We start from the raw sequence: 144,179 nt of genomic DNA on the forward strand, positions 1-144,179 counted from the left end.
TTGTCCGTCCTGACTAGGACATGGCAACCCTGGAGAAACGGTTCGAAGTACTTGAGCGCCAAGTAGATCGCCATCAATTCCAGATAATTGATGTGAAACTCCAACATAGCCGGAGTCCACAGACCCCTGGCTGAACGCCCCTCGTGGGTGGCACCCCACCCCGAGCGGCTGGCGTCCGTGGTAATCACCTTGCGTGACACCACCTCGCCCATGGAGACTCCAGTTGTCAACAACGCCTGATCCCTCCAAGGAACCAGAGCGTCCAAGCAGACCTGGCTGACAACCACTTTCCTGTAGCCCTGCCGGGAGGAAATCCTGAGTGCCAGTGTCCACCGCTGGAAAGGTCTCATATGAAACCTGCCCAAGCGCAGAAGTTGCACCGCTGAGGCCATCAGCCCTGCTAACTTCATACACTCCTTGTATCTGACCACCTGGTTCAGCTGAAAGGAGCGGAGACAAACCAGAAATCTGTCCACCCTCTCTGGTGAGAGGCGGGCAGACATCTCCACCGAGTCCAGAGATATCCCTATGAAGGAAATCTGCTGACAGGGTGTCAACATGCTTTTGCCAAAATTGACGTTGAAACCCAGAGACTTCAGGTGTGATAACACCAGATTGGTATGACGCGCCGCTTCTGAGCAGGAGGCGGCTGAAATCATCCAATCGTCTATGTAGTTTGCGAGTCTGACCCCCTGTCGCCTCAGTGGAGCTATGGCCGCTTCGGTCACTTTCACGAAAACCCGCGGGCTCAGGGAAAGGCCGAAAGGGAGGACCGTGTATTCGTACAGGCGCCCCTCGAAGGCAAACCGCAGGAACTTCCTGTGGGGGGGATAAATAAGGACGTGCTGATAAGCGTCCTTTAGATCCACTGAACAGTGGAAATCCCCCTGCCTCATTGATCTCATCAGAGCCTCTGACGTCAACATCCTGAATTTGAATTTTTTCAAGTGCTTGTTCAGAGCACGTAAATCCATAATCGGACGTAGCCCCCCCCCCTTTTTGGGGACCAGAAAATAACGGCTCCAGAAACCTAGACGGCTCTGATCCCGAGATAGCTCCACTATAGCGCCCTTGCGCAATAGCGAGCTTATCTCCTCTCTCAAGGCCTCTGCCTTCAAGCCACGGGCTCGAGTGTAAATAACCTTGCTGGAGAGAAAGGGTACTTCCGCGAACTGTAGCCTGTACCCCCGTGTCACCGTCCGAAACACCCATTGATTCGGATTGCAACATTTCCAATGCTCCGCACACCGAGCCAGCGTGTTGTTGAGCAAAGGAGAAGCCTTGGGGTTGTACAGAGTCCGCGTGACTAAAGGGTCGCGAGGAAGAGGTTCCGTTCCCAGAAGAGAAGTTTCCGTATCCGGTGGCCACCTCGCTGCGCAGCGAGGGGTCTCCGTGTCCGGCACTTTCATTTCCGTATCCGGTTGCCATCGCACCGGAAGGCGCGTGACCCCCGTATCCGGTAGGTTCGTTTCCGTATCCGGTAGAGACCAGAAACGTAACGCCCTCCTGGCCCCGCTCGTTAAAGATGCAGGGGGAACACAACGTGGAACCCGGGGGACAGGTTTTATTACATAAGAAACACAATCCCCGGCTTGGGGAAGTGTGTTTACGTTTAATACCTTTTCTAAGGCCTTTATTTTCTTCCTTACGGGAAGACGAGGCCGACCCTGGTTGTTGTGAAAAGCTGACTTCTTCCCTATCGTTAGCACCAAACCCCTGTCCTGTACTAAACTCGGCACTGCAGTGCCGCTCAGTGGAGACAGAGGAGTATTGCATAGAAGAGGAGTCGAAATGCTGTGAATAGGATCTAACGTAAGAGGAAGCATTTTGCAAAGAGAAACCCCTGGCTTGTACCCCGTCTGCCTGACTGGATAAAGCGGTGCTTTCTGAGCTGATAGAAAATCCAACCTGGACTTCTCTATACTGGCTGTATTCATGCAAAATGGAGTCGTCTGTGCTAATGCAGGAGGAGTCGAAATAAACAGGCATTGTTTCATCAACATACTCTTTATTTTTATTGGCACTGGACACAGAGGAGGAGGCACACATATTATTTTCTTGGCATGAGAAATAATTATATTGTCCACCCGCCTGCGTTTGATAGGGGGGGTCCCCTGAAAATTCAAGGGGGCCCCGCCAAGGTCCAATGTCACTTCCGCGACGGCTTCCCACGGGCCCTGTAGGAGCCGCTCGGTTTCCCGCCCCTGTGAGGGGGGCGAGGCTGTGAGCGGGCAGGAGCCCTCACCTCTCCGCGGGTGGGCCCCGCAGAGGAGGAGGGGGTCCTGGGGGGATGGGGTTTTCCCCTGCTGGAGGAAGAGCGCCCTCTGTCAGCCTGACCTTGGGCCTTCCCTCGTCCCTGCCTGTCAGGTTTAGGCTCCTGTTTGGGCTCGGTGGTAGCCTCCAGGAGCTCCAGGGTGATCCTCTTGGCCTCCACCTCCTGGCGGAGGAGATCCAGTCCACCGCCCATCAAGGTGGTAGGGTGTCCGGGTAGGTCCTGCATGACCTTCGCGGTCTCCACCCCCGAGGAACCAGGTAGCTTGACTTTGTTGAGCCACCTTTGCCTCTCCGCCTGCATCGAATAGTCCATGCCATGTCCAAGCCATTCGATGGCATGGACATTCAGGTCCACCAGCATGCGGAGGGTCTTGTCCAACTCGGCTGCTGTGTCTTCAGGGACCCCCTCTAGCTCACCGAGGAGGCGCCTGGTAGAGGTGAGCAACAGCTGTGTAACGTTCAGTCCTCTGGCGGCCAGCGCAGAGGATCTGTAACAGTTCCTCACCAAGGCAGACTGTTTGTCGTCAAAATCGATGGCGAATCCAGGCGCCTTGTTCCCGACAGCCAGCTTGAATGGACAGCGACCGCCCGGTCCCGTCCGCTCGTGCTCTGGCTTGATGTTCCCCGCAAAGGACTGAGCGAGCAGCTTATCCATGGGGGGACACAGGGGGATCCCTATGCTCTCCGCGTTGAGGCAGTCAACAAGGAAAGGGAGCTTCGGGGGGTCCTTGTGAGTGGACCAGGTGGAATGCAGGGCCTCCGCAAACCCAGGCACCACAGGGATCTTCGCCATGCGTGGCGGTGGGGAAGGCTCCACGTCCTGGCCTAGGATGGGGACTCTGTCCCGGGGTCCAAGCGCTGGGGCTTCGAGCGGCAGCTCCAAGTCACATCTGATGGCGGCGCGCTCCAACACCGACAGCTCGTCCAGCGGGATCGAGTCTGGGTCGGGTGCTGTTGCTCCGCTCCCCCCTACTGGCGTAGTAGGGGGGATGGGAGCAGTATGGGCCGGGGAGAGCACAGCGGAGGAAGGAACCTCGGCATGAGGGACCTCCTTGGCTGCGTCTCCGCCCTGTCCGGAGGGGAGCTGAGGGTCTTCCTCCTCATACTCACCCTCGGACCCTTCCTCCGACATCCCAGGGTCGTAGTCGTCCTCCGCCTCATCTCCATCGCTGTCGTGCCAGGAGGACTGCATGGCGCGCTGCTGGGGGACGGAGAATGACAGAGGAAAATCACCGACGGTGAAGTGGCCAGAAGCACCGGGGTGGAACTCCTGGAAGGCGGCCTTCGTGGCGGGAACTGGCGGTGAAACCACTCCGAAGGCGGCCTTGCATGTCCTCTTCTTGGGCACGGCCCCAGTGCCAGGAGAGACATGAGTAACAGTGGAAGGGACCTCCGGTGGAGCGGGAGTGGAAACAGGTCCGCTAGCGCCGGGGCTACCGGTGCTAGAAAGGGCCGCATCCGCCGGAGGCCCAACCTCGTGGCGAGTAGCAGCGCTGTGGCGTACAGCGCTGACCGGCACACTAGGAGGGGTAGAGGGGGAAGGTCCAGCGACGAGAGCGGTGGCTAGGCCGAAGCCAGCGGACGCGATCTCGTACCGGGCCCGGAGGGCTACCTCGTTGTAGCGGAGGCAGTCCACGCAGTTCACCCCCAAGGCTGGAGCTGGCGGAGACAGAGCAGCCAGGGCATGTCCTACCCCCTCGCAGACGATGCAAAAAGGGTGAGTGTCCTCCCTTGCGATGAGTCCTCTGCAAGCAGGGTTCCCACACTTCTTGGGCACCATAGCCAGCAAGTGGCTAGGGCTCGGTCCTCTGGGTCGTGGCGCAGACATGCTAGCGAGCTAGCTTAAGCTAAGCTAAGCTAAGCAAGGCTAACGCACAATAGACCGTCGAGAGAAGCGTGAAGGAGAAACAGAGGAAACAAGTGAAAACAAGGAGAATAACTGAAGAAATTAGACGTTAAAGTGGGAGAATATTCTAAAGAGGCCTGTGGCCGACTTCCTAGCCGTCGCTTTAAGCTTAAACTTTAAAATAATAATGGCTGAGTTCGCAGTACTCTAGTTGCGGTAAGCAGAGGTGCGGAAAGAGGAAGCTATGCTGGCCCAGGGGGCTTTTATACACTCGGGGGGCGGTGCCCTCGTTTGTGATTGACAGCCCTCCCGACATTTTGTATTTGACGTTCGGGAGCTTATGAGTTTTACTCTGTTGCGCCACCAGATGGCGCTGTTATCCCTTAGGGGGACCCTGTCTGGAGGTTTGACAATAAACAGCTGTTCTACAAGTGCGCTTGTAGATCTGCTGTTTTCACTAGTTTAGTACATTTTATAGATGATAAATACAAAACGAACGGTTTTGGACATACAAGGTTTCCACCCGACAACGACGATATGCTATAAATATAAGGTGCTGGGAGTGAAAATTATAATGTAGAGGTGCCTCGGATTAAAAATAATATTTATGGGGTAGCCCGAGACAAAAAAGTTTGGGAACCCCTGCTCCACAGTACACCCTCTTTAGCGGGATTGTCACACTCTGGAAATAGCCAATCTGTAAGCTGACAATGTGCTGTGAGCTACTGTGCCACATCAGCATTTTCTGCTGCATGATGCAATAATAGAGTGCGATGTAACACTATCTATAGGCTTTCCTCAACTCTCTTGGCTATCATGTCAGTATAGCAGTATAGCTGAAATGCCGGCTTAAAACCAATAAAGAAATAATACACACAGTCGACTACAACATGGTGGATGTTTGCCAAACATTTCTGCTACCACTGTTGCTTCTACTAACATCACCGACTGTTCGAATACAGTAAAACCACATGTGAAATAATCTTTGCAACCATTTTTTGCTTATTTCTTCAGCTTTGTATCTAGAGACTCGCTCCAGCCTGTTTCAGCTGGCATTGGGCGGATATTCTAAATGGCAATTTTGCATTGCGAGGGCGGTGGCGGTTTGTCTAGCCACCGCTGCTGAGCCGCGTCAACAAGTCAACCCCGCATCTTTTAGCATTCTTTTTGAGCCGCTGCATGCATGCGTGAGGAGGAGGAGGAGGCGGGGGAGTGCAAAGCGCATCTCACTTAGAACCCCGGCAGGGGCGTCAATTGGGTATGGCAGGGGTATGCAGCTGCCATACCCCGGGTCCAGGGGGGAAAATACAAGTTACTTTTACATATAAATCCATGAATGTCTCTTTGTCTGTGCTGGTTATTATGTTGTTAAATTACAGTAAAATAACTACAAATGCAAAATGTCACAACACTGTCACTTTAACAAGGTATTATAATTATATTCTTCACACTTGTATTCTCCCCATCTTGACGAGATGGTACATTCCCAGGTTCGACAGGTCAGCTGCACAGGTGCAATTCATTATTGTTAATTGTGGCACGTTTACTAACTTGCCAAGTTTAGCTGCACTTGAACAACCGTTCCAGGCTGCCATATCCAGCCCAATAAAACTATGGAAAAAAAATGTACTTCTTAAAATAAATGTATCATGACTGTTGCTAAGGTATGGCAAAATGACTGGTGTCTTGCACGCACGTACGTTTACTAACTTGCCAAGTTTAACTGCACTTGAACAACCGTTCCAGGCTGCCATATCCAGCCCAAGAAACCGTAGAAACTAGGGGGAAAAAATAAAAATGTACTTCTTAAAATAAATGTATCATGCCTGTCGCAAAGGCGTGCATGCAAGACACCAGTCATGTTGCCATACCTTAGCTTTTTCTGAACTGACGCCACTGAACCCCGGGAGTGAAATGTCTGGTGAATCTTGATGAGGCTTCAGACTACGCAATAACAAGCTCCATTAGACGCTAGGTCAAATCAAATCAAGTGGACGGCGTCTCTCTGGAGGAATGTATGCTTCTCGCTTCCGCGATGCTGCATGAGCCTCTGTGGGGGCAGGGGTGTGAAAGTAACTTAGGAAAGTAACTAAATACATTTAGCTCGAGTGCTGTGTTGCACTTGAGTAAAGTACAATGTTGAGGTACATTTTGTCGCTGTCGGGCAGAAACCTCATATCTCCGTATTTTAACTATTTTGTGTTTTTTCGTAAATTAACGCTCTTCATACATTAAAGCTAGATTTTACAATATGAACCCAAGGACGCTTTACAAAACCAACAGACAAAAAAAAAAAAACGGCATGCCATAAGACTGACAGAATACTATGGCATTGTAAGTATATTCTGATGCCAATACTTTTGCACTTTTACTCAAGTCAAATTCTGAATACGAGACTTTTATATGGTGGTTAAGAGTGGTGTAAACTAAGTAACTAAGTACAGTGTTGAGGTATTTGTACTTTACTTGAGTATTTCCAATTTCCAATACTTTTACTTCTACTCTACTACATCTCGGATCCAAATGTACTTTTACACCAAATTATAATATTATAAATGCATAAATTAACCCCTTTAGCCCTAAAAAGGGTTGCACGCGTCTCGATGCGACGCGTTGTGAGCTAGTAGATCTGCTATTTTCAAACATTTTGTACTTTAACTTTTGGTTCTAAAATACATTTTGATACAAATACTTTAATACTTTTACCCAAGTACATTTTGAATTCCGGATTTTACTTGTAACAAGAGTATTTCTATAATGCAGTATTGATACTTTTACGTAATAAATCGTAGTTGTCGGGTGAAAACCTTGTATGTCCAAAACCATTCGTTTTGCATTTGTCATTTGAAAAACGATTTAAACTAGTGAAAACAGCCGATCTACAAGCACATGCTTGTAGATCTGCTGTTTTCACTACTTTTGTGCGACGGCCTTGTATGATAAAGCAGGGCTTTACTTCACGAAAGAACGTACACATTTGAAACTTGGAGATACGAGGTTTCCACCCGACAACGACGATATGTAAGTACTTTTTTCCACCGCTGGCCACTGCTGGTTAATGCTAGTGGAAAAAAACCTGATTACTTCTTCCAACACTGTGGTGTGGATGGAGAGAAGTCTCCCTGTCACTGGTACCTAGTCTCCTGCTGTGTGATGCTGGACATGTCTCTTCGCCTCCAGGACTCATCCATCACGGTAAGAGTGAATGGCAGGCCTGGGCGGCCAGGAGAGAGCAGCGCAGGAAGGCTGCTCCGGCTCCCCCTCAACCCTCTCTTCTATAGGGGTGTAACGATACGTTTTAACAGCGATACGATACACTAGGGCATTCACCAAATATTCTAATATTCGAAGATTCGAATATCAAAGTCACTATTCGACGTTGTTCACCGAAGTCGAATATTCACTTATTTTATTTTTTTAATTGTTTTCTCTTTAAAAAATATATAGTTTATGAAGCTTGGCTAGATATAGGAAGTCATAAGAATGGTCAATGCCCCTGGTGGATGAATTTGTTAATGCTCTATACCAGGGGTTCTCAAACCTTTTTAGGCCGTGACCCCCAAAATAAACATATTTGAACTGGGGACCCCCACCCTGACAAGCACTTGGAATTGTAGGGATTACATTTAATGTGACTCGGTTCCCCAGATAAATATTGTGAAAATAGCCGATCTACATGCTCACAACGCCTCGCAACGCGAGGCGTTGTGAGCATGTAGATCGGCTATTTTCACAATGTTCGCCTCTTGCTGACTTAATATTTGACAGTTTGGCCAGTCCTGTCGAATATTCTACTATTCGAATAATTTGAGGTCGGATAATTCGAATACTAAAAATCACTATTCGTGAATGCCCTACGATACACATCACGATACATGGTTAACGATACGATACATGGACGATATTGGTTCATTCACGGCGATACGATACGATTCGATTCAATGATTTAAAATCGATATAGTATTTAGAAAATAAATGAAATCTGTGTAAAAAGTGTAAAAAAATCTATTATTATGGAAGTAAACGCTGTGATTATCTAGCAAATACATGGACATTATATTTCCACACAGAGATTACACACATTTATCGATAGACGAAGAGTATCGATATGGAATGGAAAGGTAATTAGATCCCTCTTTTTCATTTTCCCTCTTAAAATTGCTAAATAAAAGGCACAAATACTTAGTTTCCATACAATCAATTATTTGCGTTGCAAAACGATTCGATACCGATTACCACATTTTAAAACGATACGGTAAGATATTTTGCTTTTGCAAACGATATAGTAGATCAGGGGTGGGCAACTTTGATGATGGCGAGGGCCGCTATATTTCCTCCTTCACTCCAGAGGGCCACATTGCATATTGCTACATCGTACTTTGTCATTCTAGTATCTCATACAAAATAAGCAAAAATAGCAGATCTACAAGCTCAAAACGTGTCGCAGTGCGACGCGTTTTGAGCTTGTAGATCTGCTATTTTTGCTTGAGCGACACGTTTTGAGCTTGTAGATCTGCTATTTTTGCTTCTTTTTTTTATTGGATTCCTGAATAATTTTTTGTTATATTTGAATTGGAATCCTGAAATGTACAAATTGTATTTAATTTCAAACTAACTTCATGAACTTATAAATAAACATGTGTTTGATATGAAAAAAAAGACTAACATTTTAGTACTAGGCCTACTTTGCTAGTCATTGAGCTACTGAGATAGACTGACGGAATTAAAACGGGTCATGTTTGGAATTGTAACAGTTGAAATCAATAATATATCAGTATTCCAGTATTAACCTGCGGGCCGCATTAAGTGAAGGTGGGGGCCGCATGTGGCCCCCGAGCCGCCAGTTGTCCATGTATGTAGTAGATCATTGCAAATTTTAAAAAAAATCGATTCACTATATCGTTACACCCCTACTCTCTTCTCTCAGGGCTGACTTGGCAATCAGCGCCAAGGCCTTCTTCCCCTCGGCGGAGAATGGAGACCTTGTGTTCAGCAAACTCCAGATGCTGGGCAAACACAACGCAACTCCTATCTCTCCGCCAGCGTAGTAGTAAATTAGAAGAATGTTTACTAGGATTATTGACTGCTTTAACTATTGAGAAATAGCAGATATACAAGCTCACAGCGCGGCACCGAGTGCCGCGCTGTGAGCTTGTAGATCTGCTATTTTTGAAAAAGTCGTGAAAATGTGTGCAAATCTTTGAATATATGTATTTTCAAAGCGAACGTTTGTAACTCGAATTCTGCTTCTGGGTGGTCCCTGGAACTAGATATTTTGAGATGCGGGTCTGTGGCCAAATACATATCATTTTGGGGGTCCTTCACATGAAAAGGTTTGAGAACCACTGACATAGTAGTCTCTCAAGAACAGACTAGCTGAGCTCCATTTATGTGAAAAGGACCATTTCTTTGACGATGGCCAGCCAGATTGCTGACATAGAAACATAAGAGAGATTAGACCTTTGCACCCATCACCCAAACTTGTAGATCGGCTTTTAATTTATGACATTTCTTACATGTCTTTGTCTGTTTGTTTTAAAATGTATTTAAAAAAGAAAATCTAAAAAAATATATATATTCTTTTTTTGAGGAGGAGAAAACATAATATATGTATATTTTTTAAATGTAGGAAAATATAGCTATTTCTGGGGTGAAAATCCGGCGAAAATTTACCCTCTACAAGCTTGCTCAATGCTCATAGAGGCTTGTATTCAATCAATCAAAAGCCTAGCATACTGTATACCCCCGGGGCACTCCAGTCGATTAAGTACAGTATAATTTAGCTATCCACCTGTTTCCGCAAGACTTTACTCTGTAGCATTATCTGCGGGACACTTCCAGTTAACAGCAGACATACAAGCTCACGTTGAGACGCCGGAAATTCCGCTCGCCTTCTGCGCAATGCGCGATGGGATGTTGGAAAGTTGTGGATAGATTTTAAAGAGTATAGCAACAACTGCGGTGTGACATATCTCATCCAATACAATGATTTTGGAGCAATGACTCCATAATAACGTGATACTGAAATAACAGTAAAGGCAAACTAACATAAAAGCAGCACGAATCTGCGAATCTCAGAGATAAAAACATCAAATTTAATTGCATGTTATGTACAACAAAGCGGGAACGATACACAAATCGACACTAATAGTTCCAGCCGGCAAAAGATATTAGGCTATAGGAGGCAGACATGTTCAAGTAGCAAGGTAAACGGTACAAAACATGAAACAAGGAGCCTGTACTGCTCTGGGCCATATTAATATCCAGGCCTCGAATTATTGAATGCTTTAACCAGTGAAAAATAGCAGATATACAAGCTCACAGCGCGGCACCAAGTGCCGCGCTGCGAGCTTGTAGATCTGCTATTTTTGAAAAGTCGTGAAAATCTTCGCAAATCTTTCAATATATGTATTTTTTAAGTGAACGTTTGTAACAAAAATTTTGCTTCTGGGTGGTACCTCCCTGGAACTAAATATTTTGAGATGGGGGTCCGTGGCCGAATACATGTCATTTTGGGGGTCCTTCACATGAAAAGGTTTGAGAACCACTGACATACCGTGGTATAGTCTCTCAAGAACAGACTAACTGAGCTCCAGTTAAGTGAAAAGGACCTTTTCTTTGACGATGTCTAGCCAGATTGCTGACATAGAAACATAGTTTTTTCAAAAAAAACCTTAGAAGGATTCAAAAGACACACGGGTCAAAATTCAAATTTTCATGATTTTTTCAAAAATAGCAGATCTACAAGCTCGCAGCGCGTTGTGAGCTTGTATATCTGCTATTTTTCAAAAGTTAAAGCATAAAATAACGATACACAATAATGTGTACCCCGTGTCTGAATGGGTTAACTACAGAGTTTGGTCGCCTCGTATTCCACGGAGGAGTTGGGCTGTCTGGCGCCGAACGCCTGCAGGGCGGTGAGTATCCGGGCGACGTCGGCGCCGGACAGCTTGAGCCGGTGGCGGAGCAGGCAGGCGAACAGGTCCACGGGCGGCGCCCCCGGCGGCGAGAGGCGGTTGACGCGGTAGCGCAGCTCCACCAGCTGCAGCAGCGCCGAGTCCTGCGATCCCTGAGTGTACGGGTAGTCCAGCTGCAGGATCAGGTCCTGGATGGCCTCGGGGTCAAAGTGCATGCTGTATCCAAACAACTGCATGCTGTTGACCTTCATGTAGCCCAGGTTGTTGTCGTTGCCGGGCTCCTCCTCCGCCTGGGGCTCAGCGTACGCGCTGCCGTTTCTGTTCGGCCCCGCCGTCGTCGTCGTCGTCGCCGTCGCGACTACGGCCGCCCCGGGGTCCCTCGTGCGGCCCCTCAGGTAGAAATGCACGGTCTCGAAAAAGCTCTTCCAGCGGTTGCCCAGCGTCAGCGTCCAGTTGTAGCAGTGCAAGTTGGCGTCCAGCCGGGTCCTTTCCCAGTCGGGGTAGCCGTGCTGGCCGATAGGCATCACCCAGCTCTCCGAGTGGCTGCCGCCGAACGGGTTCACGAAGACGGACAGCGCCGGCTCCAGCGTGCTGTTCCGGGTGGCGCACACCTGCAGCGCCACGCCCAGCAGCATGTGCACGCGGCTGCCGGCCTTGACGCGGTTGCTCTTGAGCGCCAGCAGCATGCGCTTGCGCCACGCCGGGTCGAACCAGGCGTTGAGGCGCACGTCGTTGCTGACGAACGCGGCGTGCAGGGCGATGCGCGGGTCGCGGCGCTGCAGCAGGAAGCGCAGCTCCAGGTCGCGCAGGTCCCGGTCGCTCTCCAGGCCCAGGTAGGGGTCGGTGGGGTCGGGCACGGCGGGGCGGCAGGCCCCCTGCGCCAGGGCGAAGCCGGCGTTGCAGCCCGAGCAGCGGGTGCGGTTCTCGGCGGAGCAGGCGGCGCAGCGCGGGCCCTCGCCCACGGCGCAGGGCACGACGCCCTGGCACGGCGGGTAGTGGTACGGGCAGGAGCAGCTGCGCGTCTCCTCGCTGTACGCCCCGATCTGGTTGTTCTCGCTGCAGTACAGGATGGACAGGATGTAGTTGAACCAGAAGCGCTGGCGCCTGTGGGCAAAACACACAACGGCAATACTATCCGTTAGCTCCTTTGCCTCGGTTTTGCTGACTTCCTTGTTGATATTAAAAGATTAGCACCCATTTTCACGATTTTTCCAGAATAGCAGATCTACAAGGTCATAGCGCGGCACTCGGTCGATCGGCCGTGAGCTTGTATATCTGCTATTTTTGAATAGGGCAAACAAATGGTAAATCTGTTAGCTCCTTCACGTTGTTTTTGTTGACTTCCTGCCATATTGGGAGAGAAGAGACGCGCAATTTATTTTCATAGAATTACAGTATATGTATTTGAACGCGGACCCCTCCATATCAATATATTTTGTTCTAGTAACCCCGAGAAAGAAAGATTTTTAGTAATAAATGTTTGCTTTAAAAAACGTTTCTTTTTTTGTCAAAGATTTACACACATTTTCACGATTCGTCAAAAATAGCAGATCTACAAGCTCATAGCGCGGCACCCGGTGCCGCGCTATGAGCTTGTAGATCTGCTATTTTTGAATAGCCTGCTGTGGGCAAAAACACCAGCAAACCTGTTAGCTCCTTCCCTCGGCTTTGTTGTCTCCCTGCCATATTGGGAGAGAAGAGACGCGCCATTGTACCGTTGTTGGTTTAATTTTTGGGGTGCTCATTATGTTTTCATGAATGTACACTGTCTTGTACAGAGGGATGAGCCGATGCTTTGCCAAATCAGATTGCTGCTGCGTATTCCAGAACGACGCATTCCTTTTCAGAGCAGAGACTGAATTGCTCCTCCAATTGTTGCCAGCGGAGCTCAGAGGCTCAGCTGTCGTTAGCGGCGCCAAATCAGATGAAAATAAACTTTGTTTTTTAATCTCAACCAAATCCCGTTGAGTGGGCAGATGGGTTACAATGGGTGAATGAGAGCCAAGCACTCACGCACGCACAAATGCACGCACGCACGCACGCACGCACGCACGCACGCACGCACGCACGCACGCACACACACACACACACACACATTATTTATCTTTCCCTACCCCATTTTTTTCCATGTCTTGCATCACAATCTTCTCTATTCCTTCTCCGTCCGTATAATGTCACGGTAACGACCCAATAAAGACGCAATTTCAGCTAGAACAACCCCCTCCCAAAGAAAACCCTCCAAAAAACATTTGAACTTTTCAATATTGTTCCGTGGGAACACGCACAGGGGTAAAGGTGAACTTATCTAACCCATTCAGAACGGGTACACATATTGTGTATCATTATTTTATGCTTTAACGAATGAAAAATAGCAGATATACAAGCTCACAGCGCGGCACCGAGTGCCGCGCTGCGAGCTTGTAGATCTGCTATTTTTAAAAAATCGTGAAAATTAGAAATTTGACCCGATTCTATAAGTGTCTTTTGAATCCTAAGGTTTTTTGAAAAACCCATTTTTCTATGTCAGCAATCTGGCCAGCCATCGTCAAAGAAAAGGTCCTTTTCACTTAACTGGAGCTCAGTTTGTCTGTTCTTGAGAGACTACTATGACAGTGGTTCTCAAACCTTTTCATGTGAAGTACCCCCAAAATGATATGTATTTGGCCACGGACCCCCATCTCAAAATATTTAGTTCCAGGGTGGCAGGGACCACCCAGAAGCAACACTTGAGTTACAAACGTTCGCTTTGAAAATACATACAGTATATTCAACGATTTGCACACATTTTCACGACTTTTTCAAAAATAGCAGATCTACAAGCTCGCAGCGCGGCACTCGGTGCCGCGCTGTGAGCTTGTATATCTGCTATTTTTCAACAGTTAAAGCATTCAATAACCCTAGGCCTAAATGGGTTAATAATTCTAAAGCGCCATCAAGTTGCTCTTTTATGAGCGGAGGAGGTGTGATAAAGAAGTGTAATTGGATTGCAGACGGGGGCATCGGGGCCTGCCTTTGACTGCGGGCCTGATGGATCGTGTCATTTACTTAATTTCCTTCTCGAAATAAGCCATCGAAAAAGGGGATTCATGGGGAAGAGGGATGAATCAGAAGGATGTTATGATGGAACTGACCTCGGATAGGCTATGGCAGGGGTCTTCAATGTTTTCAAGGCCAAGGACCCCTTAGTTGAGAGAGAAAGATGAAGCAGGGACCCCCCCACAGCCTTTTCATATATTCCATAGTTTCATTGTTTGACAGCACAATCATCAGTATTTTGGATTCATGAGAATTTGTGTTTTCAGATTTAACCACTTGAACTGTCAATACGATGTGTCTGCTCTTTTTCCCCTCTACACCAAACCTCTGGAAAAAAATTGCCGATCTACAAGCTCACAGAGGCGTTGTGAGCTTGTAGATCTAGCTATGTTTGGCAAAGAGGTTTGGTGTAGAGGGGGAAAAGAGCAGACTAAGTACAGAGTAAAACGTCAAGTTCATTAGATAATGACGGCTTAAGTGGTTAAATAGCCTATCTGAAAACACAAATTGACATGAATCCAAAATACACTGATGATCGTGCTGTCAAACAATGAAACTATGGAATCTCTGAAAAGGTTTTGGGGGTCCCTGCTTCATCTCTCTCTCGCCTAAGGGGTCCTTGGCCTGAAAACGTTGAAGACCCCTGCCCTATGGTAACTCTGAGGACCCCCTAGGTGTCCCGGACCCCCCTGTTGAAGACCCTTGGGCAATGGGGAAGTTAACTGGGAATCTGGGAAACAGCTGCCGTAAACGGTAAAGAAAAGAATGCTGTTTACCCGTAAGGGTCCATTTGGTTCCATTGGCACCCTCGAGTAACAGACCCCTTCAGGGTACATTTTGGTTCCTAGCTATCAATGGCTTAGCTGGGGACCCCATGGAACTCCCCGCAAGGACTCCTGGGGGGGTCCCCGGACCCCCACGCTGAGAAACCAGGCGCATTAGAAATTGTGTTGTGGCGCTGCAGGTCACAAACCTGGATGTGGACTCATGCGGGAAATAAACTACCTGCGAAGCTGTAAAAGTTGACTTGTTAGACAAGCTATTTTAGATGCAACATTAATTGTAATGCGTTTGGCACCCGCGGGTGCTGCTGCCATCGCAGTGAAAGTGCCTGTGTGTGTGTGTGTGTGTGTGTGTGTGTGTGTGTGTGTGTGTGTGTGTGTGTGTGTGTGTGTGTGTGTGTGTGTGTGTGTGTGTGTGTGTGTGTGTGTGTGTGTGTGTGTGTGTGTGTGTGTGTGTGTGTGTGTGTGTGTGTGTGTGTGTGTGTGTGTGTGTGTGTGCGGGGCTGGGTCCAACAACGGTTTGTGTTTGTCTCTTCCCCTTTGGAATGCAAAATAAATAAAAAAAACACCTTCCTCCTGTCAGCGCTTCCCACCCCCCCCCCCCCCCCCCTCACAAAACTAGCCCTTCTTCCAATTTTCACAAAAAAGTGCCTTCCTTCTCGCTCCGCTGCCTTTCTTGCAAGTGCCTGCCGCATAAATCATCTTCATAATTATAACGTTTTTTTTTTGTTTTTTTTCGGGGAGCACCTTGGGTTAAGCCATTTCTACCGGGAAAGCATCTGTGTCATTGTTTCATACTTTGACTAAACAAAAATGGCAGATCTACAAGTTCCTAGCGCGGCACAAAGTGACGCGCTATGAGCTTGTAGATCTGCTATTTTTGAAAAAAATCGTGAAAATGTGTGCAAATCTTTGAATATATTATATTCTTTTAAGGCGAACATCTTGAACTCAAATCTTTGCTTCTGGGGGGTCCCTGGAACACAATATTTTCAGATGGGGGTCCGTGGCCAAATACATATATAACTTTGGGGGTCCTTGGCGTGAAAAGGTTTGAGCACCACTGATAGAGCAACATTATCGTCGTTGTCAGGTGGAAACCTCGTATCTCCAAGTTTCACATTTGTACGTTCTTTCGCAAAGTAAAGCCCTGTTTCATCATACAAGGCCATCGCACCAAGGTAGTAAAAACAGCCGATCTACAAGCACACAACGCCTCGCATCGCGAGGCGTTGTGTGCTGGTAGATCGGCTGTTTTCACTAGTTTAAATCATTTTGAAAATGATAAATGCAAAACGAACGGTTTTGGACATACAAGGTTTTCACCCGACAACGACGATACGTCTTTTCTGAAAAATTGGGATTCAGAAGACATTTGGTAGAATCGGTCCATCAGGTCTAAATCTGTTAACTGCTAGTTCTGCCCTCCATAAACACCCAACCAACCCCCCCTTCCTCCCTCCTTTCCCCTCCTTCCCCCTCGTCTTCCTCACCTCTCCCGCTGCAGGACTATTTTGGGCTGCGTTCGGCACCTCCTGCTCAGGCTGAAGAGCTTGTTAGCCGCGCGGCGCGCCTTGGTGAATAGCTGGCTGCTGGCAGCCTCCAGCTGTCGGTAGCGCTGGAGCAGGTAGCTGTCCGCTCGCCACAGGTGCTCCACGACGGACGTGTTTACGGCGTAATGGGTTGGCAGCTTTCCCACGAAGCTTTGGAACTCCACTGTGGGCAAAGACAGAAAGAAAGAAAGAAAGAAAGAGAGCACGTGGATATGAAGTCAAACTTGGCTGTCGTTGTTGGCTAGGGAGCTGTGTGAGCTCATACACAAATAATGTGTCTTGTATTTTTCAATGTCTTTTCTTTTCCCTGAGAAAAGCAAACAGGGATGAATAAGCAGCCGACAACATGTCAAGAAAGCGGGTATAAGTGTTTCATAAAAAACAATTGTTATTGTTTATCAGAACGGTATTTCTTATCGGTACATTCTTTCTTATCGGTATCTTCTAAGGACAAACATTTCGTCGGCTCTAACAAGTCATGATTTGTTGCCGTCTGGCAGAAACTATCTTTTCTATCTCCATGTTTCATCCTCTAATAGCCTACTTTGTCTTTCATAGATAAAAAAAACAAAAACAGAATGCCCTGTTTTATACTTTGTCGAAAACAGCCGATCTAGTAAGCCCGCAACACGTTGCGATGTGACACATTGTGATCTTGTGGATCTGCTATTTTTGAAAGATGTAGAACATTGGCAGATCAACAAGCTCACAACGTGTTGAGATGTGACACGGTGTGAGCTTCTAGATCGTCTATTTTCGCAATTTTCGTGCGACACTCTCGTATGATGATGAAGTTGGGCATTCATTTACAAAAATATGGAGATAAGAGGTTTCCTCTCGACAGCAACACCATATTACAGTGGTTTTCAACCCATCTCACGTCAAGGTACATTATTTATTCAGCATTTGAGCCACGGTCCACCATTTGAAGATATTTAACCCCTCAGACCCAAAATCTAGAATATTTAATATCGTTGGATACGATTTGGTCCACAATGCTGTATTGACGTTGGTAGTTGGTACCATTGCAGAGATCAGAGATGACAGGCAAACACTGATCCAAATAACGATTGTTCTACATTCTGTAATTGTGTAGACTTCTTGTCAATTAAGTTATGCAGGTGTTTAATAATAATATCTTTACTCTTGAGAGCGTAACATGAAACCAAAAGGGTCCATTTGGTTTCATTTTACACTCAAGAGTTAAAGATCTATAAGGGTCCTTTCGGTTACCAACTCTCCATCATTTAGCTGGGGACCACCTGGAACCCCCTCGAGGACCACTGGTGGTCCCCGGACCACTGGTTGAAAACCACTGGTATATTAGATCCACTGGTGCACAGGTTCTTTGTTTCCATTTCCTAAAAAGTAACAGATTTGGACATACAAGGTTTCTGATCAACAGTGATTAGAACAAACATTTTCTCAGCTGTCAAAAGACAAGATTTGCTTTCCACAGATACATACTGTACCACCAAATGTGTTATACTGTAATTACTACAGATGAAAACCTCTGATTGAGAGGCAGAAAGGAAATGGTTTGATGTTCCCGTTGTGTTATTATCGTTGCGAAAGTAAGTTGGGTTGCCATGGCAGCCAAGAAACGCTGGAGAATCCAGAGGCCAGAACTGCAGACTCACTCCCAATTGATATGAAGACTCACCTCTTCAGACTCCACTCCAGCCCTTAGCGCTTGACCTAGATCATACATGGGCAGGGAAAAGCGGGACAACTCCCGAACGGCCGGTTCATTCCAGGCCGGCCATTAGGAAAAAAATAAAAAATAAAATGTCGGCCTTCGTTCGATTTTGGGGGCTGGGCGGCCAACAAAGTAAATCGTCGTTGTCGGGCAGAAACCTTGTATCTCCAAATTTCAAATGTATCCACAAGTTTCCGCGGGAGTTTACTGGAGACTATCAGGACCAAACTTCCGGGTTTAACAGCAGACATACAAGCTCACGTCGCGTCGCAGATGCAACCCGCTGTGAACTTGTAAATCGGCGGCGGAAGATCGATGCAGACGTCTGCGCAATGCACTATGGGGCGTAGGAAACTCGTGGATACATTTTTTCGCAAAGCAAAGCCCTGCTTCATCATACAAGGCCGTCGCACAAAAGTAGTGAAAACAGCAGATCTATAAGCACACAACGCCTCGCGGTGCGCCTCGAGGTGTTGTGTGCTTGTAGATCGTCTGTTTTCACTAGTTTAATTCATTTTTTACATGATAAATACAAAACAAACAGTTTTGGACATACAAGGTTTCCACCCTTGTCACTTGTCATGATCTGAAATGTCAAATCTTTGAGTTGCAGCAGCGCTATAGAGAGAGATCTCTCTCTATAGCGCGCAATGAGGGCCTCTCCAACTCTTTTCCCCGGGCTGAATCAGGGGCCCAGCACGTCCCTGTATATGGGCAACTGGTGGCCCCGGGGGCCACATGCGGCCCCCACCTTCACTTAATGCGGCCCTCAGGTTAATACCAGAATACTGATATATTATTGATTTCAGCTGTTACAGTTTGAATGAATGAATTTCAGTGAAGAAATACACCCGCACACTGCCACTTGCAGGTTCCAAGTATCAATTTATTAAAAGCAATGTTTCGGTCATTAGACCTTCCTCAAGGAGAGGAACTACTGGGTGTGTGACTTCTCTTCACAAGCTGTTACAGTTCCAAACATGACCTGCTTTAATTCCGTCAGTCTATATTAGTAGCTTAATGACTAGTATAGTAGTATTATCTATTATGTATGTTTTATGTCCAATGTATTTGTATTTAGGTTCATGAAGTTAACATGAGTACCGCATATAACTAAATGCGTTTGAAATTGAATCAAAATGTTACATTTCAGGATACCAATTAAAAAATAACAAAAAAAATATTCACGATTCCAATTCAAAAGAGGCAAAAATAGCCGATCTACAAGCTCAAAACGCATCGCAGCGCGATGCGCTTTGAGCTTGTAGATCTGCAATTTTTGCTTCTTTTGTATGAGATATGACAAAGTAGGATGTAGCAATATATGCAATGTGGCCCTCTGGAGTGAAGGTGAAAATATAGTGGCCCTTGCCATCATCAAAGTTGCCCACCCCTGACCTAGATAAAAGGACCGGACCATGCAGACATACAGTGGTGATTTGTTCATGTGTTTTTGCTACTTGAACCTAGCATTATTTATGCTAGGTTCTTGGTTTACGGCATAGCTCAGGGGTAGAGAAACCGTTATTAGAGCACGAAGGGTTCCCAGTTCGAATCCGGGCTCCCCCTGAGTTAATGTCGAAGAGTCCTTGAGTCCCTGAACCCCTAATTGCTCCTGGTGAGTAGAAGGTGCCATGCATGGTTTCCTCCGCCACCGGTATATGAATGTGCGCGTGAATGGGTGAATGTAATGCACAATCTATGTAAAGCGCCTTGGATAAAAGCGCTATATAAATGCACCATTTACCATTTACCATTTTACATGAGTTTACTGAGGCACTACACTGCCTCTCTGCTTTTACATGTGTTTACCTTGCTTACGTCGCTCTAGATAAGAGTGGCTGCTAAATGCCTAAATTATAAAAGGTTTATTTGTCACTACTCATACAGGTACAGTACAAGCAGCAGAAATGTAATTGTGATATAAGGTCTGGATTGTCATGGTCACGACCACTTCCACTCCCATTCCCTTTACAGCTCTCTGTGTTGTGCCCTCCCTCAGGCACATGCACACATAGACATCAAAGGGGGCTTGAGCCCCTGCCCTTTTACCCGTCTGTAAAAAGTGCACCTCTTCAGTCCATGAATGCAGTTTTTACTATGGTGAAAGAAATGCAAATGCCCTCTTTCCATGCCATACCCGAGGGCGGCATTCAAGAGAATTAGCCAGTAGCTATGCCCCTCCCAAAAAGCTTTTGTCCAATGCTAGCCTAGAATAACTTCCTGCTTGCCAAGGTTTGCCTTGGCAAGCTGCTGGTGGCTAAGCTAGCATTGGAAGCTTTTAGGGGAGGGGCATAGCTACTGGCTAATTGCCTTGTCCAAACTCTACTGAACTTGAATGCAGCATCTTATGTTGAAAGAATTGCCCTCTCTGTGTAGAAATCCATGCCATATGCCACTTCTCCAGTATTCACTTGTGCTTAGTTTAGTGTGATATCAAGGACCGAAAATAGCCGACCTCCAAGCTCAGAACGCGTTGCGAGCTTGGAGGTCTGCTATTTTCAATATTTTCAACAAAGGCCCTTTTTAGAAATTTCAGCCCCTGCCTCTCTAACATTCTCTGCACACCCCTGCCCTCCCTGATTGCTGTGAGTGAACCCTGGCTGACGAGCCTAAGACCATAAAGACTGTGCTCAATGGTCCCTGTTGGCTGGCCTGAAGGTTTATCAGTGTATGTCGTAGCTGTGAGTGTCATGTTCTATCTAGTGGGTTTGTTCTGCTTGGCTGGCAATGGTTTATCTTCTACCATTATCAAGTAATAAAGTCTTCGTCTCTAGAGTTAGGCTACTAAGGTCTCCACAGTTCTTTGTTTTGAGTCGAGTTCCTGCATTTGGGTCCTAACAACACCAGTTCTTGGCGCGGATAAGATAACGATTATGTCGAATTAGGAGGAGTCAAAATAATACTTATGCGTTACTTAATTTGCAAGAGATCTACAGAATTAGAGAATGTAGAAGAATTGTTATCGTTTGTTTGTTTTTTTTGGGGGGTTTTTATAACATTTTTATCCCACGATTTTGTAACCCATTTTCACCCAGTGCCAATTGCCTATGTAATCCTGGGCTCTGCTCTCCCGCTGCCACACCTGGGGAGACAACGGACTGACCTCATGCTTCCTTCAATGCATGGGTAGTCCAAGTTTTTTCTTTTCACCTGACAGGGGGGATTTCCCCGGGATGGACGTAGCGCATGGAAGGAACACGTTATTCCAACCAGTTCCTTTCCCCTCCATCAGGCGCCCCGGCTGGCCAGAGGGAGGCGTTATAGAGACCAGGATTTTCTGCATGTTTCTGTGAGGGTATCAACCCTAGGAGACACGGGGAGAACATGCAAACTCCACACAGAAAGGCCCCTTTGCCAACCCCACCTAGGGTGTGGGCGCTGATGACGCGGAGGGAGGAACACGCCCCCAGTGTCCACAGCGTCCCCCGGCGGGAATTGTTATTGTTTGATCAACGTTTGCCTGTTATCTCTCCTATGGTACCACATCCATAGCTACAGCATGGAATCGTGGACAAAATCTATATCTAACGATAACAAAATATTCTACGTTTTTGTTCTGAGAGGCTAAATCTCATCATATTATTGGTGGTCCGTGTCTCAAATGCGGAATAAATAATGGACCATGACATGAAAAAGGTTGAAAAGAGCCTAGAGTACACTCATGTTGCACGCTGGAAGGCAGAATTGCGTGTTGTGCAGGAGGGAAACATAGCCAGCAGATATAAATACTTGCAGGGTACAACATCACAGTTTCGTGTGCATGGTTAAAGTGGGATGCTTAGAGAAAAACGGAGCAATTTCAAAGCAGCGGGTACTGAGTCACCATCTCTTTGAGTTCATGACACCAACCAGTGATAGAGTCAGTCCAGAGGCCCCACAACTGGTCTTTCACATGGGAACATAACTGGGTCCTCTTCTTCTTCTTTCGTGTATCATCGTCCATGATGATTGGTCAAGAAAACGTCTTGTTGCTTTTTGTTTTGTCTTATCTTTGGACTCAAAACAAGGGTATAATTGCGACCAAAGGTCGCAGTTTACTATGAGAAACGGCTCATCATGTGTCTGTCCGTCCGTCCGTGTACACCTTTTTACGGTCTATGGGTTTGCCTTCTTCTTTCGTGTATCATCGTCCTTGATGTTTGGTTGGCGACATTTTATTTCACAAGATTTCTTGTTACTTAGTCACGCTGATTATCACGCTCTGACATCATTGTGATGTCAGGGGAACCAAATCCCGTTCATGCCCATATATGGAGATTGCTCCTATGCCAGGGGAACTAAATCCCTTTTATGCCCATATACGGAGATATGGAGATCCCTGTGATGCCAGGGGAACCAAATCCCTTTTATGCCCATGTATGGAGATCCCTGATGTTGTCAATATTAAGCCCATATCTGAACATATCTATGGGTATACCAGGGGTCTCCATATATGGGTAACTGGTCCGATATCCAACACTGGCCAGATGGCCAAGACATGGCGCGACCTCACCCTTTAGGGCAAGGTCGCTTTTTGCCCTTAGGTATCTTACTGGTTATGTTACAATCATGTAGGTGTATTTCCCTGTTGTAAATGTTTAAAATGTGTCATTTGTGAATAAAATGGCAAAATAGCACATGCATTTTATGTATTCTTAATGCAGAAAATACAAGATCTGAAAGTATCTTGATACATAATTACATAACATCTGACAAGATTACAGTAAAATGCACATGTTTTATATACATGTAACTGTGGACATGATAATGTACCCGTAATCAGTTACAATCGCAACAACAAATATTGCAAGTCAATTGCAGTTACTAATCAAACTGTTGGTGATTATGAAAGCGTTGCACATTATATTTCAACAGTAAAAAGCAACATAATTGTAAAATCAATAACAATATTTCCATGCCTGAGGCCCGGGGTGGCCTTCCATGTCTCTATGTTCGATCAGTCCATCCCGAGGGTCTTTTCGCTCGATTGTGGAGCAATTTGGAAGCCCAGACAAAAACATCAATTCATATCGACCGCTCCAACACTCAGGTTTACTGGTTTTACTGGTTGGTGAACTCCAGCGAATCGTATCAGGGGACCAGAACAGTGTGAATGAACTTAACAGGTACCATAGCACCAACAACCCCCAGATCAATATGTACTGTGTTTGGCCGCGGGGCCCACATCTGACTTTCTCCAAAACTCACAGAAACCGGTACACATTTTCTTCAGATCCTTTTCCAAAGGTTTGCGGTTGGCATCCCGGCCTGGCTCCGAGGAGCACACTTTTCCAAGTTCACTTTAAATAGCAGATCTACAAGCTCACAGCACACGGCATTGCGTAGTAGATAGTCTATTTTCTTTCAAATAGTCAGTGTACAGCGAGGCTGCGAGGGTGGTTAAACCTTGATGCCTCAAGGACCACTGGGGGTCCACGGACCCCACTTGAGTACAAAGTCTGCCTATAGCAGCATTATCAATGGTCCAGGGTTGTCACCTGTTTAGTAGTACTATTACTAATACTTTCCAACCGCAGCTCACAAGATGAGACAGAATTAAGAATGAGTTTGGGAGGAGACAAAAGACAAAGGAGATACAGTAGAACGTCGATGCCCTACAGATTAATGTTTTCTACACTACAGCATTGCAGATTCATCACCAGTGGAGCCAACTTTGTACAGATCAATATTTCCGGCTACTTCAAGCAGCTCCTCACTCATACTCGAGGCTGAAAGATCATTCGGTCTGCACAGTCTGCCATTATTAGTCCGTGTAAAGGATTTTAGATTGCAAATTAGCAATGAAACATAATACAAAGGTACAGGTTAACGTTTGCTTGACTATGGCATATTTTGTTGATACAGGCATAGTGAAATGGAATTGTTTATGTAAATCAGTGGTTCTCAACATTTTCAGGCCGCGACCCCCAGAATAATCATATTTGAACTGGGGACCCACCCATCCTGACGAGCACTAAGAGTTAAGGCATAACAGTATAACACAGTTCTATTGTGAAAATAGCAGATCTACATGCTCACAACGCCTCGCGTCACGAGGCGTTGAGAGCATGTAGATCGTCTATTTTCACAATTTCTGCCTCTGAAATTTGTCATTTTAGAGGTATTAAAAAGTCCTTAAATTGTCACTTTAGAAACATTAGAAATGTTTAGATACCTTCTATACACTTACACTTTATGTTGGTGTATACTGTTGAGTGAGTTGCACATTAAGTTAATCATCTGGGGACCCCCCCTGGGGTCCCGACCCACAGGTTGAGAACCACTGATGTAAATGATGCTCATATGATGTCAGTATGACCATATTTCACCATCTATTTGTCTGCTTTGAACGTCGTCTATGAAACCTTTTTAGCGGAGCAGATCGTTGAAAGTGGGCATAGATCCGCTTTATCAACTGCATTACGTTTCTCTCACGAAGGACTGTTAAGTGCATGCTTGGAGCGTGCACTGTTTTCTGTGTTTCTCTCCCCCTCTACTGAGGCACTGTTCACACGACGCTGTTTCCTGGAGAAAACGGCAAAATTAAAAGTCAGATATGCACTGTTCACACAACGCTGTTTCCTGGAGAAAACGGCAAAATTAAAAGTCAGATATGCCTTCCATTTAGACGACAACAGCGTTTTCGGGGGTTGAAAACGCTACAAAGTGAAACCTCCTTCTAGGGTGGAAATCTTTGAGAACGCTCTGCCTCGCGTCTCCGTCTAAAACGGTGAAAAAACGGTGCAACCAGCAAAACGTGTGATGTTGTGGCTGACATCAGCTGTGGAGCCACGCTCATGCCACGCTGCACTGGAGAATGTAAACAAACAAGTGAGACAGCTCAGAGTTGAGTTGAGATGAGAGAGTGTTGCCACCGAGGGGCCAGAAAATGAACTGGTCACGCGACCCATGTTTCAGCTCGAGGGTGACAAGTGGGCGATTTAAATAACATTGGTTTCAATAGCAGTAGCAGCGTCGCCAATATCGGCATTTGTAGGTAAATATACAACATGACAACTGTTTTACAGTATTTTACAGTGACAACTAAAGTCACTGTACGATTTACTTTATACTATTGCCAAAAAACTATGTAAAATAACGTGGTTTAAGATCATTAAAGTCGGGCTGTTGCTCTGTCACTGGCTAATCACTGCGTCGCCATAACTTTGTTAACATGCACAATAGCACCACCGAGTGGCAGCTGAAAGTAAGGCAATGAAAGGCATGTACTCTGTTATCGTGAGACTGTTAGTTGCTATTGCTTGCTAACCAATTCTCGCGATTTGTCACTTTAGAAGCTCCTCACGAGCCGCCATTGGACCCGCCCCATGAAGTGAGCGTAGGTGGCAAAAATCTCCAACAGCTGTGATAGGAAGTAGAGCAGACATTACGTCACTTGTCTCTCTGGCAATGCGTCACCGCCACATAGCACAGTGTTTCTCAACCTTTTTTCTGCATGGGCACACTTTTCATGTCCCAAGAATCCATGGGCACACCAACATAATACGGGGGTGTACATATTGTCACCGTCGGGAAGAAACCTTGTATCTCCAAGTTTCAAATTTGTACGTTTTTTCGCGAAGTAAAGCCCTGCTTCTTCATACAACAGTAGCGAAAACAGCCGATCTACAAGTACACAATGCCTCGCACCGTGAGGCGTTGTGTGCTTGTAGATCGGATAAATACAATACAATACTGGCTTTCAAGCAGTTTCAAGGGGCACACTGACCCTTCTCAGGGGCACACCAAAGGTCCCCAGGCACAGTGGTTGAGAAACACTGACCTAGCGACATGGTATGCACACTACAGTGTTTCATTCACTGATGATGCGGTTTTTAACACTGGAAAAAAAGTAACAACGCAAGGGCACCTCGCTGTTTTCTCTAGAGACTGTTGTCGAGTAAACGTGGCCTGATTTCCTTTCTGTCCTCATACCCAGGTCCAGTTCATCAGCGAATAATCAGCCCTCAACTCCGCCTCACCATCTCATCGGTCCTCCAATAATCAGTCCACCAATCATCTCCATTATCCCTTCCAATAAATACACCTGTGCCCTTGCAATCAGCCCCATCTCCCTTCCACCATTCCAATCCTTATAAGTCATGCTCAGACAGAGACAGTTCTGTCTGTGACCCATGTGACACTTGAGAACTTCACAAGTCTTGCCATCAGCAAGACAGTGGATTGTCAGTAAATTGTTAGAACATTGACAGTGAGAAAGGAGGGCATTTGCAATGTTGTTGTTATGTTAATCGTTGTTGTCGGGTGGAAACCTTGTATGTCCAAAACATAGACTGTAGAAAAATATGGACGGTGCGACGCCATTGCTTTCTATGCCGCGAAAATGAGTTTTTTTTTGTCCCTTGTATGGGTGTCGCCATCATTGTTTGAAAGGTACCCCAGGAATCATAAGGAATGCTATTGGCTGCCAACGGTCACACGGAACCGCAGGGATACATGGGAGAATGTGGTCGGAGCCTCCCGAAATACAGCACATGAAGAAGAACACAGTCGGCTGGTATCAGCTTAGTTGACCCCTCCCCCCGCAAATGTATCATCAAGTTTAACATAAATGGGACCATATTTGCTCAAAACGCATATCATGATGATTGAAAGGGAGTTTTTCACTAGCGACAGGAACCATAAAGTATTTATGACAACGTTTATTAAGGTTAGAAAATCAAAGGGGAAAACGAATGGGGTCCAATGTAGACAAATTCTTTTTGGTACCTCGCGGGGGAAAAACAGCTTAACTCATCTAGTGCCATTCCCGAGATGTCTCGTGAAATGTACTCGAGTATATGTAGTGCCATTCACGAGATATCTCGGGAAAAGTAATATATTACTGTAACGGCGAGTACATTACCGAGAAGAATGGGCGGAGGTCCGGAGACGAAATCCGTCGCTGATTTCGCATCATCACGGCTCCACGAGCACAAAATAGTCCCATCCATAACATTGAGGTGGACGGGGGATCTCATCTTTAAAGGACCTACACCATGAATTTTCACGTTTTCTATTTTAAAACCTTTTTTTGGGGTCCCACTGGCACCTTCTATCCTATCCTTCTATCCAAGTCCTATTTCTGACCGTTGTGTCTTTCTCTGGTTTTGGGCAGACAGAGATGAAAAGCTTTCCACGGGTTCTCAGAACAGTGCTGTTCTGAGAGTTGACGAGAGTGACGTCACTCTCGGATTCGCGTTTTTTTTTCAGAGTCAAAAAAAAATTTTTTCAAAAAATGTTTTTTTTCAAAACTTTTTTTTTTCAAAACTTTTTTTTTTTCGAAAAAATGCAATGCAGTCAAAAAAAAAGAATTTTTCAATTTTTTTTCTCCAAAACTTAAAAAAAATTTTTTTTTTCAAAAACTTTTTTTTTTTCAAAAAACTTTTTCTTTTTCAAAAAACTTTTTTTTTTTTCTGGAAAAAACCCACTAGATGCGCCCCTGAGCAAACAGAGGCCGTTTTGGTATTGCAGCTGGAGAGCCTCATTATAGTAGAGCTAGAACAAACAAAAAGAATGGTCAGAGTGTTTTTTGAGGGTTAAAACCTGTCTAAGACTCAATTTTGAGCATATATTTATACAAAAAATATAGTTTTAAAAGCATGGTGTAGGCCCTTTAATGTCCATTATCTCAAAACTACACTTTAGAAGCTAGGATGGAGGCAGATGCTCGCTTATGTTACACAGTTATAAAAGCTCCCGGTCGGCCATTACACAACTCCACGTGGACAAGGATCGGTTCCGGCGCACGACCCGATGACGTCAGACCGGAAGTGATTGCGCTGTGGACTTCTGGCCTTCAAAATAAGATAACGGCGGTGATGCCAGCCTGAAGGTGGCGTCGTGGACTTTATAATCCGTTAATTTCAGGGGCACTAAATGAGTTAACTAGCGGCCAAACATAGGAAGTTTTAGTTCCGTATTGGATTCGTTTTAAATCGGCGGAACTATGGCCCTGGTCCAAAACCGTCATTTAAAATTTTTAAAAATGAACCAAACTAGTGAAAATAGCCGATCTACAAGCACACAACGCCTCGCACCGCGAGGCGTTGTGTGCTTGTAGATCAGCTGTTTTCACTACTTTTGTGCGACAGTCTTGTATGATGAAGCAGGGCTTTACTTTACGAAAAAACATACAAATTTGAAACTTGGAGATACAAGGTTTCTGCCCGACAGTGACGAAATACTACTCAGATTCTTATTTCCAATGAAAATAAGTGTCAAAAAGTGCCTTTTGTTTTCAGTAAGAAAAGAGAATAATGAGCAGGGCTAAACAGTGAAAAGAACCTTGGAAAACAAGTATTTCCAGACGTTTTGAAAAATCACATCTGTACAGGCTTATGTCAAGTTCTGGCCTGTTTCTTGCACCTTCTGTTCAGTCAGGGTATTGTTTCTATCAGGGAAAGGTAAGATTTGGGGCACCCTGTACATTTTCATCACATAGATATTTCTGTTATTTACAAGTTAGGTTAGGTATTTCCATTGTTCGTTAGTAGGGGTTTGTTTTGTGGCAATCTGGCTAACCATCGTCAAATAAAAGGGAAAAACAGTGCCCTCTCTGTTTTGTTCCTAGTCTGTTCTTGAGAGATTAGTTTTATGGTATTTTTATATGGCATTCACCAACCCTTTTCCATGTCTTCGTACACTTGTTAATAAATCACAGAATTCATTTTATCCATCCGTTTCCTCCATTCTTTTCACTGGATATGTTATTGTCCCTTAACACCGTTGGGGACCTAACAGGCCATAACATCGTAGTAATGTTTGTCCCAGTGATGACAACATGCCATACTACTACTGTTCAATGTGTTCACTGACCAAAGATTATTATCAGGTTACATTAATTTGTCAATGTAATCAAAACAGATTACATTTCAAAAGTAACCTTCCCATACCTGTTCAGCGTATGGAACGCATATTACTTAAAGTGTTTATCATCAATTTGTAACTCTGATTTTAGTATTGCAGTGGTTCTCAAAGTGGGGTCTGGGGACCACTGGGGGTCCTTGAGGGGGGTTCCAGCAAAATGAGTTAACAAAGCATCAATGTCAGGGTCACGGCCTCTGTATGTGTACAGTGTGCCCCTGATGTGACTTTGCACTAGTGAGACTGGACATGGAATCAGATCTAAGCTGTCGATATGGGCCTCAGTGTGTCTCTGCCCCTCCTTCGCCCTGCTCCTATTTCCCCTCAGCCGACCTCCTCTGCCTTCTCCCTGAGGCCAAGAGTCTGAAATGTTATGTTAATTTATGCACTCGGAGTCTGTACTTGGTCTGGAATACTTTTGAACAAATGTCTTCATCAATGGGGCGTGGCGTGAAGGTGGTCAGCCTGTGGTACTGTTGAGGTGTTATGGAAGCCCAGGTTTGCTTTGAGTCTGGCGTCTCTCATCTTTCTCTTGACCAGTGGTTCTCAACCTTTCCAGGTCGCGACCCCCAAAATAATCATATTTTAACTGGGGACCCCCCCCCCACCCTGACGAGCACTATGAGTTGAGGCATAACATTTTGTATAACACGGTTCTATTGTGAAAATAGCAGATCTACATGCTCAGGCGTTGTGAGTATGTAGATCGGCTATTTTCACAATTTCTGCCTCTAATATTTGACAATTTAGCAAATGTTTAATTTGTCATTTTAGAGTTATTAAAAAGTCCTTAAATTGTCACTTTAGAAATGTTCAATGTTCACTCTATACACTTAAACTTTATGTTGTGTTTGTTTACTGTTGAGTGAGAAAACTATGTTGCACATTAATAAGTTAATCATCTGGGGTCGCCCCCAAAATAATTTGGCGACCCCCACCCACAGGTTGAGAACCACTGCTCTTGACAACACAACACAGATTCTCTGTGGGTTTTCAGGTCTGGCCAGCCAGATGGTCAGTTAAGCCCAGTAATACCATGGTCAGTACACCAGTTACTAGTACTTTTCCTGCGTGCATGGCTCCGAACCACTCACAGGGTTAAGGGTTCCCACACATTTTTACCAATTAATTTCCAAAACTTTTCCAAAACTTTTCCACAATATTTAACCCAATTTCCAGGACAATATAACAATAATTCAGCTCAATAACAGGTCTCTTATTCCTATGCGCAATGCCCAGGTAGTGTATGCCAGTGGTTCTCAACCTTTTCAGGCCGTGACCCCCGAAATAATCATGTTTTAACTGGGGACCCTGGCACCCTGACGAGCACTAAGAGTTGAGGAATTTTGTATAACACGTTTCTATTGTGAAAATAGCAGATCTACATGCTCACAACGCCTTGCGTTGCGAGGCGTTGTGAGTAGTGTTTTTATTATTATTATTATTATTTTTTTCTGGGAGTAGTGAAAGTTACAGGTAAGGTGAATGCGAAACGTAAGCTTACCATAATCACAGTAATCCTTAATCATTTTCAATCATATTCAAGGGCTTTTGGAGAAATGAGACAGACACAGAGCCCTGCAAAGGGGAGGTGATTGTGTCAGACTGTCCAGCTGGCAGCTGATGCCAATAAGTAGTAACGGCCCCTTGTAAATGGATCAAAGGAAGGCAATTATGTCTCTCTGCACTGTCAACTAGCAGCTACAGATGCATACTTTTCAAGCAGACTGGTTAATTGGTTCTTAACTTATTTTGTTTCAACTTTAAAAATGGCCAATGTTTTACCAGTTTTTATATAGTTTGTTGATTATTTTTGATGCTGTAATGGTCTATTTTATTATATTTTTTTAGGTATTAAACAGGTTTTAAAAGTCCTTAAATCGTGACTTCACTGCCAAATTTCAAAGGCCACACCAAAGGTCCGCTGCACAATGCTTGAGAAACACTGCACTAGTAGGCCTATATCTGAATTGTCGCTGGAGTAGCAGGAACGCCGCCGTCGCCACCCGCAATGTGGTGGCCCTCGGCTTGGTACCCTAGACATAATTCGGCCCTTGGCGAAAACTAATTGGGGAACCCTGGCATCCAACAACGTTTGTGACGTGTGGCTGGAGACAGTTATAGGCCTATATGTGATTATGAAGAAGTTTACTGAGGTTTTAGACATATTTTAGTTTGTTCAACACAGGATATTTAAATGTAATATTTTGTTTTGTTTCGTTTTGTAAAAAAAAGTACCGGTAATAGAATTATTTTCTTATTGCACTATTCTGCTCTTAATTTGATTTAGTTTGCATGGTTATTTTGTGGTACACTACTCATAAGCTTTGTTTTTAATTTGTTGATTGATTCAGTGCTGCACTAAGTGATAGAATTAATAGATTTTTTTTTTCTTAATGCCTTGCCAAAAGATCGGATCGGGAAAGATCGGGATCGAATCGGAAGCAATAATATTTGATCGGTATCGGATCGGGAGCAAAAAAAACGTGATCGGGGCATCCCTAGTTGTGAGCATGTAGATCTGCTATTTTCACAATTTCTGCCTCTAATATTTGACAATTTGGCCAATGTTTAATTTGTCTTAACAACAGGTATTAACAAAATCAATAACCAAAGACAATGCAATGAATGCATAGCTATTGTTTTCCAGGACCTTCCTGGACCCTTGATAAATTCCAAAACTTTTCCAGCACTGGAAAAATATTTTTTCTAATTTCAAAATATTTCCAGGAATTTCATGACCGTGGGAACCCTTGCACTCACCAGATTCCTGGAACTCCCGGTTGGTCTGTGCCAGGGCCTCTCGGACGCGCAGCAGGCTGCTCTCCAGGGCGTGCAGGTCGGTGCGGGGACAGTTGCACTGGGGGAAGCCCTGGCTGCACTGGCACCAGCAGTCGCCCTGCCGGCACACGAACTGGCCCTCCGAGTTACAGCCGATGTAGTTGAGGGCGGCCTGGACGAAGCGGCTCCGCAGGTAGCCGGGCAGGATGACCTGCAGGCCTGTGTGGGGATGGGACCATATGAAGATGTCATATCACGAGTATTGTGACCAAAGAAAACGCGATTTTATCGCGATAGTCGAAATATCCCCAACATCCATTATCCTGGGGCGGAACATTTGCCAAAAAAATTGCGTGTGAGCTTGTAGATCGGCTATTTTTTTTGACAAAGAGATTTGGTAGAGACTGTATCAAGTACATATATTATAACGTCGTTATCGGGTGAAAACCTTGTATGTCCAAGACCGTTCGTTTTGTATTTATCATTTTAAAAATGAACTAAACTAGTGAAAATAGCAGATCTACAAGCACACGCCTCACGGTGGGAGGCGTTGTGTGCTTGTAGATCGGCTGTTTTCACTACCTTTTGTGCGGGGCTTTACTTTGCGAAAAAGTTTACACATTTGAAACTTGGAGATACGAGGTTTCTGCCTGACAGAGACGATAAGTAGATTTTACCAATAGGGGGTTTAAGTGGTACCGGATATGCAGCTCGGCAAATAAAAGGTGAATTGATCCCAACAATTTCACGATAAATTAGGGCATTAATTTACCAAAAACAAACAAACATCAAAGGAAAAATATGTAGATACTGTATGAGGTTTGTGCCTGACAGCAACAATATTTAGACCACACATACAAAAATGCAGTACAGTATTTTCTGGACTATAAGGCGCACCTGACTATAAGGCGCACTGTCAATGAATGGTCTATTTTCAAACTGTTTTCATATATAAGGCGCACCTGACTATAAGGCACACATAATAGACGCTACCGTTGCGTTATGCATCCAACAGATAGAGCTGTGCTAAAGGGAATGTCAATGTCAATGAATGATCCATATATAAGGCGCACTGGACTATAAGGCGCACTGTAGTTTTTTGAGAAAATTAAAGGCTTTTAAGTGCGCCTTATAGTCCGGAAAATACGGTATATGCACACAAAATGCATATACATACACACACGCATGTGCACATACGCAAAAAATGATACATAAGCACATACTGTGCAGTGCACATAATACTGTGCAAATATGAATGTAATATTTAGAAGTAGGAACCATGCACACAGCACGTCCATGCACCTCAAACTGCTATGATTACTGTAAACACTTTGCTATTGTACTTTTTCAAAAGCAAAGAGTTGTACCCTTTTGCACTTGTGTATCCTATTATATAAGATGAAAAGATGAAAAAAAAAAACAAGAATTGCTTGAAACCTGAAAACCCAGAACTATAGGGTATGGTTGTTTACAGGGATCTATACAAGTATGATATGCTTGCACAATCCTCCTGTACAGTAAATGCACACCAGGGCAATTTCCAACTTTTAGCAGAGTGGGAGAGTTCAACCGCTTACACTAAAGTGTTGGCTGCTGCCGCGGCTGCCGCCGCGGCTGCCTTCATCTTACGAACAAAATCACATCAAATACAATCCCTACAAAGTGGTAGATAATACTTTCTGCCTTGAGGCGTTTCTGTATTCTGCTTGTTCTGCATTCAGGGCTATAACAAAACATGAAGCTTGCTAGAACATTTGGAGCAAACAACAAAAACAGGAGAGTGGGGGAAAAGAGAGAGTCAACCCCCCGATAAGAAACAGCCTTATTTGTTCTCATGCCGACTCCTGTATCAGCAAAGAGAGTGGTTGTAAGGTAGTGTTCTGACAACAGTGTTGTTGTAAGATAATAAGTACTGTACAGTATGGGAGATCAGAGGAAGTGCTGCAGTCTGCAACAGTACACTGCAGCAGTGTTGCCTTCCTCGACTGAAACCAATGTTGTTTTTGACAGCAAATTTTTATTTAGTTTTAGTCTTTTGAATAAAATGTAATTTAGTTTTAGTCATAATTTAGTCAACTGAAAAAGTTTTAGTTTTAGTCTAATTTTAGTCGACTAAATATCATAAGATTTTAGGCGACTAAATCTACAGTTGATTTAGTCAACTGAAATGTATTTTGGCAGGCCTTGATGGCATCATAATGACTGATTTTACACTTGGTTGTGTGCTGAAAATAGCCGATCTACAAACTCACAACGCGGCGTGCTGCGATGCGTTGTCGGCTATTTTCAGCACGCAACACCTGAGAGCAACCAAACATAAAATCACTCTCTTCTCCACTAGTCCCTCCCTGACGTTTTAGTCTAGTTTTTATTTTGTTGACAAAATAGTCAATATATTTAGTCTTAGTTTTAGTCATCACAGCTTAGTTTTTATTTAGTTTTGGTCAGTGAAAAAAACGCAGTCGACAAACATTTTTCGTCATAGTTTTAGTAGACAAAATCAACACTGACTGAAACTATGACGAAAGATGTTTGTCGACTACCTTAATTCACTGACGAAAACTAAATGAAAAATAGGCTATGATGCAGAGGCTAAGATTAAGACTACTGTAAATATATTGACAATGTTGTCAACACATTAAAATTAGTGGTGTCCAACGATTAAATATTTTAATTGCGATTAATCGCATGATTTATGTAGTTAATCGCGCGATTAATCGCAAATAAGTCATCAGCTTTTATCAGGTCACAATGTAACTTAGAGGGATATCTTTCAAGTCTTTTGTGGCCCTATTAACTTGGAAGTGTAAATATTTGCTGGATTTATGCATAAAGTATGTTAATCTTTTATTCTAAATCAATTAAAAACCTGAATAAATCATAATGGTATTGCATTAAACAGACTTCAACTGATGGGTATAAGGATCTGCTAAATGATTACTGTTGTGTCCACCTTTATGCTTTAATTATACTTTGTATTTTTTGTTACATCAACAGGGATGGACCTTGTAGCCAATATAGCCGATATTGTAGTAATGTTTGTAAATATGCGATTAATTGCGATTAAAATAATTAATCGCGATTAACATAACGGTGAGTTAATTGCGATTAATTTAGTTAACTCGGACAGCACTAATTAAAATACAAAAATGTTATGCAGGGACTAGTGGGGAAGAGATCCAGTAGAGCTAAAAGAGAAGTAATTTTATGTTACGCTGTGCTCGGGTGTTGCGCTCTGAAAATAGAAGATCTACAAGCTCACAACACCTCACAGTGTATGCAGCCAAGTATACTGTACATCAGGCATTACACGTCCAAAAAAAAAAAAGTTCTGTGTAAACAAACACAACTGAAAAACATAAGTTTTAGAGAACACTGCTGATAGTGCTGTCAAACAAGTATATGAAGCTATCTATGAAATCTATGAAAAAGTTCTCCAATCTCCAACTTAGTTTTACAGTATACAATATATTATGCACTGCTGCATCTCTCTCTCTCTCTCTCAGTCAAAGGGGTCCTTGGCCTGAAAAATCTCAAAGACTTGTGTGCCATACCTGTGCTGAAGATGAAGGACATGCACTTCCAAACCCCTAAAATTCTGGCAGGTGCTGCTTCTAGCTCGCACCCTTCATCAGACAGGCTCAGACTGGTCTGATAAAGAGCGCTGGCTCGAGCCGTCGCAGCACTTAGTGGGTGCAATAAAGAGTTCTCTGAAATGGAGCCCAGCAGCGAGCAAGAGCTTTTTAACTTTCTTTAGTACCTTGTAGGTGGACCTTGTTCTCCGGGCTGTGCACCAGCACAGAGCTCACAGAGTCCAGGTTGTCATAGTTACTGCATCCGAGAGGCCCCGTTCTGGTCTCGGTCACCTGTGAACAAATAAATATCAAAGATTATCGTCGTTGTCGGGTGAAAACCTTGTATGTCCAAAAACGTTCGTTTTGCATTCATAATTTTAAAAATGATTTAAACTAGTGAAAACAGCTGATCTACAAGCGCACAGCTTGTAGATCTGCTGTTTTCACTACTTTTGTGCGACGGCCTTGTATGATGAAGCAAGGCTTTACTTTGTGAAAGAACCTACAAATTTGAAACTTGGAGATACGAGGTTTCCACCCGACAATGACGTTATGGTAATATTCAAAGTGTCACAGGTTTCCTTTTTCCCGGCCCTGTATTTCCTTTTTGTACGATTTATTCCGCTATTCCGCTGACTGACATCAATATGTATAAATAACTTATGTGTGACAGGGGATCGCTATATATAGGTGTACATATTCACAAGAATATTTGCTTTTATCCACAAAGGTCAATGTTCTGCTTTCTTCAAGCCCCATGAACTGAGCCACGAGTCAATGTGCTAAAGCATTCGGATTCATGTACAGCATACTCGCACATATTGATTCTATTCATGTCAATCATCATATGCACAGTACGGAGTTGTCAACTGTTTTCTTTTTGAAAGAATGCTGAACTAATGAAACACTCTAAACCTTGTAATATTTAAATATTGCAAAATTGGAGGGCCTCTCATTGTTTGTTGAAACAATATTTATTTTATTTGCATAACATTAAACATATTCATCTAATAAATCAATCAATACTTGGTTTGGTTGAGACTATGTAGAGTCTACATAGTCTCAACCAATGAAACTAGTGGAACATTTTATTTTATTTAATTTTTTAAAGAAATGCACGACAAATTGGATAACAATTTGCCCGCGACCCAAAAGTGGGTCCCGGCAAAATTATTAGGGAACCAGTGATTTAAATCTTTTTTTTTTTTTGGGTATACTACTTAAAATAATTTTGGGGAAAAATGCTGATGCAAAAGACTACTGCCCTTTGTTTCAAGAAGCTTTATGCCCTGTATAACACATAATATAACGACAAAATGTGACATAGCTCTGTTTATACCACATATGTCAAACTCAAGACCCGGGGGCCAAATCAGGCCCGTGAATGAATTATCTTTGGCCCGCAGGATGATATTTAATTACTATTAGAACTGGCCCTCTGGTATATTGCACACACACACACACACACCACCATAATACTACAAGTCCCACAATACACTGTGAGTGCAAGGAAGCGTATCGCCTGTGGTCAACTTTCAGCTACCCCTCTCCCCAAAAACAGGGGTTTTCAAGCCAGGTGGGAGGCAGAGTAGCCTACCGGTACATGTTCATAAAGGGCAAACCTGTGTGTCTTCTGTGTGGATTTGATTTACTTTCTAATTTTACTCTATGAAAGCAGTGATTGGTGAGGATCATAGAGAAGCAAACTGAGCTTTAATAAGGCATTTTCCATGTTTATTGCATGCAGTTTCATTTTTGCATTTATTAGGCGACTTAATAGATTTTTGAAGGAAAATAACGTTTTTGCTGTTTGCCTGTTGAAAAATGTTTTCACTTAACTGATTTTAAGATTTTATGTTTTACTTAATTCATTTTATGATTAATGTGCAATAATATAGGCTGTGTTAGGTCCAGGTTCAATATGTGCAATCATTTCAATACGTTTTTAATAAACCAGTCCGGCCCTCGACTTGTACTATTATTATTTTTTTATTTGGCCCCCCGTGTATTTGAGGTTGACATCCTTGGTTTACACAAGGCTGTACCCCCTCCAAATGTATATACGTTCCCCCTTTTCAACTGTTTTTATTTTATCACTTTGGCGATGTAAACGTGTGTTATCCCATGCCAATAAAGCCTCCTTTGAATTGATGTGGAGTTCTGTACCATATTGACCCTGGGGTCTCTGCACACACGCCGAGTTTCCCAGCGCACAAAACCAGTTGTCAAGAGATAATGAATAACAACTTTAATGATGTCCAGACGTGGTCTGCCAAGAGAGTTGGCAGGAAATCTACTGTACTTGTCTCTTCTCATGGGAGGAGCAGCCTGATGCTTAAAGGGTATAGGTATATATGGATAATATTTTTATGAGAGCGATTAACAAGGGGCTTAAGCTTTTGTTGGGCAAGGAACTTTCCCTCCTAAATACATTCTGGGAGGGATTGTGTTGCAGTGTTGCCAATCAGGGAACCCATTTGGTAAAAGAAAGGGGAGGAAAAAATCCCACTTTGTTCTGCTGTTAGCAGAATCTGCCTTGTCGAGATTCCAATGTTGCAAATGCAAACTACACGATTGCTGCCTTATGCGACTTAGGTTTTGTGACTGAATTTCCATCTATCGCATGTTTAATTGCAGGCACGTGCGCACATAGAAATCAAAGGGGGCTTGAGCCCCTGCCCTTTTATCTGCCTGTAAAAAGTGCCCTCTCCAGACCATGAATGCAGTTTTACTATGGTGAAAGAAATGCAAACGCCCCCTTTCCATGCCATACCTGAAGGCAGCATTCAAGAGAATTGCCTTGTACAACTCTCTTGAACTTGAATGCAGCATCTTATGTTGAAAGAATTGCCCTCTCTGTGTAGAAATCCAGGCTGTCACGTCACATCTCCAGTATTGACTTGATAATCCTTAGTTCAGTGTGGTATCAAGCACCGAAAATAGCCGACCTCCAAGTTCACAACGCGTCGCAGTGTGGCGCGTTGCGAGCTTGGAGGTCTGCTATTTTCGATATGTTCACAAAAAGGCTCCTTTAGAAACGTCAGCCCCTGCCTCTCTAACATTCTCTGCATGTCCCTGTTTAAAGGTGATACACCATGCATTTAAAAAGTATTTATGTCATATTGTTTATGTCCCAAAAACGTTTTTCAAAAGGTTTGAAGCTAAATTACCACTCCTGAATAGAGAGCCTCTCTCATTTTTGAATGGCTCTCAGAGCATTTCAGCTGCAGTACCACCTTTGGCCTGAACTGCGCCACCCCCCCAATTTTTTTTTTAAACGTCACAATCGGCAGCAAATCTGGATAGCCTGTTTTGAGAACCCGTGGGATACTTTTAACCTTTGCCATCTCAAAACCAGAGAAAGACACAACGGTCAGAAATGAGACTTTGTGAGGATAGAAGGTGCTAGTGGGACCCCAAAAAAAGGTTTTAAAATAGGAAAAGTGAAATTTCATGGTGTATCACCTTTAATTGATACTTATCCTTGAAAATAGCAGATCAACAAGCCCACAACGAAGCAAAGGCGCTATTTTCTGCACCCAACAGCATAGTACAAAGACAGTATAAATCAGGTTTAACGATTATAGGCTATAACAGCGTACCATCTATACACCTCTATGTTGTGCATGTGTGTGTTAACGTTGATTTATCCCAGCTCCTAATACATATATTTTAAAGGAATGTGGCATTCATCTTGTTAATTCTTTGCGGCTTGCAGGGCATCATCATCATCATCATAGGAACGTATCAACATCTCCTTTTATACTGAATAATTCAGCGGTGATTCTGGGGTGGAAATCAAACAACCCCGCACGCACAGCTGATTAATCTCCAACTCTACACACCCACACACACACGCACGTGCACACGCGCGCGCGCACACGCACATCCAACAGCCATAAAACCCTGGTTGGAGTTCGCAAACCGTAAATGTGCTTGGCAGCAACTCATACCTTAGGCCAGCATAAATTTATGCTGAACAACTTGCCTTCCATTTCTCATTGAAACCCCATTGCCATATGTCTTTTAATGAATGGACATACTGTATATAACAGCTGGTGATCAACAGCCCTCACAATTTATTACCCCCCCCCCTCCCCTGTTTCTCTCTTTTCTGTTTCTCACTGTCCTCTCTCTCTCTCTCTCTCTCTCTCTCTCTCTCTCTCTGCAGGGGTGTCGCACCAAATTCTGGGCCCTGGGTACAATGATTCACTGCGGGCCCCCCATGAATGTTCTTCATAAGGGGAGTGGGTTTAAATCATTTAGACTGGAAACGCATTATTACGCATTATTGTGTGCTTTAACTATTGAAAAATAGCAGATCTACAAGCTCACAGCGCGGCACCGAGTGCCATGCTGCGAGCTTGTAGATCGGCTATTTTTTAAGAAAAAAAACATGAAAATGTGTGCAAGTCTTTGAATATTTCAAATCCTTCTAAATGTTTTTTTGAAAAACCTATGTTTCTGTGTCAATGGTGCTCAAACCTTTTCATGTGAAGGACCCCCATCTCAAAATATTTAGTTCCAGAGATCCCCCAGAAGCAAAAGATTTGCACACATTTTCACGACTTTTCAAAAATAACAGATCTACAAGCCTGCTATGTAGATCTGCTATTTTTCAATAGCTAAAGTATAAAATAATTAAGGCCCCTCCACCTTGGGCCCTAGTAACTCAGTCCCACTTTGACCCCCTTGTGACGCCCCTGCCTGCAGAATGGCTTCCAAATGACAGTCAGCTTGCCTCCAAAACGAATGGAAGGCCATCTACGATCCATCAGGGCTGATGCAGAACACATCAGAAGAACACATTCTCGCTTTGCCGTGAACTTGTCTTCATCAATGGCTACTGACTGCGGCAGAGAGAGCGCCATGTCCTCTAGATTGATGAACTTTCGCGACACACACTCATCAACGGCCACCGAATGAATGACAACATAGTCGACTGATGTTTTTTTTTTTACACAGGTGGACGAATCGACAACGTTACATGTCCGGTTCTTTCACTCGATCTGCTCCGTCTTGCGAATGTATAATATTTGCTTACAGTACACAGAAAGAAATGTCTGCACTTGCAGAAATGAAGTTTCTTCAGAGCACAACTTCAGTTTGCTTCTGATAGTCTTGAGGAATGAGCGAACAAGAGGCATCGCTCACTTTGAGGTACAATAGATATACAGTACCGTACACTGTATAGCAGTGGTTCCCAAACCTTTTAGCTCGTGACATAAAAGAGAGACCCAAACTCGGGCAAAGCTCACAACGCGGCACAAGCTATTTTCACTACTTCTTAAACATTAAGTGCTCTAATTTATGGAATTTCTTCGATTTTTCTTTGATTTCTTCATGAAATTATTAAAAGAATATATATATATATATTAATATTTTGAATAATAATAATTAATTTTTCGAAATGTATGAAACCAAAAAACTAAGGGACCCATAAAAATGTGTCTGCAACCCACAAATGGGTCCTGGCCTACTGTTTGGGTAACCAGAGCTTATTTGAATAATGTCTGATGCAAAGGCTGAAAAAGTCCCCTCCCGCACCCTCATACTGCTCAGGAGCTGAAACTACCCCTTGCTCGTAAATAAAAAAAATAATTTGAATTTACGGTAAGCCTTTAACTTGGGGGAAGAAAGGCTAAATTAAAAAACTCCATCAAAGACCATGCGCTGTTTTAGAGAAACTGGGGATAAGATGGCAAAATACAAAAACTAAACCAAAGTAAACTATTCTTCCATACTTCATTTCCCCTCCCAAACCAAACACATTGCACAGAAGTGCAATATAATAATCCCTCAACAAAGCCAGCTAAACTGGAAGCAGCGGTCCTCCTTCAAATGAAGTGTCTGAGGAGGCAGCAGCAGTGGTGGAACAAGCACTTTATACATGAGCACCATTAGCAGCGTTTCCCCTCCCGACAGATAGCGCAGCATTACGCCTAATTTCCACACAGCTGTGAGAGATATAGGCAATATTCCCTCTACTTTATACGGAGAGGAAAGCGCATTCATTTAACGGATTAATCTTAATGGCCATTTTTAATTAATGCAAAGTGCAATCGAGTATACCTGAAAAGCGCGCTATGAATAAAATATGTTATTATTATCGCCACAGTCGAGCAACTGAATTGAATGGAATTGTGTCTTCTGCTTATTTCCTTGGTACACCTTCCTGGTCTCTTTGAAAAGGTTAAACGAATGCCAAAACAAAAACGGAGATATTATTATTCGGAGATAACGGCGGTTATGAACGGAAACGGAACACACAGCTGTGTGGAAATGATTAAGCCCGGGAGTCGGGACGGTGTTGTGTGTGCCGAACATAGCTGATCTATAGCAAATGTCTTAGTTTTTTTAAGATATGTTTTTTGGGGCTTTTTTATAACTTTATTTGCTAGGACACTAGATTGATAGGAAATGGGGAGAGAGACAGGGAGTGACATGCAGCAAAGATCGTCGGGATCGGGGCTCAAACCCGCGACACGCTGCCAGGCATCAGAGCCTACGTGGTGTGCGCCTGGACCGGTAGTACGCCAGTCAATCTAAGCTAAAAAGGGGCATGACCCAAAATAAATTGCAATAGTAATCATTCAGGGTTTTTTATGATCCTTAGGCTCATCCAAAACACATGTTAAAAATCTTCCAAAATATTCTTAGTGGATCAAGGTAAATTCAGGGGGATCAAGTTTGGGTCCCTTCACTTACTATACAGGAAAAAAGACCCCTCAAAAAATCTTCTTTAAGTAGCATGTGAGGGGTCTAACTAGGTGGTTTTCATTATTCTGAATCCATTGCAAGCATTTGTTTTGCACGAAAAACATTCCTCTGTCCAAAAACGGACCCACAACACTATGGTATAGTGATGGTTTAGTGATGAGTCATCACTTTTCACACTTTCGAAAATAGCTGATCTGCAAGCTCACAACGCATCGCATCCACGAGACAACGTGAGCTTGTAGATCAGCTATTTTAACCAACGTGGAAACATGCTGTGCGCGAGGTTTAGAAACTTCTGCCTTCAGCCCTTCACAATAAAGGTGCAGGAAGACTGGGCACCTAAATATTGTGGGCACCTCAATGTTAAGTTGGATGAAATTATTGCTGTGTGTGGTTCTATATGGGCTGTGTCAATAATTCTGACAAATAATAGCATGCAGCAACGTCTAAACTTTTTTTTTTTTTTTTTTAATAGCCAAAAGTATAAAAATATTATGGTTAAAAAAGAACGAAAAAGAACTAAGTTAGTTAATTTTGGGGAACCCTGAACTTTAGTTCAAAATATAGAATTATGAACTATGAAATGAACTAGTTCATTTTAGAAGTTTTGAACTTGAACTTGAACTAGTTCATTTTTAAAGTGAACTTTCCCAACACTGCATGCTACTTAAAGAAGATTTTTTTAGGTTTCTTTTTTTTCCTGTATAGTAAGTGAAGGGACCCAAACTGGAACCCCCTGAATTTACCTTGATCCACTAAGAATATTTTGGAAGATTTTTAACCTGTGTTTTGGATGACCCCAAGGATCATAAAAAACCTTGAAACATTACTATTGCAATTTATTTTGGGTCAAACCTCAGATTGACTGGGCTATAGGCCAGTGGGCACCCTAACCTAGCTAGGTTTGACTGTAAAAGGAATGGACAGTGTCACTGGTTTCTACAGACCACAAATTAAGCCTATCTTTCAGCAATTTCAAACCCGCCATCTTTCTATATCCGGTCCAGAAATTATACGGTAATGTCTACTAATATTGTCTTGACACCAGTAGGAGGTGAAATAGTGAAATCTGCTGGGCCATTAATAGGAACAGCAGCTTCAAGGAGAACCCGCAAGTGGCTTCATTTCCAGCGAACGAAGCTAGCCCTAATTGGTTCAACGTGAGACACTGGCATGCGACGAAGCGTAAATCAGGCATCAGATGGCCTCATAGCACTATGAATACTTTCTACTTTTTACATTTCCATAACAATCTTTTGTAATTTTACTAAAGTAAATTTTAAATTCCGGACTTTCACTTGTGACAGATTATTTCTACATTGCAGCATTGATACTTTTACTCAAGTCAAAAATGTGAGTACTTTTTCTCCACCACTCCAGATGACTTCATTGAAGTCACTGTCGGGCAGAAAACTTGTATCTCCAAGTTTCAAATTTGTATGTTTTATTTTCGTAAAGTAAAGCCCTGCTTCATCACACAAGACTGTCGCTCAAAACTAGTGAAAATAGCTGAGCTTGTGGATCACTAGTTTAAATCGTTTCTGAAATGATAAACACAAACGGATGCAAGATTTCCACCTGACAACAAAGACATACGTACCCGTATGGCGGTGGATGCTATCTGTAGGTGGTGCAGCCGGCGCAGCGTGCTCTCTCTGTCTGTGAAGTAGGAGGCAGCCAGCTGGTGCAGGGCCTCCAGGGTCACGGGCCCCGTGCCGTTCAGGTAGCTGCCGGCGCCGCCGGGGTCCGGGGCCCCCGAGGAGAAGGAGGGCTCCTGGCCCCGGATCAGCTTCCGCTTGTCCACGAAGATGGTGAGGGACTCCTCCCCTGAGGGGGGCAGAGAGGAAGCAGCATGGTGAGAGACTCTGTCAGTGAGCATAGTCTCGCGATTGAGAAAGGCTCTGCCGTAGGCACACATTAGCGAGTTTAAGCTCAATGATTTTCAGGACGGCAACGCCAGGCGGACTACGGCTGCTATGACGTAATCGCCGTAGCGATCAAAATGGTTAAGCAAAGCCTCGGCGGCGACGGGTTTCCACCCCTTTCACTGGACACTTTGCGTTCCCATGGCGACGCGTACACGCAGCAGACGGAGTAGGCGCTACGTGGGAAGGGACCTTCTGCCGTAGTAGAGACGGCTGGGGCGACAGCAGGTTTATCTATCGAGCGTGGATCATTTCCGGTTACCGTTGTCATCTGCCGTTGCCGTTGCGATGCTTAAACTGGCTATTGTCTCCCTAGAGAAAACAGACTTTGCACCCACTGCACACAAAATGAAGTGGAACCCGAGCTACATGTACTTCCTAAGCGCCTGCCCACTGTACCAAGACATCAGAGACACATACTTCCCACAGATCATAACCACCCAAGGAGAGTTTGAAAACAAGACCAACGATAAAAAAACTCCCATACCTCCTGGGTGAAACAATGTGCAAACACATCAGCAGCAAGATTCGTGAGCTGCTGTGAGAGGAGAAGGATATCAAAGACTACTGATCCTGGTGTATACATTCCTGCACTGTCTGCATCGAGTAATCTCCATACATGAAAACTGTTTTCACCCATCTCAAATGTACGTATTTTATTTTGATTGTGTTATATTGATTGATTGTATTGTACTGTGTACACTTCCGCTTTGGCGATGTAAACGTATGGTTTCTCATGCCAATAAAGCCATTTACATTGAATTGAATTGGCTCCTCCCCTGGGGGGCAAAGAGGAAGAGGATGCAGCGCTGGGCAATTAACGGGAAAATATATCGACACCAACATTTCCAGAACCTCTAACCTCTAAATTGTTTTTGAGCGGTGCCAAACCGCTCCTACATTTCACTTAGTGTGTTGTAGGTCCCTATGTCCCTATGTATGCAGTACCACCAGCTCACACGAGACTAACGTCATAGAAAGTACGCAGAGCTGATGTCACGGACAGAACGGCCCATAGAGCACCGCTCACTTCACACTGGTGTGATTTTTTTACTGCTTGAACTACAAAGCCTGAATAAGTCAGAGTTTCTCACTTTTATCTGTAATTGTGATAAAGTTGATTGATTGATTGATTGACGGACTTAATCTTGCTCATGTACTGTAGCTTCATAATATAATTGAGAACCAGATTTTTTTATGCAACTTTTTGATGTCTTAACATCTAATATATTGCTTTATAATCAACAAAATCGATATCGGGTGGCCGAGCTTCTAGTTATACTTAATTACTTGTGACGGAGCAGCACTTTATCACGCTTCATTAGGGTCTTCCTCAGACAGGTTGGAAGAACGCAGGAGTGATTAAGTACTGTCCATCCTGGAGGGGCGGATGGTTGTTCATTCACTGTTTGATTAGGCAAAATTACTGTGTATCCATCAGGCTTTTCATTAAGACATTAAGACCTGTCTGTGTCCGATTCTACAAAATGTCTTCTAAATCCCAACGGTTTTCTTAAAGAGGTGGTGCCATGATTTTTCTCCCCTCTAAAACATGATTATCAGGTATTATGATTATACTAGGAGGAAGATTTTTTCCAAAAAAGTATACAGAACGAGTTAAAATTGGGTTTTTATGTGGCCACACCCCCAGTTCATTAAGTATGCATGGATGTCATGTTGGGTGGTGACCCAGCTGAAGTTAGCCACACCCCATAGTGTTGGGTGAATGGTAATTAGGGGAGGAGTTGATTCTGTGATGTCATTGTATCACAAGGTGGCAGCCTCCAAGAGAAAACAAACAAATACCAAGAGAATACATAATTGCTCATAAAAACCACACCAGGGGGTCTAATGAAGTACTGTCAACCTCCTAGACACATGAAAAACAGAAAAAGTACAAAACTATGGCACCACCTCTTTAAAAGACTTATGTTTTTCTTGTCAAGGTGTCCCCCAAAATGATATGTATTTGGCCGCCGACCTCAAAATACTTTCGTTCCAGGGACCCCCAGAAGCAAAGATTTGAGTAAAAGATTTTCACTTAAAAAAAAATAAAAAAAAAATAAAATATATATATATATATATATACACACACACACACACACACACACACGCACACACACACACACACACACACACACACACACACACACACACACACACACACACAAACAAAAAGTAATTTTTTAAAGCAGATCTACAAGCTCGTTAGGTGGCATGAAGTGACACGCAATGAGCTTGTGTATCTGTTATTTTTGAATAGCCAGAATATAAAACATGGCTAAAATCTAAAATGACAAAGGAGCTTTCACGGTTGTAATGTGTTAAGTTCATTGATCAGACCCCCTTGTTTGTATCATAATGAATTCATAATAGTGGCTGAACAATTTGGGAAGAACATCTAATTGCGTTTCATTCTTTTTTCAGACAAATATTGCGGATATTTGGATTAGTTTTTGATGCATTGCTCTGCCCTAATGATTAACCTGAGGTGGAAAACAGCACAGATTTTTGAACACACTTAAATGCATTCCATTCCTGGCATTCCTTTCATAACGGGACTGCAAACAATTACCACAAGCACAGCGTGAAAAGCAATCAGCGGCAGCCAAACAATCACATTGTGTGATGATTTTCTAAATTGGATGTTTAGAAATAATAGCTTGTAGATCGGCTATTGTACAGTGAAGTGTAATGCAAGGCTTAAGTGGTTAATTAGACTAATACCTGATTTAGTCAATTATACAATAAATAAATAAACTATTTTAATGTTTTCATGTTGATATATAAGAAATAGAAAAGTAGTGAATGCAGGTTCAAAGTCGGTGAGTTTTTAAATATTGAGCCAATGAAAAGTATTAAAAAAGAGCTTGAGACTACATAATGCATTGGATCAGGGGCGTCAATTGGGTATGGCAGGGGTATGCAGCTGCCAGCTGTTACTTTTAAATATAAATCCATGAATGTCTCTTTGTCTATCTGTGCTGGTTATGTTGTTAAATTACATTAGAATAACTACAAATGCAAAATTTAACAAAATGGTCACTTTAACAAGGTATTACAATTATATTATCCACACTTTTATTCTCCCCATCTTGACAAAATGGTATATTCCCAGGTTCTGCAGGTCAGCTGCACAGGTGCAATTCATTATTGTTAATTGTGCCACGTTTACTATTTTATGCCAAGTTTAGCTGCACTTGAACAAACCGTAGAAACGGGGGAAAAATAGAATGTACTTCTTGAAATAAATGTATCATGCCTGTTGCTAAGGTATGGCAACATGACTGGTGTCTTGCACGCGCACCTTTGCACGTGTGCAAGACACCAGCCATGTTGCCATACCTTAGCTTTTTCTGAACTGACGCCACTGCATTGGATCCATCGGAAGAGAGGTTCTTGTTTGTTTCCATTTCCTGGAAAGTATAGCGGTTTTGGACATACAAGGTTTCCGCCTGACAGCGACATGGCACGTCTCCAGGGAGCACTCATCCCTTTAGGGAATTCTATTTCTTTGATGTAGGTCGAATCACAAATACCAAGGCTTTTGTTGCCGCTACAAATAACTTTTCCTGCGCTCTTCTAAATGTCAGCGATCCGATCTTTTCTTCTCTTGTCAAAAGGGAAATTTGAATAAAGTCCAAGTAAAGGTTTCACAGGTATCGCAGATAAAAAGAATAAAATGCAATTAAATGTTAAATATGTGCTGAGAGAGAGAGAGAGAGAGAGAGAGAGAGAGAGAGAGAGAGAGAGAGAGAGAGAGAGAATAATAATCCAGTGAGAGAATGTAAATGTAAATTTGCCTTCCTTTGAAGGTTTCTTTTGCTTCCTTGTATGGGAGCATCTGAGGCAGGGACATTCTCTAAAGCATTTTCTTTTCTTTCTTTTTTTTCTTCTTTTTTTAATAGATTTTGAGAAATGTACATTTTGTCATATCATATCACATCATATATCATATCATGTTTCACTCAACCACGCCCACTACTTCCCAAAACACAACGTGGCTCACTAATGATTCATGAATTTCCAGTAAATCCAACCCTGCATCGTACCCAGACTCATGTCATTTCAGAAAAAATAAACATTGGGGGTGGCAGCGCACTCAACTCCTAGCTATTTTAGTCATTGCAACAAATGGGGGAAAAGAATCGCAAGTATTTGAGCCTATGCCAAAAGGTAGCGGCTGGGGTGGAGGAGGTAGCTAAGAAGCAGCAGATCCCTAAATCAGAATGAAAGACGAGCAGCGTTTTAGTGAATGCAAGCCGTATCTAAAGGAGCCTCCCGTATTGAGCGAGAGCTCTGATTGGATTAGACAGAGTTATGTAATGATCTGTGAGTGAGGAGTAGGAAAGAATCTGGCTGACAGCTGGCGGGCGAGACTCACGTGTCCTGCATGAACTAACGCTATGCTTCATTTTGGAGGAAAAAAAGAAAATGTTCGCCAATAATGACATGCCCATTAGGGTAACCAAGTTGAAAGTCATGTGTCTCCATGTGTGTCACATCATATGCAGAGGGATGGGTCATACAGTAGATTGAGAAAAATAAATCACACCTAGTGTGATGAAGTAAGCGGTGCTATTTATGAGTCCATTTCATTAAGCGACCCACGAAGCATGGCCAATGTGACCCTGGGCGTACAACATTGGGGCGCTTCGTGCATGTAGGCCAGATGTAGGCTGTGACCCCGGGCGTAACAAACTTTGAACAAACGGACAAAGCCAGATGTTGAGCTTAGCTCCTTCCAGGGATTTTATAAAATCCAGGGATAAAACCAGTAAGTACTCCATAAAATAAAATAAAATAAATGAACTTGAGGTTATGTTAACAGTAGGGGGGTGGCGAATGCCATCCCCTGAGACGCCAAATGACACCCCCTGCTGCGTCCCTTCCGCCGTGGCCTGAAGACTCACCTCTTCAGGCTCCACTTAAGCCCATAGCACATACCATAGCACTTGCCTACCCTAAAATACCAAAATTGTGTTTTTTTTTAAACGTTTTTCTACTGAATAGGAGCCTGGTCTACCTACATTTTTCTTAGATTAACTATTTCTATGCATTTGATGTATTGATAAAAGTGCCAAACTTCTTTTAGCCTTGGGTACCAAACTTTATTTTGAAGTTTATCCATAGAATTATCCATATCAAGTTGGGCTCCCATCGACTTTCTATACAGGAGGAAAATACCCAGAAAAAGAATCTGCTTTAAGTAGGATGTGAGAGGTCTAACTAGGGGTTTGTCATGATTCTGAATCCATTGCAAGTATTTGTTTTGCACAAAAAACTTTCCTTGGGCTAGAAATGCCCCCCAAAAACACCCAAAAAACGGTGAAAAATTACGACTCAGTGCTAAACCATCGTTTTCATTTCTAGACTCTCCTAAAGAAGCCTCAAAATTTCTGACTCTCCTAAAGAAGCCTCAAAAAAAGTTTGGCGCTTTTATCCGCTTCGTTTCGATAATTGTGTTAAGCCAACCCACTATTAGCCAATGAGGGAGCAGCGAGCCCTCACTGTTTCGTAGGAACAGTATTTCTAGTTGTAAATGGTCCCTACCTCCCAGCGTGGCGGCGAGCAGCACGTGCGTTCCGTACTTCTTGATGATGCTGTCTGTGATTGTCTGCAGGCTGGGCCGGCGCCCCAGCAGGCGGATGGTGTGCATGAAGTCTGGGTCCAGGGGCAGAGCCAGACCACCGCTGCCCCCTGCTGGACCCTCCCGCTTCTCCACCGCCAGGCTGCTCACCTTCCATCGGCCAAACTCCCTGGAAGATAATTATATCGTCACTGTCGGGCAGAAACCTTGTATCTTCTCCAAGTTTCAAATGTGTACGTTTTTTCGTAAAGTAAAGCCCTGCTTCATCATACAAGACTTTCGCACAAAACTAGTGAAAACAGCAGATCTACAAGCATCTCTCTGCGATGCTTGTAGATCTGCTGTTTCTGATCTGATGCGATGCGAGGCGTTGTGTGCTTGTAGATCTGCTGTTTTCACTCGTTTAAATCGTTTATAAAAATAACAAAAAAGGGAAGGTTTTGGACATAGAAGGTTTCCACCCGACAACGACGATATGGGAAAAAACAACCTCAAGATTCAGAAAGATTTGTACCAGTAAGACGCCCTAAGTGCTGAAACAACAGAGACTGACACAATATGTCCATATACGGGCATTCCCAGATATGGGCTTAATATTGATGACATCAGGGATCTCAACATGTGGGCTTGAAAGGGACAAGGACAGAATTCATTTGCAAGTGTATGCTGTCACTCACGCGAGTCACACTTGCAAATGAATTCTGTGTTGGACATAATGGAGCGTGACATGAGGCGTGACTGACTGACTGACGCACATGAGCTGCAGGTTTCCAAAGTAAATGCGACCTACAGTCGCAACAAGTCTAAGGTACAAATCAGATCCTCAAATGTGTGAGCAGTGGCTGAGCATTGTGGAGAGACATTTTTGATGGAGAAACTAACTCATGAATTGAGTGAGATTGCAAGAGACACTATTCCTCGAAAAATGGGAGAAATTGACTGAATAAAGTACCCAAGACGACACCACTAACAATGGATATTCATGAATGGACTGGAATATGATGCATAATAATGTTACATAAGAACTCCCGCACTGTGACTGCAACTGTGATTGAAAATCTGCAACTAAAAATGAAGTAGAAATTCCAAGATTTGTGAAAATAGCAGATCTACCTGCTGTGCGACACACCGTGAGCTTGTAGATCAGCTATTTTCAAATAGAGTGCTTAAGTCCTGACGTCACTCCCGCTACCCCAGGGTCACGGAAGTCATTTTCCAATTGAAAGTCCCATAGGGAAATCTGAGATCAAGTCAAAATTAGGGATGTTAACTCATACTGTGCCCGGGCCACAAGGTGCCGCTAGAGTGCCAGACATTTCTGTATAGGCCTTCGCTCTAACATCCGTCTACAGAGGCAGTAGTGGCTTGTGATTTCACTGCATCCACTGTTATGGATGACGAGAGGAGGAAGTTAGCTAACAGTTAGCTATTAGCTTCTTTATTTTTTAGAAGCCCGATCTGAAGCTATTTTAGTCGCAAAAAAACTTTGTCGCTGCACTGGGAACACAGTTCAGAGAAAAAAGTCTCTAAAGATGTGAGTTTGTATTGGAGTGGTGCGGCCGCGTTGCCCGATTACGGGCCGATGTATGAGTCGCGGCCCCGGCCATGGATGGAAAATTAGACCGGGGCTTTGTTGAGGCCTCCGATTAATTAATTCATTTTATTAAATATCCCGGACTAGTCCGGGATAGGCACCCCGGAATACGTCGCGACGCCGACAGTATAGATTGAGTTTTTTTGGGGGGGCTCTAAACTTTATTTTAAACCATTTTCAATGGAATAAATCGTCGGACCATCTAGAATCACTTGGAAAGCGTAGGACGAGCCAGGACCACCCACATCTCTACAAGCAGCTCAGGGTAAGTAAAATAGCAAAAAAAAAACATTGTATTGGATTGAAATAAAGCCGAACTTGTTAAAAAAGGGTTAACAATTAATCGATTTTCGATTAATTGCCGTAAGATCTCCTCTTATGTTTGGTCACTTGGTCCTAAAAAACGCTGCTTATCAACTAATCATTAATCAATCGATAAGGTTATAAACTATCAGTTAATGAATTAATAATCAATAATTTGCATCCCTAGTCAAATTAAAAGGACTGTATACCAAAAATAAACAAATCAGGTCCGCGTATGCCAGGTACTGTATGTGACCCTGTGTCATGGTTTTCAACCAGTGGTCCAGGGACCACCAGTGGTCCTTGAGGGGGTTCCACCTAAATGATGGAGTTAGCAACCAAATGGACCCTTATGGATCTTTAACTCTTGAGCAAATGGACCATTTGGTTTCATTTTAGCTCTCAAGATTTAAATGATTGGTTTCCTTTCTTTTCTGTCCTGCCTTACTCTACCTCTATCCTCTCTCTTCACACGAAAACAACAAAATGAAAATGAGTGTGCAAGAAGAATTTCATCCACTTCTTTACAAGTAAACCGGTGATGCGACAATAAAGCTGATTCTCATTTGGTTTCTGACACACATGTGCGACACACACACACACACACACACACACACACACACACACACACACACACACACACACACACACACACACACACACGTGTCGACATGGACATGCATGCACACACATAAATCCATGTACAAACACACACAAACACACACGCACAAACATGCAAAGTGTAGATAAGCATGTGCATGCATCATGCATCACACACACGCACTACACACACACACACACACACACACACACACACACACACACACACACACACACACACACACACACACACACACACACACACACACATTTGAATTATTTTATTTGGATCTGCACAAGAAGCGCAATACAGATCCAAATACTAGTTCCAAATACTAGTTAGAAGAAGGTTACATTGTATGGTCATACCAGTTACAGCTGCTGCACATGCTTATTAACACACAGAGGAAAACAAGATATCACAATGATGACATACTATACAGACATTTTACAGATGTTTTTTTTTTTTTTTTTTTTTTTTACACTCTCAGGGATAAACGAAACATCGCCTTCTCCAGATAGACAGACTGCCCATTATAGCTGAGACAGAACAGTACTTGGCCAGCTTTTTTGCGTTAGTCTTTTGCAAACCTCCCAATTGCAGGCCGCGGAGCACGAGTTTGTGAACGTGTCCCAGACTCCCAAACACAAGGATAATAAGTTGACAGTTATATCCCAAAGCCATAATACGTTCCACCAAAGGCTGATATTTCATTAGTTTGGATGTAAAACAAATGTTCATATAATCAAAAGGGCAGCCTATTTCAAGGATAGTAGCAGTTTTTCTACTTTCATTTATGAACACAATATCTGGGGTATTTGGAATATCTTGCAGTGAATTGACATGTGTGTCGTTGTGATCAAACCAGTCTAGTGTTACAGTACTGTGTTTATACATTTTTGTTGTCCTTTCCTGCACTTCTCTGATCCTGTCTGAGACCAGGTCCACCAGACGGTCGTGTCTGGCTATGTACAGTCCTTTATAGTAGCTGCAACCATTTAAGATGTGTGCCACTGTCTCTTTGTCATGTGGAACTGGGTGTAGGATACAGTGGGGGTCATGTTCTGATGGATACCAAGTTGCCAAGTTGGACTTGGTTGGCAGTACTTGTAAACGGGCTTTAATGGTGAAAATAAGAATGTCCTCACCTATGGTGTTGTTTGAGAGGACTGAATGTGACAGTGAATGGTCAGCGAAGGGAAGAAGAGCCAGCTTTCCCTGCAGCCTCAGACTGGTCCAGTGCTGTGCACTGTGTGATCGATTAATTCCTAGAATGGAGGCTCTTGCAGTCGCAGATTTGATTGACAGTTCATGATGCGTGCCGTCCTGCTCATAGGTAGCGCGTGCATAGACGCAAGTATCCCTGACTGCAGCTGCCAGCAAGGGGCGGGGTGAACGCGGCGGGGCGGAGTGAACGCGGCGGGGCGGAGTGAACGCTCCAGCCAGCTCAGGGGGCGGAGTGAACGCTCCACTCTACATTTACCGGTGTGGGTTAAAGATCCACTCGCTCTGCCTTTTCTGCTCGCTGAAAACAGCAGACCTACAAGCTCAAAACGCATAGCAAGCCCAACGCTTTGTGGGCTTGTAGATCGGCTGTTTTCGCCACCCAACACAGCCACCGGTGCCCAGTCGTTTTTAGAATACTACAGCTACATGGATTATTAATTCTTATTGAACACAGGAAAATAACACGTTTCTTTAAGAATATTTATTATTAAAAGAAACTATTTACTATATTAATAATATAGTAATAGTTTATTTTAATATAGTAATAATAATAATATAGTAAATAGTTTCTATATTAATAATATAGTGAATAGTTTCTTTTAATAATAAATATCAGCGGTGAGAGACACCCCGGTGGTCAGCAGCGAGGCCCCCGCCGCTGGCCTCGTGGTCAGCGGCGAGACCTCCGCCGCTGACCACGGAGCCGCTGACCGTCACCGGCGAGGCGAGGTGACGGTCATCGGCGAGGCGAGGTGACCATCGGGTCTCCCGGTGGAGGGTCGACGGATCCCCGCACGGTAGCCGTGAGTCACCCGCCCTGTGGGGGTCTCTCGCCGCCGACCACGAGCTCGCTACTCACGGCCACCGTGCCGCTGACCCCCGCACCTCTCACGGACCTCCGCTGGAGGTCCGTGAGAGGACGCGGGGGTCAGCGGCTCCGTGGTCAGTCGGACGCGGGAGACCACCACTCACGGTCAGTCACGGACCTCGCCCCGTGGTCGGCGGTGAGAAAGCCCCGCAGGACGGCTGACTCACACTGAGGTCTCTCGCAGACCACTGGTCCTCAGGGGGGTACCTCAGTACTGTTATTTATTATTAAAAGTTACTTGGAATTTTCGGCAATAAGAATTAATGCAATACTGTTATTTATTATTAAAGGCAATAAGAATTAATGCAGTACTGTTATTTATTATTAAAAGTTACTTTGGGGGATGTTGTTAGTCCTTGTTCAATAAAGGTTTGAAGAGGAAAAGCCAATCACAACATCATATTGTGTGCCGTCAGTTGCAACCGCAAGTATCCCTGACTGCAGCTCAGGGGGCGGGGTGAACGCGGCGGGCGGAGTGAACGCTCCGCCGCGTTAACCCCGCCCCTGGCTGGCAGCTGCAGTCAGGGGTGTCTCCATAGACGCGCGGGTCTGTGATGATGTGGTTGTTGAGCGCAACAGTTGTATTGTCGGCCACCGCCCACTTCAACTGCAGACCCGAGCGGTGACATAGATCGTTGAGGTCCATCCAATCAGACCGCACACCGAATCCTGCGGCTTTAATGTCTTATTTACCATTTGCTTTCCTCTTGAATCCAAGGAATTGCGGCTCACTCTCCAGCGCAGATGGTACTTAAGTCGCTGCATATGTTGAATGAGTGACTCGCGGGCCAGTTCCCTGACCGTAGGGTCATCGTTGTTCAGCATATTGATGAGGTGGCTGGTTCTGGTGGCGGTGTAAACCCACTCTATGTTCGGTACGCCCAAACCACCCTCCCTGATGGGCTGAAAGAGGATGGCACGGGTGGAGTGGGTATTAAGACTGAACCAGCCCCTCACCAAACGTCTTGTCATTCAATTCAGTGAGGATATTCTGTGGCAAATGGACATTCGAGAATAGATGTTGGATTTTGGCAAGTGCCAATTCTCGAATTATATTGAAATTCTTTATTTAGGATTAACCCCTTGAGATGAACCATCTCGTTTTCAAGGAGCTCCTTCTACAAAATACACTTTTTTTCACATTTAGACAAGAAGTGTACAGACAATTCGATCAACATACAAAACAAACAGAACAGTAAACAAAACAGTAAACAAAACAAAACAAAACATACACAACAAACAGCCACAAAAGTACACATATAGCACATATATAATCATTTCGTTATAGATCTATTGTAGTGATGAATGAGCAAAACATGATGATTAGTTAAAACATGAACAGGTGGTCTCAAAGTGAGAGGACAGTGTGGTTTTAAACAGTTTAAAAGATGTTATTGAACGGATATGAACAGGTAGGTTGTTCCAATCTGAAGGAGCTTTGAACATAAATGATTTTTTAGCAACTGATGTCGACACAACCGGAACTTCAAAATAAATCTGTGAACAATGTCTTAGCTGATGTGTGGTAGTCAAACGTTCGAAATATTGTTTTAAGTACTGTGGATAATGAAAGTGATAACATTTAAAAATGAACTGCAGCCAGTGATGCTGTCTTCTTAATGTGGGAGATGGTATATTGAGAGTTTCATACAGGGTGCAGTGGTGGGTCATATATGGAGAATCAAGAGCAAATCTGCATAAACGGTTATAAACTGAGTTAAGTGGAAGAAGGTTTGTTTTGGGAGCCGTTTGATAGACCACATCAGCATAATCAAGAATTGGAAGTATGAGTTGTTGAACAAGTTTCTTTCTGACTGTATGTGTAAAGCATTTTTTGTTACGGTAGAGGACACCAGTGCTAAAGTTGATTTTCCTAATGATGTGATCGATATGACATTTAAATGATAGACATGAATCAAGCCAGAGTCCAAGATATTTAATTTGATCAACTCTATGCAGTATTGTACCATCAAGACAAGAAATATTGTATGATTGATTTTGAGTTTGTGATTTAATATTCTGAGCCGTCCCAAAGAGCATTGTATTTGTTTTAGTTTTGTTGATTATTAATTTATTATCTGAAAGCCATGATTCAAGAGTATTGAAGTTTAGTTGAAGTGATGACTGAATTTGTAATAAGTTGGTTTTTGATGTGTATATAACTGTGTCGTCTGCATAGAGTTGAACATTACAGTCAGAGAAGATTGAAGGAAGATCATTGATAAAGATGGAGAAGAGAAGTGGACCTAGGGTTGAGCCTTGAGGCACACCACGTTCCTGCACTGCTAAATCTGAAGTACTGCCCTGGATGACAACACATTGTTTTCTATTATGTAAATAGGAGTTGAACCACAGTAGGGCATTACGTGACAGTCCGATAGAATAGAGTTTGTCTAGTAGAAGATAGTGATCAACCAAATCAAATGCTTTGGTAAGGTCTATGAAAATTGCACCTGTGAGTTCGCTATTGCCTGATGAAGAGTAAATATCATTGGTGAGTTTTATTAGAGCAGTAGTTGTAGAATGATTTGAACGAAAACCAGATTGAGAAGGTGATAGAATATTGTGTTTAGAAAGATAATTGGACAGTTGAATATAAATTAATTTTTCAAAAACTTTAGCTATTGAGCAGATAATTGAGATTGGTCTGTAGTTGTTGGGATCCAGTTCATTACCAGCTTTGTGCAGTGGAGTGATACGTGACCACTTCCAGATAGAGGGTATGTCGTGGGTTGAGAGAGATAGATTGAAAAGATCACAGAGAGGGTACATGAGAATGTGTTGAGCAAGTTTAAGGAATTTGCTTTCAACACCATCTAGGCCGGGGCCACTGCTTACTTTAAGGTCTTTGATGGCATTCAGAACCTCAACAGGTGTAATTCTTTTAAAATGAAATGTGCTGTGGCAGGGAGGTGTATTGTTAGAAACAACATAGGAAGCGGGCGTAGTAGGAGTACAGACTGAGGAAAAATGTTGATTGAAAGCTTGAGCTACTAAGAGAGGATTGTGTAGTATTGTGTTGTTGACTTTTAACTTACCAGTAAGACTCCCTAATCGGGAGATAAGCGACCGTTGGTCGCTTATCTCCATAAATAGAGCAAAAATTTGTTTTTCCAAAATCTTCCTGATCCATGTTGTTGACATGAGTGTAGACATACTGTGTAGTGATTTTCGTGATTTTAGGGCAAAATCTGAATCGGCCTCATGGTGGCGCTAGAGGGCCATGTGAGAAATGAGGGGTGGGGTCTCCGCGCCGCCAAGGCGGACGAATAGGTACCGGCCCCGGCTCTCCCGGTCGCTCCTAGCCCGAGTTACGGCATTTTATGTGAGCTGCAGTGGCAGGGGGTCCTCCACTGGGGGCGCCACCACTTTTGCATCCGTTCTGGAGCACCAGGAGTGGGTGGTCCCCGGGAATGCCCCGTGAGCAGCCCCGTTGGGGTGGTCATTTGGTCATTTTTGCACATTTGGTAATTTTTTACACCTGGGGGTCCCCCAGGGACCTGGGGGTCCCCGAAACTCCGGGGGTCCTTGGAGGTTGTAGTTTGGCAGGCAAGGAGTGTGTGTGCAAAATCTGGCATGGATCGGGGCAACGGTTGCAGAGATATGAGCAGGGCAAAAGTGTGACGTGTGACGTGTGACAGAGGGAGTGACGGAGGGAGTGACGGAGGGAGTGACGGAGGGACAGCCGGTGGAGGTTTGGATAGTGTGCAAGTAACTGCGACCTACGGTCGCAATTATGATGATCAGTTTTTTCGGATGCATTGGTTAATGTTTTTACTTTTTTCCAAAATTGTTTAGGATTGTTAGAATCCTGGGTAAGGGATACGTTGTAATAGTTTGATTTTGAGTTTCTGGTCATGATTTTACTTTTATTTCTAAGCAGTCTGTATTTCTCCCAGTCGGCAGGTTCCCTTGTTCTACGATACACAGCCCATGCCCTATCTCTCTGCTTGAAGGTGCTAATAAGTTCAGATGTTATCCATGGTAGATGGCTACCCTTGACCTTGACAGTTTTGAAGGGGGCATGTTTATCAATAATATTTGTGAGTTCAGAGTGTAAAAATGACCACGCATCATGAACATTAGAAATGATTTGGTACCGGTCCCAATTAACAGAAATAAGATCATTAATGAATGAATCAACATTGATTTTCTTATCTTGCCTAATTCTGATTAATTTTGGGGGGAGTTTGAGTAATTTAATTTTCCAAATGCAAAATACAGCGCAGTGGTCACTGAGGCAGTCAGACATAATCCCTGATTTGATTATTCTGTTTGGATGTGTTACCAGAATCCAATCAAGTAGGGATTGGCTTGTGGGTGTAACCCTAGTGGGTTCATTAATTAGCTGTGTTAGGTTCAGATTTTTAATAATAGTTTTTGCACTATTAGAAGATGTTTCCAACCAGTTTTTGTTAAAGTCACCTAATAGTACAAATTCCTTTTTATCTTTAATCGAATTTATGGTGGATACAATACAATTGAAAGATTCAGCAGGAGCTGAAGGGGGTCTATAAATATTTCCAATGGTTATGTATTTACTTTCGTGTAGATTGACTTTAACAAAAATACTTTCAAAATGTAAAGGCTCAACAGCAGGTACAATAAGCTCAGAAGCAAGATTAGATGAGACATAAGTGACTACACCCCCACACCTCGTACCTCTATCAGCTCTGTAAAGGACATAATTTGTTAATTTGATTTCGTTATTAGGTGTCTTCTTATTGAGGTGGGTTTCTGATAAGGTAATTATATTAGGTTTGTGTTGTTCCACCCATGTCCGAAGTGAATCCATTTTTGGTCTGAGGCTCCTAACGTTCATATGTATTATTTTAAGTCCTTTCGTACTATCCATTATGACTTTAAGAGAATACCGTTCCTGTCCCAATCACCAGAATAGATCAATAAACAACAGTAAGTTGAGCAAATACATAGATCATACATGTACAGAGAGAGAATTGCCACACACACACACACACACACACACACACACACACACACACTTATACTAAATCCTATACAGTAGAGCTGGCAAACGGCTGACACGGTGGAAAACACCATCTTTAAGTGTAACATCCTGCATTGTTGTTCTGTAAGCCACGTTGACGGTGCAGGATTAGTCGACTGTCATGAACACACAACAATGGCAACACCCTCATTGTTACTGTAATTGAACCTTCATTTAACACTGAGGATTCTACTGCATACAGTACATCACTCACGCACGCACGCACGCACGCACGCACGCACGCACGCACGCACGCACGCACGCACACACACACACACACACACACACACACACACACACACACACACACACACACACACACACACACACACACACATCTGAAGTACTGCTGTATGTATGCTTGTAGCCTGGCATTAGCCAGACTGATAACATGGATTCACTCACACGTTCCTCCACGGTATATCAGTCTGGACTTCGGCCCATAGGGAGCGAGCATGAGAAATCTGAAAATGACCGGGCAAATCAGTGACTGCGTTTCAACTGAACAGTGTAACGCAGTCACTGATTGGCCCAATCAGTCTGGCTAATGCCAGGCTAGTATACTTGTGAGGACACCAACATTTTAGGACGGCGTCGACAGACGATTGAAGAAGCTGTTAACTCTGTTATTTTCCAGTATGTAACACCGGCGTCAACTAAATATAAATCAGGCATAATTATATCCGACGGCAACCCCTAAAACTAACCTCTAAATGTCTAATCCTCGCCCCAACCGTATTGGTTTCCCCATAGTAAACCCAACTCCCCAAATAATTGAAACCATAGAACAAGGGTTTCTCTTGTGAAGAACCAGGAAAATAGTCCTTGCCATGTCTATGTTCTAAAACAGGGGTCTTCAACGTTTTCAGGCCAAGGACCCCTTAGTTGAGAGAGAGATGAAGCAGGGACCCCCACAACCTTCACATAGATTCCATATAGTTTCATCGTTTGACAGCACAATCATCAGTGTATGTTGGATTCATGTCAACTTGTATTTTCAGATATTTAACCACTTGAGCCGTCAGTACCTAATAAACTTGACCTTTTACTCTGTACTTAGTCTGCTCTTTTTCCCCCTCTACACCAAACCTCTTTGCCGAAAGTAGCTGATCTACAAGCTCACAACGCCTCGCAGCGCGAGGCGTTGTGAGCTTGTAGATCTGCTATTTTTGTCTACAGTCCTCAGAATATGGACACTAGGGTTCAAGTTCTTCAGAAAAAAAGGATTGGAAGATTTGGAGGACCCCCTGTAGTAACTCTGAGGACCCCCTAGGGGTCCGGGACCCCCTGTTGAAGACCCCTGTTCTAAAATCCTGCTAAAGCTGTGGGGACATTTGTCTCACACAAGAATAGCAATACAAGCACACGCACACGCCATTAACACAACCAGACTGGGGCTGCGAGGCACCAGTTGAATCCCCACGAGGACACTGGAGGAAGGGCGCCACACTTTTTATGCATCAGATGGCTTCTTCAACCGCCCGGCGAAAATAGACGAGAATAGCTCACAACACGTCGCACGTCGCACGTGTTGTGAGCTTGTAGATCGCCTATTTTCATTGCGCAACGCCGGCACTCGACCAAGTGTGAATCTTGGCCTGCGGGTTATTTGAAATGATTGTTATCCACTCTGGCGTTTCCAGTCACTGACTTTCATAAAAAAACAATAGCACAACAACAACCAGCCCAGACACAAGCGTTCTTGTTATATGCCCCTGCGTTCCGGAGGCGCTCCTAGAACGTCTCTAGCCGTAAGAGATTCCTATAATCCAATGGCTTTTGGCGTCCCTTCTTATCAAGTGACACGCCAATCCCAGCAGAAAGCACACGGAGCAGTGATGCTCGACCTTTTTAATTTCAAGGACCCACAGTTTTTTACATGCTGCAGAGCACGGACCCCCTTTTTGATATGATTGTTATCTGGGCTACACTAATCTACACTGCTTAGAATTAATTGAACTCTGAGGGATTGTACAGAATGGACCTGTTAAGGGTCCTTTTTGGTTCCATTTGCAGCACATGTGGAGTTATGGATCCATAAGTGATCCATTTTGGTTCCTGCATATCAATCTTTTAGCTGGGGACCCCCTGGAACCCCCTCAAGGACGACTGGGGGGACCCCAGACCCCACGTTGAGAACCAATGCCTTTTTATTTTCCAAACATTTTAATAACCCGAAGCTCCCTGTGGCACAACATGTTTTCAGATGGAGAGTCCGCACCCAAACGCATATTAATTTGGGGGGCCTTGAATTGTAAAGGTTTTAGAAAAGCACCTGCCTTGGAGGAAAGAAGTAAAGGACTATGGGTGGTCCCCCACTCCATGGGTGGGGCTGTAAATGAGTAATCGGGAGTGTATGCTTTACATAAACAACTAAATCCTAACGGGGCTGTTTACTTTGGCTGCTAAAACCACTGCAGAAAGCACGTTTTAGTGTTATTTGCTCTGGAAAGGTACCCGCGGGTAAGGTTCTTCATGTATAATGGATGTTGTTGTTGAAAGGTTCCACGCCATTAGCTATGGTTAAAGGCCACACTGTGTGTATAAGAGAGGTCTCCTAACTCAAACCACTGATACCACTTGATATGCCTAAAACACAACCCATAGCCACTAGCCAGGGCATGAGGCAATGGAATGGAACTGCATAAGAAAGTCTGCATAACATTTAAACAGGAGATCACCAAAATCTAATATCACAGTATTTTGGACCAAATACCTGTAATACTGCTATTGTGACCATAATACCATATTGTGACATGTTCTTATTTGTGTTTTTCCCGTGTCTGTCCGGTCATTGGTCAATTCACCCTTTGTTAGCCTTCTGGTTGGTCCCTGACTGACCAACCAGAAGGCTATATCTGCCTTGTCCCGCCCTGGTTCCGCCTTTTTTATGTTGAATTTGCTAAAACATAATTTTTGGAGAAATAAAAAAAATTAAAAACATTCTGAGTCACTATACTGCCACTGAGCAGCTCCATTGTACTGAAACCAAGTTTGAAATGAGAATTGAATACACAGAATAACAATACAAAGCAACTGAATTACAATGGTAGTGGATGGAGTGTCCCACCGAATGTCCCACCGAGACATAGCAACCAATGGGTGTGAAGAGGGGCGGGACAACGGGCGGGACTTGACAAAGGGTGAATTGGTGTCTGTTTGTATGGCCAGGGTCACATTTGCCAAGCTTCGTGGGACGGTTAATGAAATAAACGCATAAATATCACTGCCCCCTTCACACTGGGTGAGTGGGTGTGATAGCAGATCAAAACGCACAATGCATTGCAATGAGTGTTTTTCCCATGTCTCCCCCTTTCTCTGCTCCCTCCACTGGCTCCTGGAAGCTTCCCGCAGAGAGTACAAAACACCAATGCTGGCCTTCAAAGCCACCAAAGGTATGGCACCTCCTTACCTTCAAAGTCTGATCAATCCCTACAACCCCACCGGTTCACTCAGATCAGCTAACAAAGGGAAGCTGACAGAACCCTCACTAAAAACCCAAGGACAACGATCCACTCGTCCTAGACCAGGGATGTCACACTCATGGGCCGGACTGGTTCAAGGTTTATTTAATTTTAAAACATATTGAAATGATTGCACATATTGAATCTAGGACCTAACACAGCCTATATTATTGCACTAACATCAATCATTAAATGAATTAAGTAAAACATAAAATGAGAAATTCAGTTGCGATATTTTCTTATGGCTCTGTCAGTAATTTCAAGTGAGAACGTTTTTCAACAGGCAAACAGCAAAAAAGTAAAAAAAAATCTGATATGTCTCTTAACTCTCCTACCGCCAGATTATTTATTTATTTATTGGGTCTGGTGCCATCAAAAAGCGGCTTACCTTTGCAATGTTATAGTAGAATGTTGGCCTTTTTTTTTTTTTTTTTTTTTGACTCTTGGCCTATTTGGCCTTTTTTGCATGCGCTTTCGCTGACCAGCCAGCAGAGGGGGGCGTAATGCCATTAATGTGGCCGCTTCCTCCTCCCATGGTCTAGGAACACACATTGGCAACAAAGCCCCTGGGCCAGAGATATCAACACGGAAGCGAAATGGTCTCCGTTGATGTAAACGCATTATGGATTTTTAAGAACATCACTGCTCGCCATGTGATTACAGTAGACGGCGGCGGGACCCCTCATCAGCTTACAGACATCAAACCAAGGTACAAAAGAACGAGCCAAAGAACGTACAATTGGCGTTGAGGTTCTGTAAAAAATGGGGCGAACGGGAACGTTCAAAGCGTAGAAAGAGTTAATTGCAAAAATGAAACTGCATGCATTAAAAATGGAAAATGCATTATTGAAGCTCAGTGTCCTGCTCTATGATCCTCTCCAATCATTGATGTCTTATAAATGAGAAAGTAAATCAAATCCACAAAGAAGTCACACAGGTTTGCCCTTTACATCCGTGAACATACATGTACTCTGCCTCCCACTGCTTTCAGAGTTCACCTTCGTTTAACCATTTTTGGGGAGAGGGCTAGCTGAAAGTTGACCACAGGTGATACGCTTCCTTGCGCTCGTGGGCCATCGATACATGCCAATGCACTTGCAGTGAATTGTGGGGCTTGTAGTATTATATTAATGCGCGCAATATACCAGAGGGCCAGTTCTAATATTAATTAAATATCATCCCACGGGCCAAGAGAAATCATTCACGGACGGATTTGGCCCCTGGGCCTTGAGTTTGACATGTGTCCTAGACTCTTCGCCCTCCTGGCCCCCAAACAGTGGAATAAACTCCCCATTGCAATTAGCCAGTAGCTATGCCCCTCCCAAAAAGCTTTTGTCCAATGCTAGCTTAGAATAACTTCCTGCTTGCCAAGGTTTGCCTTGGTAACAGTCTTGGCAAGCTGCCGGTTGCTAAGCTAGCATTGGACAAAAGCTTTTTGGGGAGGGGCATAGCTACTGGTTAATTGGAACTGCAGACCCACTCCCTAGCTTCCGCCATGGTCTGAAGACTCACCTCTTCAGGCGCCCATAGCACTTGCCTACCCTCAATGACCATACATGTAATTTAGATAGAATTTTTTATGTGTTTTGATTTGTTTTGAAGATTTTACTGAAATAGATGCTTGGTCTACCTACGCTTTTTTCTTTTTCTTAGATTACTATTTATATGCATTTGATGTATTGATGTTGATGTACTGATGACCTTGTTTATTGTGAGTCGCTCTGGATAGTTTAGCATCTGCTAAATGCCTAAATTGTGAATAGTACATTTTAAGGGTGTCTGCCTTTTCCATGCAGACACCTGGAAGATGGATTGCTGAGGTGGAGCGCAACACCTACTGTACCATCTGCCAGTACTTATCCACACGTTTTAGTTACCCGAGCCGTGCTGCTCATAAATTATGCTGTGTTGGCATCCGGGATCAAACCCAGAACCTTGTGGTCCAAAGACGACAGCTCTACCGCCATGACACTATGTAAAAAAGATTAATTTAAATTCTGAAATAGGGTTTAAGAGATTAAAACCCCAAAAAGGAAACATGTATGGTGTATGCCATATCACAATATTACGCTATCCAACGGTTAGCACCGCTCTAAAAAGAAACCACGAAGATGAAAATATGAAGATGAGAGGATTTTGCCCAACAACAAATATACTGCTCAGCGCTATTTGATTGCCTAAGACATCCAGGAACTTTATTTTTTAATGGCAGTCAAAGCAACAAGAAAAAAAAATCAAACCTCGGTTCGAAGTGAAGCGGTGAATTCTTATTCTATGTGTTCTAGAGCTATGAAATCTGTGTTCTAGATCTATACATTCTGTGTTCTAGATCTATACTTTCTATGTGCTTTAGTTCTATATTTCTATGAATTCTGAATGAATGAGCGATTTTGTCTGGAGGGCCAAATTGGCATGTGAAGCTTGACCAATCCTCAATTGGTCAAGCATGCACAGGACATGTACGGGACAGACAAAATTGACCAATCAGATGGGACAGACATGTACGGGACAGACAAAGCCACACCTTGGAAGCGGCTTTCACCGCTTCAAAAATCAGCAAACCCAGAAACCCAGCCACGCCCCCCAAAGGTTTCATTTTACTTTCTCATTAAACTTCCTTCACCTTTGACACATGTCATCAGCGGGTTGATCAAACAACCCTCCCTTCCCTGTGGCCCTTAATCACGCGCTGTCAAATCAAACTACTCCCCCCTGGCCCATCAGGCAGGAGCTACAGCAGTAGAATAAGAACACTATGGAACAAGACGGGTTTGTGTCTGTCTCTCACGGTGACTCCTCATCTCTCCATCTCTCTCTCGCTCTTTCCCCCCACATCTCCTCATCTTCTCTGTGGCTCTGCGGGTGCCACGCCGCTCCACCCCCTTTTTCTCCCCTCATGGGAGGCAATCAAATCACTGCCACGAGAAAAACGATCGGCAGGGAAATAATTGGGGCATCAGGACAGTGCAGAATGTGTCATTATGTCCAATCATCGTAACGAGCGAGCGGGGCCGGAGCAGAGCGAACGAGCGAGCAAGTGCTTCCTCTTCCTCTCTCGGTCCTCGCTGGCGGCACCGGGGCTTGATGGCCGAGATCAGGGGGCCCCTTGATTTAGCCCACAGCCATTCCAACCAGCATGATCACATGTGGGGAGAAAAAAATGGGAGCCTGTTCACGCCGTGGTTGATAACACTTCTGCCATGCATAGTTATTTAACCTGAAGGCACATGTAAATCAACAGAGATGAAAATGCCTCCTTCGGGAAACAAGTGCGGAGGGAGCAGGCATAGGAGCACGCTGACAGTTTAATTACTTGCTGCTGTAGCACTGTAGGCCACAGGGATGCTGCGAGACTGGAGCTGATCGCTGCCTCTGTGGACATCTTAGATGTAGGGGAGAGCCGCCTCAATTGTAACGCTTCATAATTGTAACAAGCACATTATCTCCTGATTGGTCAATGCCATCATGACGTCATCGCATCAGTATGTGACCAGGGCCGTAATGAACGTCTCCAGGAAGTAAGAACTATTTGTATCCAGCCTAGACAGAGTTATTGCAGAAAAACTGGTATTTCTCAAAATGCGTAAAAATTTTCACCTTGAGTATCTTTGGTCTGCAAATCTTTTCTTTAATGTTGCTGAGATAAAATCTAGATGGCTGTCTGCATGTATCTGTTCTTCATTAGTTTACATCGTTTTAACTTGCTATGCATGTTAGTTCTGTTCTGTAGGCAATGTCAAACTAGGGGTGCCAAAACGGTTCAATTGTAACACAATTTAACATGATAATATCATATTGAAATATTTGACATATTGGCCAATATTGTGTTCAGTCAGCTGACATTCAATTACAGTGTATTTTAAGTCAGATAAGGGATGTATAACATGTTGCATTAATCAAACTTGCTATTTATTTAGGTTATCAATGTATTTTCCCATGGTATTCACTCAAACGCTTAAACTGGTACATCTTGTAATATTTAATATTTTCCTAAAGTATGATATAGTATCTTATCACACCCTTGGTATGAAAACAATGTAAAAGAGTTGCTTGAATGAAATATAATTGATTTAAACAAAAACATATTTGTTTATTAAGGTTCTTTAGCTGTGTTACATTTGTAAATCATGCTGTTACAATCAATCCCGTGTGGGCTTCAAATGTAACATCGGAACAGCGTCCACTCTCGGTTTAATAACTCATGACCTGTTTTATCAAATGAAAAACTTGAAGTGGTTTATGATAGCAGACATGTGTAAGTCCTTTGCCTGAAAATATTACATATGTAGGTGAAAGAATCTCTGAGTAAAATATTGAAATGTGAAAAACGTTACAATCGTGCAGGCTCTCCCCTACTGTGTGATAATGTACTGTAAGCCCCCCTCGCTCCTAGTAAGAATCAGGGACGTGCTGGCCATTGGGAAAAGCGGGACAACTCCCGAACGGCCGGTTCATTCCCGGCCGGTCCAGGCCGGCCATTAGGGGAAAAAAATAGAAAATAAAATGTCGGCCTTCATTCCATTTTGGGGGCTGGGCGGCCAATAAAGTAAATCGTCACTGTCAGGCAGAAACGTCATATCTCCAAGTTTCAAATGTGTAATTTTTTTCGCAAACCAAAGCCCTGCTTCATCATACAAGGCCGTCGCACAAAAGTAGTGAAAACAGCAGATCTACAAGCAGTGCGAGGCGTTGTGTGCTTGTAGATCGGCTGTTTTCACTAGTTTAAATCATCTTTTAAATGATAAATACAAAACAAACGGTTTTGGACATACAAGGTTTCCACCCGACAACGACGAAATATAACTCATGTAATTGGCCCACTGGCTTGTCACTTGTCGTGATCTGAAATGGCAAATCTTTGAGTAGCAGCAGCGCTATAGAGAGAGATCTCTCTCTATAGCACGTAATGAGGGCCTCTCCAACTCTTTCTCCCGGGTTGAATCAGGGGCCCAGCACGTCCCTGGTAAGAATGGATATGAAAACCACGCACGCAATGCTGCACTGAAGGGGCTCAGTGAAATACAAGTTGTACTGTAGCATTATATTCCTGAAAAGAAAAAATGGCTTTGCTCTTACAGAGCATGAATTAAAATACTCCAGCCACAAGAGGGGGATCAAATGTAGACAAACTAAGTGAAAATGACAGATTCCTGTTGATTGTACTGTACGCAGTGTGTCCTTTGGGAAGGATCCCTTATTCAGTAAGCTCACTCGGGTGTCTTGTCTCCTCCCTCCCAAACGTTTTGTATATATTTTATGTATAATTAGCCTATCTGTATTCTTTGATTTGATGTTTTCTTTTTTCTTTTGTGCAAATAAATCAAACCAAAGTCAAATAACAGCACAGTAACAGAGAGAGGTCCTCTGTTACTGATATTTGCATATATAATAATCCTTATTGACTATGTGCACAGCACACCATGGACACTTTAAATAAATGCAATGTTGAGTGTAATGTGTAGTGACATAGAGAAGTGCAATAGTATGTCGTTTTAATGTTGAGTCTGCTGAATGCTTAACAGTACTGTGTCTCAAATCCTTAAATTAGACCCTATTTCCTACACTTCTTTCCTATTTAGCAAATAGGATCTAATTTAAGGACTTGAGACGCAGCTCGGTAGATTGGGCTGGACCATAGTCAGGATGTGTCAAGAGGGGGGGTTTGAAGTGCTTCTATTATTTATGTTGCATTATAGTGTGAACGATAAATGATCATTATTGTTGTCGTTTTTAACCCTAGGATGCATGAGTGGGGTCAAAAATGACCCCAGGGGTTGTTATTCTTCAATATCTTTAAAATTAAAAGTTTAAATATTTTCATATTCCAGGTATTCCTCATAAAACATGTTTGTGACATGAGGCCATTTGCATTTTTATCATTCCTTTCATTAATTTTAAGAAATTGCAGTTTTTGTATCACTACCCCACTCTTCCATGAGTGGGGTCAAAAATGACCCCAATTAAAATCAATGCATTTTTGCAATAAACTACTTCGCTCTCACACATAACTCTGACATACTTTTGCCTAGCAACGTGATTTCAACTTTAAAACACTCACACGACTTTGGCCTTTTTTCCGCCAATAGGGACGAGCTGGAATTGTTGAAGCCCCGCCCCCTCTGTCTACTAAACGCGTGCAGCAGGTGTCACACTTTGCTGTCACACTTTGCTCTCACACGTAACTCTGGCATACTTTTGCGTAGCAACGTGATTTCAACTTTAAAACGCTCACACGACTTGGCACTTTTTCCGGCCAATAGGGATGAGCTGTAATTGTTGAAGCCCCGCCCCCCCCCCCCCTGTCTTCCTATTGGCTGGGCTTTAAACATCCATAACTCCAGTTCGCAGCATGGTACCGTCTCGAAATTTGGTGTCTGGACTTAGAACGCCATAGGGATGAGTTGCAATTGTTGAAGCCACGCCCCCTCTTCCCTCCTATTGTCTGGGCTTTAAACATCCATAACTCCAGTTTGCAGCATTGTATACAGTCTCGAAAATTGGTGTCTGGACTTAGATGGCCAATATGGACGAGCTGTAATTGTTGAAGCCCCGCCCCCTCTTACAAGTCTGTTGTTTCCACCCGCCCTGACGGTCGCTTACTGGTAATAGTAGTAATAGTAGTAATAAAAGTAGTAATAATAGTGTAATAGTAGAAGTAATAGTAGTAATAATAGATGCGACCGTAGATTGCAAGTATGTGAACGGTCAAAGCTTGTCCATATGTATGTATGTATCTCTGTCACGCCTGACACTGTGCATGGGTCTATGGGTTTGTCGCTCTGACATCAAGCTCTGATGTCACTGTGATGTCGGGGGAACCACTCTAACAGAATGGGTTTGCCGCTCTGACATCACGCTCTGGCTTCACTATGATGTCAAACTAACATAATCCCTTTTATGCCCATACATGGAGTTCCCTGAAGTCATTAATATTAAGCCCATATCTAACAGGCCTTTATATGGGAATACCCATATATGGAGACCACATCGTCCACATACAACACTAACAGAATCCATATATGGCCAAGACATAAGGCCAAGACATCCCATATCTGTGTGGCAGGTTCTACAGACAGGGATCTCCATGTATGGGCATAAAAACGTTTAGTGTGACATCACAGTGAAGCCAGAGCGGCAAACACATTCTTTAGAGTGGTTCCCCTGACATCACATTGACATCAGAGCATGATGTCAGAGCGACAAACCCATAGAACCACAGTGCCAGGCGTGACAGAGAGACATACAGTACGTATACATACATACATACATACCTACCTACAAGCTGTGACCGTTCACATACTAAACTTGCGACCTACGGTCCTAACTATTATTACTGATATCACTACTATTACTATTACTTCTACTATTACTACTATTACCAGTAAGACTCCCTAATCGGGAGGTAAGCGACCGTCAGGTCACATGTTGATGAGATGAGTGTAGACATAGTGTGTACCGATTTGCGTGATTTTAGGGTAAAAATTGTAGGAGCTGTGTCCAAATACTACTATTACTATTACTACTATATTACTACTATTACTACTATTGCCAGTAAGACACCCTAAGGGCGAGAAGTGACCGTCAGGGCGGGTGGAAACAACAGACTTGTCAGAGGGGGTGGGGCTTCAACAATTACAGCTCGTCCATATTGGCTGTCTAAGTCCAGACACCAAGTTACGAAACGGTACCATGCTGCAAAATGGAGTTATGGCTGTTTATAGCCAAGCCAATAGGAGGCAAGAGGGGGCGGGGCTTCAACAATTGCAGCTCATCCCTATGGTGGATTAAGTCCAGACACCAAGTTTCAAGACGGTACCATGCTGCGAACTGGAGTTATGGCTGTTTAAAGCCCAGACAATAGGAAGACAGGGGGGGGCGGGGCTTCAACAATTACAGCTCGTCCCTATTGGCCGGAAAAAGTGCCAAGTCGTGTGAGCGTTTTAATGTTGAAATCACGTTGCTACGCAAAAGTATGTCAGAGTTACGTGTGAGAGAAAAGTGTGATAGCAAAGTGTGACAGCTGCTGCATGCGTTTAGTAGACAGAGGGGGCGGGGCTTCAACAATTACAGCTTGTCCCTATTGGCAGAAAAAAGGCCCAAGTCGTGTGAGTGTTTTAAAGTTGAAATCACGTTGCTAGGCAAAAGTATGGCAGAGTTACGTGTGAGAGCAAGTCGTTTATTGCAAAAATACATTGATTTTAATTGGGGTCGTTTTTGACCCCACTCATGGAAGAGTGTAGGTATTGGTTGGTCATGCATCCAAGGGTTAAGAGTTCTGTAATATATTTCTATGGGTTAATTAGGTATTTAGACATTTTTACAATGTCTAAAGTGTTTATTGTCTTGTTTGCCTTGTTTTTAAACATGAATGTAAAGCACTTTGAAATGCATTTTATGTCTGAAATGTGCTCTATAAATAAAGGTTATTATTATTATTATTATTCATTTATTTACAATGTTTTAGGGTTAGACCACCACACCCCTTGGTTGGAATGGAGCAGTCCAGGCTCATTAGCTCACCTGGGTATAAAATGCATTGCTGCCTGCTGCCAGTGTACAGCAGGAGTGAGAGCTAAGGGGTGGAAAGCCACCATGCCAATGTCTGCAGCAAGAATTGAACATTATAGTTGTTGGTTTGATGAATAAATACACCTCCGGGTTAAACCCTACGCAAGGCGGCTCTGTACTGCTTCCAGCTGCAAGTTGGGCATTCTCACAAGCACTTTAGTTTGGGCTTTTATGGCAACAATGACTAATGAATTTCACCTTCAAATGGTATCACATTTTGTTTGCAGATTAAAGTCTTGAGAGTAAACGACTTGCTTAAACCCTATACACTTTGTTGACCGGGGTACACAGGGTCTCTACTTGGTCTCCTCCTTTCCTACACCAAATCTCTGCTAGAAAATAGATCTACAAGCTCACTATGCTTTGCGTTGCTATTTTCTCAGAACTGCCTCTTCGTGTCTCTGGGGTCCTTGGCGTAAACAACGCTGAAGACCCCTGGAGTTGTACATGTAGCTAGCTACACCACGACATGACTCCAGCACTTTGTGTCAGAACTGTCGAGGGCAGTCCCTTTGCATTTAGATTGTTTCTTTCCCCCCATGAGCAGAACAACAAAGCAACAACATTGATGTCAAAGCATGGAGCTGACGTGTTCATGCAGCATGCAGCAACTGTGCAGACAAATGCTGCCTTAACTTACATTGAAACAATACATTCCTGCCCACACACAGTACATAGAACAGTGGTTTTCAACCTCCTTTTCCATACCAAGGTCCATTATTTATTTGGCATTTGATTTAGCCTCTCAGACCCAAAACGTAGAATAATGTGTTGTTGTGTCATAAGATTTTGTCCACAATCCCATACTGTATTGATATGATACCATAGGAGAGACAACAGGCAAACGTTGATCAAAATAACAATTATTCTACATTCTCCAATTGTGGCGAATTATTGGACCCCAACGGGTCCATTTGGTTTCATTTCACTCTCTCAAGAGTTAAAGAACTATACAGTCCATTTGGTTACCAGCTCTCCATCATTTAGCTGAGGACCACCTGGAAACCCTTCAAGGACCACTGGTAGTCCCCGGACCACTGGTTGAGAACCACTGACTTATACTAAAACACAGGACATTGAAAACCCATGACACACAGTAACCATTTCTGGTTCAGGCCAAGGTTCTTTATAGAACTATTTATTTGAATGGTTCCACAAAGAACCCTTAACCACACCCTATAGCAGTGGTTCTCAAACTTTTGGCCTTCAGCACCCCCTTTTGATGATTATATGAATCCAAGTACCCCTTTTAATCGGCAAAAACATTTTGACTAGAAAATACTGACATCAAAAGTCCAGTTGTTATGTCAATATGTTGAAAATAAAAGTAAGTAGCCTGTTTCTATTCTATCTGTGTGGCTGGTTCAGACAGTGATCTCTATGTATGGGCTTAAAAGGGATGTACCATATACAGTACATGGATCTCCATATGGGTACCAGGGGTCTCCATATATGGGTAACGGGTCCGATATACATCACTGGCCAGATGGCCAAGAATTGTCTTACTAGTACTTGACACTTTTTTGTATGGAAAAAGTATCCAACCGTGACACCAAAATATCGAACCGAACCGAACCGTAAATGTTGTAAACCGTTGCACCCTATCTATCTATCTATCTATCTATCTATCTATCTATCTATCTATCTATCTATCTATCTATCTATCTATCTATCATCACTCCACTATCACTCACAAGGACGTGTGTGAATGCGGATTGCACGATGTCTCCAGCCTCCACTGCCACACCTGACACAGTGAAGGTTTGCTGTAATGATATGAGCCCTCGTGGGAAAGGCTCCAGGACTGCATTTATATAGGGTTCAGGCAGGTTTCATAGGTTCTGCCAGCGCCAAAACACTTCCGGGCATTCTGTCACTCTGTCACTGAAACGAGACGTGAGGACCTGGTAAGCCAAGTTCAGCTCATTGAGCCATAATGAGAGAGGAGCCTGTCCCTGAAGCCCTTGGAACACCTTGAGGTGTACAGTATATCTATCTTTCTAAAACGGATAGTTCCATTCCTTGACTGATTGGCTGGTTTCCCTTTAATTGCTGTGGTACATGAGACTATAATCCACAACTTGAATCAGTTTATATCAAACCCAGGTGCGTTATTTCTTTCCACAGTGTTCCACAGACAGTGCACCAATTATCTGCACCTGTGTTGTTGGCAAAAAAGCTGGGAACTACTTTCTTCTCAGCAGTTATAAAATACCAGGTATTAAACCACATGCCTCTTGTGGCTTATTGCTTCAGCTGAGCAGTGGTTCCCAACCTCTCCTGGATCAGGGCCCCCTTGAAATCACAGCCCACCCAAGGGTGGACAGATGGGTGGGGCTGTGTGCATTTTAACATTTATAATGTTTATTGTAATTGTGTTCTGGCTCGGATCAATGGAACTATGCAAACTAATACGAAATAAGAAAAACATGCAATACTTCCAAATTGTTGCCTCGGCCCCCTGGTATTGGGAATCGCTGGTATATACAGTATATCGTCACTGTCGGTCAGAAACCTTGTATCTCCAAGTTTCAAATTTGTATGTTTTTTTCGGAAAGTAAAGCCCTGCTTCATCATACAAGGCCGTCGCAGAAAGGTAGTGAAAACAGCCGATCTACAAGCACACAACACCTCGCGTTGCGAGGCGTTGTGTGCTTGTAGATCGTCTGTTTTCACTAGTTTAAATCATTTTTAAAATTATAAATACCAAAAGCGGTTTTGGACATACAAGGTTTCCACCCGACAGAAGAGATATACAGTATAAGTGTTGGGAGAGAGTTCTATGCAGACCTGTACGTTGCAGCATGTATGTGTCAAGCTGACTGTGAGCTGTCAGCCAGTAATCTCAGTCCCATGAAGGATGGATATTGATCCAATTGAGGCGCAAGAACGAGGTAATTACAATTTGATGAGCAGAGACATGTCATGACTCATGTAACATGTCATGTCAGGAGTCTCAGGACATGTCATTTTCATGTCATGTCATGTCATATCAGGACATGTGTCATGTCCCATGCAGTAATTCCTTATTTATACTCTGTCATGACGGTGCTGCTCACCGAAAGTATAGCCGATCTACAAGCACCCTGGTCATATGTAGAGATTCAGGTATATAGTTGTTCCTTACCAGGCACGCGCACACATAGACATCAAAGGGGGCTTGAGCCCCTGCCCTTTTATCCGTCTGTAAAAAGTGCCCTCTCCATACCATGAATACAGTTTTTACTATAGCCTAGTCAAAGAAATGCAAATACCCCTCTTTCCATGCCATACCTGAAGGCAGCATTCAAGAGAATTCTTGAATGCTCTCCTGAACTTGAACGCAGAATCTTATGTTCAAATAATTGCCCTCTCTATGTAGAAATCCATGCCATTACCATTATCTCCAGTATTGACTTGAATATGCTCACAGTGCGATGCGTTGTGAGCTTGGAGGTGGGCTATTTTCGATGTTTTCACCAAAAGGCCCTTTTAGAAATGTCAGCCCCTGCCTCTCTAACATTCTCTGCACGTCCCTGTTCCTTACATTACTTTTCTTTTTTTTTTCAAATATCCTTCCACCACCAGCAACATCTTTAAAGATGCATCATTATCAGTCCTCATGAGGGCACGACGTGAGCTCGTAAATTGCCTATTTTCAGCGAATAATCAGGCTTAACCAGAAGAGAACATTAGCCAAAAGCTATTTCTTGGCAGAGATGTGCAGTAGACGGGTCCAGTGCAGGGCCGTGGTTAAAAGTGCTGCGAGGAGGATATCTCCAAATCAACTTCTACTGCTGACCTCTGACGCCCTCTGATAGTCTTTCTCCTGGCAGTAAACCAGGACCATTATTGGATGGAGTAACAGCTCTATCCACTATAGCCTTTCTTTCTTTTAACAGTGACAGGCAGAAACAAGACAAATGCTGAAACGGGCTTTTACTACAGTTCTGGTCCTGTAGCAGCAGCTTAGCTTTAAACACAGATTGGAAACATTTATTTTGTTCCTGAGCTTTGAGCTTTAATTGGCTCTGCCGAAGTAGAGCTGATGAATTCGTCCAGCCCTTTACACGCACGCACACGCGCATGCACACGCACACGCGCGCGCGCACACACACACACACACACACACACACACACACCTAAAAGTATTTCTGTTACACACACACACACACACACACACACACACACACACACACACACACACACACACACACCAAATCTTTGAGGGTTAGGGTGATTGAAAGTTTTTTTTTCTTCTCTTTTTTATATTTAACCACTCAAACCCTAGTGTCCATATTCTGAGCATTTTAGCCAAAAATAGCAGATCTACAAGCTCACAACGCCTCGCAGCTATTTTTGGCAAAAAGGTTTGGTGTAGAGGGGAAAAAGAGCAGACTATATGTACAGAATGAAAGGTAACATTTATGAAATATTGACGGCTTATTAAGTGGTTAAATATCTGATAACACAAATTGACCTGAATCCAAAATACACTGACGATTGTGCCATCAAATTATGAAACGATATGGAATCTATGGGTTTTGGGGGTCCCTGCTTCATCTCTCTCTCAACTAAGGGGTCCCCGGCTTGAAAACGTTGAAGACCCCTGGGCTAAACACACACGCACACGCACACGCAAAGGCTCACGCACACGCGCTCCCTCGAATCGGGTGTGTGTCTCACCTGTAGATCTTGTATCTGGTGCTGAAGCCCTGCTGGTACCTCTCCACGGACTCGGTGAACTCCAGGGACTGGTGGAAGGGTCCCTTATCGGACAGCAGCCAGCTCAGGGAGCCGGGCGGGGCGCCGCTAGGCGCCGCCGCCGCCGAGGAGGAGGAGGAGGCGTGATGGTCCGATGACGATCCGAGCACCACACCGCCGCCGCCGCCAGCCCCGGCCCATGCCCCGGTCCACGGGCGGCCCGGGCCGGCCAGCCAGAGGCTGAGGAGCACCCCCTCCCATAGCAGCGCCGCGCACAGCCTTCTTCTAAGACCGATCCCCTGACAGCTCATCCTCCTTCACCCAGCGACACCTCATCATCCTCCTCCCAAAAAACTTGACCCGTGCGCGTGTCTAGAGGACAATGACAGCATATGGTGGTGACTGAGGAGGGGTGGGAGACATTTCAAGGATGGGTTGTGCACAGCATCCTTTTAGTGCTCCGGGATAACAAATGATATCCTTATTATAATTAGGATAACACCTGGATGAAATGTCCTAAGTGCAAGACCCCATATGGGGTCCGGGTCTTGCACGGGTCTTGCACATTTGGATATTTTATCCAGATTTTATCTTGATTCAATGCATTTCACAACCGATATCTGAATTAAAATGTTTAAAAGGTCTATATAGGCTAATGGCTATAGGAGATATTTCACTCATGGGTCACTTACCAATTATTTTATTGTAAACAGTTAAAACCGTTGATAAGTTAACTCCCTTGGTCGTGCGAGTTGCTCAATGACAAAACCTCGGCTCTTCTCCATGGCTCCGGGGGGGTAAAAAGTAGCAAAGCAGTGGCTTTGATTTAGCGCTCCAGACTCACTCGAAAGAATGGATTTACTCTCCCTTAAGTTGATCTGTCAGTCAGGGAAGGATGAGTGCAAGCCAAGGTGATTGATTTAAATACACGCTGCGTTCCAAGCGTGTGTGAGGAGGAGGCGACATAAACGGCAGGTGCATGCGTCCACAAGCGACAACAATATAAGTTGTTGAAGGCACGGGAGAGAAAACAGATAATTATATGTCCGCGTGTCGGTCAGAAACTGCAGATTCCGAAAAAAGAATCAGCTAAAAACAACAGGAAAAACATCCAACCGGTCACAGTCAGCGTCTGACTCGAGTGCTGTGGTTTACAGCTTTACATTGTAGCGGTTTCTTTCTGCCGTTGCGGGCTGTAATTCCTCTTCTGAGAGAGAGAGACACACACACACACACACACACACACACAGAGAGAGTCGGTGAGCGAATGGTTGTTAGAGTGGGGCTTTTCTCCTTTTTTTCAGGAGGAGAGTGAGTGAGGAGGGAGTGAGTTAGTGAAGTGTGTGTGTGTGTGTGTGTGTGTGTGTGTGTGTGTGTGTGTGTGTGAGTGAGTGACAGGTTTATATTACTATGTGAGGACCAAATGTCCCCACAAGTATAGTAGAATTGGAGAAATAGATATTGTGGGGACCAAATAGTAGGTCACCACAACCGTTAGGTTTAGAGTTAGGGTTAGGGTTAGGGGTTAGGTTTAGGCAGTGGTGCAGTGGTGATTCAATGTTTGGGGGGTCGCGAACATTGCTCGACACCTACTATACAGGTCTATTGATATGCAAATAGGCTAGTTTCTTTGTTAAACGGTTGTCGAGGTGTGAACTTCGGTGGGTGTGAGACCCCGGCTCAAAAAAGATATGGGTCGTCGGGGGCGCGCGACCCAAGACCACTGCAACACTGGGTTTAGGATAGGGTAAGGCCACAGGAAATGAAAGGAAGTCTATGTAATGTCCCCACAAACTATGGAAACTAAGCGTGTGTGTGTGTGTGTGTGTGTGTGTGTGTGTGTGTGTGTGTGTGTGTGTGTGTGTGTGTCTTTCTGTCTGTCTGTCTGTGTGTGTGTGTGTGTGTGTGTGTGTGTGTGTGTGTGTGTGTGTGTGTGTGTGTGTGTGTGCGTGCGTGCGTGCGTGGGTGGGTGGGTGGGTGCGTGCGTGCGTGTGCGCGTGCGCTGCGTATGCGAGACAGGCTGAGAGAGAGAGCAAGTAATCAAGAGCATGTTACAGTTTCATTCAAATTCCAAGGACAGCATTACTTTTATGATGATGATGATGATGACAGTGAAGTGGAGATGGCGATGTAGAGAGGAAGAAGATAATTCACCACCAATCCATCCTCTAAATCAGTCAGAAATAGATATTGTGGGGACCAAATAGTATAGGTCACCACAACCGTTAGGTTTAGAGTTAGGGTTAGGGTTAGGGGTTAGGTTTAGGATAGGGTAAGGCCACAGGAAATGAAAGGAAGTCTATGTAATGTCCCCACAAACTATGGAAACTAAGCGTTTGTGTGTATGTGTGTGTGTGTGTGTGTGTGTGTGTGTGTGTGTCTGTGTGTGTGTGTGTGTGTGTGTGTGTGTGTGTGTGTGTATGTAGTGTGTGTGTGTGTGTGTGTGTGTGTGTGTGTGTGTGTGTGTGTCTGTGTCTGTCTGTCTGTCTGTCTGTCTGTCTGTCTGTCTGTCTGTCTGTCTGTCTGTCTGTCTGTCTGTCTGTCTGTCTGTCTGTGTGCGTGCGTGCGTGCGTGCGTGCGTGCGTGCGTGCGTGCGTGCGTGCGTGGGTGGGTGGGTGGGTGGGTGGGTGCGTGCGTGCGTGCGTGTGTGTGCGCGTGCGCTGCGTATGCGAGACAGGCTGAGAGAGAGAGCAAGTCATCAAGAGCATGTTACAGTTTCATTCAAATTCCAAGGACAGCATTACTTTTATGATGATGATGATGACAGTGAAGTGGAGATGGCGATGTAGAGAGGAAGAAGATAATTCACCACCAATCCATCCTCTAAATCAGTCTGTCCTCATTATTTGCCACCATCAGCAGATGGTCCCCATGCCGCTCTGAGCAGATATCACATTACTGTGTTAAGTAGACTAATAATAGTCTAATCATGTGCCAACACGGCCCCCCTTTTCACTGCTAAATACCAAGCTTCATTCTTGTTCTCTTCAAAGCCTGCCTCGATATCAGCCTCGCCCGTCATGAGTTCAGACCGGCTTCATCAAATGCCAAAAAAGTATGAATGTTCCTTTGAAAAGGATTCACCTTCATTAGTTCTCGCCACGCTCTAGATTCAATGGATACTTGATTCATGATTAAAACTCTCCCCAACTCAAAGGCAAATTATGCAAAACAAGGAGAAAATGCAATACTATCACTTCCTTAAATGTAAATGAGCCTACCATTTTGTATAATTTGTAACTTCACTGATTCACCTTAAATACTTCACTGTAGTGTGAAATACGTTGGAAATACAATTCAACTCCATTCACGCAGACGATGACTTGGGAAATGGTCAAACCCAGCATAGCATGGCGTTTCATCAGTGATGTGATCCATAACTGTCTTTCTTAAACCTGATTTATAGGCTACTTCGCCATATATAACATGATGGCGCGACAGGCGACAGAGTCCTAAGACAAAGAATAAATCATGATGTTAACAGTGAAGATGCGTGCGACAGGGCCACAAACAAAAGTTTATTTGCTATATGCAACCAGACTATTGTTCTTGTCCACCTTTTTTCTGTAAAAATGCTGTGGCGGAACGGCACATGCAAAATGCCACCTTTGGAGCTCGCCCTCCCTCAAGTCCATTGAGTCAAATGGATGTTTTCTGTAACCTTTTCTGAAACCACAAAACCCCAATAGTCTGTCGAGTTCAATGGACTTTTCCTGTCCCCTTTCTGATTGGACAATAATATAATGCCCAATTAGACAGGATTGGTCATCCTTTCACGTGACATCACAATATCATACCCGTAGAATGGAGAGAGTTATGACACTTACGTCGACTCCCATTGAAAGTGTGGAAAGCTATGGAAGTAGCTAGCTTAGCCGGAGCCTGTTTTCATTCTTAGCGAGCCTTTGCTGATCTTCAGCCCCGTCCGTCCCCATTATAAACGAGGCATTTTCACTCGCTGGTAAGTAGACTAAATCACGTCTTTTCCCCCCTTTTAATAATGTTGTCTACCTTGGAGAGGCCCGTGAATGAGTTAAAAGCGGGAAAAAGACGTGATTTAGTCTACTTACCAGCGAGTGAAAATGCCTTGGTTATAATGGCGGCGGAAGGGGCTGAAGAGCAGCAGAGGCTCGCTAAGAATGAGAACAGGCTCCCATGATGCGACACCACTTTCGGTCTGCGGCGAGATCAAAGTGTGACGCCACTCTCTTCTAAACCACACTGCACAATATGTAATACCAGTAAGACACGCTAATTGGGAGATAAGTGACCATCACGTCGCATACACAAACTATAAGGCAATCGTAGCCGATCAGGAGGGAATATGGGAAATGGGATAGATCCATGTGGATGACATGACTTTAGAGATACTGTGCCCCGCTTTGCATGATTTTAGGCAAAAATCTCTAGGAGCAGTGTCCAAAAATGGGTTTTGCAAAAATCGGCCTAATGGTAGCGCTAGAAGAGGGCCATGTGAGAAATCAGGGGCGGAGGTTGTGATTTGCCATCCAAGGCAAATTTGTGTGCAAAGTTTGGCATCGATAGGGCCAACGGTGGCAGAGATATAAGTGTTGGGGCAAAAGTGTGACGTGATGTGACGGACAGACGGACAGACAGACAGACAGACAGACAGACGGAGGGACAGCCGGTGGAGCTCTTCATAGTAACTTGCGACCTGACGGTCACAATAAATGGTACGACGGAATTCATTTCCCAGTGTATTGCACCTTTCCTGTTCTTATTTTTATGCCTCCGTTGGTGACACAGCTGTGTCCAGAGAGCGCATCATGGTCACGGCCTCAGTGCACAATAGAGAACAAAAGATAACGCATCAGCTCATCATATCCTCCCAAAATGGCGATGGGCTCGTTCAACGACTGAACGACGCAGGTATCGCCTCCTGCTTCCATCATTAATGGCACGAAAGGAAGTGGCTTTAAATGAGAGTTTGTAGCTGTTGTTTCTAATTGCAGAAACCTTTAACCGTTGGCCGGAAGGCAAGAACCTTGAGGCAAGATTCGTTTGAGTAATATATCAGGTGTGCCTGGAGGGAATTTAATTAAGATTTGGCACAAACATCCACTCGGACTCAAGGAGGAACTCGTTCAGATGTGATGGTCGCTGTCACCTCGGAAAACACGATCATTTAACCTTCAGTCTTCACCACATATAAAGCATAGAACACAAAGTCCTGAAATCTGTGTTTTGATAGATCACGTCTCTGTTATAACAATGCTTCCTGGCAATATAACGTCTACTCTCAGGAAGCCTGTTTATTTCCCTTTTAAATGGTGCCCCATTTGTAAGGAACATGCTTTTGTGGGATGAGCGGCATAGCTGAGTAAATGGGTTGCGGCCATGAAAAAGGTGCCAAATCTTCTCTGCCGATGCCAAACAGCTTATATTCTAATGTTGTGACTCTTTGTTTTGGGGGTCTTTGGTTGAAGTGGGCTATTGAAGTCTATCGGTGACAAGTGGTGCACCATTTGAAAAGGAAACAAACCGGCTTTCCAACGACATAAAAACACACATTTCCGAAACTTTTTGTTGGATGTATATTTTACGAGTCTCCGGACAGGCATGGAGGTAAACTGCAGCAGGTGGGAGGAGGCATATTTCTAGTTAGTTTTGGCCCCTATCTTCCATAGCAGCATAGCATTGTTGCCCTGCGGACACGCGGCTGACAATCTTACGCCAACACTGAGCGCCAGAAGAAAGCACAGTGCTCATGACCCTGTGGATTAGAGTGTTGAGGTCAGGTCAGGCCTGGTGACAGGTACAACACAACAGAATCTATGAATAGACTTACCGTGTCCCCTGAAGGGAGAGAAAGTGAAATGCTACAGTGTGTGTGTGCGTGCATGCGTGTGTGCGCACGCGCGTGTGTGTGTGTGTGCATGCGTACGTACGTGTGTGTGTTGTTTGTGCGCTTATTCATTTATTCATTTAGTTATATTTACCAGGGACAACTCACATCAATCAAAATTACTGTTTTCACATCAGTGTAAAATGTGCCAAAGTTTGCTAAGAGCTATCTTTCATCTGTAGTCCCTGGTTGGGCAGGTTGTTAAAATTGGTCCATTCGTCTATTATAAGTATCGATACAAAACAACACAAAAAGTTTCACTAGGCTGTAATGTAAGGAAAAATGACAACAATGAAAACTGTTGTCTCTTATGTTTTAATTCAAAAGTTAAACAAGAAGAATTGGCACCTCGGAGCACAGGTCTCCACCAGGTCAGGTAGGTTATTGTGGGCCAGCAATGTTCGGAATTCGTTAATCAGGATGGAATATGAAAAATCGGACATATCCGTGTTGATCACATGACTATAGAAATATACCTATTTGTGTTATGATTGGACGAAATCTGTAGGAGTAATAAGAAATGTGTTTAATAAAAAATCGGCCTCCTGGTGGCGCTATAAAAGCCAGTTGTGAAAAAATGCAGCTCAGAGGTTCTTCTCTGGTGTGTGTGAACAGTTTCACTGCGATCGGGTCAACACACGTTTCAATTTCTTTAATTGAGTCCACATTTATGAAATACATTACATGGAGCACAAATATCTTTCAGTTGCTTCTGATGTCCCACACACAACATGTGTCTCTGTGCCTGAATCCAAACAAGTCCAGACTGTGCAGAATCAACACATACATATGAACTTATTCACTGTCAACATTGGTCATACTTACAGTCTGTCATATTACCAACATGGACAGGGTGCAAATCACGGTCTCGGGCCATGCCTTCAAACCTGGCGGGGACAATAAATGGTGCTCTCTTAACTCAGTAGGAACACTGTTCCAGTTGTGGAAGGCTCTAACAGAAAAGACTGCCCAAACATGCTACAGCAGGTGTCGGCAATTAGATTTGGCCTTGGGCCAATTCTTTTCTAAGGCATTAGATGGCGGGCCAGAACATAATAATGAAAGGCCAATTTAAGAAATTCATAGTTAAACAATGTTACTGGAACTCCAAGACAGACTGCCTTACAATACATAGGTATCTGTGATAAAAAGAAAACATTTAAAATGAGCTGTTTGTTTGTGTTTATCCTACCTGGACTCATCAGTGAAAAGCCCTTTTAGAAGCACTAGAGCTTTGCCGTGACATTTTTGGCTGCTTGCAAGGAAATCATTTTAGACAGCACCACAAGATGAAACATGGATATGCCACGTCCAAAGTTAGTTTCCACGCAAGACAGGCACGATTCACGAAAGCACAGCAGCAGCACCACCGCCACTCTGTGTCACTGCACTGCTGCGTGCTGCCTCTGCTTGAGGTAGCCTATATTCACTCTCAGCATGAATACGTTGAATAAGCATCTGATCCTTTAGGTGGGAATATGTTCTCTATTTGGACATTAGCAATGCTATGATAGCATATTATGTGGGACTGTCGGTCCAGTATTGTAAAAAAAAAAAAAAAAAAAACGGGGGAAAAAATACATCATTCTCAAAATAATCTTAGGGACCAGAAATTAGGCCAGTTTTTTGGCCCGCAGGCCGCCTATTGCCGACCCCTACAGTATGTCTGTGTTGCCCAATACAGTCACCTTTGCACTAATGCCCTTGATGCCCTGGCCTCGTGAACCAGCCTCCCCTGGAAATCTGGAGGCTGGTTCACAAGGCTACTGAGGCCCTGCCACTGCCAGTGCTGTCCTTCTGCCCTATAAACTGACTCTGTGATGGAGGTGCAAGCTCATTTAAAACTTTAAACATGAGACAAGCATCTGCAAAAATCTTTATAACAACATTTAATAAACTGTACCTTTGAACTGCAGTATTATGGCTGTAATGATAACTACTGGGCTCTATGTTGAGAGAGGACTGCGTTCATCTCTTTCAAGCAATCTTGTCATTAGGTTGTCATTTAAATTGCAGAGAGAGAGGCTATTCTCCAACTCAGAATCAATAACCTACGCGCATTGATTGTGCTTTTGCTTTCATGTTATTTGGCAAGTGTTCTGTGAAAATATCCTCATTCAAACTCAAGATTGGGACGGTCGATTCGATAACCAAGGAGGTCACTTCCTTAAGGCTTTAATTGCTGTAGTCATCAGCGCTTTCAGATGTCTGGACTCTGGACACTCCCGAGCGGATCGTGAAAAAGCTCCCTTTGAACTCTCTCAAACGCAGGACGCTATTTTCCTCCTCGTCTAATCTTCAGGCGGAGAGGATTTGCACACCCCTCGGTAGGCAGCCCGCTGTTGTGATCGCTAATGATATGGAAGTCTGCAATTTGTATGAGGAAAGAAATAGCAGAAAATGAAGGAGGCTAAATAAGCCTTCTCCCTCTGGGTTTGTTACAAGTCTCTTGAAATCTAGGTCTTTGTTGTGTGTGCGTGTGCAGGGACGTGCTGGCCATTGGGAAAAGCGGGACAACTCCCGAACGGCCGGTTCATTCCCGGCCGGTCCAGGCCGGCCATTAGGAAAAAATGTAAGATGAAATGTCGGCCTTCGTTACAGTTTGGGGGCTGGGCGGCCAACAAAGTAAATCGCCACTGTCGGGCAGAAACCTTGTATCTCCAAGTTTCACATTTTTAAATTTTTTCGCAAAGCAAGCCCTGCTTCATCATACAAGGCCGTCGCACAAAAGTAGTGAAAACAGCAGATCTACAAGCACACAACGCCTCGCGGTGCGAGGCGTTGTGTGCTTGTAGATCGGCTGTTTTCACTAGTTTAAATCATTTTTTAAATGATAAATACAAACAACAAACGGTTTTGGACATACAAGGTTTCCACCCGACAACGACGAAATATAACTCATGTAATTGGCCCACTGGCTTGTCACTTGAAATGGCAAATGACTGAGGGCCTCTACAACTCTTTTTTTCCCGGGCTGAATCAGGGGCCCAGCACGTCCCTGTGTGTGTGTGTGTGTGTGTGTGTGTGTGTGTGTGTGCGTGTGTGTGTGCGTGTGTGCGTGTGTGCGTGCGTGTGCGTGTGCGTGTGTGTGTGTGTGTGTGTGGGCCACATGGTAATTGAAAAGTTCCAAGTTCCCTCATTTCCCTGCGAGGCCACCTTCCTGGGTCTCCTCCCCCCCGCTCATTTTGGCTCGTACTCGCCCAGTGTTTCGTCCCCCTCTTCCTGGCCGCCCGCTGAGCGCCAGCGCTGATCTGAGATTGTTTATTTGTACAGTAATCATCTCATGAATTTCCTATTTTGGAGGCGACTGCATATAGCGAGGAGGAACACAGAAACCGGGGGCATCATGCGTTCGCGAGGGTGACGTGAGGAGCCTCGGCATGTTGGTGTCGTGAGAACGTGACCGCAACTGAACGCCCCCCCCCCGGCCCAGGCTGCCCGTGACACGAGTAATCGCAAACAAAGAATGAAATTGTCTTATTCATATTATTATGTGAAGATTTTGGCACAGATTACACATGTCATGTGGTGTCTGTTTTGAGGCACACACCGGCTGTGGACGACACGTGTCAAAACAGCCGCCACCGCTATTTTCAATGAACGAGACTCCCTAATCGGGAGATAAGCGACCGTCAGGTCGCGGCGTGATTTTAGGGCAAAATGTGCAGGAGCAGTGTCCAAAAATTTGTTTGAAAAATCGGCCTTATGGTGGCGCTATGTGGGACAGATCCATGTTGATGACATGAGTGTAGACATACAGTGTACCGATTTGCGTGATTTTAGGCCAAAATCTGTAGGAGCCGTGTTCAAAAATGTGTTTGAAAAAAATGGAACATAGACGCATGGGTACCTGCCTCGGCTCTCCCGGTCACTCCTAGCCCGAGTTACAGCATTTTATGTGCGCTGCAGTGGCGGGGGTCCTCCACCAGGGACCACTTTTGCATCCGTTCTGGAGCACGAGGAGTCTGAGCAGGCCCATTGGGGTGCTCATTGGTCATTTTTATATTACATATATCGTGATGTCACGTGAAGCATGACCAATCCTGTCTGATTGGACATTATATTGTCCAATCAGAAAAGGGATAGAAACGGTCCATTTAACTCAATGGACTTTTGGGTTTATAGAAAAGTTTACAAAATCTTTCTATTGAACTCAATGGACTTTTGGTGTTAAAGAGAAGTTAACTGAAAACAGTGTTACTCTAGGTGGAATACAAGTTTACACAAAGCTTAAGGACTGGAACAATAGTCTGGTTGCCCATAGCAACCACACTAATTAAAATCAAAATGTCAAAATAGCAGCTCTTCAAGCTCTCGACGTGACACGTTTTGAGCTTGCAATTTGGCTAGTTCTTCAATTCGTCCTACGACAAAGTATTTTAGGGCTCGAGTGGTTAAGGCGCTGTGTGAAAAATGTAGCTCCACAGTGCTCAGCTACCTCCCAGAGTGGTGCACCGTTCCTCTGTTTCAACTGATAACATATTGTGTCTCTCCATGAATACAAATGTGTTTAACTTGGTAATTACTAATTCACTTTGCTCATTGTTGCAGAGTGAATTGCAGTTGATGAGTCGAGCACGAAACAGATCATTGCCAACGCTCATGTTGAACAGCTATTGTTCTGCGAGAGTGTCTGCAATTGGAGAAAAAAAAGCAGCACAACTTGGCAGGGGGAGAATGCGAAAACGGAGGTTAAAATGGAACGTAACCATTGGGTCTTGGCTGTGGTAATTCCATTTAACCCTGGAGCGCAGACAGAGATTGTGCCAAAACCTCTCCTGTGTGAATAATTGGCAACGCTTTGCTGAAAAGTATGTTTGGAAATAAAACAGGATGCCCTCCATCTTTCAAATCTGAGTGGGAGGATGTTGTAAAACATTACCAATCAACGTCAAGACTATACAGACGCAGTAAACATCATTATGTTAATAATTTAATGCCCATATCAATCCATGCCTTTGTTTCATCCCGCCTTCATTATGGTAATACCTTTTACGCTTGCCTCGTTCAGGCATCGATCGCCCAGATCCGGTTAGCAACTCAAACTACAAGACTTCTTTTTTTTTTAAACAAAGAAAGGTCTCTTTCCTTGATCTCTCTTTCTCCTCTTTCCTGTTTTGTCCTCATTTCACATGGTGTTCTAAGTATTTATAATGTATGATGGCCTGGCACCACAATACATTGGTGAATTGTTGACCCCTTCACAAAACCATATATTGTTGAGTCTTCAGACCAAGGACTCCTGGTCGTGTATTCATGGTTCTAAATGAAAATCGAGAGTTGATGGTGTTTTTAGTGTTGTGGCTCCAAGGCCGCGCAGCAATAGCCTCCCACTGAATGACAGGTTAGCACCGGCGCTGTGGAATATAAAAACGCATCTTTATTCCATTGCCTTTTCATCAATTTTATTGATGTTCATTCTGCATTGTTCTCCAATGTGTACTCTACTGGTCTAGCCGTCTGTCTATCTTTTTTGTGTGTGTGGGCCACACACACAAATGATAAAGTCTACTTTGGGTCTACTTTATCTTGATGATAAAGTAGACCCAACAAGTGGCGAGGCTCCAAGGAAAGGAAAAGGAAAAACTACTGGCTAGATTACCATGAAACTTACTGATGCCCTTAGGACAGAGATTACCAACATGTGGGCCAGGGAGTTTAATGATAAACAGAGTTTAATGATAAACTGATCATTAAACTCATTGGTACAGATAATTAGCAACTCTATTAATCACCTGCAAGTTGAAGTTGAATAAAACAACAACATGTTCTATGTCAAGCATTTGTCTTCCGTTGCATTTGGGTCCAACTATTGTCACGTTGTGTCACGCTGTGACACTCTTTTTGTCTTGTTCCGCTGTGTTTATTTGTGCGCTGCAGAGAGACAGAGAGAAAACTGATAGAGGGGAGATGCGGGATGATGTCTGACACGAGTATTAAGCCATCTGGAGCCAGTTGTGATGCTCTGATTATGCAGATGATGCATAAACAGCTCACTGAGGAGGAACACCGCAATTATTATCTATTTTTCATTTTTATTTTGTGTTCAGGAGGATACACACAAAATATATGTTATACCAGACCAATCTGCCATTGCAAGTTGCCCTGGTGATATTAGTCTGGCCATGCCAGGCTAAATATGTAAATGAAATGGTGGATTGGTAATGAAAAGAAAGTAAGAAAAAGAAACAACAGCAACAACAAAGTCCCGATGAAATATGCAAAGTGACTTTGCATGGTAGCAAACACGACACACATGCATATTTCTGTCCGTTCTGTCCGTGATTGATTGATTGATTGATTGATTGATTGATTGATTGATTGATAATTGTATTATTGACAAAAATAGAGAACAGTACAAGTATAGTCAATACAATTGAAATGTAGTACAGTACAAGTACAGTTAAAAACACCCTGCCTAAACATGAACATGAACAGGAACATCCCAAATAAGACCTTTTACGGCAGGGGTGTCGAACTCATTTTGGGGTGAGGGCCGCATTGGATGAAAGGTGACTTGATGAGGGCCGCAACCAGTCGCGGATCGGATGTCATGGACACTCGCGCACATGTTCGCTCTGTTTTTCTTCCTGTCGTCTCAGCCACTATAGCTAGCAGTATAGCAGTATATCATTTTACAAATTGTGTTCATTATCTATCTATAAATGCGAGAAGTCTCTGCGTGTGTGTTTGTAATCCGCGTATCTCGAGAACCGTTCGTCCCACCGGCTTCAGATTCGGCACGCGCGTTCCCCACCGCGGCACGGAGTGCAGTGCCGGGCCTCGACCCGACCCGACGCGCGGTTTTCCCTAACCGGCGCGAAACGTTCGGAATCTCCTTATGCGGAAATCGGCGCAAAATCGGCGCAAGCGCTGACTCATTGTGACATCACTGCAGTGCCGGGCGCAAGCGCTGAGTCATTGTGACATCACTGCAGGCAGATACAGGGGCCTAGCCTCGACCCGACAGACTGAGATCTCCATATATGGGCATATGGGCAGATACAGAGATCTCCATATATGGGCAATACAGGGGCCTTGCCTCGACCCGACAGATATCTCCGTATATGGGCATAAAAGGGACACAGACAGATATATGGGCATAAAAGGGACACAGACTGAGATCTCCATGACAGATATCTCCGTATATGGGCATAAAAGGGACACAGACTGGCAGATACAGAGATCTCCATATATGGGCATATGGGCATAAAATGGACGCAGATATATGGGCATAAAAGGGACACAGACTGAGATCTCCATATATGGGCATATGGGCAGATACAGAGATCTCCATATATGGGCATATGGGCATAAAAGATGGACACAGATAGAGTATATGGGCATAAAAGGGACACAGACAGATACAGAGATCTCCATATAATGGGGTTTGCATTAAAGGGTGGGGCATTCATTCCCTATTTACATCGTTCCCGAGTTGGCCAGGTCGCAAACTCCATATATGGGCATAAATGGGCACAGGCAAACAGATGGTCAAACCAGGTCCTACAGAGATCTCCATATATGGGCAGAAAATGGACGTAGACAGACATATCTCTCCATATATGGGCATAAATGGACACACGCAAACAGATGGTCAAAACGGATCCTATGACAACAGGTATAATGGGGTTTGCATTAAAGGGCGGGGCATTCATTCCCTATTTACATTGTTTCCGAGTTGGCCAGCGGTCGTCCCACCGGCTTCAGATTCGGCACGCGCGTTCCCCGCCGCCGCGCGGAGTGCAGTGCCGGGCCTCGACCCGACCCGACTCGCGGTTTTCCGAAACCGGCGCGAAACGTTCGGAATCTCCTTATGCGGAGCTGATTGTTGACATCAGGCTGTTCCGGAGGAAGCGCTGACTCATTGTGACATCACTTCATAAAAGGCTCTGACATCACGTACGCCACATGAGTCAACAAAAAATCTCTGTGAATGTGTATGTATGTATGTAATCCGAGTATCTCTAAACCATTCTTCCCACGTTCTCCATATATGGGCATAAAATGAATGCCCGTATGCGGAACTGATGTCTGACATCAGAGTTTTCCGCAACCGGTACTGTGTGTGCAGAGATCTCCATATATGGGCATAAGGGGACAATGGCAAACAGATGGTCAAAACGGGTCCTATGACAACAGGTATATTGGGGTTTGCATTAAAGGGTGGGGACAAAGGCTAACAGATGGTCAAAACGGGTCCTATGACAACAGGTATATTGGGGTTTGCATTAAAGGGTGGGGCAGGCATAAAATGGACGCAAATAGACAGATATCTCCATATATGGGCATATGGGCATAAAATGGACCCAGAACTATATCTGCAGTGATCTCCATATATGGACATAAAATGGACGCCGACAGACAGACATACAGATATCTCCATATATGGGCATAAATGGACACAGGCAAACAGATGGTCAAAACGGGTCCTATGACAACAGGTATAATGGGGTTTGCATTAAATAGCGGGGCATTCATTCTCTATTTACATCGTTCCCGAGTTGGCCAGGTCGCCGACTAGACGCTGGGCCGCCCCTTCTAGTTAAGTAAAATAGCTACAAAAATGTGATAATGGTACACTTCCCACATTGATTCCGGATGGGGACCCAAATGCATTTGGGTCCCCATCCGGAATCAATAGGCATGCATTTATTGTAATCAAATTTCTGTTTTAGGAATGAGTCCATGGCATTTTGGGGGTGAACTACTCCTTTAAGAAGTGCCAATAAGAATAAACCATTTGATAATAGAATAATTCAATTTTCTGAGTCTCTGCTATAATTTGTAAATTTTCCAAACTATTATTCTTAGTGTGAATGGCTGTTATACCAGCATTGTTTTTCAGTCTGTTGGCAGTTAACTATATAACTACAGTACGAACAATAGCTAATTTATACAATTTGAGGTGAAAGAGATTACCCTTTCAGCTCTATAACTACAGTACTTATGAACAATAGCTAATTTATACAATTTGAAGTGAAAGAGATTACCTTTTTAACATTCCAACATTTACATAAGCAGTTTCTGTTAGCTAATGGGTGGCTATCTGTAGTTATGGTTGCTAATGTGTGGCTATTGTTCTGAGGTTTCAGCTTGTATAGTTACACTTGTATTATGCAGGCCTACTTTCAGCAATCAAACTCAAGACAATGAACTCAGTTTAGTTTTTTTTATTGAATTGACACTTGTACAAAAATGGAATGTCAATAAAAAATGAAGACACTCAATGCTTAATAATGCAACATCAATTTGTTTCTTTAAAAATACTAGCAAAAAAGAAAATGAAAATGTCAATACAAAATAAGGATAATAATGCAAAATCGACTTATTTCTTAAAAATAGAAGAAAAATAACCCAACAGCAGCTCAGCTCAAAGCATCTCAATACTTTTACTTGTTTTTTCCAGACACCCGACATCTCTTTGCTTTAACCAACTTGCCCATATCAGGGACACATTTCTGACAGGTTTGCACTATCATGATGTCATTTACTGTAGATGGCTGTGTGTCAGCTGTGAGCGCAGTTTGGTTTTATTCAGGTTCATTACAGAGAAAGCCTGCTCACAGAGATATGTTGTGCCAAACATACAGAGGATCTTTGAGGCAAACATTTTAAACGCAGGATATTTCGTTCCCAGTCCCAGAATTCGATAGAATTCCTGCCGGCCTAGCCCATTATTAAAAATGCGTTTCATGGCAGAATTATACTGTATTTCAATTAGTTCCATTTGGAGATTACAATCCAAGTTCTCCACAGCATCCGACTCTGCATCTGTATCGAAAGGTTGAGAAAATACTGAGAATTCTGTCTTTAGCTGAGCAAAGATATCAAAACGATTCTGAAACTCACTTGCAAGTTGTGATCATTTGTCCACGTACATGTGCAACGTAAAAAAAGACCGTAAAATTTACGGTCTTTTTTTACGTTGGAAGCCCTCGGTATTTAATTCATGTGACATTAGTTTTCCCCATACATGGAAATCCGTGCTCATACATGCATACATACACACAAAGCCAGACGTAAGAGTTTTAAAAAAGTTATATTTATTCACCGTGTACAATACAATCCTCAGTGCTAACCTAGGATTGAGGATTTCAATTTGAGTTTAGTTCTATTGTGCGGCTGACGTGTGTTTTTGGTTATTCAGGTCAGGGTGTGTGTGTACTGTACATCCAAAAGGCTTTGTCACAGCTCAGGTTGCTGCCTGCCGCCCCATCTGCTATTTTCTGCTACATCCCTGTGCATGGCCTTTCATTCTGGAGCCACAGCGGAGGAGCGCTGGGTTGACCTAGCCCATCAAGCCCGGAAACGCGAATCTGTGCCACTTTAGATTTGAACCGCTTTCTTTGACCATTGCTTTATCCTTTAACTATTAAAGAAAATAGCAGATATACAAGCTCACAGCACGGCACCGAGTGCCGCGCTGCAAGCTTGTAGATCTGCTATTTCTTTATGTTGAATAATCATAAAATGTCTCATAAAATCATAAAAGTCTTTGAATATATTCACCCGATTCTATAAGTGTCTTCTAAAGTCCTCATTCTAAATCAGTGGTTCTCAAACTTTTCCATGTCAAGGACCCCCGAAATTACAGGTATTTGGCATTTTGGCAGTCCCCCATCTCAAAATATGTTGTTCCAGGGACCCCCCCAGAAGCAGAGATTTGAGTTACAAAAGCTTGCTTTGAAAAATACATTATTATAAACATTTTCACGATTTTTCAAAAATAGCAGATCTACAAGCTTGCAGCGCGGCACTCGGTTCCGCGCTGCAAGCTTCTATATCTGCTATTTTTCAATAGAGCATAAAATAATGAAGGTCTTAACGGCCTAGAATGCTGAGAGTCTGTCACATAGCCGGACATGAAAACAAGTCTGGGGCCAAAAAATAACCTCTAGTCTATTTACCTGCTGTGTCTTCTGCTCCTCTTTGAGGAGGTGCCACACAGCTGCTCTTGTTTATCCCATTATGCTATTAAAAACCTGAGGAAGATTCGACAAAATGTCTTCTAAATCCTTCTAAGGTTTTTGAAAAACGGTTTCTATCAGTGATTCTCAAACGTTTTCATGTCTAGCACTAGATTTTAGCCAAAATATAAAATAATGGTTGAAGTGGTTAAAATCAAAGTGACACAGTTGCGTTCAAGGTCCAAAATGCGATTTATATGCCATTTCTTTGTCGCAGTGTTGGGCATTTATTTGCGTCTGGGTATATGGCGACAGCCTCTGTAAATCTGACTTGTTGTCGATCAGATAAATTATGCCAATATAAATAAAGCTGCAACATGAAATACTTTCGCAATACATTGTTATCTTAATCAATCTATCATGGTAGAAGAGTAGTTCTCAAACATTTTCGTTTCAAGGACCCCCAGTTTGGTATGCGTTAGGGCCAAGGACCCCCATAACTTTGAGTGTATAAATGAACCAATTGACCCACTCACTCTCACAGTTACAGTCACCTGTAAGGGCTCATGTAAAATCTGATCTCCACCGGCTGTCTGTCCGTCTGTCACGTCACACGTCACGTCACACTTTTGCCCCTACTCTTATCTCTGCACCGGTGGCCCTATCGATGCCAAACTTTGCACACACACCCCTTGGATGGCAAATCACAACCTCCAGATTTCATCTGATTTCTCACATGGCCCTCTTCTAGCGCCACCATCAGGCCGATTTTTTGCAAAACACATTTTTGGACACTGCTCCTATGATTTTGGCCTAAAATCACGCAAGGTGGTACACAGTATCTCTAAAGTCATGTCATGAACATGGATCTGCATGTCCCATTTCCCATATTCCCTCCTGATTGGCTACGATTGCCTTCTAAAGTTTGTGTATGCGATGTGATGGTCGCTTACCTCCCGATTAGGGAGTCTTACTGGTATGACTAATTGGGGAGAGCTAACTAATAGAGCTAGAGCTGTCCAGTTCGAGGGTCACCGGTTCAACCCTTGGCTACCAGCTACTTACAGTATGTGTCAAATAAAGTGCCCCTGAGTAAGACACTTGAGTTTACCCCAGCGCTCACCATGACCACAGTGGCGTCAGTTCAGAAAAAGCTAAGGTATGGCAACATGACGGGTGTCTGCGCCTTCGCGCGCGTGCAAGACACCAGTCATGTTCCCATACCTTAGCAACAGGCAAGATACATTTATTTTAAGGTATCTTGGGCTGGATATGGCAGTCTGGAACGGTTGTTCAAGTGCAGCTAAACTTGGCATGTTAGTAAACGTGCCACAATTAACAATAATGCATTGCACCTGTGCAGCTGACCTGCGGAACCTGGGAATATACCACTTTGTCAAGATGGGGAGAATACAAGTGTGGAGAATATAATTACAATACCTTGTTAAAGTGACCATTTTGTTAAATGTTGCATTTGTAGTTATTTTACTGTAAATAATAATATTCTTTATTATGCTGTAAAACATAATAACCAGCACAGATAGACAAAGAGACATTCATGGATTTATATTTAGAACTAACTTTTATCTTCCACCCTGGACCCAGGGTATGGCAGCTGCATACACCTGCCATACCCAATTGACGCCCCTGCATGACCACCTGAGCAGCAATCAGCTGGGTGAAGCTGAAACTGAATCTCACCCTGCGGGATTAATAAAGGTCTATCTAAGTGTTTTCTGCTGCTATAGGTTCAGTGAAAGACAGGTAAAGGAATAATTAAACTTAATTACTGAACTGCATGTTGTCTGAACAACGGTGAATAAGGTTTATTAGTTATGCTCCTCAGGTACTGTAGTTCCAGTAGTTCTGTAATACATTCTGTTTTTGACTGTTACACAGCAAGCAATGTGTTTGACCCTCATGACGTTATGGTATTGTACAAAGACAAAGAAGTAGGGGATACATTTATATTCTTTGACGAGTCTTTATTCTTGAATAGAAAAGCTCAACTTATTGTTTATGAGGTCCGTTATGAAAAGGCTGTGTTTTTGCTGTGTCTCCTATGAAGCTCAATTAAGGTAACTTTCCCCAAACTTCTTAAGAGCCTATACAAGCAATTGCCCTACGGTTTGACTTCTCACAATGGCATAAATAAATCATATTCCCAGGAGGCTTCTGCAGCTAATAATTGAAGCATGAATAATTTGGTGTTTATAATCATTAGTATTTGTAGTGTACTGAATTATGAATAGGATGGAATATCCGTAAATTTGACCTTAACTGTACTGTTATTTCCCATTTATCTGCCTCGTACCGAGACCCCAAAGCATGCCATAATAAAAAAGGTGTCTTTCTCCAATCTCCACAAAACGAGAGGGAATCAAGCTTAGTCTCTGTGAGTGCGCCGACATTTAGAACTAAATCACATTGCAAAGATGAAGGGTGGCCTGCCCCCAAAGTGTGAAGGTTTGATCCTTGTAACTGCTGAGTTAATTTAAAGAAGGATTTGTAGGGCTCCCCGAGGGGAAATTACTTCTCTGCATCGATCCAGCAGTGTCTTTCTGCTGTGGGTGAGCATATAACTATAGGGGAGCGGTGGAGTTTTCACTTTCTTGTTCAGAGGGAGACATTAATATACTGCAGGGCAGTGAGGTTCCCAGACTAGACCCCGACATTAATATGTATTAATGCAACGCGTCGCATTGCAACGCGTTGTGAGTTGTAAATAATAGCCGATGTACAATATGGCTATAAGGTTAACCCATTAAGACCTGGGGCAGAGACTTTGAACGTCTTCTTAATCAATAATTCTCAAACTTTCAAGACTTTTCAAAAATGTAAAAGCAAAATAGCAGATACTGCACAAGCTCACAGCCCGTCACTTCATGCACTTCATGCAACAAAAAAAAAAGGGGGGGACCCAGACATCAGACTTTGGTGCTCCATAGCAAGACCTGCTTTGTCAGGTCAAAAAAGAATGAGTGAAAATAGCATATCTACAAATCTATCTACCGTCAATTTTCACGTCAATTTTCACTCACAAAATCTTTTGGGTCTCAGCTGAAATGATTTGGGAACGAATGGACTAAACAGGACATTGCTTCCTGGAATAGGCCTACAATCCTGCTGTGGGCATACAAGTGGTGCCATGCATGTCATTTTTCCGACGTCTCATTGTTCCGACGTCACATTAGTCCAACGGTACTTAACCCTAACCTCAGTAAAACTATGCCTAAACCTAACCCTAGCCCTAAACCTAACCCTAACCACCGTAGGAGTAATGAGATGTCGGCCTTAGGGCAGTCAGACTTATGTGCAGTCCCCAAACAAGTAAGCTGTGAAAAGCATGTTGATGATCTCTGATTGTTTTTGACAACTTCAATAAACCATACTGATTTATGTATGTATAATTCAAGGTTTTAATCTGGTTGTTTTGTTGAGGAAAAAAATGAATAATTAAAGTGCGATGAAAGACAAAGGGGAAAAGGCTTGGAAAAGCAATGAGAAATCCTGTTCTGGTAAAGTAATAGAAACTAACATTTATTTTTCAAGGACAAATGCAAATGAGGCTTGCTAATTTATGCAAATTGGGATTCTTCTTTTGAAGTAGATGCATTCATTTACCTAAATTCAAGTGATGAAATTTGTTATTTAGAGTTGCTATTTGTGCTGGGAGATTGGACACTGTTATCTGGGACAACACTGCTGTTCTCCCTCTTATCTTTTAATGTTTCACCATAACAGCATATTTGATAAAACATCCCTCTGTATAAATACAAAGAACAAGCTCCATAGGGGAAAATGACAACTATGATAGAGTCTATTCACGGGGAAAGTTTGTAAAACCCCTATATATACAGTAGTGCTGGATTTCCAATACCTATGGTATAGCTGACCAGAGTTCCCCAAGCACTATAGTACATGCGTCTTCAACAGGGGGTCCGGGACCCCTAGGGGGTCCTCAGAGTTGCTACAGGGCGTCCTCCAAATCTTTGAGTGATAGAACGTTTTATTTTTTCTCCTTTTTTATATTATATAATTATATATCCATATTCCGTGAACTTTAGCCAAAAATAGCAGATCTTCAAGCTCACAATGCCTTGCACTAGATCGTCTATTTTTGGCAAAGAGCTTTGGTGTTAATCCGGCTGCCAATTTAGCATATGACATTTGGTATATAGTTTTTTTATTGGCCTAAAATGTTGTCTATATATATATATATATATATGTTCATAAAACCACCTGCTGACCGCCTGTCAGCATTGAGCAATTTTATTTATAGGGGGTAAAAGTTTGTCCCATTCACTTACTATACACTACTTTAAAGGGAAAAAAATAAGTAGCATGTGAGGGGTCAAACTAAGGGTTTACAATTATTCTGAATCCATTGCAACCATTTGTTTTGCATGAAAAACCTTCCTTGGGCTTAAAAAGCTCCCCACGAAATTGTGAAAAGCGATGACTCATCACTAAACCATATTTTTGTTTGTCTGTTTTTAGGCCAAGGAATGTTTTTAATGCCAAACCAATGCTTGCAATGGATTCAGAATAATTATAAACCCCTAGTTTGACCCCTCAGGCCCTCACATGCTACTTAAGCAGATTTTTGGGGGTATTTATTTCTAGTATAGTATAGTGTAAAGCAAATGAATGGGCCTCACACTTTTACCCCCATAAAAGAAATTGCTCAATGCTGATATGCGGTCAGCAGGTATACATTCATGACTGAATGTATATAGACAATATTTTAGGCCAATAAAAAAAAAACGATATACCAAATACCTATGTCATAAATGCTAAGTTGGCAGCTGGACTATGTAGAGGGGAAAAAAGAGCAGACTAAGTACAAAGTGAAAGGTCAAGTTTATTAAGTATTGACTGTTCAAGTGGTTAAATGTGTGAAAACACAAATTGACAAGAATCCAAAATCCACTGATGATCGTGCTGTCAAACGATGAAACTATATGTAATCTATGAAAATATTGTGGGGGTCCCTGCTTCATCTCTCTCTCAACTAAGTGGTCCTTGGCCTGAAAACGTTGAAGACCCCTGCTATTAGTATACAGTATATGCTCGTCCCTTAGCAACCAGTTGTGAAGATTGGCTATTTTCACTGAATGTTTTCCCCCAGAATAGGGATGCTAGGATAAAGGTGGTTGCACACTGCTGCGTTTCTTTTTTTTGCGTTACGTTTTGGAAATCCGAAATCTGCAAAAATGTTTTTCAGGCGAGAGAGAGAAGAGAGAGAGAGAAAGCAGGGACCCAGTGGCAACAGTTGCGAAAATCGACAAAAAAAATCAACCCTGGTCCAAAAATAAATACGAAACGGGCAGTAGTGTGCAAACGTGATTGACATAACGTGATGTTGATTTTTTGATTTACGTGCTCTGAAATTCGCTCTGATATTCAGCAGTGTGCAAAGACCTTTACTCTTTTACTGCCAAGGACCACAGCGCCAGTCAGACCAGTGACCCTTGGGTGCTTTATAATAGAGGGCGCTTGTCTGCAGTCTGTGAATGATCCCAGAATTACGAAGAAGAGTACAGCCAAAAACCAGATGACCACCAAGGCATATTGGAGGAAGGGACACCGACGTCATTTTTGCTATCTTGCAATTCCAACGGCAGATCCGTCGCACCATGGGTGCCAAACTGCATCCGGAAGTTCGGTAGAATGCACCGGAGACAGTGGAAACCTTTATAAAATACTCGGCTCGGGAAAATAAAAGAAGACATGTCACACAGTTTTTTCTGCTGTGTTGATTTTCGATGTGCACACTGTAATTTCATAGAGGAATCTAAAGAGCACAAAGTACATTTCTGAGCGTGCCAAGTATCGCGCAAGACTGTCCACCGTTTTGGCAACCAAATCTCGCGATACTTTCGAGCTGTTTAGATCCTCAATAAAATTATGTACTGTGCACATCGAAAAGCAAATGATTAGAAAAAAAAAAAAAAAACTCTGATATGTCTTGTTTTATATTCCTGAACCGATTATATGACAAAGTTCTCAGTCGTTCATAAATAGTGTTTGTTCATGAGCTGATCTAGCCGGCTACATTCACTGCCATTTATTTCATTGCACTTCCGGTGCGAGTTTTGGCACCCATGATGAGCGTCATGGCCGGTCATGGCACATCCCTGGCGTCACATGTTTCCTTTCCTCTAAATGTTCCTTGCCCGACACTAAAAGACCCGTGTGCGTCTTTTGAGACTACCCGCGGGGGGTATAGTCACGACGCATAATATTCTATCATTTCTCAAAGGTACGTGAAAACACTCAGATTTGCTGGCAAGGACAGCTACAGCCTACAGAGGATGTTTTAAATCTGTGAGTTTAAACCAACAGTGTGTTATATATAACGCAATCACTCAACCACATCACTCGCCGGTTTCAAATGTAATTCCATTTAATACTTGACTGCTGGTGGCAAAGAAAAGTTAAACACAGATTTTTTTTTTTATCAGAAGTCGAACGAGCACTATGCACTCTGCAGTCATAAGTGTCACCGAGACGAGTGTTCATTTAACTTTAAGATAAACACGTTATTACTTTAATGAGAGGTTAATCAGTTAATTATAGTTCTCAGATGCATAATGAATCCCACACATGTCACCGTCTGTTGAACTCTCCGTTCACAACCTGTAGAGTTATTATAGAGGAACGTGATTAAGCTTATTTAAGGTTTTCTGGACATCTGTTCGCTTACAATTATAAAAGACAGTCGGTCATAGTGTTAATGGAGGCATACACGCTCTACAATAGCATTTATCTTTTTCTCAAAATGATTTAAATAGAAGCAGCTCTGTTTATACGTGCGGTAGGTCTAGAGGTCACTCAATGGCACTCAATGGTTCGTTTGCAGTCCTTGGGGTGGTTGTATTCACTGAATGCATATATATCACAAGATAATGATAGCGTTAATACTGGATGGTAATTAAAACACAAGATAAAGGTTAAAAACGACAGTGTGGGTAAGACACAAACTCCAACTTACTTTAATGGGGGAAGTGCAATGCGATTGATGTAAGGAATGCTACACACACACATCTAAACGTCAAGTACATTTACAGCAAGTACATTCAGAGGGGCCTATTCCTCCGGCAGAGAACTGGTTCAGGTTCTTTCTCCCGCCTATGGGATGAACCAGAGGTGAGCTTTTCCACCGAGAACCGGAGTTGGTTCCGAACCGTAAAAGTTGGTTCCGAACGGGAACCACAAAATCCTTGGTTCCTCTGGTTCAATCATGGTTCAATCTGGTGGAAACGCAAGCCGGTTCGCAAGAACGAACCAAGGTTCCAAGAAAGTTTAACCGGCACTGGTTCTGGAACCAAGGTTCTTTTGGTAGAAAAGGCCCCACAGTGTCAGCAGAACAAGCACGGTTGTTTATTTGGTCAATTTCTGGATAAGCAGCTTATTTTTTGGTGTATTTCCTCAAAAGAATATGGCACCACTGGATTTTGTTTGAAAATCAAACACTCGCCTGATGGATGGGTTTAAGTGTGAAGCTGCCATTAGAGCAGTCATTAGGCGCACTGCAAGGTTAAAATTACAAGCAAAGCAGGCTCAGTAAATATGCCCCCGAGAGAGAGAGAGAGAGAGAGAGAGAGACCTTTTTTTTTTACACTTGAGTTAGAGTACACAATCTTTATCGACCTGATCGTTGGGGGAACTCTATTCAATGTTTTAATAACAAGGCAGTATATCAGCAACCTGCTTTATTGGTCTAACCCTAGTGACTGCATTAAAAAAAAGAAAAATACATACTCCTCATAGGCTACGATTTGTATTCCAACAGATGCAGGCCATGGAGCTAAACCCTGAGGACAGGGTGTTTTCACCCATTAAAACCAGGAAAGCGTCTGTGTCGTTTCAGATTTATTAAAAAATAGCAGATCTAGAAGCTCACAGCGTGTCACTTCGTGCCACACTGCGAGCTTGTAGATCTGCTCTCTTTTGAGGAAAATGTGGGCAAATCTTTGAATAGGCCTATACATTCTCTTTTAACATTTAAAACATTTTTGACTAAAATCTTTGCTTCTGGGGGGGTTCCTGGAACAAAATATTTCGAGATGTGGGACAAATACATACTTGACACAGAAAACGTTTGATATACTGAAGCTACATAAGTTTTTCAGAAAACTGTTAGAATCTGCCTTAAATGAGCGTAACCTAGAGCAGGGGTTTTCAAAGTGGATGACGGGGCACCCTGTGGTGCCGCGACAGCAGTCCAGGGGTGCCGCGAGATAATTTGATAATATTTGGAATTTATTTGGACACTTGAAAAAAACATTTAGTATCATTTTAAACTTGAAGTACAAAGTTATTTTCAGTCAGTACTAACCAAAATGGCTATTTTCTCAACGTTTTCCTCGCAACATAATCACTAAAATATCGTCACTGTCGGTGTCGGGAAGAAACCTTGTAGGAATATCTCCAAGTTTCAAATGTGTACGTCTTTTGGTAAAGCAAGGCCCTGCTTCATCATACAAGACTGTCGCACAAAACTAGTGAAAACAGCCGATCTACAAGCACACAACGCCTCCTACAAGCACACAACGCCTCGCGGTGCGAGGCGTTGTGTGCTTGTAGATCTGCTGTTTTCACTAGTTTAATGGTTTAACGGTTTAACAGTGTAGTTTAACGGTTTTGGACATACAAGGGGTCCATCCGACACGACGATATGCTATAAATAAGGTGCTGGGAGTGAACATTATAATGGGGTGCCTCAGATTAAAATAATATATCTATGGGGTGCCCTGAGACAAAAAAGTTTGGGACAGTACAGTAGCCTCGAGAACCCAGGCTTTCCATTGGCCTTTGGCTCAAGAGGACATTGATGAGGGGATTTATACCTGGAGGACAGGGGGAATGCAGTCCTGGGAGAACAGGGACATGGGGATTTGATTCGGGGGTCAGGTTTTTAACCACCCAACGCTCTATTCTTAGGCCAGAGGGTTCAGACTGGCAGCTGAAATCCAGCCCCAATCTGATGTCCTATCTAGATTAGAGCACAGCTGGATTGGTGCTATGCACTCTGAACCAGGTTAAGGAATACAATATTATGATTCAAATCTGATATAGCACAAATCCATGTGTTGTTAACTTGTTGTTGGTGTTTAGTTTTTTTTTGCTGTTCAGACTGCATAAAAACAATATGACTTATCTGAGCTTGTAGATCTGGTATTTTTGACAAATGATCCCATGCTGGGGTTCAAGTGGTTAAGGTTTTATTGTCAGTTGCATTTACATTGCAGGCAAGGACATTCTCATATACTTCCCACTGTGGACAAAAATAAAACAGAGAATATTAAAATGATAAAAACTAAGTAAAGCAGGAGTTCTAGTTGGAAAGACTTTGAAGTATCCAATCCTTCACCCAAGTCACTTTCCAATGTATTTCACATTCACACATACTGACAGAGCTAACAATTCCTGTTCATCAGAAGCATTTAGAGATAGTGTCTTGCTCAATACCACTTCCACACGCAACCAAGAGGAGACAGGAACTGAACCTGGAACCTTCCCATTACAAGACCAGGGGCGTCAATTGGGTATGGCAGGGGTATGCAGCTGCCATACCCTGGGTCCAGGGGGGAAAATAAAAGCTACTTTTAAATATAAATCCATGAATGTCTCTTTGTCTATCTGCGCTGGTTATTATGTTGTTAAATTACAGTAAAATAACATAATGGTCACTTTAACAAGGTATTATAATTATATTTTCCACACTTGTATTCTCTGGGGTATATTACCAGGTTCCGCAGGTCAGCTGCACAGGTGCAATGCATTATTGTTAATTGTAGCACTTTTACTAACGTGCTAAGATTAGCTGCACTTGAAAAACCATTCCAGGCTGCCATATCCAGCCCAAGAAACCGTAGAAACCTGTGTAGAAAACAGACAAAAGTCTTTTTTTTAAGACATTGTGAAAATAGCCGATCTACATGCTCACAACGCCTCGCAGCGCGAGGCGTTGTGAGCATGTAGATCGGCTATTTTCACAATAGAACCGTGTTATCCAAAATGTAATGCCAATTTCCATGAGGACTCCCATCTTGCCGTTCCCTAGCTTTTGCTGAACTGATGCCACTGTACAAGACTGCTGCTCTATCTCCTCCTGAGCCACTGCCACGGTTTGACAAACTGTGGCAGTGTATAATACATAATATACAATACCTCTGTGGCTGCACTAGTGGTGGTAAAGTGAACAGTGCTGTATAATAGTGAATAGTGAATACTATGGACGTGCATGTGGTGTGTGTGTGCCGGTACAGTAGGCGATGGCGCCTGGGAGTTACAGTACAGTATGTATTCTGTAGCTCAGTGGAACCCTAACAGTGGGTTGGGACCCATTTGTGGCCCACGGACCGATCTTTATACTGTAGGTCACGAATCCAATTTTCTTTTCCTGCATTAAAAAATTAAAAAGATCTAAAGATTTTCTTTTTAAATAAGTTTTACAAATAATTGTATACAAAAGTATAGTAACATAATTGTATAACAGGCTATCTGTGAAATACCATAAATAAAAAATGATAATAATTAAGAAGTAGTGAAAATAGCCGGTCTACAAGCTCGCAATGCGGCGTGAAGGGGCGCGTTGTGCGCTTCTTTCTGCTAAGCGTCTAATTTCTCTTTTGGGTCTCGAGCTAAAAGGTTTGGGAACCATGCACTGCTGTAGCTCATGTCACTGTATTGGGTTCAAGGGTTTCTATCCCTGCTGAGGATATAACATTATTAATAACTTAGTTTGATACTGTATAATGGACTGTCATTGAAGTGAACTGTGGTTTGCTAGACATGGTTGCTAATATGCATGTGCAGTGCACACTACTTTTCTTTTAAATGCATGGATTAAAGTTCACTTAAAGGAGCTATAGTCAACTTTTTCTTGAAAAACGGACGCTAAAATAAAAATAATGTTTCGAAAATATTTTATAAAAAAAGATTAAGCTTCATATATGTGTTTCTATTAAAAAATGATAAAATAATCATTTTGGCCATTGTCAGGCCGACTTTGTTTACATCCCTTATCAATCCATATAAAAGAATAGAAGAGGGACAAAAACAAAGTTGGCCTGACAATGGCCAAAATGATTATTTTATCATTATTTTATGCTTGTTGTGGTCATTTTTGAATAGAAACACATATATGAAGCGTAATCTTTTTTATAAAATATTTCCGACGCATTTTTATTTTAGCATCGGTTTTTCAAGAAAAAGTTGACTATAGCTCCTTTAACATTGTTATAAAATCAATTACAAGAAGACTTGTCAATGATGTCATCTTCTACAGTAAATATATCACTAAAGCCCTTTAAAACATAAAATACTCATTTGGATTGCATAGAGTCCAGCATCTCAGTCTCTTGGCTAACTCTCTAAAGGATGCTTAATAAGCTGCGTGGGTGTTGCACGCCGTAAATAGCATATCACGGTCCTCAACCAAGTGTAGGCCTATATCACACATAACCCTAACCTTTATACTTACCAACGTGGCTGGTAAATTTATCTTTTAATAAATAATATATTATAGTCGTGACCTGTCGAAGATATAATGTGACACCTAAACGTTGTTTTTCTGTGCTTTTGCACCCTGATATTACCGTAATTAAAATAAAAATGTCTCCAACCATCCGAGTTCCTCCAGCGCCTTGCAGTTACTATAGTTATTTAATCATTAAAGATTTTAATTGGTCAAACTTGCAATAGAAGAAACTTTTAATCTTCCATAAACCACAAAGGTGTCTGATATTTCATAAAAGCAGTGGTTAAAAAGCCTCAAATATGTGATTTCTTCACTTGGTTGGCTGCATATGGAACAATGCAGGGACATTATAGGTTTAGATCAATAATGCCAAATAATTAAGGCTGGGACTTTAACTGATTAATTGCGATTAATTAATTACAGAAAATTAACGCGATTAAAAAAATTAACGCATTTTAATCGCACTTAGTTTTTGCACCACAGAATCTTCAGTTTCGGGCATACCGATCATAGCGATGCACCAACCAAGAAGAGACAACAAACGCAAAGGGAGAAATAGCCAATCAGAGCACTTTGCTTGGCCCAGTGGATGCGAAATTTTGATTAAAAAAACTCACTTGTTGATTCACTCGTACAACAAAATGTGTTTTACTTGAAAAACATGCTTCTAAGGTCAAATATCGATGTGCGATTAATTGCGATTAATTAATCACAGAGCCTGTAATTAATTAGATTAAAAAGTTTAATCGCATCCCAGCCCTACAAATAATCATTTAAAACAAGGGTCTTCAACAGGGGGTCCAGGGGCTTATCAGAGTTACTACAGGGGGGCTTCCAAATCTTTGTGTGATAGAAACCTTTTTTCTCCTTTTTTTTATATTATCCCCTTGAACCCTAGAGTCCATATTCTGAGAACTCAATGCCTCACAGCTTGCTATTTTCGGCAAAGAGTTTTGGTGTAGAGGGGAAAAAGAGCTGACTAAGTACAGAGTGAAAAGTCATTAAGTATTGACGGTTCAATTGGTTAAATAACTGAAAACACAAATTGACATGAATCCAAAATACACTGATGATTATGCTGTCAAACGACAAAACTATATGGAATCTATGAAAAGATTGAGGGGGGTCCCTGCTTCATCTCTCTCTCAGCTAAAGGGGTCCTTGGCCTGAAAACGTTGAAGACCCCTGATTTAAAACAATTGTGCCAATTTTGTGTGTGTCTGTGTATCTGTGAGCGCGTGCGTGCGTGTGTAGATTGGGACTTGACCTAACAAAACTTTTCTGTCTTTTTTCTTTTTTACTTTCTTGAATCCCTGTGGAACACAGAGCACCTCGGGGTGCTCTACCTTCACCATGGCCCTCTTTTCCCTGTGCTCACCCCAAGCATAAAAGCTGTAAATAACGTTAACTTCTGTGTGAATGGCTCAGGGCACCCAGTGGAGCCGCTGTCATTCTGTCCATAGAGACCTCCGCTCGGCACATTTTTAGCATGCGGGCAGAACCCTCTGTGAGACCTTGGGCATCAAAACAGATGCATCTCGTAAATTACCGGTGCATCCGTTCAATGCGCTTCGGCCTCAAGGTCACCTGCGAACAAGAAGTACCCAGATCTGCTCAGTAAAAGTAGCAATACCATAGATCAGTGGTTCTCAAACTTTGAAATTTGAAGGTCTCCTCTTAAAAGTAGGGTAAATTATTTAATTTAATTCAAATAATAGCAATATGGGTCTATGTTCTGATAGTACTAGTTACTATAGTGTTTGGTCCATGTTTGGACTTCAGCCTTAACTCCTGTGAGGAGAAAAAAGTAGTTTCAAAAACTGTTGGGTGACAAGTTTTCCTCCAATCGGGATATAGTGGGGCCTTCCTCCAATCATGGTCGAGTGGGGCGGGCCTTCTGTGCACCAAGGCCTGTGCGGCACTTGATCGTGATTGGAGGAAGGCCCCCGCCTGTCACCTACATGAAAACTGAAACTGAAACTTAAGTGAAATAACTTACCCCACCTCTAACTTTGACAGTACGGATCCATTTGGTTCCATTTGTACACTGTCAAGTTACAGTCAATTTAGACCCCCATAAAGGTACCTAGGGAGTCCCAGAAATCCACTTTGAGAACCACTGCCACATATATAAATACTCTGTAACAAGTAAAAGTCCTGTTTTCAAAATGTTGCACTTGAGTAAAAGTAGATTGGCATCAAAATATTCTTTGCCAAACATAAAAGTATGCAGAATTCCCATTTCAGAAATATATCCAATTATTGGAATATAATACTTGATTATTAACCACATGACACCTATTTTAAACTCTAAAAGCTCACGTGTGGCATTGTGCATCTTTGTGAGCTTGTAGATCTGTTATTTTATGAAATAAACTTACAGTATAGCAGGGGTTTTCAAAGTGGGTGACGGGGCACCCATGGGGTGCCTCGGGCAGAAACCACGTATCTCCAAGTTTCAAATGTGTACGTTTTTTGGTAAAGCAAAGCCCTGCTTCATCATACAAAACTGTCGCAGAAAACTAGTGAAAACAGCCGATCTACAAGCACACAACGTGTGCTTGTAGATCTGCTGTTTTCACTAGTTTAGTACATTTTATAGATGATAAAAACAAAACTAATGGTTTTGGACATACAAGGTTTCCACCCGACAACGACGATAGGCTATAAATATGAGGTGCTGGGAGTGAAAATTATAATGTAGGGGTGCCTCGGATTAAAAAAATATTTATGGGGTGCCCTGAGACAAAAAGGTTTGGTAACCCCTGCAGTATAGGGTCTAGGCGGCCAAGGCGGGGACCACCAGGGGTTCTGTAACTCTGAGAGTGAACAGATGGAACCAAACCCAGAGTTAGTGTCAAAGTGTCCTTGAGCAAGACACTGAACCCCTAACAGCTCCTGATGGGCTGGCTGTCGTGCATAGTTTGCTCCGCAGCTGGTGTGTGAGTGTGTGAGGGTACACACTGTGAAGTGCTTGGGATCAAGGCGCTGTGCATAACGTGAAAGAAAGTAACATTTAGTAATTGTGGTAATACTGTAACAGTAGGTCGGGAACTATATACTGTATGTTCGAGTCGTGGACCAATTTGTATGGGCGATATATACAGGGAAGGCTATCTCTTCAATTCATCAATTAAAAACAATTCCAACATTTTACAAAATATTGAATTAAAAAAATAAGATAAAAATAAAGATATATATAAAGATATATATATATGTATATATATATAAACGCACACACACACACACACACACACACACACACACACACACACACACACACATACACACACACACACACACACACACACACACACACAGTATATCGTCATTGTCGGGTGGAAACCTAATATGTCCAAAATCGTTTGTTTTGTATTTATCATTTTTAAAATTATTTAAACTAGTGAAAACAGCCAATCTACAAGCACACAACACCACGGTGCGAGGCGTTGTAGATCGTCTGTTTTCACTACTTTTGTGCGACGACCTTATATGATGAAGCAGTGCTTTACTATGCGAAAAAAATTACAAATTTGAAACTTGGAGATACAAGGTTTCTGCCCGACAGTGACAATATAGCTCACGAAGTGGTTCCAAGTGTGACCTTGTAGATCTGCTATTTTCACTATAGTTTAGGTCCCGGGCAAACGTCAAATTTCTCTTTTGGTTCTTGAGCTAAAAAGTGTGGGAACCACCGGCTCCGCATGGTCTGCATTTCAGATAAGATGATGAAATGGCATATCGACTCTAAACGTTGACACGCCGGTGGTTAGGCTAGGGCAATCATCATCGAATGCTAATGTCTTTGGCGTTGAGAGACCATATTGAGATCAACCAAGGCCATTCGGGGAAAGTGGTCACCACCATCAAACGGACTAGGCTACATGATAAATATTCAGGCACTGTAATTGCAAGCCAGGCAATACGCTGTGTGTTTCATAATTGCCTATAATAAAGTCTTTGTGAGTGTTAAAAGCCTTTCCATTCAGCGCACAGGCATCACAGAGCGCGGCTCTGTTGCATACGCAATTACTCAACGCTCAGCGGTGCGTTGCCACTTAAAAAAAGCAACCAGAGCATGCTACTGCTACACGGTAAAGTCCTCTTCTGGATGGGGGAATTAACTTCAATTCGACAGGTATATGAGTTGAACTGTTCAGAGTTTTGTATAGTTTTTACCTATAAAATGTGGCCAGTTAGTCAGTGACAATATTGTTGTTGTACCAGCCCTTCATCTCTCCAATCAATGCATTAGCATCCATCATGTCAGCTACACATTAATCAATATAAAACAGCTCACATTAATATTGCACACTGTGTATGCATCCTTAATGTAGGTGTGCTAGGCCTACTATATGCACTGTACGCTCAATATGATGTTACAGAAATGTGATTGCCTAGATTAATGTGTCACTCCAGACATGTGTATAGGCTACAATACATGTGTGTGTGTGTGTGTGTGTGTGTGTGTGTGTGTGTGTGTGTGTGTGTGTGTGTGTGTGTGTGTGTGTGTGTGAGAGAGATAGAGAGAGAGAGAGAGAGAGAGAGAGAGAGAGAGAGAGAGAATGTGTGTGTGCGTGCATGTGTGTGTGCGTGCATGTGTGTGTGCGTGCGTGTGTGCGTGCGTGCGTGCGTGCATGCGTGTGTGTGTGTGTGTGTGTGTGTGTGTGTGTGTGTGTGTGTGTGTGTGTGTGTGTGTGTGTGTGAGTGCATGTTATGGATGTATGTGTAGGCATACCTGCGTATGTTTGTAATCATATTCAGGCATGTACAGTATAATGTATAGCAGGGTCACCGTGTCAGCAACCTTTTTGAAATAAAGTGCCATGTTTTTTTTTTTTTCTAGATAGTCAGTGTGCCATCGATGTCAACATACATTTTAATGACACACCATCAAACATTGTCATATTTTGATTGGCAGGACATTGTTATAACGATCATTACGCTCAAAGACATAAGCCACCTATTTCCCCGATGCCCACCCCAGTCAGAGTTCAGAGTTTTAATGAATGTAGAATTGTGTGCAGGATGTATATATGCTGTAAATGATGTGACTTCATTTCATTGACCAGCTTTGAAAAATATTCGACTTTAAAATAAAAATCTCTCTCACACATTTATGCCAGTGTGCCAGTGATCACCCTCCCCTGTGCCAATGTTGGAACCTGTGCCTACCCCTGCTGTATATTATAGTATACTGTATATTATCGTCACACGTTCTGTTTTTTTGTGGGTATTGCGTCTAAAATCAGCACCACTGCCTACTGTAAATCCAGTGTATTTCCTTTTTTTGTTCTGTAATTTGCAGTGTCACATCTAAATAAACAAAAGTTAATTAGAGTGTTATTTTTGGGAGGCAAGTACCATTGTAGTTCTAGAACGCGATTCATTCGTTCTCGTTCAGTGAGCGTAAGTCCCTGCTCTCTCTCTCTCTCTCTCTCTCTCTCTCTCTCTCTCTCTCTCTCTCTCTCTCTCTCTTTCTCTCTCTCCGTCTCTCTCTCTCGTCCAGGAGTCGGTTCCAATCGATCGTTGTCATGCTTTGAGAGTGCCAGCCAGGCAGGCAGAGAGAGCAGTGCTGCCCCTAGGGACAAGGAGGTGGACGTACGTGGTGTGCAGCTCTGAGTGGAACAATGGGAGAGAGGCGCTCCAATTCATCAGCATTCAGCAGGTTCCACACATAGGCTGACCTGGTACGAACATAAAACAACAACAACATCAACAACAACAGCAACAAAAAAATAGGCCCTTGTTCATTTTCGCCCATCACTCTTACTCATATACTGTAGATCTGTTAGAGTTCTCAAATTCTGCCCGAACCCAACCATAACCGAACCCGACCCGACATTTAGGGTAGGGTAGGGCCTAAAATGTATGCTAGTTAGTCGGGCCAGTTAGGGCCTCGGGCTCAATGAAAAAAGAAAATATTTTGATTTCAGTCGGTGCATGCATGAGTACAAGTGGCTACATATGTCTTTTTTAGACACACCAAGCCGGTGATTTCTGTATTACTATTTACAGTAACACTGCTAGTACCCATAAGTCACATCTGCCCATGAAAGATTTCGGAGCATCTTGGGAATGGGCTTATTGTGTCTAAAAAGATATATTTTGCAAGTTGTACGCATGAAGCCCCACTGAAATCAAAATCGTTAAAATCGCTAAAAGGATATAGGAAGCAGTAAATGAAAACATTTTAACACTCGCTAATTACAATCTAAAATATGAACCCTTGTTGTTAAAATAAATAAATAAATAAATGTCCTTTAAATAGGACTCATCATATCATACTGTAGCCTACATATGTGTAATCCAAATGATCACTGACTTCATGTCACTGTAGGTGCACCTGTGTAGTCTACACATGATGGAACTTGTATGGAAATATGTATGTGTGCATGTGGCAGAAGAGAGTCTTGTTTGTGTGTGCATGTGTGCGCACGGGTATGCACGTGTCACAAATCACTGGACTGATCAGCACCACATTTCTTGTGTACACTGCCAGTACAGGCCAAGGCCTGAATGGTTTTTCCATATATTGTGAATATTTTAAGGGGCTTTTTAAGAGGTTTACGTTTGACGAAATGCGCTACTGACTCTCTCTGTACAGTATATCTTACTCTATGTGTACATGCCAATGTCCGCACTCTCTGCTGCTGCATCATACAGTACATGGGTAGCGGTCCCACCCTAATTTACAGTACAGTACAGAATAAGACAGAATAAAGCCATAATAAGAAATAACGTGTTTGTAATTAGAAATAATATGTTTTCATTAGACAGAAACAAACACAGTTATACCTTAATTACCCCTACATTATGTTCTAATCATTTAACACGGATCTTCTCAGGGTGCGCAACCTCTTTCATACTATATGTCCAATTTGCGACAGAGCCAAATATCAATTGCTAGATATCTAGAAACGTTCGGGAAGAAATCACCGAGCACTATAATCGCGGCCAGATCTTCTCGCAGTGCTTTTCTCACACAACAAGCAAAACCTCGGCGAGCAGCCCGATCTTGCGGCAGATCGCCCTTTTTGTCGGCGAGCGCCAAAGATGGTCGGCGACAGCACAATCGGCTCAAAAAGTCAGGCAGTGTGTTCGAGCCCTTATTCGATTTCTAATTAGAACATAATGTAGGGGTAATTAAGGTATAACTGTGTATGTTTCTGTCTAATGAAAACATATTATTTCTAATTACAAACAAACACATTATTTCTTATTATGGCTTTATTCTGTCTTATTACCGTGGAAGAGGAGGAAAATCCGCACACCGAGTCGTTGCTCCCAGGAATAATTCTTTATTTAAATCAGAGGCATATGGACAACGTTTCGATATTTTGTGGGATGTGCGTGCCTTCTCTTGAACTCTTATTCTGTACTGTACATTAGGGTGGGACCGCATTGTCTTTGTTTGTTTGTTTAAACCACGCCATTTCAGTCATGCACATGAAACTGTGATTTTATACCTTGCTGGAATATAATAATTTCTGCTGGATATGTTTTCCTCCCGCACAAGTTCATCTATTGCTTGTTTTTGACCTTATTTGCATTGGACTTTGTACAGTACGTGATTTCCATTCTGCCGTCTTGTTTTTTTGACTAGTTATTTACTGGTCTTTCAAGACACCTTTTAAAGCAGTAAGACATTTTCTTTTTTTAATGCTGTTGTTATGATGGCGGCATATTTACACCGTGTTTCATCTCTCAGTCAAGGTGTGATGAAGGCTACGAGATGTAACTTTTCTTTTGTTGTTGCCTTGAATCTTTCCTTCAGTGATGGATTAAATGGATCCCTTTCAAGGATCACCTTCAGTAGGCTACTCACAGTTTTCATAACCTGAAGCAGTCCTCCCTTTGTCCTCCCTTAACTCACTAGTCCAATCTATTTCTACACCTTTTTTTTTAGTCAAAAAGGGTTTCAGGGTTATGTTTTTAGTCTTCTTCTTTTTTCCCCACTTTTTTTTTTCCTGTAGCGTTAAAACTAACCTTCGACTATATCAATATTAGCCTCAACATCAACAAAAAAATAATTCAGTTTTCATTACTGTACATGTAGACAGGGTTAGATTTGCTGGGAGGGATGGGTGGAAAATCCACGCCTCTGCGTTTTACATGCCCCTTCTAGCCATCACTGAAGGTCATCGTCTATGGGTAAAAATAAATAAATTGGGTCCCTGGATTACTATTATGTTACCAATGATTCTAATGAAGGCTCTGTTCCATTTAGTGTAGCACAGTGGTTCTCAAACTTTTACATTTTCAAGGACCCCCATAACTCTGATAGTTACACACCTGTAAGGGCCTTTTTGGAATCCCCGAACCATGTCCATGAGGGTCCTTGTTGGACCCCATTTTGAGACCCAGTGGTATAGCAAAGTCTAGTGAGACAACATGCACATACAATGGCAGCACCATGTTTCACCAGAATGGAACACAACCTTAACTAGCATCATCATAACACCTATGAAAAAGAGGCACAATTTCCCTCAAGGACCACTGGTGGTACCTGGACTAAGAACCGGTTGAGAACCACTGCTTTTAGGGGGCTCCAACAGGTCCCCAGCACTTAGTTTTAAACATAGCATTCAAATCTGTTTCACTTTAACCGGTCCCTACAGTACATCAGGAATTTTGAAAATAGACTGCAAGCTCACAATGCGACACACGAACGGCAGTGTGCTTATGGATCTGCTATTTCCAAAGAAATCTTTTTAACAACACATCGTGCGTGGGGGGTCCCTGCCACAAACTATGTCCTATATCCTTTTGTTTTGATGGATCACTGGATGTAAGCTACGCATATATATATATATATATATATATATATATATATCGTCACTGTCAGGCAGAAACCTCGTTTCTCCAAGTTTCACATTTTTACATTTTTTCGCAAAGCAAAGCCCTTCTTCATCATACAAGGCCGTCGCACAAAAGTAGTGAAAACAGCAGATCTACAAGCGCACAACGCCGAGGCGTTGTGCGCTTGTAGATCGGCTGTTTTCACTAGTTTAACTAATTTTTAAAACGATAAATAAAAAACAAACGGTTTTGGACATACAAGGTTTCCACCCGACAACGACGATATATATGTATGTAATATGTATATGTCTGGACGCCGCTACCCAGGAGACTCGTTGGTGCGGACGTTTGTCCCCCTGTGCTCTCGGGAAGGTCGGCTTCGCGGTTTTGTCGAGGCATGACCGCGGGCGTCAGCCCTTCATTAGGTTGGCTTGTTTTAACGACGCTTTCATTAGAGGAATTCACCTCAGCTGGCATGAATTCTAAGCACAGAGCTGGTGTTGTTTTTTTTTCTCCCCCCTATACCTCGGGAGGAGACCGACTGCTGCAGTCTGTGAGAGCACGGGCGTCACAAGGGGGGGAAACGTGGGACTGAGTTACTAGGGCCCAAGCCAAGGTGGAGGGGGCCTTAATTATTTTATACTTTAGCTATTGAATAATTTGCAGATCTACAAGCTCGCAGCGCTGCACCGAGTGCCGCGCTGCGAGCTTGTAGATCTGCTATTTTTGGAAAGTCGTGAAAATGTGTGCAAATCTTTGAATATTTGTTTTTCACACAGTTTTTTAAGCAAATATTTGTAACTCAAATGTTGCTTCTGGGGGGTCCCTGGAACTAAATATTTTGAGATGGGGGTCCGTGGCCAAATACAAATCATTTTGGTGGTCCTTGACATGAAAAGGTTTGAGCACCACTGAAAAAAAAAAAAAAAGAAAAAAAACCTTAGAAGGATTTGAAATATTCAAAGACTTGCACAAATTTGTCACGATTTTTCAAAAATAGCAGATCTACAAGGTCGCAGTGAGCTTGTATATGTGCTGTTTTTCAATAGTTAAAGCACAAAATAATGCATTCCTATTTAAACCCCCTCCCCCTATGAAGAACATTCATGGGGGGCCCGCAGTGAATCCTTGTACCCAGGGCCCAGAACGTGGTGTGACACCCCTGTCTGTGAGTGCTAGCGCTAGCGCTCCGCTCCAGGGAGATGCTGGCATACCCACAGGCTCATTACTCCCAAATGGAAGATAATGATGTGTTGTGGGTGTGCGGGTCAGCTTTGTCACATGGCTGCAGGGCGGGAGATGATTTTTGTAACTTTGTTTCATATTCATTGTCTGCTTGCAACTCTGGAAAAGATGTGAAACGAATCCGTGCGTGTGTGTGTGTGCGCGCGTGTGTGGACAGCTTTTACTTTTCTGGCTGTGCAGAGGCTACTGTATAAACAGTCACATATTGTGGGCTGTGTCTTGGAACAAGACTAAAGAAACATACTTTAGCATTTGGCAGTGCAGGGTGCAAGCAGCCGCAGTCTCCAGAGAGTTACCTTGGGATTGTTGAGTTTTGCACCCAGATTGACATGGCACCCTCTCTCACCCTCCAGCTGTCTGAAAGTTCTCTGTTAGAAAGAACTAAGAGTCACTTATAACTGGAACTCGACAGTATCTATCTATCTATCTATCTAGAGCTAGGCAGTGGTGGCAGTCAGTGGCTCGGCTCAGGGGTAGAGTGGCCGGCTGGCTGCTTGGCAACCGGAAGGTTCCCAGTTCGATCCCGGGCTGCCCCAGAGTTAGTGTCGAAGTGTCCTTGAGCAAGACACCGAATCTCTATGATTGCTCCCGATGAGCAGGTTAGTCGTGCCCTGCACGGTTTTCTCCAACATCGGTGTATGAATGTGTGTATGAATGGCGAATGTAATGCACAATCATTAAAAATCACACCTGTGTGAACTGAGCGGCGGAGGCTGCTGAAATGATGGTCGATCGAAAGAGCAAGATTTCTCCCACGCATACACACACAGCTCCGTTGGAGTGGTGTCACACCACTCCTACACCGCTCAAAAGCACCATGCACCATTAAAATGCACCATTATCTATCTATCTATCTATCTATCTATCTATCTATCTGTCTGTCTGTCTGTCTGTCTATCTACCCAAGATAGTTTGTATGGAGGGGGGGGGGGGGGTGGTCACAGGGTAGTAGTATTGAAGCTGTAACTACCACCGTTTTCCTGCACCTGGGGGAGGGTGAGAGATTGACATGCCACCCTCCCTCACCCTCCAGCTGCTATAGAAGTTCTCCATCTATACTATCATTTTGCGAATGTCTGAGTGAGTGAGTGAGTGAGTGAGTGTCTGTCTGTCACAGCGTTTCTCCTCGGTGGCTGGAGCAAATGATCTGAAATCGCATCACCATCAGCATATGAACACACCTGACATAACTGTGAAGCCCGTTTGTCACTTTCACAAATCGTATGCTGTATATTATCATTTTTATGGTGTATCTATATCAATTTAGCCTACAGTACCTTTTGTGACCACACATGTTAAGGGAGGGGCGCTGTTGTTCAGGCCATGCACAATCACACACAAACCCACACACACACACACACACACACACACACACACACACACACACGGGGGGGTGGGTTTGGGGGGGGGGGGGTATGTGTGTGTGTTTGCAGGCGGGCGGGCGGGCGGGGTGGGGGGGGGGGGGGTTCTGGCCCTGTTACAGATGTTGTCCAAAAATCATGCAGATCGGTACACAGTATCTCTGTAGCCGTTATGGAACGGGTATTTCTAAAGGCCACTTTTAACCGCACAGATTCGGCGACGATTCGGCGGCGGAAAGCGTCTGTTGCCGAACGGGAGCTCATCGGTAGGTTTTCGGCAGCGGGTCGGGAGCGTTATCGACGGAGAACTGGAAAACTGGACTTGCTCAGTTTTGTAGAGTCGCCCCTGGACGTCGGTGAATTCTAGCGAGTTGTAATGGACCATTAGTTTGCTACTGCTGCAGCAAAACCAAGCCTAAATAAGCCAGATACATTTTCCCGTTGCATATTTTAACTAAATAGCATATTCACAATCTCAACTCTCAATTTCCTATACTAATCAACTCCAAGGCAACGCTAGTAATAGTGATGTGTGTTGTTTTGGTGTGAGGAGAAAAAATCACCGGACAGGAAGCATCTCCGCTTCTGCTCCTCGGTTGCCAGATTCTGTGAGTTAAACAAGCGACCAGGTCTATGAAAACAAAGCCTAAAGGAGCGTCCAGTTTCACCTATTGAGCTCTATTACATTAGCTGTTTTCTAAAAGAATGTTGAAAGCAAGGCCAAATAAGCAACTACAATTCAGAAACATGCCCAAACAAAAGTAACCCACAACTAGCAACATTATAGGAAAACAGGATCAAAGTCGCTTGTAACGAGCCGATATGGCAACACAGTGCGCATGCGCAAAACAGTACAGTAATTACAGTCGGCATACAGTCGGCTGGAAAATTCAATGTGCTTAGTTTTTTGCAGTTCTTTGCAGTTCTTTGCAGTCTGTGAACAGTTTGAACAAGTCTCCTGTAGTATTTTCGGTGTGGAGGCACCTTTACATTGATGCTCCTACATATTAGCATGCAAGCACCAGTTAAAGTTACTTTCCATCCCTCATATACTGTGTGCACAGTGCACATCCCATAACCCACACACTGCACATCATTTCGGAGCTCATATCTTTGAACGGGTAAGGGCTAGTTAGAAATAAATAAGAGTCGTTTAACTACAGTATCTAAAGATATTTTGGATGGATGGGTGGGTCACTGGTTAGCACTATTGATGCTGTAAGCACCACCGTTTTTCCTACACCTGCAGGCGGAGGTGAGAGATTGACACACCACCCTTTCTCACCCTCGAGCCTTCAGTTTTCATAAATAACTAAAACAGTTATTCATGACTTGAAATCCAGCTATCTTTCCTGGACACCGGGAAGAATAGCTGCCGTCTAACCGTTAATGGGGATCTGTCTAAACAAACAAATAATGAAATATCTATCTACCGGTATCTAAATCTATATAGTGCCTTTAGCCAAGGCGCTTTACAGAGATTGTGCATTACATTCACCCATTCACACACACACATTTACACACCTGTGGCGGAGGAAACCATGCAAGGCACCAACCTGCTCACCGGGAGCAACAAAGTCTTGCTCAAGGACTCTTCGACACTAACTTTTTGGGGGAGCCCGGGATCGAACTGGGAAACCTCTGGGTGCCAAGCGGACACTCTCCCCCTGAGCCACATGCTGCCCGTATCTGTCTCTGTGTCTGTGTGTCTGTCTGCCTACCTGCGCTGCTCGGTGGGTAGCAGTATTGATGCTGTAAACGCCAGCGTTTTCCTGCGCCTGGGGGCGTTGGAGTTCGGTAAATTTATGCAATTTTATTCGTGGGCTTTCTCAGTCTGGAATTGTTCAGCACTGAAACCTTCCCACGGCTGATGATGCGGGTGGCGGTTGGCGCTGTGATTTACGCCGCATGGCGCCTGCCAGCAGCAGTCACTCCGCAGACACTTACCGTACATGACAGACAGACAAAGGAGACAGGAGAGAATAACAGACCGTGTGTGTGTGTGTGTGTGTGTGTGTGTGTGTGTGTGTGTGTGTGTGTGTGTGTGTTTGTGTGTGTGTGTGTGTGTGTGTGTGTGTGTGTGTGTGTGTGTGTGTGTGTGTGTGTGTGTGCGTGCGTGCGTGCGTGCGTGCGTGCGTGCGTGTGTGCGGGCCAGAGGAAGTGAGTGAGAGGCATAGCGTTGTTGTCGGGTGAAAACCTTGTATGTCCAAAACCGTTTGTTTTGCATTTTCCATTTTTAAAAATATTTAAACTAGTGAAAACAGCAGATCTACAAGCACACAACGGCTCGCACCGCGAGGCGGTGTGTGCTTGTATATCTGCTGTTTTCACTACTTTTGTGCGACGGCCTTGTACGATGAAGCAGGGCTTTACTTTGCGAAAGAACGTACAAATTTGAAACTTGGAGATATACGAGGTTTCCACCCGACAACGACAATAGAGAGTGAGTGAGAGTGAGTGAGAGCATCGCGAGGCGGGGAGTGACAGAGATGCCAGTCATCGCCCGCAGGCTTCTTAACAGCCCACCCTGCGAGGGATAATGAGTCATGATGGTCCAAAGGAAGACGAGGCACGCGTTGCCACCGTGGCAACACTCTGTAACGTGTCTGCTCTGAGCATCTATTACATCGCGATAACACACGCTGGGTGCTATTATACGGCAATGATTCACATCCTGTTTAGGCCCTCCAGTTTTGATATGCATCAGGCCAGTGGTTTTCAACCTTTTTCACATCAAGGGCCATTATTTACTAGTAAGACACCTGAGGGTGACATGCGACCTCAGGGTGACATGCGACCTCGCCAATTCTTGACCATCTGGCCAACCACAGCGTTTCTCTGACGATTCTAGTTGTTGTCATTCTGGGGGGAGTTTGTTCATGTTTTTGTGAGGATATCAACCCTAGGAGACACGGGGAGAACATGCAAACTCCACACAGAAAGGCCCTATCGCCCACACCCTAGGTGGGGTTGGTGATAGGGCCTTTCTGTGTGGAGTTTGCCTAAACATGGAGATGTGGTACAGAATGACTCATATATGGGCATAAAAAGTATGTCATGTGACATCACTTCCTGTACAGACAGTCAGACAGACAGCCATTGACTCCGGCCTAACAATGGCACTGTCTATGACGGTAGTCCCATATGACATGATGGACTGGACTATCTCCAAATATAGTGTTCTCCACATCTCCATGTTTAGGCCAAACAGGTTTGCTCCATTTCTTCATGTATAGGTCCAAATGCCCAACGTTGAGCTTGACAACGAAACGTTCTTAACACAGCCGCCCCCATATTTACGTTAGAAAATATGTTAAATTCTAAGAACGTTTCGAGTACCGGTTTGATACAAGAGCGAATAAGCACTACACTTCTGGAATCCTGTGCGTCGACTTAAAGTCGGATCCAGGCCTAATAACTTAATCTGGCCGCCCCGTTGCCACCTCCTTGTTACATTTTCTTTTCTCCAGGTGGATGGACATTCTTTCATAGGTGATCTAAGTCCAGCTGCCCTGTATCAGATCGGAGGAGGAGGATACAGCACATTGTACCTCATCCACCCTTTCTTCTCTCTCCTTTTGGTATCTTTATCCTCCTCCTCCTTTTTTTCTTTTTTATTCTTCTCTTTTTTTGTCTTTCTTAGTCTTGTGTATCCTTCTCTTTTTGTTGTCTTTCTTAGTCTTGTGTAGCCGCCCCGTACAGGAAGTGATGTCACGACTCACTGTCACTGACATCACTTCCTGTACAGAATACGTACGTACACTCAAGCGACAAGGTTTTTCAGGGTAAATGCGAACTTTGGTTGCAATTATTTCCACCACCATTTGCTGAGATTTAGCCTCTTAGGATAAGATTCTGTCCACAATTCCATGCCGTATTTTGATGTGGTGTCATAGGAGAGATAACAGGCAAAGGCAAACGTTAATCAAAATAACTATTCTTCTACATTTAATTGTGTATACTTCTTGTAAACTTATAGTAATGCAGATTTTTTTTACAATAATTTAACTCTTGACTCTCAAGATCTATAAGGGTCCATTTGGTTACCAACTCTCCATTTCTCCATTTAGCTGGGGACCACCTGGACGACTGTTTGAAAACCACTGCATTAGGCCACAGACCGCCACTTGATAGTTCTTTTTATCGCTGCGACCTCAGTCAACACTGTAAAAGTGTTCATTTAACTCTGATAGTGTACAAATGGAAGCCAATGGACCAGTAAAGGTCCACTTCCTCCGCAATGCCTGCTGCCTCTGTCTTCTAAAGAAATTCAACGCAAGCCCTCGACCTACAACAGCACCATGACGAGCAGCATCACCGCCTGGTATGGCACCGCGCTCGGCCGCAAAAGACTACAGAAAGTGGTGCGGACGGCCCAGTGCATTGTGGGAGGTGAGCTCCCTTCCCCCCAGGGAATATACGAGAAGCAGTGTGTGCCGAAGGCTGAGCTGATCATCAAGGACACCTCACAACCCACTGAGCATTTATCAGGTCTAATATACTGTACGTCTAACGTCATTTTTAGACCAATTCTAGTAGACGTCTAATAGCCGACTACTGGGAAACTATTCATGTGTGACTAAAACTAACTAGAAAGTGTGGTTACACTGACGCGAGTCGCAAGTGTGAGTAAAATAACAATAACAATAACAAAAGAATAAAAGCGCGTTTTAAGAAGGGATTTAATTAAGTCTCAATAGAGTTTGCACTTCCGATATAGAAGGGCAGGCAGTTCCAAAGCTATAGGAGCGGCTGCGGCAATGGCTCCTCACCCTGGTATTGGGAATCCTGTTGCCACATTGTTGACACGGTCCGCCACTCATATAGACATGTCATCATGTCTGCACTTTCTCCTGCCACACTATCATGTACTGTATGTATACTTACAGTTGGTATCACACACAAGGAATGGAGCATCCATATCTGCTGCTTTTATATTGCTTTTTTACCACGCTACTTCAACCATGTACATGAAACAGTGATTATGCCTTCCGGTGTTTATACTGTCTATGCTGGATACATTTTCCTCCGCACACAAGAGTCATATATCTGCCTTACGTATTGCTTTTTTTATCTATTGCTATTTTTATCTGTGCACCATATTTATATTGACCTTGGCTTTATCTATATTTGATTTGACTTCTTGTCGTTTTGACACACTTTGTTCTTTTCTTCTCTATTCTTATTATTCTCAAGTCTAACTCTACCTTGAATGCAAATGTGGGGAGCTCACCTTTACGCCTGCAATCGTATGATATGAGAATAAAGGTCATTTTGATCATGTGATTCTTATTCATCTGCCAAGTCACTCACGCAGAAGAATGGGGTTTGAAGCAGCAGCAGTGTACACATACAGTATATACTGTGTATTTTCAGAGCATGTTTATTTTAATAATCTATCAATCAATTGTCTTCCGTGCTTGGATCAATGGAACTAAAATAGCATAGTTTAAGTTCTTGAACTTTTAAAGAAGAAAAAAATAAAATACAATGCCATTAATGTTATATTATCATTAAAGCAACTCACCTCAAAGGATATCGTCGTTGTCGGGTGGAAACCTCGTATATCCAAGTTTCAAATTTGTATGTTCTTTCGCAAAGTAAAGCCCTGCTTCATCGCACAAGGCCGTTGCACAAAAGTAGTGAAAACAGCAAATCTACAAGCACACAACGCCTCGCGGTGCGAGGCGTTGTGTGCTTGTAGATCGGCTGTTTTCACTAGTTTAAATCATTTTTAAAGTGAAAAATGCAAAACAAACGGTTTTGGACATACAAGGTTTTCAGCCGACAACGACGATATAGGCACACTCGACTCCAGGAACCTGAGGTCAAACTTGTATTGCAGATTCTTGACAACATAGACAACAATGTATACCGGTACTAACAAAGTTTTTAATTAGCCACAGCATAGCAAGCAATGACGGACACGTTTCGGCCTGTTGGCCTTCGCCAGCGCTTCAGAAACTCTGACGAAGGAAGACAGGCCGAAACGCGCCCGTCATTGTATGCTGCTGCAGCTAATTAAAGAACCCTCAAACTTTGTTTGAAAGCATATACATTTCACTTTGTGCATATTAGCCACTTTGCGTATCCGTGCTCAGATATTCATAAAGTAACTGACGTCACTGACGAATACAGTCTGTGTTGCACTATAGCCTCGGGATCGTGAGGTTACGTTGTAACCTATGTTCTCTGAGTGAAGAGATCATCTCTCCACTTACATATTTAATATGTATTAATATGTATGGGGAATGACCCCACCTCACATGTGACGTGGATATTCTTTTAAGACACACCAGTGTCACCTGACACTGGCACGCACGGGTATATAAGGCCCAGGTGTGCGTGATCACACTGGTTTACCTTGATCGACATCGTCGCTTCTGAGCGACCTCGAGTGGAGAGATGATCTCTTCACTCAGAGAACATAGGTTACAACGTAACCTCACGTTCTCTATCGTATCGAGATCATCTCTCCACTTACATATTTAATATGTATTAATATGTATGGGGAAACTCTGTAAGACACCTCGTGAAGAAGCGAAGCAGTCCCAGAACCCCAAAGCCAACACCAGTGGGCTCCGACCCAGCACATACCGAATCTAGAATATATTCACATTCATGTGCAATTTAAGGTATTTACAGACGCCAACCACCGCTAAATGCACGGCGTAAGACGCCACCCAGAGCCTTGCCCCGCCAGATGCTAAGGCCACTGATACAGGAGTAAGGGCCGCTTGAGCTGGCCTGCTAGATGCAGGTCTGACTTGACTGGTGAAGGTGACGTGACACCTACCGCTGAGTAGCATACATAACCCCCCGGAGGGTGGATGCAGCCTCGTTCAGTCGGTGAAGCCGGGTGAATGTCAACCGTGTTGACCATGTCGCTGCCGTGCAGATCTCGGACAGAGATGCACCATTCCACAGCGCCCTGAAGGCCACCGATCCACGGGTGGAGTGGAGTGTACTCGCACTCCCACCTGCTCGTGTGCCTGCTGAACCACTTCAGTGGGACAGTCTAGCCTTTGACCACGGTCTACCCAAGCACTCAGCTTGAGCCCCCGACGAGCTGTTTCGTTTCACTGTGGGCACCTGTGGCCCTGATGAACGACCAATGCTCTTAACAGGACAGAGTGTGGACCGACTGTGTCTCCACTCTGCCTGTCTGCATGTCAAAGAGAGGACAGAGCTCAATCACCTGAGTGAGCCGTCTCTGAGAGAACCATGGGGAGAAAGGCCGGGTTGGGGTGTAACATTACTCCCCCATCATGTGGCCAGGACCTGCCAAGCTCTTCATGGACTGACAGGGCTTGCAACTCCCCAGCTCTCTCTTCTTGCTGTACTCAACAGAGACACATGTTGTTCTGCTGTTACAATATGTCATAGTCAGGTGGAGATTCAATTTAAATTGCTTAAATAGAATCACTGCTTAGCAACTCTGCAACCACGTCGGACTGGTTGGTAGACCATAATCATCTTAGAATGATTGTAAAGGGTCATGGTGCTACACCGACCATTTACAGTGACCGTGTACTGTGCGTAACCAAGCACTGTAAACTTGTGAGTGACACAGAGTAGTCTCAAGAGCTACTGCCATACACCTTACTTGAGGTTTTGTATGAATCGAGTTCAAAGGGACCCCAATGCAAACAAGCCAACAGCTTTATTGTGGTCTTATCCCTTTTTTGTTGACCTTGTATCAGTGAACTGTACTGTCAACCCAACTCACTTGTATCCGTGCCTGTCGCGGCTCTGCCGTGCCACAGCACGGCAGAGCGCGATCATCCCGTGATGGGAAGAGCGCTTCACTGCATGGCTTAACACTGCATGGCTTTGGTGTGGTCCTGGACAGCCAGCTATCATTCAAGGCACACATTGCATCAGTCACCCGGTCATGTAGGTTCACACTCTATAACATCCGTAAAATCAGACCCTTGGAGTGTACTCGCACTCCCACCTGCTCGTGTGCCTGCTGAACCACTTCAGTGGGACAGTCTAGCCTTTGACCACGGTCTACCCAAGCACTCAGCTTGAGCCCCCGACGAGCTGTTTCGTTTCACTGTGGGCACCTGTGGCCCTGATGAACGACCAATGCTCTTAACAGGACAGAGTGTGGACCGACTGTGTCTCCACTCTGCCTGTCTGCATGTCAAAGAGAGGACAGAGCTCAATCACCTGAGTGAGCCGTCTCTGAGAGAACCATGGGGAGAAAGGCCGGGTTGGGGTGTAACATTACTCCCCCATCATGTGGCCAGGACCTGCCAAGCTCTTCATGGACTGACAGGGCTTGCAACTCCCCAGCTCTCTCTTCTTGCTGTACTCAACAGAGACACATGTTGTTCTGCTGTTACAATATGTCATAGTCAGGTGGAGATTCAATTTAAATTGCTTAAATAGAATCACTGCTTAGCAACTCTGCAACCACGTCGGACTGGTTGGTAGACCATAATCATCTTAGAATGATTGTAAAGGGTCATGGTGCTACACCGACCATTTACAGTGACCGTGTACTGTGCGTAACCAAGCACTGTAAACTTGTGAGTGACACAGAGTAGTCTCAAGAGCTACTGCCATACACCTTACTTGAGGTTTTGTATGAATCGAGTTCAAAGGGACCCCAATGCAAACAAGCCAACAGCTTTATTGTGGTCTTATCCCTTTTTTGTTGACCTTGTATCAGTGAACTGTACTGTCAACCCAACTCACTTGTATCCGTGCCTGTCGCGGCTCTGCCGTGCCACAGCACGGCAGAGCGCGATCATCCCGTGATGGGAAGAGCGCTTCACTGCATGGCTTAACACTGCATGGCTTTGGTGTGGTCCTGGACAGCCAGCTATCATTCAAGGCACACATTGCATCAGTCACCCGGTCATGTAGGTTCACACTCTATAACATCCGTAAAATCAGACCCTTGGAGTGTACTCGCACTCCCACCTGCTCGTGTGCCTGCTGAACCACTTCAGTGGGACAGTCTAGCCTTTGACCACGGTCTACCCAAGCACTCAGCTTGAGCCCCCGACGAGCTGTTTCGTTTCACTGTGGGCACCTGTGGCCCTGATGAACGACCAATGCTCTTAACAGGACAGAGTGTGGACCGACTGTGTCTCCACTCTGCCTGTCTGCATGTCAAAGAGAGGACAGAGCTCAATCACCTGAGTGAGCCGTCTCTGAGAGAACCATGGGGAGAAAGGCCGGGTTGGGGTGTAACATTACTCCCCCATCATGTGGCCAGGACCTGCCAAGCTCTTCATGGACTGACAGGGCTTGCAACTCCCCAGCTCTCTCTTCTTGCTGTACTCAACAGAGACACATGTTGTTCTGCTGTTACAATATGTCATAGTCAGGTGGAGATTCAATTTAAATTGCTTAAATAGAATCACTGCTTAGCAACTCTGCAACCACGTCGGACTGGTTGGTAGACCATAATCATCTTAGAATGATTGTAAAGGGTCATGGTGCTACACCGACCATTTACAGTGACCGTGTACTGTGCGTAACCAAGCACTGTAAACTTGTGAGTGACACAGAGTAGTCTCAAGAGCTACTGCCATACACCTTACTTGAGGTTTTGTATGAATCGAGTTCAAAGGGACCCCAATGCAAACAAGCCAACAGCTTTATTGTGGTCTTATCCCTTTTTTGTTGACCTTGTATCAGTGAACTGTACTGTCAACCCAACTCACTTGTATCCGTGCCTGTCGCGGCTCTGCCGTGCCACAGCACGGCAGAGCGCGATCATCCCGTGATGGGAAGAGCGCTTCACTGCATGGCTTAACACTGCATGGCTTTGGTGTGGTCCTGGACAGCCAGCTATCATTCAAGGCACACATTGCATCAGTCACCCGGTCATGTAGGTTCACACTCTATAACATCCGTAAAATCAGACCCTTGGAGTGTACTCGCACTCCCACCTGCTCGTGTGCCTGCTGAACCACTTCAGTGGGACAGTCTAGCCTTTGACCACGGTCTACCCAAGCACTCAGCTTGAGCCCCCGACGAGCTGTTTCGTTTCACTGTGGGCACCTGTGGCCCTGATGAACGACCAATGCTCTTAACAGGACAGAGTGTGGACCGACTGTGTCTCCACTCTGCCTGTCTGCATGTCCAGTCTGCATGTCCAGCCCAGCTCCTCATTCAGACATCTGTCATATCAAAGCTTGACTATTGTAACTCTCTCCTCACTGGTCTCCCGGCATGTGCACTTAAACCTCTCCAACTGATCCAAAATGCCGCGGCACGACTGGTCTTCAACCAGCCTAAGTTCTCACATGTCTCTCCCCTTCTCCGCAGCCTCCACTGGCTCCCGGTTGCGGCCCGCACTGAATACAAAACACTGATGCTGACCTTCAAAGCAGCCAAAGGTATGGCTCCTCCATACCTCCAGAAGCTGATCAACCCCTACACCCCCACCCGGTCACTTAGATCAGCCAACACAGGGATGCTGACAGAACCCTCGCTCAAAACTCCAGGGCAAAAATCCACTCGTCCGAGACAGTTTGCCCTCCTGGCCCCCAAGTTGTGGAATAAACTCCCTGTCGCACTTAGAACAACGGACTCACTCGCTAGCTTTCGCCGTGGACTGAAGACTCACCTTTTCAGACTCCACCTAAACCCTTAGCACTACAGAAAAAGAATCAATGAATACATGAAGCTAGTTAGCATTTGTTTTTGTTTTTTAGGTTTTTTCAGAACTTTGATTATATTGTGTTTTTTCTAGATAGATATCCATTTGCATTTGTTATATTGTTGATGATGTACTGACATATTATCTTGTTTATTATTGTGATGTTATCTGCTTATTGTAAGTCGCTTTGGATTAAAAGCGTCTGCTAAATGCCTAAACTGTAACTGTAAACTGTTAACACCATCACTGGTTTCCACCATGCAGAAACACCACGGATGCGTAGACAGCACTGCTGCAACACACCGTATAGTGCGCTGTTTACAGTATTAAGCACGCTCCGCTGTGATCGCCCATCAGGCTCCACAGCGAAGCTACACCACAGTATGCATCAGCCGTATTCACGCCAATACGTCTGTATAGTGTGCAAACTGTATTACAAGAGAACTTGTTGATCCAGCTCACAGCACGACACTGCGTGATGTGTAATGAGCCTGTAGATCGTTCGGTTACGCTGTAACCTTTGCTCCCATGAGGCTGTGTGCCATGTGGGATGTGCACACATTCCTGTTGGGGCTGGCCTTCCTGCCTGCCTATACAGTATGCCCGCTGGGATTGTTTCACAACCCAATGAGAGAGCCCAGTCTTGGAGACCATCCGCCCAAGGCAGTTAGGTCTATACTTACCTTTGAGGCCCGGCAGGGCCCAATAGTGACTGCAACCCTGCTTCAACACCCTACTGGAGGGTGGGAAGGTTGCAGCTAAATAGACAGACTGGCTCGTACTCTGATCAGGCCATAGGCTGGAATGCAGGGATTGGCGCCAGCACCACCCAAACATTGCCATGTAGTAAGCATCTGCGTCCCTCATGCTCATAGGGAGACATTCTTTTAGCTGACCCCGTTAGAGCAAGAATACGTCCCCGACAGCCGACGTAGCGACGCGACCAACTCGGGACGAGGAGGGAGCTCACTCTGCGGCCTCATACCTCATGCCGGCTTCTACCATGCAGGATCACCCTCAGCGTGGGAACCTGTATGGAGCATTCTTGCATTAGCATGCTCTGTTGTGTCACCGAACAGACATAACTATACAACCGAACGTGTAAGCTGACACCGCCAGCAACACGCCCATATGGTGCATGACTGTGACCAACAAGGAATGCACTGGCCGCATGTTCAGGAAAGCCGGGGGCACCATGTGCTCCGGGCTGACACAAGCCCCAAAGGGCGGAGGCACAAACTCCAGGTCTCTCCACAGAGTTGGGAGGAGCGAGCCCTGAGGATAGCCCGTCCCACTGGAGCAAGGGACAGAGTCCCTGCTTCGGCCTCGATACTTGCCGAGGAACCCTGTGGACTGTGAGAGCTGCTCTTGCCGAGGCATCGGTCTAGGTGCCCAAAGTGCTGCCGGAGCCTGGCCACATTGCCGTGGCACTGCTTCTCTGAGCAAACGGCCCGACCTGTCACCCATTGTTCATCCTGTGCACCCCGCAACTAGTGGGGGGCAGAGATCGGTGAACGAGGGGGCCTGGAACTCAAAGGTTCTGTCGTCTAAGATGAACCTGAGATTGTGCTCACCCTTCCAGACACACGGAGATCCCTGATGCCCATATATGGGCATATTGGTTGGATCGATAGTTCTGGACCACTGGATGTCCCTATATGCATATAGGGACATCCGACCCACTCACAGTGGTAACCACAAATGATTTGTTTGGGTCCTGATGTCATGCTGCCATGGTCTGCATGGCACTATGCATATTTGGGTGTAGCTGAAGCAGGAGCCCATACTAATGTCTATGAGTACGTGTCATAGTCATAGTGATGGGACAGCAATCTGCCGACGGAGCATGCAGGCCACGCTCTGCTCCGCCCGGCTCAGCTATGTTCTGCTGTGTTTTTGCCGAATACGGCTCCACAGCGAAACTACACCAAGGATGTGCGAGCTGACACTGTCAGCTATACACCATATAGTGCGAAACAACTGCCCAAGTTGGAGCCTCTCTTTCCCTTCTCTTCTGAAGGAAAGTCGCCTGCGCGTTCTGTCTGTGTACAGATAGAACAACAACTCTGTTGCATAGGCTAGCATAACTGCTAACAATGTGATCGCAGAGTGTGCATACGACAGCGAATCCATATAAGTGTGTTTTGTCTGCCGGCAGACAGAACTACTCCGCAGCCGCGTGAACCGACACCATCGGCGATACGACGGTCACGAGAGGAGCGACTCGGCGCTAGCTCTCCGAGCTGCACAAAGCAGTGGATTACGAAGGCTGTCCAAGCTTGTAGTGTTTTCCCGCAGAAACCCTTCTTTGCACCAGGCAGGGCTGATCAAGAGGGAGCCATAGCCTAAGCTTGGCTCCTCCCCTGTAATGATGCGGGAGTGTGAATATATGCAGACCCGTCTACATCAGGCAGGGTGAATAATAGGATGGAGCCATAGCCTGAGCTTGGCTCACCTAGCACCGCCATCCTGAGACGTTAGTCTGTTGGGCTGGAGTGGACACGGCTGCTTTGCCTTTAAACAGCAGGCACTTAGCCTCCTATAGACCTAGCTGCAAGACAAGGTCATTCATACAGGAGGCGGGATCCTCACAAGCTGCTATGGCGTGACCCGGCCCAGGCAGGACACACACTGGTCACAGCCACCTCTGGGGAGCAAGCCCCCATTTGCAGCACCATAGAAACCTCCCGCTGTTTCTGTCTCCAGCTTCCACTTATTCACATATACATCCTTTAGATGTTTAGAATGGATGTCCATATGAAACTCAACGTCCAGTAGTTTACTTTGTGTTTCTAGCAGAGTTCTCAGTGTCTCTCTCTCCCTCTGGAAGAGATTGCGCATGAGCTCTGCTGCCACCCGGAGGCGCTAATACACACACTCTGACATTAAGCTCAATGGAATGCACCCATTTTAATGTTCATACTAGGGTCATCAGTATGCACATACACATGACAATGTGTTCGCAAACCACTATAATGTTCTTATTGTGGGCTCGCCTGAAAGGCGAGAACACTATATTATCCTCATTATTTATGAGTGTGGGCTCACAAGCGAGCCCACACTGTTTCGTAGGAACAGTGTTTCTAGTTTTGGTCGTAATCTTCAGTATACTTTATGATACTGATTTACTACGACACTAACATTAGGAGTCCACTTGTACAAGTGGATCTCACATGTTTTTATTTGCGAGGAGGACCACAGTAACTCTGACTCTGAGAGTGTACAAATGGATTTAGAACAGACCCGTTATGATTCGGGTCTGGCTTGTTGTGTGTTCTGGTAATATTTTTGCCATGCAACATTTACTCAGACAATTATGTCAAGCCATAGCATGGCGATGACCCCAGGTTTATGCATATAGGCCTACAGTATATATACATATATCTGTATACACATATACAGTGTTTCCACTGTTTGGGAGGTGCTTAGGACATTATAGGAATTGTGCTTGTGACAGAAGTCGCAACAATTTCTGCCTGCCTTTATGAATCAAGGCAACAGCCGGTACCCTAAGACCTTCACACGGACTTCCAGTGTGTTTGTTGTGCTGTCTCTGTTTAGGATGGATCGTCGTAAACAATGCCCCGCGGCTGTCTGTTTTGTGTCCAGCAAACTTTCTCGCGTTTTCATCTTCCCGATCTGGAAGAGGTCGCACATATTCTGCTGAGGCGATCCGACACCAACACTCAACATAAGCACACCGGAGTACTTCCCACAGACAGCTGATGCCTCTGCTACCACTTCACACGGCTACACAGCGGGACCCCCCGCGGCGCGTGGCCACGATGGTGTGCAGATGACATGATTAAGAAGCGTCTGCTCTTAATTTCTGACAGCCTCAGAACAACACAAAGTCGCGTAAATCAGCCCTGCTGACAATACAACCTGTACATTGCAATGAAGACTGCCAAACCAAACTTTCATTCCTTGTTTTGCGATTATCCCGTGATGGGAAGAGAGCTTCACTGCGTGGCCGAAAACCATACCGGCCTCCACCACGCAGACACACCACGAATGCATCAACAGCATTGCTGCCATACAACGTATAGTGCGCTCTGTTCTACAGTATTAAGCACGCTCTGCTGTCATCACCCACCGGGCTCTGCAGCAGGCTACACCACGGACGCGTCAACCGAAACTCGGCAATACGTCCGTATAGTGCGCAAACTGTATGTTAGTTTGTGTTTACAGTATTAAGCATGCACTGCTGTGATCGCCCACCGGGCTCTGCAGCAGGCTACACCACGGACGCGTCAACCGACACAATCGGCCATACGTCCGTATAGTGCGCAAACTGTATGTTAGTTTGTGTTTACAGTATTAAGCACGCACTGCTGTGATCGCCCACCGGGCTCTGCAGCAGGCTACACCACGGACGCGTCAACCGACACAATCGGCCATACGTCTGTATAGTGCGCAAACTGTATTACAAGGAAGAAAGGAAGAATGTTTGTTCTGGATTTACCTACAAACGACGTGACAGAAACCCAGGGAGGAGCACCTCAGCACCAGCTCCCTAATCTGCATTAAGCAGTGGATTCTTGACTTGGCTGCCAACTCGTAAGTAGTTTCCTCCAAAACTTTCTATATACAAAATTCTCTACACTTCTGCTAAGAAGTCCACGTCTTGGACTGCTCGGTGGAGATCATAAAATCAGTGTGATCACGCACACCTGGGCCTTATATACCCGTGCGTGCCAGTGTCAGGTGACACTGGTGTGTCTTAAAAGAATATCCACGTCACATGTGAGGTGGGGTCATTCCCCATACATATTAATACATATTAAATATGTAAGTGGAGAGATGATCTCGATACGATAGAGAACCAGGCATTTCAAGAGGAAAAGCCTGGGCTAGACCCCCTGTAACTGTGGTTCACGACATTTTAATTGTATATAAAATATATGTAGCCGTTCAGATATCTTATGTGAACTGGTTTGTTTAGGCTTATCCATTGTAATTATAAAATCGCTTTCCACCGCAGATCACTTCCTCATGTACTCAAAGCGGACAGCACAGCAGCAGGAGTCCCCCTTTGCGTCCATTCCAGACGCCGGAGGACCCGGTGAGATTTGCCGGGGGCATAGCATGTCCACGTTAGCTCAGAGTAGTGTTGCACTGACAGACCAGCCCATACACGTGTGTCATGTTTGCACCGCTCACTTATTTGGAGCCCACTTGCAATGTCCTCGTGGCCCCCGGTCCACAGGTTGGGAAACGCTGGGTTAAAACATACTGTGCACTGAGTGCAGTACTTCAGTCGCTTGAGAATGTAACTGTCCCACTTAGCAATGGTGAGTATTTAAAAAATAAAATCTCTAATGGATTGTACGCTGTCATAGACCTGAATTGTAACTGCCACATAACACAATTACAAAGTCAGCCTACTATATAAGAATACATCAAGGATTGAAGGATTTATGTCCAACCAAGATTTGGAAAGACTTGTCCAGGCATTCATGTTCAGTAGACTCGACTGCTGTAACTGTGTCTTCATATTGTCCCTATAATCAGTGCAGTTGTACCTGCAGTTGTATCAGAATACTGTTGCTCATGTCCTTAAAAATACAAAGGAAGCAGAAATCACACCTGTTCTAAGATCTTTACACACATTTAAATAGAAGTCTACTGTTAATGTATAGGAATGGTTTTAGGGCCATATCATGAACCACACCATCTGAGTGGGACATGTCTGCTTTACGTCCCTAGACACAGAACTGAAGAAGCAGTTTATGCAGCTCTGCTGCAACTCTCAGTTCTCCTAAATCAGAGCTTAAAAAAGAACGAAAAAACGTCTGTTTGGCGCTGCCTTTTATTGATGTGTTTTATCATTCTTCTGCACTGTAATTTTCCCTCCCTTATTTCTCTATTTTATCTCTACTTCTTTTCATTTTTATTGTTTTCAAATATCCTTTTATATATGTGTTTATTATGCTCTGTCTTGATGTGTTAATGCTTAATGTTTCATGCAAAGCACTTTGAAATTGCCTGGTGGTTGAAACGTAATATAAACTTGCCCTTGCCTTGCACGCAGCAAAATATTTAAAACTAACAGACTTTTTTTGTGTTGTGTACAGTACATTGGGTATGCATAAAATGTTTGACAGCGTGACTTTGACTTCCCTTACTTTTCACTAAAGCGTGATTCTTTTGTTCAAAAGAAAGAAGCATGACTTATAGTGCAGAACTTTTGCAAACTCTTACCCATCACGTCTCCCACCTCCCACTCACGTTTCTACAGTATAGTGTATAACATTACAGCGTTTTTTTTTTTCTTCTTTTTTCTTCCCCTGAGAGTTCTTACAACAACTGTCTTTCACAAAACAGCACACATACTGTAAACGGTAACCAGACTGCTCTCCCTAAAAAAACGCTTGCCCGGGGCGCCCGCTGGCCTGGTGGTCAAGGCGCATACCACATACTAGGCTATGATGCCTGCTGGCGTCGCCGGTTCGATTCCCGATCCGGACGACCTTTGCCACATGTCATTCCCCATCTCTCCCCCCATTTCCTGTCAGTCTACTGTCCTATCAATAAAGGCATAAAAAGCCCAAAAAAACAAATCTTAAAAAAAAAAAAACGCTTGCCCTAATTCTTTTCTGCCGACCTCACTCCGACCACTCGGTGGAGCGGTTCTTGTATCTGTTTTACTGAGGAAAAGGTTAGAATAAGTTTAAGGTTAGGCATAGCAAGTTTTACTGAGGTTAAGATTAGGAATAGGATTAGTTTTTGGCACAGTTTTACAGGTTACCGTTTAGGCATAGTTTACCGAGGTTACAATTAGGAATACCAGGCAGAGACCGTGCTACAGTTCCACCAGATAGACACCCGAGAAACTAAACTATACTGAACTGAAAGTACAGTACTGAATGTTCCTCTAAAGTACAGGTACCTTACACTTATACATGCAATTAGTTACTTAGGCCACAGCCAGATAGAAACATTGAGAAAGTAAGCACGGTATACAAGCGTAATGCCAGCCACCCCCAGAGGTCTAGCTGGCTGACTATTGTGAATTATCATCGCTAATGTATGTTTAATGGTGACCAGCGTGGAATCGCCTGCAGGTTCCCGGAATGCCAGCTCACAGCGAGGGTTGGAAACAAAGCTAGGAATTAATCACCGGCCGTCGAACGTTATAGGTTATTCTCATTTAAAATCCTTCTGTGAAATATTAATGGGGTTACTATTATTCTGAAGCCACTGCCAAATTGTTTTCTTTAGGTATTTTCCTCCCTTTTTACTCACAATTTAATTGCTCTGCCTTGTACTGTAGATCTCTTCAGGGGCGTCAATTGGGTATGGCAGGGGTATGCAGCTGCCATACCCTGGGTCCAGGGGGGAAAATACAAGTTACTTTAAAATATAAATCCATGAATGTCTCATTGTCTATCTGTGCTGGTTATGTTGTTAAATTACATGACAATAACTACAAATAAAAAATGTAACAAGGTATTATAATTATATTCTCCACACTTTTATTCTCCCCATCTTGACAGAATAGTATATTCCCAGGTTCCGCAGGTCAGCTGCACAGGTGCAATTCATTATTGTTAATTGTGCCACGTTTATATTAAGTTTAGCTGCACTTGAACAACAGTTCCAGACTGCCATATCAGCCCAAGAAACCGTAGAAACCTGTGTAAAAAATGTATTTTTTAGTCATTGTGAAAATAGCAGATCTACATGCTCACAACGCCTCGCGCTGCGAGGCGTGTAGATCTGCTATCCAACCGTGCTATCCAAAATGTAATGCCTATTTTCCATGAGGACTCCCATCTTTGCCATACCCTAGCTTTTGCTGAACTGACGCCACTGGATCTCTTTAATGCTCGAGCCCGACTGGTTGGTCTGTTTGAGGAGGGTGTAGGCTTGTAGCCCACTGTAGGAGAGTATTTAAACATTTAAACATGAAATCACGAGTTGCTTCTTTTTACCTGACAGTGAGAAGTCTCTGCAGAGGATTTGTTGCATTGCGGAGAACACACTATTCTTCCCAGTTAAGCTCCTTACTAGAACAGAAGCTGTGTTCCAACCTGTGGCGACAAACATCACCCTCCTCGCTCAGCTTCCCTCCCACAACTATGTGCTAAAGGAGCACATTAGCACGTAAAATATGGGGTTGGGGCGAAATTCAGAAAGCTCAGAGAAATTGCAACACGAGATGATATTTTCTTGAATTTTGGACACATTCTTTCAACAGACCTTAAAACTGGCAATATAAAGACATAAAATAAAAATGTAAATAAGATTTATTTAGGCAGGAACATTCACGTCAAGCAGATTTAACCATTTATTGCATACATGGAATACAGTTAATCTTAGTGTTTGAAGGGATCTGTGTTTGGAGATGTTCCCTGAATCTTGTGCAAGCTTTTCTGAGCATGCTAAGCAAAACCAGGGAACGCAAAGCAATACCCCCTCATAGGGATACAATAGCAGAATAATAGCAATACATTGACATGTAACTTGTCAAATCACAGTATTTGAGCTTAATTAACCATGACATGTAACATAGTCAAAAATCACATTATTAAGTTTAACAACATGAAACTTAGTCAAAATCACAGTACTTGAGCTTAATCACATTGACATGCAACTTAATCAGACAATCACAAGTATTTGAGCTTAGCCAGACTGATCGTGCAAAGGTGGAGGCTGGGGTGGAGGAGGCAGCAATAATGATTCCGAAGCTTCGGAAACCAAGCATTGGTAAAGAAGCAAGCTGTATTTAAAGGAGCCTTCCCTACTGATTGAGCTTTGATTGGAGTATGGCAGTCATGTGACATAATGACCAGCAGTTATGTTAATGAGGTATGAGAACAGAGCTGACTGACATCTGACTACAGCTGAGCAGCGACGTGACTCCCATGTCCTGCATAAACTAACGCTGAAGCTTCATTTATCAAGCCTAAAGGACATTTTTCTCAATGAGTTAAATAATACTGTTTCAGTTAGTTAATAAAGCATATTGTATTGTCCTTTCAATTAACTCAAATGTTTGTGAAGCTGCCATTGCGTGAACAACCACCACCCATGTACGCCAGTGCTACACTGAAGCCGGCGAGGCACAAGATCTTTTTACGGTCAACTAAAAGACAAAGTAAAGCATGTACTGCATGACTGTGTACAACATGACTCATGATGAAGCTGTGACAGCCCTGCTGCCCCTCTCTGCCTCACTGTAGGCTGTAGACTGTAGGCGCCCGCCTCAGTGTCAGGGCAGACGTGGAGCAGGCCGTCAGGCCAATTTGGCACACCTGAGCAGGCGCGTCACGCCCATTCATTGTGAGTACGACGGGACACCCCCACTTTCATAAAACCGTGATCTCATCCCCCCCACCTTTTTGGCCGGCCGGGGTGCTTTTTTTTATTTTTTCCCTCCCCTGCGCTGCAAACGCGTAGTAGGGGCTATGGCTACTTATATTTCCAGGACAATTTCAAAATAAACATGTTGAATGATCGATTGTATATGAAAAAAATAAAATAAAGACTCTTGTTTTGAAATACGCTTCTGTGCAGAGAGGAAATGGCTTTCATAGGAAGTCCCTTTACCTCTCTGTCTTCTGTGCGTATTATGGACTCATGGTGAAATGAACAACACACTACAGGCATAAAGGAATAACATCAAGACAAGACCATGTAGGCTATAAAGGCATTAAACATCGTCCTCTGCTCCTCTCATCCTAACTCAAGACTTGGTGAGTCGTGACTCGTGGCTATATATTAGAGTTAGAGTAATGATGATGGAATGGATGCTAATGCTATGCTGCCTGCTGGCTAATGTACACTGTTGCAGTGTTGTGGGCTAGTGGCTACGTGAACCAGAACCACTGTTTCCTAACACTGGGGTCTGGATCGATGCGTGCAAGTTGCTGTAGTAGTAGACAGTGGTGTAAAATTATGTAGATTAACTGAAAAGCTTTTGGAACTGAATGATTATATGATACTGGTGTTGTCTGTCTGTTGGAGTGTTGGTACCAAGAAGTCCATCTACTATAACTATATAGACTATCTTGCTGGCTGGTGCTTGTGGAGAGAGGCAAAGGGAAAGTGTAGTGTGCCGTTCCCGATTGTTTAGCAAAAAAATAAACCGCGGAAACCTTTATTGTTTATGTCGGACTTCTGCGTTGTTTGCGGCATGAGTTTCGGTGCTTTAATCAAATGGTTTGCGGATTTGGAATCACAAGAATCTTAGCTTTAAAATGGTATACAGCTTGCAAAGAAATAAACCGCGGAAACCCGAATAAAACGCGATCAAATCCGCGAAAAACCGGCATTTTTCGCGCGAAGCGCGCGTGCATGACCCCCCCCCCCCCATGTCAACCCCCCCACTCTCTAAGAGGCTCTGACGCCTCTGCACCTGAGGTTGGGTGTGGTTGGGCTGTATATAAGGAGCTCTCCTGCTCAGCTTACTAGCTCTCCTGACTCCCTGAAAGCAGGTTCTGCTGTGCGGCTCGGTTACATGTCTCCATTCAGACATGCCATTCCGACACTAAACCTATACCTAACCTTAACCCTAGCCTCTGGAAGTGCTGCCACTCCGACAATAAGAAGTCAATGTCGGAAGGGCAGCATGTCGGAATGCAGAGCAGTCACCGTGCGGCTCTTACACTTGTATGCAACACGCACACAGCACACTCCATACATCCAGACACTGCAGACATTACTGATTACTGACATGTTCACACCTCATACCAGTAGTTTGTTTGATTTTAGCAACTATTTAATTAATATAGCCTAATAAATTATATTTAAAATGTTGACTTGTGTGTGGACTGCCTCTGTTTTGTTGTGCAACTCCCTAGTGCATGACAAGAATACAAATTAATTATGGCACAAATATGACCTCATAGACAAAGCTCAATTGGGAATTTATGGGATTTATTCATGTATGCTGTTATACTGTTTGACCGAGTTTATGGTTCTGCTGCCAAGGTGTTGAAGCCTACAATTTAATTACAGTCAATTAAGGAACTCTTTTGTCCAAAAAATATTTGTCACCGCCTATCCTGTCACGCTGAACTCTGCTGGTTGAGCAGAGTACATTTCTTTCAATTAGGCCGCGTCTGGAATTTGGATGATTATGCATGAACGGCGACGCTGGTCCAGACAGTGCTTGAATTAGGCTGGTAGTCACCGGCTCGGAGTACCAGTCCTGCTGATTTTTGCCCACCTGAGCACCCTTATTATCCTCCTTAAAATTATGCACAGCCACTTACTGGAGGATGTAGAGTAGGGAGGGTTAATGAATGGAGCAGCGATGCCCACACATTCGACCTCATTCATGAAATGTGCATATCGTGATGAGATATTTTTTCTTTCTTTTCTTTTTTCGGGGGTATTTGGTTTTCTTTGTTATTTCTGCTTTATTTCTGATAGTGACAGTGAGAGAGAGAGAGACAGCCAAGTAGGCTGTATTGCATTTTGAGAAAAAGTGCTTAGAAAATGGATTTCGTTCCCACGCCTGGGCACTACTCATTCAATGCATTTTTGCATAGACAATACCATTGTGGACTTTGGGTTAAAAGTTCTCCGCACCAAACTTGCACGACTTTTGTCACCAGCCAGAATTGTATATAAAAGTGAATAACAAAAAACGAAAATCTTGTTTTTGCTTGTAAAATCTACTATATTGATATTGGCAACTCAAAATCTTTCTAAAATATCATATATACATCTACCTAACATCTGAAACTAGTATTGGTGCCTTAGTATACACATTTGTGAATTTAGATCATGAAATGTAGCAATTTGTTGACAAATAGCTTCAACGTATCTGATTGGCCCCCAGCACAATTAAACAAACACATAGAACATTTTTTTCCTCATTCATGAAAAATGGCACAACCTGCTGTGTAATGAAAAGGTAAAAAAGGACACACCTTGGCCAAAAATGGCTGAAAATCAATGAAATTTCGACCACACATCCTAAATTGGTATAATGCCACAAATTGAGAAGACTAAAATAATTGCACTAAAAGTTCTGAATTATTACAACATATGATATAAAACATTTATTTAAGTACCACAATGTGCACAGCATCTGTCATTTGTACATCAATTCCCCCAGAATATGAAAATACAGACCAAAACAGCAACGCATACAAATGCATCACAAAAAATACATGTTTTGCTACTTTTGTTGGCAGTGTACATGTAAGTACACGTAAGGCTGTCATGACAAATTATGTAATAATTTTAGCTTTTTTCCATTTAGCAAATTTGCCAAATGCTTTGGTGCGTATGTTACTCATCCCTATCACTTTCATCAGTCATCATCCCATAGAGCTTTCTTCTGCTGCCTTTGAAACATTCTCCGACATAAAATGTCCTAATCTACTCAGCAGTGAGAGAACATTAAGTCCAAGACACAATGACTTAGGTGTCTGCTTCCGTAATTTAGATGCAAAATACAGAATGTTTTGACAAATGGGTAAAAATTTTTAGGTTCACATCGTCAGGAATATCATCATAACAGGATTAGGGATGTGAAAAAAAATCGACGCGTCGATCGACTCATGCTCACCGCGACTTGAAAAAACGAAAAATATATATATATTTTTATTTTTCTAAAGTTTTTCCCCCAAAAATGACAGTTTTAATCGTTGTTCAAAAAGGTTATAAGCGTTAATGTTTTCCAAATGTGAGAGGACCGGGTGTGTGTGTCTGTGTCGGAGACTGTTGTGCATGCATGCGGCGCTAGTCAGGTCCGTGGACTACTGGTTGAGAAACACTGCTGGACCGGGATGATGCGTGCGTCATAGCAGTGCGACTCTATGGACTGGATGCGTTTTGTTTACCTCCTGCCTCTGCATGCATGCTTGACACGAAAGCTCGCTTGTTAATGGCAGCGTCGCCGTTGTGTGCGATGATCACAAACCACACTACTCGTCGTTAACGTTAATGCGACACACCGGGGATATATGAGAGGTCAGCGCTCCCGCACGTTCCATGGACTTATTGTCACTCCGCTTCTAGTCTCTAGAGAACAGACTCCATGCTAACAAGGAAGAGCAATTATGTATTATCATTATTATTAGGGCTTTGATGCAAGTTCTGATGGGTGCAGCATACGTTGTGTTGTTTAAAGTAATGCGCCGTTGTGCTGCTCTCCTCTCAGCTGCTGCTTAGCGGGAAAAAAAGTGAAAAAAGTCGATCGACGCGTCGATTTTCGGCCACGACGCGTCGATTCGCAAATAATGCGTCGATTAACATCCCTAAACAGGATAGTGTTGGTTGTTGTGTTGCACATATAATCCAGGCACAACAGATTTAGCATCAGACACATTTAACTCTGTGGGAGGCCACGGGCATGCCATACCGGAATAGTCACTTAGAAGCCTCTTCAAAAGCAATCCTGCACTATATATCCTTATGTGCTCTGTAGTTTTCTGTCTAGATGTTGCACCAGCCAGGTGTTCACTGTCACACGCTTACCTCAGTGGACTCTGTTGTCGTTGATATGCATGATGGATGAGGTAACCTGTCTAACAGTTTATCTGCTGATAATGTTAAAACAAAAAAACAGTTCAGACATTGAGCTGGGTAGGCAGTGGAAAACAAGCTGGAGGAAAGTCACTGGTCAATTCCTCTTCAGTTCATCCTGCCTGCAACATAAAATTATAGGGAAAGAAGATGAGTACAAGTGTGTTATTTTATTTAATGAGTGGTGCTAACCACTCTTACGTCTGGCTTTTATGTTTACAGTAAATGTCTGTATGAGTGTCCGCATGAGCATGGAACTCCATGTATGGAGAACGCAACTCCATGAATGGAGAACAGAACTCCATGAATGGGATAACATCATGGACTGGCTCTGTGTGTACAGTAGGTCCCCATGTACGTATGAGTGTCCGCATGAGCACAAGACTAATGTCATAGAAAGTATGCAGAGACCAACATCACGCAGCTGATGTCACGGACAGACTGGCCCATACAAGGAGCTATGCACGTGTGTCGTGTTTGATACCATGTGTAGTGAGGACTGCTCACTTTACACCGGTGTGATTTCTTTTCACAATTACAAATTACAAATTTTGTTTAAACATACTCTCATCGCCTAAGAGAATAAATCATTAAAAATGTTTTAAATAATTATTATTATTTTTATATTTTGTGTTCAAGAACAGTCAAAGACACACATGGTATTCTAGTTACCTGTAGTGTGAGGCATCAAGGTCCTCATGCCTCTTCACTGTTGATAAACATCCTCCGTAGCCGGTTCATGACCTCTTGATCAACTATAAGCCTTTAACGGATGACTCATAGAAGATCTTGTAGGCTGTGGGCAAAGGGTGGTTCAATTCTGAACACACACACACACACACACACACACACACACACACACACACACACACACACACACACACACACACACACACATTTTAATGATGTATTTATGTCCACATAAGAGAAACATACAGGACACAAATACTATTGGTGCAGCAAGAATACATTCACAAAATCATGGAAAACGTTTTCATGATACAATGGGCATGTCACTCAGTATATGTAGCCTAGACGTAACAGTGTCTCTGCCATATGTGGCGGCTGTCAATTATGGCAGACTGTGAGACACAGCACAATACTTTGACAGCCTGTTTGCCTCCTTTTTGGGCATACTGTACTAAGTTGATGAAACCCTCTAACGGCCAGCCTGTGAGTATGTCCTAGGCTGCCAGATATAAAGACAAATAGTCTGCACCTGTAGCCCAGCTGAGATGGTATTTAGCAGTGGTTGGTATGTAATGACCATGGTCATACTCATATAAGGCTTCCTAGTCTAGGCTAAGGTCAAAGGTGCTGCTATCTCTAATATAGACACTTCCCTGGACTCTTCCATCAACTACAACAACATCTGGTGTATTAGCTGTCAAAGATGTACATTTGTCTGTGTTATCACAGACATGGAACATGGATGAAATGACACAGGAATGTTTGTACACAAACACACACGCTACAAGAGTTACATAGGCCTGTCACAATTACATAATCATTCAACGCAATTATTTAAGATAATCACATTCATTTTTGCATAATCTTCATAATCATTTACAAAATATTTTCACACATTCAAATATGAAAAAATAAGATAAATAGCAGATCTACAATAATCTTACAAGGCTATAAGTTGTAAGGTGGTAGATCAGATATTTTTAGACCACATAAATACAATTATCAATAGAGGTCTTAGTATCTAAAGACAGGCAAAGGGCTTTATTGGCATGAGAGCAATAAAATCAAAACTAAATAATGTATGTACAGTTGAGGGGAATAGAAATGATGGCAAAGTGTGTTTTTACGGGCCACCAGCTTCGGTAATCAGCTCATTTTCTTTGACGACCATTGATTACCTCTTCTGGATAGGCTATTCATGTCACATGGTAGAGCTAAGGGCCAATCGCAGGACAGTACCCCAGGAGTGCCCTTCTAGACAATGGGGGGAAAGAACTGGGCCAATAGCAGTTACCGCTCCTCCAGGCTATGGGGAAAATTAGCTGTTGGAAAAAGTACTCAAATGTTTTACTTAAGTAAAAGTATCGTAAAAGTATCAATACTGCACTGTAGATGTAGATGGGAAGTAACGAAGTACAAATACTTTGTTACTGTAACAAAGTACTTTTTTCAGTACTTTGTACTTTACTGAGTAGTTATTTGTCTGAGTACTTTTTACTTTTATCCGTTACATTTTAACACAAGTATCTGTACTTTTACTCTGCTACATTTTCAAAACAGGCTCATTACTTTGGTTTTAATGGTATATAGCCTATTAATGTTGCGCTGGAGCATATCTGAATTATCTGATGCGCATCTGATAGGCACACACAGTCGCACGCACGCACGCACACACACACAGCCCCTCCGCTCAGGGGCGTCAATTGGGTATGGCAGGGGTATGCAGCTGCCATACCTTGGCTGCAGGGGGAAATAATAAAAATGTACTTTTCATCGTGCTTGTTGCTAAGGTATGGCAACATGAGTGGTGTCTTGCACGCGCGCGACACCAGTCATGTTGCCATAACTTACCTTTTTCTGAACTGACGCCACTGCCTCCGCTCAGCAGCAGCAGCAGCAAGCAAGTTCCCAAAAGTTCTTTTTTCGCCAACAGACAACTCTCTCTGTCTGCTTTCCTCTTACCTGCAGCCTGCAGTGTTCCCAAATAAATAAGTCCTTATTTAAACAGTAGGCCTACACAGCTTCCAATTCCAAACACAGCCTTTGTGATCATTAATCCACCCGTACCGCTGGATTAAGAATTGACGTCTTTTCTCTTTTTGTCTTTCCAGGTGTAGCCTATTACAACTCGTTAAGCCTCGCCCGAACGTTTTAAAGTGCACTGATCAATAGAGAGAAGTGTAACATTGTAAGTCTCTGTAGAGAGGTTAAAACGAATCAAAACAACTTGAAGCAGTAACATGGGGTATTTTTTTGCTTTGCATATACTTGAAGGCATCAGACTAATGACATAAGGTACATTTCTCACCTTAAACAATGAAATGCAGACATGCACGTACTCGTACTGCTATGTGTTTGAATAGGGAAACCTTATTTATTTATTTTAGCTTTTATTAAAAAATATTAAAATAAGATTTTGTTTGATAATATAAGTTTTGCCATAATCATGCAGCTTTATTACAATGACACAGCTATAACAGCAATGTTTAAAAATGTTATAGATTACAGTAGTAGACCTATAATCTATAATTCTTTTTTAATTCATATTATTTTTGTATCCATATCATGATATTAGACTGGATAATTATCGTCTGTGATTTGGGATATTGTACTACATATAGTCCAAGTCCAAGTCTTATTTGTCCTTTTTTTTAATAAGACAAAACGGACTCGAACCCCCTAGGACTTGGACTTGACTTGGACACTTTAGGTGGACTCGACTACAACACTATAGCACATTCTCACAATGACATCATAAACATATTAACTAGTATTGTAAGATTACTTTTTAAAATGACAGTAGGCTACCCCTTAGATGACAGTCCTACTTCAATTTAATATCCTTCAAATTCTATTGGCTTTGCACAGAAACATACGGTAAAATACTTTTACTTTTACTTCAAAAGTACTTTTCAAATCCGGTACTTTGCCACTTACAGCAATTCACAGCCGTCTACTGCAGATTTCATCCCACAATATAGTCAGTCAGTTATATGTTCACTTTGTCACGCTCATTCAAAGCATTATGGTAACATTGTTAAACGTCCCCGCCTTTTTAACCCAAATGTGACCAGCTTATGTATTGACAATGTGTCAATTCTTGTTTCTCTTTTCTCTACCTCTTTCTCCCTTTCTCTCTCCCTCCCTCCCCCTCCCTCTTTCTCTCTCTCTCCCTCACACTACTGTATCACAAAACTATATTTAACAGCCCAAAATTGGCACGCGTGTTTGTTTACAATATGGAGAATAATGTCAGTCTTGCATGTTAAAATGTGTGTGCATGTGTGTGTATGTGTGTGTGTGTGTGTGTGTGTGTGTGTGTGTGTGTGTGTGTGTGTGTGTGTGTGTGTGTGTGTGTGTGTGTGTGTGTGTGTGTGTGTCGCTGCTTACCTCGTTTGACGGTCGTCTGTGCTTGCTTGTGTAACTTGACCAGCAGAAGGTTTCTTTCGGGGGTCACAGATGTGTTGACTTTCGGGGGTTATGTTGTCGAGGGGGCTGACTGTGACCAGCATCTCTGTCTCTGTCACGTTCTTCCACCGTCTGTGTATGCGTTTCTCAGCCGCAAAATCCATATCAACGCAATGCAGAGCCAAAGCCACCGTTAACGCTGGTTATGTAAACTATCGCGCCGTGTCCGTGTATAATTCTTTTGTGCTCTTTAGAAGGATATTTTCTTTGTTTAGCTTTCTTTTCTCCCTCTTCCTCGGCTCTGCAGGGCGCCGCCATGTTTGTTGTTATGAGACCATGGTAACCATACGCGGCTCCTATTGGGCCATGTGACAGAAAACGCACCACCCCCTTGAAAATACTACTACGCGAGTTAAAATATCACCACGCAGC

At 43.6% G+C, this 144,179-nt stretch overlaps 1 protein-coding gene across 1 annotated transcript; it reads right to left on the reverse strand.

The window, feature by feature from the left end:
- Window positions 1-10,964: 10,964 nt before the first annotated feature.
- LOC308285637 (BMP/retinoic acid-inducible neural-specific protein 3-like) lies at window positions 10,965-76,173 on the reverse strand (the record flags this gene model as incomplete). Its single annotated transcript, XM_080726467.1, has 7 exons — window positions 10,965-12,141; window positions 16,349-16,571; window positions 31,719-31,955; window positions 35,497-35,602; window positions 43,632-43,858; window positions 49,510-49,715; window positions 75,845-76,173. 7 exons carry the CDS (start codon window positions 76,171-76,173, stop codon window positions 10,965-10,967), a joined length of 2,505 nt encoding a protein of 834 aa, XP_080582593.1.
- Between the last annotated feature and the right edge of the window lie 68,006 nt (window positions 76,174-144,179).

Source organism: Nannobrachium achirus (genome assembly GCF_963921795.1).
Source record: "Nannobrachium achirus genome assembly, chromosome: 5".
NCBI lineage: Eukaryota > Metazoa > Chordata > Actinopteri > Myctophiformes > Myctophidae > Nannobrachium > Nannobrachium achirus.